The sequence below is a fragment of the Camellia sinensis genome, chromosome 10, assembly GCF_055761805.1.
Source record: "Camellia sinensis isolate YWXY chromosome 10, ASM5576180v1, whole genome shotgun sequence".
Classification (NCBI taxonomy): Eukaryota; Viridiplantae; Streptophyta; class Magnoliopsida; order Ericales; family Theaceae; genus Camellia; species Camellia sinensis.
The window spans coordinates 118744672-118874263 of NC_138970.1; the positions used below are offsets into that span (position 1 = coordinate 118744672).

At 35.9% G+C, this 129592-nt stretch overlaps 2 protein-coding genes across 3 annotated transcripts; both read left to right on the forward strand.

The window, feature by feature from the left end:
* The first annotated feature begins 6263 nt into the window (after nt 1-6263).
* LOC114265760 (uncharacterized) lies at nt 6264-27660 on the forward strand. 2 transcript variants are annotated; one of them, XR_014342490.1, is made up of 4 exons: nt 6264-6689; nt 25281-25538; nt 25658-25933; nt 27221-27660. XR_014342490.1 is itself a non-coding variant. In XM_082892119.1 (4 exons), the coding sequence occupies exons 1-3, from the start codon at nt 25152-25154 to the stop codon at nt 25673-25675; spliced, it is 324 nt and encodes a 107-aa protein (XP_082748245.1). In that variant the 5' UTR covers nt 25092-25151; the 3' UTR covers nt 25676-25933; nt 27221-27660. The 2 variants fall into 2 exon arrangements, 1 of the variants encoding a protein (XP_082748245.1); XM_082892119.1 differs by lacking the exon at nt 6264-6689 and adding an exon at nt 25092-25199.
* Nucleotides 27661-68563: 40903 nt separating this feature from the next.
* Nucleotides 68564-116078, forward strand: LOC114317366 (uncharacterized). The gene is made up of 9 exons (XM_028264067.2): nt 68564-68922; nt 72629-72854; nt 72970-73127; nt 73229-73374; nt 85729-85791; nt 85888-85980; nt 103854-104015; nt 104184-104275; nt 115748-116078. Exons 1-9 carry the CDS (start codon nt 68820-68822, stop codon nt 115917-115919), a joined length of 1215 nt encoding a protein of 404 aa, XP_028119868.2. The 5' UTR covers nt 68564-68819; the 3' UTR covers nt 115920-116078.
* The last annotated feature ends 13514 nt before the right edge of the window (nt 116079-129592 follow it).

Sequence of the window (129592 nt, forward strand, 5' to 3'; positions counted from 1 at the left end):
GTTAAACCGAGATCATATTTAAACACTTGTTGAAATTCTGTGTGAATTTACAAGTTGAAGTTAAACTGAGATGATGTTTAACACTTATTGAAACTTTATGTGAATTTACAAGTTGAAGTTAAACCGATGTGATATTTAAACACTTGTTGAAATTCTATGTGAATTTACAAGTTGAAGTTAAACCGAGATGATGTTTAACACTTGTTGAAATTCTGTGTGAATTTACAAGTTGAAGTTAAACTGAGGTCATGTTTAACACTTGTTGAAATTCTGTGTGAATTTACAAGTTGAAGTTAAACCGATGTGATATTTAACACTTGTTAAAATTCTGTGTGAATTTACAAGTTGAAGTTAAACCGAGATGATGTTTAACACTTGTTGAAATTCTGTGTGAATTTACAAGTTAAAGTTAAACCGAGGTCGTATTGGAAAAAGATTGGTTTAAACACTTGTTGAAATTCTGTGTGAATTTACAAGTTATAGTTAAACCGAGGTCGTATCGAAAGGAAGATGGTTTAACACTTGTTGAAATTTTGAGAAAAATTTACAAGCTGAAGTTAAGCCGAGATTATGATAAAGGATGATGGTTAAAACACTTGTTGAAATTTTTGAGAAAAATTTACAAGTTAAAGTCAAGCTCAAGCAATATCTGCGTACTTGCCGAGACTACCAGGTTGTCAAAACTTGAAATATGGAAAACTGAAGTCTTGATAGAAGACATTGAGAAAGTAATAAGTCCTAAGAAACACTTGTGAAAATATTTGTTACAATATTTTCAAGTGTTAGGACAAGGCCGAGATGAGCAAGATTAGAAGTTGTGATAGAGCTATTTTACCCGAAGAGATTGCACAGTCAAGGTGTACTTTGAAGACATGCAAATTATTCTAAGTGTAGAATCATACAAGAGCAGAAAAAAGAAGACATTCATTCAAAGAAGAAATTAGAGAAATGCATTTAAAGAAGAAAGAAGGCACTTCGGCCTGAATATTGAAAAATAAATTATTCAGACTACAAAAATGGCATGTCGGCCGGATTAAAAGCATACAAAGAAGGACAAAGTACAAGGTATAAGGTACAAGGAGTAAAAGAAGAAAACAAAACTACTCGGCATCAATGGCAGGATATAGAAGACAGTTGGGAAGACTTCTCAGCAGCCTTCTCGGCCTCGAGCTCAGCATCGATCTCCCGAAGAGTTTGATCAAAGCTCTTCTCGGCGATTGGCACCTCGGAGTTTGAAGGCAAGTATTGAAAGCAAGAATCTGGAAAAAGACACAGAAAACAGAAACAAGAATGTAATTCGTAATCAAGAATGGTGATGAAGCTACCAGGAAATCAAGACAAAAAGATTGCACAGGTGTGTCAAGCCAAGAACAGTGGCAGAAATCAACAGATGTGTGAACAGTGTGTATTCAAGAAGATGATTTGGAAACAACGGGTAAAACAGCAATGGTGATTAACAATGAAGCAGAGCTTCTTGGAAAGCAACAAGAAATAAAACCAGGAGGAACAGTGGCTTACTAGAAAGAGGGAAGCCGAAATGAGAATTGCCGAAGTCTGACGATGGATGCGAAAATGACAGAATGACGTAAGCTTCACCGGAGGAGAGGAACGAAAACAGTTGCAAAGCTTGAAAGCTTGGAACAATGACGGATTTAAGCAAAAAAGCTAGAAAGAGAAAAAGCTAGAGAATTGAATGAAAAAAAAAGAAAAATCAGAGTCAAGAAGACAACAAAGTTCAAGAATAAAGCCAAGTGCACATGCACTAAGTAAGTATGCGAAGAACAAGAAAGTAATGACCCAGACATGATGCTAGCAACAGAAAGAGGATATGGCAAGAACAGTGCCAGACATTCAAACAATTCAAAACTTGAAAACAGACGAAAATAGAAGACAACAGAGGGCAAGTAAACGGATTCAGAAGAGTTATGAAAGATTGAGCTTAATAAAAGAGTTTATGAACCTACCAAGAGAAATGAACGCCGATATGAAAATCGCCGGAGTCAAATAGATGACTGGAAATCGGGAACTCACCAGAGAGTGTGAGTGGAGCAGTTGCAAAGCTCTTGGAGTTTACGAATTAATGGAACCAGAACCTCGGCTAGGAGGTGTGATTTCAAGCAGCTTGAAAAGCATGAAGCTTGATACTTGACAGAAGTGGACAGTAAAGTCCAGGGAACTTTGAGGTCGGCGAGTTTGATCTCGGACAGAGGGGCACAGATGAACAAACAGTGTAGGTTCCATCACCTCAGAATGCCAAGGTAATAGAACCTAGGGGGCAGTTGTGGGACATAAAATTTTTGAATAATGACACGTGGCCGAGGTGTCACCGAAGTGCCAGCCGAGGTGCCACGTGTCCTAGTCATGACGCCGAGATGATCTCGGTTAGGCCGAGGTTATTAACGAGAATACCGGAATTCGAGATAAGCGGATAAAGAATAAAAGTCCTAGAATGGGAGGAGACTTCAGTTTGGGTAAAGATGAGACTCTTAGAGAGCTTATCCTGATCCTATTAGGAGTCCAAGATTAGCAGTAATCCTGAGTCCATTGAAGTGAGGCTTCTATTGGGACTAGGATTGAGTTGGCTATAAAAGAGAGGCACCCCCATGGGTCTAAGGTATGCTTTTGATACTCAAGCTTGTGAGTTTAGCACTTGATTTATCTTTGAGAGATATACTGACTTGATCGTCGGAGTGCCCCCGGGTGGACGAACCACCGCCGAAATCTTCTCTTTCTGTTGCAGGTCAACCATGTGCCATCTATTCTGCCGGTGCTCTCCAGTTGGTTACTAAGGGGGCAATGAGGTCGGAAAATTTCCCACACAATTTCATATTAAAATTCATCAAAAGATGATAAAATTCATTCTGCTTCATTGAAGTAAAACAATATTCATTTAGTTAATACTTTGGATGGCGAAAACATGATCAATGAACAATCAGACCCCTGAGCACAACATTGATATCTTATGACTCACAACAACCTATGAAGCACATGTACGGTACGGGCCACTGATTCATATATAGTATATACCGTAAAATTTAAAATAAAACAACATAAAACGTAAAGTGGTATATAACTTAGTACGTTCGGAAATATATATATATATATATATATTAATTTGGAGTAATGTAAAAACTAGTTAAATGATTTAGTTAATTAAAATTCACATTTTAATGAGAGAAATAAGGTATAAATTAAAATTAAATATTATTACAATAAAAAATTTGTAAGGAACCAAAGCTAAATTTTAAAAGAGGAAATTACTGCTTTGTGGATTTTTTAACAATTAATTACTGATTAATGAAAAATTTTATCACTTTATACTTCATTACGTGCAAAGTTTATCATTAATCTGTAAATATTTTTCTAAAATATACACTGACATATGATTTTCCTATTTTAAAATCTTGTTAAGCATAGAAAAAAGTTTAATGAAACTAACTTCACTTCACCTTTATATTAAAAAAAGATTATTCTAAATTAGATACGACATGATTATATGCTAGATACTTTTGGGATATTTTTTTTTATATATAAAAAATAGATAGTTATTTCACGTACCTAGTGCGCATATAAAAAGTCATGTAAACACTACAACAAAACTAATTATTTACGGCTTCAACTTTACGGCATACATTAAATGCATGTCGTAATTAGTACATTCTACGACAATTTTTTTTGTTTTTGGCAAGATGTTAATGGTTTTTAAATAACAACATACTTACCATGTAAGTCGTTAATTCATATATTTATGACATACAAAAGTATGCCGTGAAAAATGTATATTTTCAAGACTTAAAAAATATGTCATAAAAGATTTGCACTTAAAATGACATACATTTAATGTTGTAAAATATTATAACTTTACACGGCATGCATTAACATGTCATGAAACTTTTGCAAAAAAAAAAAAAAAAAACTCAATCCGAATTTTTTTTTATGGCATGCAAAAGCATGCTGTAAAAAATGTATATTTTCACGACATACAAAAATATGTCGTAAAATATTTGTACTTAAGACGACATATATTTTATGTTGTAAAATATTATAACTTTACACTGCATGCATTAGCATGTCGTGAAAACTTTTATTAAAAAAAAATTTCAATTCGATTTTTTTTTTATCAAAAAAGCTAATAATTTCCAACCAAGCTTCTCACCTAAAATTTTCTTAATTGAGGACAACGTAAAAAATAATTTATAGATTATTTTATAATTCAGTGTCTCTTTTAAGGAATAATTGCACCCAATGAGATTTTGGGAAAAAAATTACAAATTCATGAAAAAGTATATAATTTTAATGATTAATATTTATATGGCTTCTCACTAATTTGTAATTATTTTTTTTTTAAATTACCTTGATTTGATATTTTCCCTTCTTTTAATGATTTATTTATTTTTTACTTTGTTGATGTGCCTTATTTGAATACAACTAAAAAATAAAATATTTGTAAAAAAATATAATAAAATATAATATATATGAAATGTATTAAATTTTATATTTTTTTGAATTTAGTGATTTTAAAAAAAATTAAAATATATATATATTTTTAAAATATATGTAAATTATTTGAATTTAAAAAGTTTTAAAAAAATTATTTAAAATATTTAAAAACTTACAATAACTAAAACAAAAATAAATAAAAATACTCAAAAACATTATTTTAGGCCCGTTACTCTCTCACTCACTCTCTCTAAACCCTAATCTCTCTCAACCGATCAAATCAACCTTCTTCAGCCCCGTTTGTTCTAATCTTAGAGCAATTAGTGATTCATCTCAGATCCAATCTTAGAGCGATTGGTGATTCATCTCAAATCCAATCTTAGAGCGATTGGCAATTTTGACTTTGAGATTTCCAAGCTCCACCGCCTCCACCATCTGCACCGACGAGGGGAGCGAGCACCATTATCTACTAAGGTGAGCACCACCGTCTCTCTCTCTCTCTCTCTCTCTCTCTCTCTCTCTCTCTCTCTCTCTCTCTCAGTTTCGTATTCTCTTTCTCTCTCTCTCAAGCTTTTCCTTCCCCATCGAGTTTGGTCAGATAATGAAACCAGTGCATTTTATTTCAGAATTTCGTTGTTTGAGCAATTTGCTGTATAATAATTTGTTGATGGAATCTCAATTAAATTCCACTCCAGTTTTCCTGTTTCATGCTCATGCTTCTTGGTGCACACTGTACATGCCTTTTCCTTAACAAAATTTCTTCTAGTTGTAGTGATAGACAAATTCTCTGTTTCTCTGAAAAACTTTATGGACCTTTATTTCCTTTGCTTGTTTTATGAATGGATTTGAAGACTTAAAGTTTTATTTCCTTTGCTTCTTTTATACTGTATACTAGTTTATAATGTCTACTAGTCATGTTCTTGTTTTAAAATTTGGTCATATGGCTTTCCCTAGAACACATTACTGTATATTGGGTGACCTATATCATTTTGCAACCTGTTGAATTCTAGTTCGTAATTTCTCACTTCTAGGACATTCTTTGTTTACTGCCAAAATATTCTTTAGTGGTTCTAGGGCTTCTCCTGTGCATTTCTAGGTGTTTGGTTGATGACCAAGGGTTGCAGGTATTTCGATTATAAATTTTATTCATGAAAGATGCAACAATTTATAGTGATGTTTTTAGGAAGCAATGAACTCCTACATGTTGGGTTTGTAGCGTTCAGCTTGTTTTAGTAATAGTATTGAGTAAAGATTCAGGAGATCTCTAAAACCAATTTGACATTTTGTGTGATATGGGAGGGCCCTATGTACACAGGCAGCAGGTGGCCACACTATGACCTCCATTTTGATTATCAATAACAAATGATGAAATTTTAATGTTAAGTGTCAGCAATAAATAGGAACAACGATCGTTTAAACTATATTATTCTTGTGAAGGGAAGTTGAGATGAATGGCTTTGTAAATGCACTTTTCGATGACAGCCCTTACATTGATAGACCATGCTAATGAGACTTGGAGTATTCCTGCAATATGTATCATCAAAGAGAAAGAATGGAACAGCAAGAGGTGAGTATCCATGCTTCAGTTGTGCGTTCATGAAATGGAGAGAGATGGGATAGTTTTTACTAGAGCGTAAAGCACAAAATCAAACTCATTGTTACTTGTATTGCTTGACCGAGTATTGATTATTCTTGATTGTGAACAATAGGCTATTCATTTTATCACTAACAGGTTGGGATGATCAACAGTACTATAGGACAGTAATGTTTCTGAATTTCATGTTTGTAGGAAATAATAGATATGAAGGTGTAGTTTTGTGCTTTTTTATGAGAATCTTTCTTAAAAACAAGAAACATTTTTAATGTATACTATCAGTACTAAGTAGCTTAATTAATTACAAAATTTATATTATTGTCTTCCCCATTTTTTGGTTGCAAAACATATGTTTTATGTGAGATGATTTGATTTGCCTCTCTACTTAACAATCATAGATTCATGAAGTTCATATAGTGAGGTGGAAACTAATCCAGTTCTATTTTACCTGTAAGAAGGGGAAGTCAAATTTTTTGTGATTATTTTATATTGAATATTAAGGTTTCTATTTTTCCCCATTTTGATTTTATGGAGAATTGAATTTTTCAGAAAGATTATCAAGCCATTGATATCCTTCTAGCAGAGATTGATATATAAGAGCTTTTTGCTTTCAAAAATTGCAAGGGAATGAAGGTTAAGCTTGCTCTTTGTGAAGGTAATTTCTAATCTTTGAATATGCAAGCTTGCATTGTTAGGGAAATTCTACTTTTGTCTCAAATAAATTTCACTCATACGCAAGCTTGAAAGTCCAAATCTGATCTTATGATTTTGCCTGCTTTTGGTTTCTAGGTTGCTATGTTTGGGATGAAATGTTGACACTTGAAAATTTCTCTTTGTAAATGTTGAATAGCAAATGTCACTACAACATTTTTTTAGTTTAGTGACATTTGAAAGTGCCACAAAACTATTGGTTTAATGACATTTTGAACAAGTGCCATTTGTATCTGTGCCACGGTAGATACTTGCAAGTGCCACTACACCATCATGGCTAAAAACTTTAAATGACATTTTGATGTCATGGTAGATATTATTTGTGGCACTATCAAGCGCCATTAAAAAAAGAGTTAGTGACACTTGTAAGTGTCAGTACACCATCAAACTAAAACCTTTCAGTGACACTTTAATGTCATGGTGAGCACTATTTGTGACGCTATCAAGTGCCATTCATGACGATAATTCGTTGTAGAACAATTTGATCCGCTCTTGTGGAGACTCGAACCGCCAACCTCCCGCACCATAAACCTTATACACCACACTCTTCCTACTACACCTCTATAGCACCACATGATTATATATGCAACATATATTATTTATATAGTACATACATCCATATTAATATAAAAGTATATGTATAAACATAATTATTTTATTGAACATAATTTCTGTAAAATAAACTATTTACTAGCAAAATAAAAAAAAAAGACCACTTTTGGCCACTAAAAATATTTTTTAGTCGCCAATTCTATACTTTTGGCTACTAATTATTTTTTAGTTGCTAAAAAACTTAACTTTTGCCGACCAAAATCGGATTTGGTCGCCGAAGATGCACTTTCAGCTACCAAAATTTTGGTCGCCAAAAAATTTAATTCCCGCCTTTGGATTTTAGTTCTCCTGCGCTAAAAATGACCACTTTTGGCGACTAAACTTATTTTTTAGTCGCCAATTGTAAACTTTTGGCTACTAAATTTTTTTTTGGCACCAAAAAGCTTTACTTTTGGCTACTAAAATTTTTTTAGTCGATAAAACCCATATAATCAGTGACCAAACTTATTTTTAGTCGCCAATTGTAGACTTTTGGCTACTAAATTTTTTTAGTCGCCAAAAAGCTTTACTTTGGGCTACTAAAAATTTTTTAGTCACTAAAACCCATATAATCAGCGACCAAACTTAGTTTTAGTCGCCAATTGTAGACTTTTGGCTACTAAAATTGTTTAGTCGCCAAAAAGTTTTACTTTTGGCAACTAATGCTGTTTTGGTCGCTGGAAGCTATACTTTCAGCGGCCAAATTTTTTTTTGTTAGGAAATTTAGTCGCCGAATGTGCTTTTTCCTGTAGTGTATATTGAGTTTAATTTATTTATTTTTAATCATTTACTGCATTTTAAAAATTTAGAAAATATATTGGCATTTTTTGTTTTTTCAAAAATGTCATTATAAGCTTGGAAAGTTTTTGGCTTAGTGGTATTTCTCAAAATGCTATAAAATATTTGTTTATGACACTTTTCACCTAAGTGCCATAAAAAGTAATTTGCACCTACCTAGTGTCCTGACATTTTTTAAAAAATGCCATTGCGACTAAAGTTTAGTGACATCTGTTGGTAAATATCACGAACATAATTTTTTGTGTCATTATTTTATAAAATGCCATAAAATTGATATGACATTTCTTTATTGAAATGCCACTAGAGCCTTATATGTTTGTGGTTCTGTGACATTTTTCTAAAACATTAAATGCCAATTTTTATTTTTGTGGCATTTTCTAAAAACATGCCACTAGTGTAGTGTCACTAAAATGTAAATTTGTTGTAGTGACATTTTTGTTGTAGTGAAGTGACACTTTTTTTAATTGAAATGCCACTAGAGCCTGGTATGTTTGTAGCTCTGTGACATTTTTCTAAAAAATGCCACCAAATATTCTTTTTGTGACATTTTTTAAGAACATGCCACTAGTATGGTGTCACTAAAATGTGTTTTTGTTGTAGTGTGTATAATAATGCTTGGTTTGTCCAAAAATCTTGTTCATATGCTGAGTTTTATGCTGTTTAAGTATTGTCAGTTATGCATGTCCTATTATGAGATGGCTTTTTAGTTTCTAGTTTTTAAAATAACTTTGGCTTGTGGATTGTGATTCTAGAGCTTGATGAGAGAACTTGATGTTGAGGCATCTTTCTGACCAACTAAAATTTCTCTCATACTAATGACTCTGGTCTTTGAGTGGGGCTGTTGCTTCTCCAACTCCTCAAGATTAATAAAAACACTTCATTTTGACTTCCAATGAATATATATAATGTGAGACACCTAACTTTTGTAAACCTTATTAGGTCCCTAAATTTTGAGTTATTATAATAAAGCCCTTAATACGTTGATTGTTCGCAAATTAAATCCTAGAACCGAAAATGCATCACGGACGAACCCATATAAACCCTAATCGACCCTGGAAGCTTAGAAATCATTTCTCACACTCTAATATTAATTATTTAACTCTCAAATTTTAGATTAATCACTCTAAACCTTAACTTCCGATTTTCACAATCTTCATTCGGTTATTTACCTTTAAATTCAAAGCAAGATAATACAAACCGAAATATTTTTGCTAACACTAATTTATTAACTCAACACTTAAAATAGATACTTTAATTGAACCCAAGCCCTCACATTTTTATTAAATCACAAATTGACCCCAAACAAGTATCATTATATATTTATATATGCGCTTGTACCCTAAAATCTTTTTTTAACATTATATTTTACAATTTCCAAGATTTGTACACAAAAAAAATATATATATAAAACAAGTCCATCAATTCACCATCACATGGCTAGCCATCATACCTCCTAGGCTGTAATCATTGTACTTTAGTACAAACAAATCTCTTGAAATCTTGAAACAATAATGACCTTGGTACCTATAAAGATTTGCTATATATATGAGTGTACTTCTAACTAGAAGGTATTTAAATTAGCCCTAAACCAAACTAGATCATAATTAAATACATAATTAAGGTTCTAATCCTCCCTCATTCCATTATATTTAAACTAAATCAAGGCACTATTCAATTGAATTGGAACCAATGCGCATTTGGGACTTTTCACACCAAATTCTCTATAAATACCACTCATCCCCATTTGTTGAGAACATATACACACCCACACACACACCCACACTATATTCAAGTGAGAGAAGAGAGGGAGGAGGGTGAGCTTGGTGGAAGATAGGAGAAAAAGTTTGCTAGTAATTCCAACAACCCTCAAGTAAGCCACAACACAACTCTCTTTTTTATTTTTCCTTTTCAAATACATGCTCTTAGAAGTTTTAAACACTCATTTCAAATGTGTTTTGATAGTATTCTCATGTTAAAAATGAAAGGATTTGAGTCTTGATTCTACCTTCTTGTATTTCTCTTAATCGGTATAAGACTACCTTTTTCCATATCAAACTCCCAAAATTTCCAAAGGCACACCTTCACCTTAAATTTTTGAGTTTAATACATATTATTTAGAAAGTTTTCATCACAATACAAGTGGGAAATTTCCCCTAGTTGACCTCTTTTCTCACCAAATTTTTATTTTCAAGAACTGTGCCAGAAAAATCTATTTTTCATCCAACTTTCGAAATTTCTAGAAAAATGTAGAAAGATCTTCTGGACCTAAATTTTATGTAAATATCTTCCTTAAGGAGTTATCTTTCAACTAAAATTGGTTTCATTGAAAATGAGTGAACGATTTGTGAGAAACTCCAATTTTCGTAACGGTCGACGAATCTAGACAGCACTGAAACATTTCTTGAATAACTAAAAATCTGGAAAAGCTATCACATCTCTGAAACACGTTCTGAAAACTAGATTAAATTCTCTATGAACCATAGGAATGCCGAGTTCGGTAAAAATCTAAAATAGCCCTTTTGACTTTAATCTTTAAATGGTATTGAATCTGGAAATTTAGTTTTGCATGGGTGTTTTATGCTCTTGTGTACATGAATATGCTTATTAGTTTATGATCATGCCTTGGTATGATGTTTCATGTGTTATGGTTATGTTCCTTATCTTCTTCATTTTAATGATGCTCATGCTTATGTGGATATTACTATCTTGTTGAGTTTGTTCTAACTTGACTTAAAACATTGATCCAAACGAAAAACTTAATTGGGATGGTATTGGGTTTTCGATCACTTGAATAATGAAGAGATGATAATGTGTTATGTATGGATTGATGGGATGTGCTCCCTAATTGAAGGTTAAGTCTCACGCAAGCGGTTGTCGCGTAAACCCTAGAATGGAACAGACGTATTCGAACTCTTTGTGATGGTTTGATTGGTGAGACAAGGTTGGGTCCGGATGGGACATTCTAGAGGATAAAATTTTTTGGAAGGATAAGGTTAGATTCAGGAGATAAAACCTTTTTTCTTTCGCTGTCCCTTTTGAGGCCCTGCGGTTGGCGCTACGCGGTATATAACCGTTGGCAGGCATCCGAGGTTAGTTCTGCAACAAAGCAGCAAAGGGGGAGTTCTGAATAGTCCGGTGTCCAATTCTTGTGGTTGGGAGGATGAAATTTCTTTGGGGGATTTCTAGAATACTAACCACTAACATTATAACCTTTGTTATCTATTTGAATGACATGTTCCTTTCCTCAGTTATTGAAATTGCTATTATTGACTTGAACTTCATGCTTCATTACTTGTTCACTACAAAAATGATGGTGTATTGGAATGGGAAAAAGGGACGGAGTGTGTGTGCGTTTACTGGACATTCAAAGATCATGGCGTTTCATGCCAGGTATTGAAGACTATTAGACCGGTCGAAGGCAAAGCTGAAGCATTTGAGGACGTATGACTACCCTAGGAGGATTAGAAACTAGTTTGTAAACGTGTTTTAAGATTGTAAGTGATAGATCCCATGTTGTATTTAAGACATGATTTTGAAATTTGTATATATATAATATTTGTAGCCTATCCTTATACCCCGTCAACTCATGTAGGCCTTGTGTTACTACCTTGTCAAGATCTGTCAAAAAAGTAGCTTTGCTATCTAAGGTGGTTGGACTTTGAAGGGAGGCTATTTTGACTCTTCCGACCTTCCTGGGATCTTGCTTGGTTATTAGCCAAAGGACTCATTAGTGACATTTCCTACACTTGTAACCTTAGATAAACCCTGTATTTAATGGTTAATATATTATCTGATGTTCCCGATTTTTGGGGCGTCACATATAAAATGAGACATATGTATGATTTTTTTTGTATATAAAGGCTACTACATAGGTTATTATTTTCTGAAAAATGAGTATTGGCTGCATCATAACTCCAACGAAACGAACCATTACATTGCATATTGAACATATAATTCTATTACAGAATGCAAGCTTCAAAGATAAGAGGCTGTAATAATCATTTTACATCTGGAATACTATAGTAGAGATTTTTTTTTTTTTTGTCTCTCATTAAATTGCTTTAAAAATGACCCCAAATATACCTAATACTTAAAGGCAACAAACAAACTAATCCTATTAAACGAAAAAATTATTAGTTTAACACCATACTAGGTTCTAAATGTCCGAATTCCCTTTATCTATCACCATCATTTTACAATTATGAAGAACATTGAAAAGTCATTTCAAAATTAAATACATAGTATGGTATAAAAGTATCAACTTATCAACATCAATTCCTAGTAGACATATGTATAGTTTATATAATTTAATTTATTTGATTGATTGACAAGAAATAAAATTGTAGTACCCTTATTTTAAATTTTTGCTTCCCTCTTCTTTCATTGGAAGTGGACTCATTTACTTAGGTTTGGATCCAGAGATTACATGTAGCTCTGAGCACAATCGTATCCAGAGATTACTTGGGTTTAGATGGATAAATCCTAGGTGCATCTTTCAAGGTTTTTTTCCTCAAACACAATAACTTTTAAGCTTTTATATGGTCATTTTATTGGAATAATAAATTTTGATGTAAAATTATTAGAGTGTAGAAAGATTATCTAGATGGATTACACAAATTCGTAGATATAGCTAAGGCGAATGTAGGGAATCCCGAAATGATCATTTGCCCTTGTAGAAATTGTTGAAATCTATCTCACCAATTTTGTGAGTGTACGAGCACTTGGTCATGGAAGGGATGGATCCTAAATATACTTCTTAGTTCCTTCACGGGAAACAACTAAGTGCATCATCATATTAGGAAGATGTTGAAATTTTAGATACATATAAGATATTCAGAGACGTGCATTTTAAAGATAATGATTTTACAAAGTCTACAAGTAAAAGTAGAGAGAGAGAGAGAGAGAGAGAGAGGGAGAGAGAGAATTAACACAATCATTAAAAGATGTTGAAACTCCTTTATATCCAAGGTGTACAAAGTACACTAAATTCTCAGCAATTGTTTCTTTATACAAGCATAAAGTTGCATATGATCATTCTGATGAAAGCTTTGATGAACTTCTTCGAATAGTGTATGATATGCTACCAGAAGATAACGCACTTGTCAAATCTGTATATTTAGCAAAAAAGATGCTCAAAGCCTTTGATCTAGGATATGAGAAAATTCATACTTGTGTGAATGATTACTGTTTGTTTAGAAAAGATTTAGAGCTTAAGGGACATGTCCAAAATGCAATTGTTCACGTCGGAAAATAGATAAACGCACTAAGAAGATTAAAAGGGGGGTTCCTGCGAAGGTGTTGCGATATTTTCCAATAATACCAAGATTTAAAAGGATGTTCAAGTCACAAGAGAGGGCAAAACAATTAACGTGGCATTCCTCTCACAAAAGCCAAGATGATAAATATATCATATAAACACTTAATTAGTAATAGATATTTATGCTATCATACTTACTCTAAATATGGTTGGACTTCAAAACTGTTTATCAACACACAACAATGAGCAATTTGTAACATATCATCAGGTATCATGATTGAATTCCCCAACGTAATCGAGCGTCTTAGTATTGTTTCATTTCATTGCGGTTATGTCAAGCACCTATTTTAGCTACTTGCTTCATGTACCCACTACAAAACTGCATGCACTCTTCAGCTATATAGCATTCCGCTATGCATTCCTCAGGTCTTGCACGATTCCTAACATATCCCTTAAGTATGTTCATATATCTAGACCATAATATAATTAATATTCAAGTTAATAGCTTTTTTGACAAATACATCACTAGATATACATAATAAAAAGTGATATACACCTCACCTTTCAAATGAGTACATCCAACGAAATTGCACTGGTCCACATATGCGAGCTTCTTATCCCAGATAGATTGTCAAGTGAACCATAATGTCAAAAATTGATGGAGGGAAGAACCTTTCCAACGTACATAAAGTCTCAGCAACATCTTCTTCGAGTAGTTCTAATTTATTCCTATCAACTACTCTTTGACATATTTGATTGAAAAAAGTGCACAATCGGAATATTGCATTCCTTGGTCCCTCTGGTAATAGTCCTCTCAACGCTACTGACAACAACTCTTGCATCAGGACGTCACAACTATATGACTTGAGGCCTATCAGCTTGCACTCTTCTAATGAAACACAATTAGCAATATTAGAGCTATAACCATCAGGCAACTTTAAATCATGTAACCTAGAACAAAAGATCTGCTTCTCGACTTTTGAAAGCAATTAACGTGGCATTCCTCCAAGCTAATTGGAATTCCAAATTTTCTTCGTAGCCTCTGGGCTTAGTTAGTTATGCAATTTTGCTGTACAGAGGTAACAACAATGTTGTTTTCTTCTGTGCTACTAACAACATTGTTTCCGGTGTCTACAGCATCCACTTCTAGTAATTGTTGATTGGATAAATCTAGAACACCATCTCTTCTCCATTCTCCATCCTATTTGGAGATCTTGCAGTTTGGGGTATTTAATAAGAATAAAGTTCACCATCCTCTGAAAAATCAAAAACTTCAATAGATAACTCCTCTCCTAGTTTTTCTTCAGAAGCGACCTTAAAACTTTTACAATGCTGCTTCATTGTTGTCAATAACAGAACCAAACCAGTCTTCGGATCCCTACTTTCAGTGTAATTTGGGGGCAAAAACAATTCTAGCACGTAAACATTGTCTTCAATATAACTACTCCGCAACCAAATTGCAAAAGAACCTGTAAGCCCAAATTTGCATGTGTAGTGTGCGAAAGGGTACTCCAAATTTAGCATAACTGAGTACCCTACCACACGCTACACACGCGAATTTGGACTTATATGTTCTTTTAGAATTTGCTTGCGGAGTAGTTATATTGAAAACAATGTTTACGTGCTAGAATTCTTTTTGCCCCCAAACTACACTGAAGGTAGGGATTCGAGGACTACTTTGGTTCCGTTATTAACAACAATGAAGCAGCATTGTAAAAGTTTTCAGGTCGCTTCTGGAGAAAAACTAGGAGAAAAGTAATCTATTGAAGTTCTCGATTTTTTAGAGGATGGTGAACTTTATTCTTATCAAATACCCCAAACTGCAAGATCTCTAAGTAGGATAGAGAATGGAGAAAAGATGGTGTTTCTAGATTTATCCAATCAACAATTACCATAAGTGGATGCTGTAGACACCGGAAACAATGTTGTTAGTAGCACAGAACAAAACAACATTGTTGTTATTTCTTTACAGCAAAATTTCATAGTTAACTTGTCCCAGAGGTAAAAGTTCTCTCAACGCTACTGACAACAACTCTTGCATCAGGACGTGACAATCATATAACTTGAGGCCGATCAGCTTGCACTCTTCTAATGAAACACAATTAGCAATATTGGAGCTATAACCATCAGGCAACTTTAAATCATGTAACCTAGAACAAAAGATCTGTTTCTCGACTTTTGAAAGCAATTAACGTGGCATTCCTCCAAGCTAATTGGAATTCCAGCTTTTCTTTGTAGCCTTTGGGATTAGTTAGTTATGCAATTTTGCTGTACAGAAGTAACAACAATGTTGTTTTCTTCTGTGCTACTAACAACATTGTTTTCGGTGTCTACAGCAACCACTTCTAGTAATTGTTGATTGGATAAATCTAGAAACACCATCTCTTCTCCATTCTCTATCCTATTTGGAGATCTTGCAGTTTGGGGTATTTGATAAGAATAAAGTTCACCATCCTCTGAAAAATCAAGAACTTCAATAGATAACTCTTCTCCTAATTTTTCTTCAGAAGCGACCTTAAAACTTTTACAATGCTGCATCATTGTTGTCAATAACATAACCAAACCAGTCTTCGGATCCCTACCTTCAGTGTAATTTGGAGGCAAAAACAATTCTAGCACGTAAACATTGTCTTCAATATAACTACTCCGCAACCAAATTGCAAAAGAAGCTGTAAGTCCAAATTTCTATGTGTAGTGTGCGAAAGGGTACTCCAAATTTAGCATAACTGAGTACCCTTCCACACACTACGCACACGAATTTGGACTTACAGGTTCTTTTGCAATTTGCTTGTGGAGTAGTTATATTGAAGACAATGTTTACTTGCTAGAATTCTTTTTGCCCCCAAACTACACTGAAGGTAGGGATTCGAGGACTGCTTTGGTTCCGTTATTGACAACAATGAAGCAGCATTGTAAAAGTTTTAAGGTCGCTTCAGGAGAAAAAGTAGGAGAAGAGTAATCTATTGAAGTTCTTGATTTCTTAGAGGATGGTGAACTTTATTCTTATCAAATACCCCAAACTGCAAGATCTCTAAATAGGATAGAGAATGGAGAAGATACGGTTTTTCTAAATTATCCAATCAAAAATTACCAGAAGTGGATGTTGTAGACACCGGAAACAATGTTGTTAGTAGCACCGAAGAAAACAACATTGTTGTTACTTCTTTACAGCAAAATTTCATAATTAACTTGTCCTAGAGGTAAAAGTCCTCTCAACGCTACTGACAACAACTCCTGCATCAGGACGTGACAATCATATGACTTGAGGCCTATCAGCTTGCACTCTTCTAATGAAACACAATTAGCAATATTGGAGCTATAACCATCAGGCAACTTTAAATCATGTAACCTAGAACAAAAGATTTGCTTCTTGACTTTTGAAAGCAATTAACGTGGCATTCCTCCAAGCTTATTGGAATTCCAGCTTTTCTTTGTAGCCTCTGGGATTAGGTAGTTATGCAATTTGGCTATACAGAAGTAACAACAATGTTGTTTTCTTCTGTGCTACTAACAACATTGTTTCCGTTGCCTACAACATCCACTTCTAGTAATTGCTGATTGGATAAATCTAGAAACACCATCTCTTCTCCATTCTCCATCCTATTTGGAGATCTTGCAGTTTGGTGTATTTGATAAGTATAAAGTTCACCATCCTCTAAAAAATCAAGAACTTCAATAGATAACTCTTCTCCAAGTTTTTCTTCAGAAGCGACCTTAAAACTTTTACAATGCTGCTTCATTGTTGTCAATAACAGAACCAAACTAGTCTTCGGATCCCTACCTTTAGTGTAATTTGGGGGCAAAAACAATTCTAGCACGTAAACATTGTCTTCAATATAACTACTCCGCAACCAAATTGCAAAAGAACCTATAAGTCCGAATTTGCATTTGTAGTGTGCGAAAGGGTACTCCAAATTTAGCATAACTGAGTACCCTTTCACACGCTACACACGCAAATTTGGACTTACAGGTTCTTTTGCAATTTGCTTGCGGAGTAGTTATATTGAAGACAATGTTTATGTGCTAGAATTCTTTTTGCCCCCAAACTACACTGAAGGTAGGGATTCGAGAATTGCTTTGGTTCCGTTATTGACAACAGTGAAGCAGCATTGTAAAAGTTTTAAGGTCGCTTCTGGAGAAAAACTAGGAGAAGAGTAATCTATTGAAGTTCTTGATTTTTTGTAGGATGGTGAACATTATTCTTATCAAATACCCCAAAGTGCAAGATCTCTAAATAGGATAGAGAATGGAGAAGAGATGGTGTTTCTAGATTTATCAAATCAACAATTACCATAAGTGGATGTTGTAGACACCGAAAACAATGTTGTTAGTAGCACAGAAGAAAACATCATTGTTGTCACTCTTTTACAGCAAAATTTCATAATTAACTTGTCCCAGAGGTAAAAGTCCTCTCGACGCTACTGACAACAACTCTTGCATCAAGATGTGACAATCATATGACATGAGGCCTATCGGCTTGCACTCTTCTAATGAAACACAATTAGCAATGTTGGAGCTATAACCATCATGCAAATTTAAATCATGTAACCTAGAACAAAAGATCTGCTTCTCGACTTTTGAAAGCAATTAATGTGGCATTCCTCCAAGCTAGTTGGAATTTTAGCTTTTCTTTGTAGCCTCTGGGATTAGTTAGTTATGCAATTTTGCTGTACAGAAGTAACAACAACGTTGTTTTCTTCTGTGCTACTAACAACATTGTTTTCGTTGCCTACAACATCCACTTCTAGTAATTGCTGATTGGATAAATCTAGAAACACCATCTCTTCTCCATTCTCCATCCTATTTGGAGATCTTGCAGTTTGGTGTATTTGATAAGTATAAAGTTCACCATCCTCTGAAAAATCAAGAACTTCAATAGATAACTCTTCTCCTAGTTTTTCTTCAGAAGCGACCTTAAAACTTTTACAATGCTGCTTCATTGTTGTCAATAACAGAACCAAACCAGTCTTCGGATCCCTACCTTTAGTGTAATTTGGGGACAAAAACAATTCTAGCACGTAAACATTGTCTTCAATATAACTACTCCGCAACCAAATTGCAAACGAACCGGTAAGTCCAAATTTTCATGTGTAGTGTGCGAAAGGGTACTCCAAATTTAGCATAACTGAGTACCCTTCCACACACTACACACGCGAATTTGGACTTATAGGTTCTTTTGCAATTTGCTTGCAGAGCAGTTATATTGAAGACAATGTTTACGTGCTAGAATTCTTTTTGCCCCCAAATTACACTAAAGTTAGAGATTCGAGGACTACTTTGGTTCCGTTATTGACAACAATGAAGCAGCATTGAAAAAGTTTTAAGGTCGCTTCTGGAGAAAAACTAGGAGAAGAGTAATCTATTGAAGTTCTTGAATTTTTAGAGGATGGTGAACTTTATTCTTATCAAATACCCCAAACTGCAAGATCTCTAAATAGGATAGAGAATGGAGAAGAGATGGTGTTTCTAGATTTATCCAATCAACAATTACCATAAGTGGATGCTGTAGACACCGGAAACAATGTTGTTCGCAGCACCGAAGAAAACAACATTGTTGCAACTTATTTACAGCAAAATTTCATAATTAACTTGTCCTGGAGGTAAAAGTCCTCACAATGCTACTGACAACAACTCCTGCATCAGGACGTGACAATCATATGACTTGAGGCCTATCAGCTTGCACTCTTCTAATGAAACACAATTAGCAATATTGGAGCTATAACCATCAGGAAACTTTAAATCATGTAACCTAGAACAAATGATCTGCTTCTCGACTTTTGAAAGCAATTAACGTGGCATTCCTCCAAACTAATTGGAATTCTAGCTTTTCTTTGTAGCCTCTGGGATGAGTTAGTTATGTAATTTTGTTGTACAGAATTAACAACAATGTTGTTTTCTTCTGTGCTACTAACAACATTGTTTCCGGTGTCTACAACATCCCCTTCTTGTAATTGTTGAATGGATAAATCTAGAAAGACCACCTCTTCTCCATTCTCCATCCTATTTGGAGATCTTGCAGTTTGGGGTATTTGATAAGAATAAAGTTCACCATCCTCTGAAAAATCAAGAACTTCAATAGAAAACTCTTCTCCTAGTTTTTCTTCAGAAACGACCTTAAAACTTTTACAATGCTGCTTCATTGTTGTCAATAACAGAACCAAACCAGTCTTCGGATCCCTACCTTCAGTGTAATTTGGGGGCAAAAACAATTCTAGCACGTAAACATTGTCTTCAATATCACTACTCCGCAACCAAATTGCAAAAGAACCTGGAAGTCCAAATTTGCATGTGTAGTGTTGGAAAGCGTACTCCAAATTTAGCATAACTGAGTACCCTTCCACACACTACACACCCAAATTTGGACTTACAGGTTCTTTTCCAATTTGCTTGCGGAGTAGTTATATTGAAGACAATGTTTACGTGCTAGAATTCTTTTTGCCCCCAAACTACACTGAAGGTAAGGATTCGAGGACTGCTTTGGTTCTGTTATTGACAACAATGAAGCAGCATTGTAAAAGTTTTAAGGTCGCTTCTCGGAAAAAAACTAGGAGAAGAGTAATCTATTGAAGTTCTTGATTTTTTAGAGGATGGTGAACTTTATTCTTATCAAATACCCCAAACTGCAAGGTCTCTAAATAGGATAGAGAATAGAGAAGAGATGGTGTTTCTAGATTTATCCAATCAACAATTACCATAAGTGGATGATAGAGACACCGGAAACAATGTTGTTAGTAGCACCGAAGAAAACAACATTGTTGTTACTTCTTTACAGCAAAATTTCATAATTAACTTGTCCCAGAGGTAAAAGTCCTCTCAACGCTACTGACAACCACTCTTGCATCAGGACGTGACAGTCATATGACTTGAGGCCTATCAGCTTGCACTCTTCTAATGAAACACAATTAGCAATATTGGAGCTATAACCATTAGGCAACTTTAAATCATGTAACCTAGAACAAAAGATCTGCTTCTCGACTTTTGAAAGCAGTTAACGTGGCATTCCTCCAAGCTAATTGGAATTCCAGCTTTTCTTTGTAGCCTTTGGGATTAGTTAGTTATGCAATTTTGCTGTACAGAAGTAACAACAATGTTGTTATCTTCTGTGCTACTAACAACATTGTTTCCGGTGTCTACAGCATCCACTTCTAGTAATTGTTGATTGTATAAATCTAGAAACACTATCTCTTCTCCATTCTCCATCCTATTTGGAGATCTTGCAGTTTGGGGTATTTGATAAGAATAAAGTTCACCATCCTCTGAAAAATCAAGAACTTCAATTGATAACTCTTCTCCTTGTTTTTCTTCAGAAGCGACCTTAAAACTTTTACAATGCTACTTCATTGTTGTCAATAACAGAACCAAACCAGTCTTCGGATCCCTACCTTTAGTGTAATTTGGGGGCAAAAACAATTCTAGCACGTAAACATTGTCTTCAATATAACTACTCTGCAACCAAATTGCAAAAGAAACTATAAGTCCAAATTTGCATGTGTAGTGTGCGAAAGGGTACTCCAAATTTAACATAACTGAGTACCCTTCCACACACTACACACGCAAATTTGGAATTACAGGTTCTTTTGCAATTTGGTTGCGGAGTAGTTATATTGAAGACAATGTTTACGTGCTGGAATTCTTTATGCCCCCAAACTACACTGAAGGTAGGGATTCGAGGACTGCTTTTGTTCCGTTATTGACAACAATGAAGCAGCATTGTAAAAGTTTTAAGGTTGCTTCTGGGGAAAAACTAGGAGAAGAGTAATCTATTGAAGTTCTTGATTTTTTAGATGATGGTGAACTTTATTCTTATCAAATACCCCAAACTGCAAGATCTCTAAATAGGATAGAGAATGGAGAAGAGATGGTGTTTCTAGATTTATCCAATCAACAATTACCATAAGTGGATGCTGTAGACACCGGAAACAATGTTGTTAGTAGCACCGAAGAAAACAACATTGTAGTTACTTCTTTACAGCAAAATTTCATAATTAACTTGTCCCAAAGGTAAAAGTCCTCTCAACGCTACTGACAACAACTCTTGCATCTGGACGTGACAGTCATATGACTTGAGGCCTATCAGCTTGCACTCTTCTAATGAAACACAATTAGCAATATTGGAGCTATAACCATCAGGCAACTTTAAATCATCTAACCTAGAACAAAAGATCTGTTTCTCGACTTTTGAAAGCAATTAACGTGGCATTCCTCCAAGCTAATTGGAATTCTAGCTTTTCTTTGTAGCCTCTGGGATTAGTTAGTTATGCAATTTTGCTGTACAGATGTAACAACAATGTTGTTTTCTTCTGTGCTACTAACAACATTGTTTTCGTTGTCTACAGCATCCACTTCTAGTAATTGTTGATTGGATAAATCTAGAAACACCATCTCTTCTCCATTCTCCATCCTATTTGAAGATCTTGTAGTTTGGGATATTTGATAAGAATAAAGTTCACCATCCTCTAAAAAATCAAGAACTTCAATAGATAACTCTTCTCCTAGTTTTTCTTCAGAAGCGACCTTAAAACTTTTACAATGCTACTTCATTGTTGTCAATAACAGACCAAACCAGTCTTCAGATCCCTACCTTCAGTGTAATTTGGGGGCAAAAACAATTCTAGCACGTAAACATTGTCTTCAATATAACTACTCCGCAACCAAATTGCAAAAGAACCTATAAGTCCAAATTTGCATGTGTAGTGTGCGAAAATGTACTCCAAATTTAGCATAACTGAGTACCTTTCCATACACTACACACGCAAATTTGGACTTACAGGTTCTTTTGCAATTTGCTTGCGGAGTAGTTATATTGAAGACAATGTTTACGTGCTAGAATTCTTTTTGCCCCCAAACTACACTGAAGGTAGGGATTCGAGGACTGCTTTTGTTCCGTTATTGGCAACAATGAAGCAGCATTGTAAAAGTTTTAAGGTCGCTTCTGGAGAAAAACTGGGAGAAGAGTAATCTATTGAAGTTCTTGATTTTTTGTAGGATGGTGAACTTTATTCTTATCAAATACCCCAAACTGCCAGATCTCTAAATAGGATAGAGAATGGAGAAGAGATGGTGTTTCTAGATTTATCCAATCAACAATGACCATAAGTGGATGTTGTAGACACCGGAAACAATGTTGTTAGTAGCACAGAAGAAAACAACATTGTTGTTACTTCTTTACAGCAAAATTTCATAATTAACTTGTCCTAGAGGTAAAATCCCTCTCAACGCTACTGACAACAACTCTTGCATCAGGACGCGACAATCATATGACTTGTGCCTATCAGCTTGCACTCTTCTAATGAAACACAATTAGCAATATTGGAGCTATAACCATCAGACAACTTTAAATCATGTAACCTAGAACAATAGATCTGCTTCTCGACTTTTGAAAGCAATCATGATATATGAACATACTTAAGGGATATGTTAGGAATCGTGCAAGACCTGAGGAATGTATAGCGGAATGCTATATAGCTGAAGAGTGCATGCAATTTTGTAGTGGGTACATGAAGCCAGCAGCTAAAATAGGTGCTTGACATAACCGCAATGAAATGAAACAATACTAAGACGCCCGATTACATTGGGGAATTCCATCATGGTACCTGATGATATGTTACAAATTGCTCATTACTGTGTGTTGATAAACAATTATGAAGTCCAACCATATTCAGAGTAAGTATGATAACAGAAATATCTATTATTAATTGGGTGTTTATATGATATATTTATCTCACAATTCGCCTTCCGTATTAGAATGCACGCGGAGGAGCTTAAGCTTTTGGACAGTGGTTTCTTAAGGGATGCCGCTTTACTTCATTCCAGACAAATGGACACTTTTTCTCAGTGGTTGAAAGCAAAGATTGAATCATGTGGTAATAAGGTTTCAGATACATTGAAATGGCTTGCAGCTGGCCCAAGAAAGCATGCAACGTCTTATTTGGGTTATGTCATTAATGGACATCGTTTTCATACAAGTGATGTCCAAAGGTCCACACAAAATAACGGTGTTTCCATTGAATGCTTATTGAGAAGTACATTTGATTTTCATATAACCGAATACTCATTGGGCTTGACTAGTTCTCCTGTACTTGTCATGCTTTTTATTTTTTTATTTCTATATAATTTCACTAGCTATTTTCTTTGAAGTTAATATGAGTGAATATACTTGTAAGGTGAATATTGTGTTGTCTTTGAAATCAATATTATCAAGAATTTATTGTTTGGCTTATAAAGATTTATTCTTTGGCTTGTAAAGTTGTATGTATTGATGTTTGATTTGAAATTTGTGGTTTTTTAAATTCTTCTCAAATTATATTGAGAATATTGAGTTGAAGAATATTTAAGGGGTTAAATTCTTCTCAAATTATATTGACGCTAAATCATGTATTTGGTGTCTTAGGTTGAACCATTTGCCTAAGGGAAAAAATTCCCATTTTTAGTACACAAACATTGTATTTAGATCGTGTGTTTAGAATTAAAGTTCTGTTCACAAACATTGTGTTTAGATCGTGTGTTTAGAATTAAAGTTCTGTTCACAAACATTGTGTTTAGATTTTGTTCACAAACAAAAATCAAAGTTCAGAGGTGGCTGATATTGATATTTGTTCTTTTCTACAATGACTCAGGTTTATTGTTGCTGATCTGATTGTTATTGTGAATGCCCATTTTCTTATTAATAGTTGAATCTTGAAATTATCAACTAACAAGATGAGTGGAGAGGTACTTTATTTCTCATTTAACATAAAATTGAATTTATAACCAATTTTTGTCGACATTATCTCTTATTTTTCCTTATGTATTGCACAAAGTTCGACAAAAGCTGAGAAAAGAATTAGAAAGGAGCGTGAAGCTATAATTGTTGCGACAATGGATGAAAGAAGAAATGCATCATTTAGAATTTCAGATGAGTGTTCTACTTCTCCACATGTTGAATCACATGATATGGAAGGAGTTGTAGACTCCACTCAAGTACCAAAGAAGAAAACTAGGGAGGCATCAAAATTAAAGATGCATGACAAAGGAAAACAAAAGTGTGATGAAATTGACTTCAATGAAAGGAATCAGCCTATGGGACCTAAATCAGTTAAATTATCAACTTAAGAAGGGATCTAGGCACGAGAGATGGTGCCAATAACCATAGAGAGATGGCCTGATATTATACTATCAACTCAAGTTTTTTTCCTAATCACTAAATTTTTGTTTAAATGCAAATGCAGCTTAGATTCAAAATACTTGATTGCCATAGGGAATACATCATGCAAAAGTTTGGCAGATTATGGCGCTCACACAAATCTGAACTATCACGAAAAATAAGACCTCGTAGTAAAAGTGCTAAGCTAGCACACAATATTGTCCTCACCAAACCTGATAATGTAGAATGGTTGAATGGAAAGGTAAGTTTCCTCATAGAAACTCTCTAGTTTTTATGAACTAATTAGACCAACAAATTTTTTCATAGTGATTCAATTATGAATTATTAATCATATAAATTATGACATTCTTCTTTTGTATATGTAGGCAAAGAGTAAAAGATTTAGGGCAAAAGCAAACCCTCTTTCACACCATGAGTCGTAAAGGTTATGCACGATTAGAGGATGAAATGGTAAATTTAAGAGTAATTCAAGTAGTTTTGTAAATTGGGTATGAAATATGGTTACTATGAGATTGTTTTTAAACATGTTGATTTTCATTTTCTATTTTATTTTCTAGAGAAGAGAAAGTTGAGCACCATCATCCATATCAAGAGTTGATGTTTGGATTAAAGGGCATATGAGGAAGGAAGGAAAATCCATGAATGAAGTGCTTGATGCAACTGTGGTACCAGTATTACTTCATTTTTTTTTATTTATTATAATTTGCATTCACATCAATTTATTAAGATATGCTTTATACTTTTAGAAAAAGGTTCAAGAACTTCATAAGGCTTCTACTGATGAGTGTCCAAAATCTATAAAAGATGATGCGATTTTTCATACTTTTGGTCCTGAGCATCGTGGAAGTGTACGAGAGCTGGGATTTGGGGCTTTACCATCTAAGGTTGATGCACAAGTACACCAAAATGAGCACGTGAGAAAACTTGAAGGCAAGGTGCTGGACTTAGAACAACAACTCAATAAGATAAGAGCCATGCTTATCAAAGAAAGAAGGCAAAATGATGTAAGAGGAAAAGGTAAACATGATAATATAATGTTTGATGATTTAATTCAAGTAAATTTTGATTCAAATCATTTGTTGTTTTATATTTAAATCACTTGCATGTTTCTCTTTGATTGCAGGGTACCAATCCCTCCTAAAGAAGCTCTGATCTACTCCAATCTACTCCTCATGACAACCTTCCAACTTCAGCAAGTGAAAATAGTATTTTCAGAACATTTTTATCTACTCTTCATGTCTTTAATTGTTGGAATTATGTGGTAGCTATATGCTTAATGAAGTTTTTTATGGTTTTTTAGGTGAATGAAGTTGGTTCTGTTACTGAAGGCATTGAAGCTATGAAATTATCTAAACGTGCTGGTTCTTCAATTGCAAACCTTCTAACTGTTTTAGATACGGTACGTTATGCTCTTTTTAGAAGTCTCAATTGTTATGATTGAAGTCATAGTTTGAGAACAAAACTTTAGTGAAATCATATTTTCAAAACATGGGTTTGGAAAACAAATTCCAAATAGCTTTAGTTTGAGTTTGAAAGATCTGTTATTAAAATAGCATGGTTTGGTAGAACAATCCTTTAACCAATTTTAGTACTCTATTCATTGAAAATTAAACAAATATAACTGGTAGTAGTAATAGTAAATGACAATAAATATGAGGAAAAGAATCACAAATCTTCAAAATGTAGAGCTATATACAATTTCAACCCCTATCTAGAGCCAAACGTAGTTTCAACTGTACTGCTGATCTTATTATTGTTATTACTTTTTGAGCATTGAGAACTATGCTATAGCTAGGAGGAAGAAATTTTTAGACAAAGCAATAGAAGGCAAAAGCTGAAATAAATAGTAAGAATGCTTTGTCTTAAGTTTGGATTATGAATTTTAGCTGTTACTTTCAAGAGAGTCTGTATATTGGGTAAGGAAATCAAGAAAAAATTGTGATGCTCTTTGGATAATAGCTCAATGGTCTCAGAAAGAACACGATTGTGTTTTTTGCATTTAGGGTTGTATTCTCTAATTCAATGCATTCTTCACTGTAAGAAATGATGACTATTTTGAAATACGTTAACTTCGATGCATAATCTTATGTATCGAGATAGAAGACATAGAATTATGTGCCACATACGATAGTCTTGGTAGGTAGTAATATATTTCTTCTCCTGCACCAGCATACATAGCTTTCTAGCACGGTTTTCATCCAACTGAAACGTGAATGGCATTTTCTTTGAGAAAGAAAGAGAGAGTAGAGAAGAGTGGGCTACCTATTTCATCTGCTTGGGTAGAACCTGTTTTCTCCAGTTTTTTAATTATAGTTTTTTTACACTTTTAGATCTGTGTTTTTTTATTTATTTATTTATTTATTTATTTTAATACAGCTCTCATAATGAGGACTCCAAAATCATCTCATTGTGTTCTTTAGTGAAGAACTGAGGGACTTACTAGAGATCCACTTGAATTAGAATGTCCATTTAGTTTTAATAAATTCATCAGGTTGAGTAGACTCATAAGTGTGACCACCTCAAAATATGTATTCATCAGGTTGAAATTTTCTTTTTTGACATCAACGACATATATAAGTGAGTTCTCCTTAAAGCTTTTTGACAATTTCATTTCCTTTGTTGAACTAATACTTGGTAAATGGGATGAATGTTATGCAGTATGCTTATATACTCTTAATTTTTGTAGGATCAAAGTAATGGTGTGTCGAGCTTAGAGAATGTCAAATTCAAGTTGTTGCATTGTTAGGGGACAAACTTGGTGGTTGCAGAAGGCCAAATTGCATCAAGGGATCCCAAGTCAAAGGTGCATTATGTGACTCTTAGACCTTTGTGTTGGAAAGTATGGGTGAACCACGTAACAGTCAACGTGTTGTTGTTTCGTTCTACTCATGAGATGTATGATCTTCAAGATGTAATAGGAAGTACAGTTGCATGGCCTAGTCAATTCATTCTTTTGGACTAAATATTACACTAATTGATTTACGATTTATAGTTATACTTTTTGGATGTTTAAAGTTGTATTTTAGAGATTAGTGAATCTTATGATTTAGATACTTTTTTGATTTGTATGTTTGAGGTTGTTATCAGCTTAATATGATAGAAGTTGAGTATGAAAGTTAGTATGCAGGTTATTTGGTGTATGGATATTAGATGTTTTTTGCTTACTTCATAGTTGCTGCTTCTGCTTGGTTTGTTAACAGGTTGCATTTTATAAACTACTGTCTACATACTGTTAGGCAATGTTATATTCTTGTATATATATTATATATTAAAAATAACCTTCTAGGGCATATAAAATTATGTCATGAAAAGTGTAATGATTTATGACATGCAAGAAAATGCCGTAAAATATTATATACAGCATAAAAAGTATGTCATCATAAATATATTAAAAATGACATTCTACGTCATACAAAATTATGTCGTGAAAAGTGTGATGATTTATGACATGCAAGAAAATGTCGTAAAATATTATATACGGCATACAAAATATGCCATAAATATATCAAAAATAACCTTCTACGGCATGAAAAATTATGCCACGGAAAGTATGATGATTTATGGCATGACAAAAATGTCGTAAAAAATTATAGACAGCATACAAAGTATGTCATTAATGTTTAATTTATTATTTTTTACAACTTTACCTGCATGCCGTAAATGATACTCACCTTTCCACAGCATGTCATATAACGGCATTTGTGTGCATGTCGTCAAAGAGTTTTTACGGCATGCATTGCAAGCCATAAAAATTCAATTTTGTTGTAGTGAAAGTATCAATACGCAATGTGTACGTGGTACTAATAGGACTTATTTTTTGAAGCAACTAGGCTTCTCTCCAGTCCAAACCAGTCCAAAATTAGGATGGGAAAGTGTTTGGTTGAGCCTGTGGGACCCATTACGTGTCTTGTTTTAAAAATTTAAACTGTTCATTTTGTAGTACCATTTGTGTATATCATCTATAAAAAAAATAAAAAAATAAAAAAATAGATCAATCTTATAATAAATTATATTTTTATTTTATCGCATTTGTCTCCAACTCGTGGTAGACTCCACCGGCCCGAACAAAAGATATATTTTTTAGAGAGAAGCTCGATAAAATGAAAAAGGCTATTATTATTAGATCAACTAACTTTGTACATGGATGATATACATGCAAAGATGTACAAAATGAGCAACTTTTATTATTGAAATGATACCTATGAATTCAGATAGCACCGTTCAATCTAGATGTGGATTGAATACAAGATCAACCATTTTCATAGTAATCATGTTTCATATAACACAACCCACACATATCATAAAATTCATCATGCCGCGCAAAAATGAAACCAAAAAATCTCAATTTTTTTTTTTTTTTCAAAAATAATTAGAGCCATACATGCCCTAATTACATACCATCCAAGCAGGACTCAATCATTGATTTAATTTATTGCCTCTTATTAAATAAAGCAAATGTGTATCTAATCAAAGAACACCACCATCAAAATTAAGGAATAAAACCTGGGGGTAATTAAAACACATTTATTAGCCAAAACATACACACACGCGCGCGCACACACACAAAAAAAAAACACTCAAAAATGACAAATTAATATAAAATAAAATTAAACAAATAAAAAAATAAAAAAAAAGGTGGGTGAGAACACATACCAAGAGGACTGTAATATTAACCTCTCGGGCGAAAATCGCAGCAACCTCATGCATGTTCTTTTTCATCAGATAATCATATATGTAGACGTCAAGCCTATATATCAAGCCCGAAAATCAAAATAAACTTTCAAAATTATCAGAGAAAAAAAAAAGATTGAATAAAAAACAAAGAAAATGAACTTTTTTTTCTCCAAAAAAAAAATTGAAGCATATCATAAACTCACATCTTCTGAGATTCATAGTCACCACTATTACCAAACGTCATGATCGCAATCCAAGACAAGGACACCTGTACTTCACCAAAAACAGACAAAGTGGGTTTTCAACATTGATTTTTAGATCACCAAAATAAAAACAGAAAACAAACCAGATGAGAATTAATCAGTAGAACTGATCAAAACTCAAAACCCATTTCACAACAGAGATTTGAAGAGAGAGAGAGAGAGATCTCTTATTTGCTAAGAAGGAAGTACAGTGCCATGCAAAAAGAGAAGAGAAGAAAAGAGAGAAAATGAACCTAAGCCTTTTTTATGAGCAAATGTAGAGAGAGAGAGAGAGTTGGGTTTGGGTTTATATATTCTGAAGAGTGGACCCATAGACATGGCTCCTATAGATGAAGCCAACTAAGCATGTTACGTTTCTGTCCTGTAGAACTATCCTATCATTTTATGCCACGTCAAAGCCAAAAGGGTGTTTCTGACTTCTCGATGAAATCTCAGTTTTGGCTGTGGGGTTGGTGAGCCCTACTGTTCATGTTTAATTTGAATTTTTCCTGGAAAAAAAAAAAAAATCTTTTGCCCCGATTGATTTGTTAAATAAATTTTGTTTGGTAGTTGGATAGATTTACATATTTAATTAATGAAATTTATTAATAATAAGAGTGTTACTTTTTATTTTTATTTTTTTTATATTTTCTCTTAATATGCATATTAATATATATACATATATACATATATTTTTAACTTGAGCTGCACTTGTTTATAGAATTTTATTATTTTATTCAATCATAACCATTGATTAAATTAACGAGCAAGGATCCTCTAGAGTGATTTTTTCCTAAAGTTTCCTAGAGTGCTACATTGTATGGTTGAGATTTACTGACAAGTCACATCAATTTTTCTGATGTGACTTGCCAGTAAATCTCAACCACACAATATAGCACTCTAGGAAACTTTAGGAAAATTTCACTCTAGAGGATCCTTGGTGTAAATTAACATTGAAAAGTTGAATTCCATTATTTTAAATATATATATATATATATATATATATATATATATATATATATATATGTTTGGTAATGGCAGTATCCCAACTAATCTCGGGTACAAGTGTTTTTTGTTTCATACATATTGGGTAATTATGTAACACATACTTTAGAAGCAACTTCGATACTATTGACCACTTAATAAATTCAAACTCTACTTTTTACTAAGATTTAACCAGGCACTCGACTTAATCTCCACCGTATTTTAAATGAAAAATGAGTGAGAGTATTAATTAATACCATCACTAATGATGTGGCAGTCGTATTGTTGTGTCTGTTTTTTTTTTTTTTTTTACAAAAAAAGTGAATGCCACATCATTAGTGGTTGTTTTAGAGCACTACTTTTAGTGGTCTCTATCATTGCCTATTTTCAATTAGGAGTGAAACCTTTTGAAAATACAAAAATTAAGATAAGTTTGAAAGATAAGAAGAGGGATTATTCAAAAAAAGTTTTAATTTCATCAATCTTTTTTTATACATTTTTTTTAAGGAGAATTAATAATAAAATTTATACTTTTTAAAATTAATATTTTCAAATGAAAATTACAAAAAAAAAAATGAAATTCGCAATAGAAGAGAGATGAGAGTACAAAATTTTTTGATTTTTGCACAAAGATAATTTAGTGGTATAAAACAAATAATAATAATTACTCCAACTAATAACAACTAACTAGTGCGTTGGATTGATTAAAATAGGCACTCCCTTGCTTTGTTGATGTAATTTTGCATGTTTTATGCCTCTTTCATCAATAAAAATTTTTTTGATGATAAAAAAAAAGTAGTGCGTTGTATTGATTATGGGATAATATAAGAGAGAGAATTTCCGACTCATGAACTCATTAAATGACTTGAGGATTTACAAAATCTCCTCTATTGTAATTGTGGACCTAAATTTTGAAAATCTTATTTATTGATTTTAATTTTCTGTTGTGAAATATAAATGAGAGTCTGTAATCTAATGTCTTATCTACATAATTTGAGGTCAGATTATGGGTCAGTAACATCATTACACTATCCTATACAAAAAACAAAAAGAAGAAAAAAAATTCAATAATTGTTCAAAAAATTTATACAAAATAAGGTGATAGATGTGTGTAACCATTAAACTGATGATATAAAAATAAATAAATAAATAAATAATTTTATAGAAAATTTATACAAAATGAGATGAAAAATGTGTATCCATTTGTTTCAAACCAAAACATTTATTAAAGTGATATACAATTTCAAAAGTGCCAGTGTCATATTTTTCTTGTAACACCTTTTATATGTTTTTTTTTAGCAATCCAAAAGGCGATAATATCATTAATTAAAGGTAATTTTTCACATCATTAAGTGACAGTGCATGAATTTTTTATTTTTTTTCTTCAAAAGAGAGCGGTTAGTATGTTAGTAATTAATTAGATTACAACGCAGGTTACACCTCTCCATATGGACTCAAACCTAAAACCTTAATCACCTTAACACTCAAGTGTCCTCTTGACGACCACCAAGGCTATTGCCCAGGGTCAACTGAGCATAAACTTAGTGACCCAACAATTAGATAGAATTAAACACAAGTAGGTGTAAATGACTTGCCATAATTAATGAATATATATATATATATATTTATAGCCTCATATATGAAATTTTAGAGATAAAAATTTAAGACAAAATTATTTTTATGGATGAAATTTGGCATTTGACAATGAATTACTATCATTTTGGATCAAAATTTCTATTTAAAAAAGGCACACTTTTTTGCATGTAGTTGTTTTCTCCCTAAAAGTGCAATTACTAGCGACATTTTAAAAGTTTTGTTGTTGTTATTATTATTATTATTATTATTATTATTATTATTATTATTATTATTTAATGTAACACCGCAAAATAATAACAATAGATACACTCATAACTCTCAACAGGTGCCTTTGTTATATTTAACGGATATGTAGAAGCTGATAGGATTCAATCATTCAATAAAAGATTCATTATCCGAATTGCCATCCATTCATTGATTACTTTAACATGTTGCAAAAGATGGTGTCACATGCATTAATACATTCATTGACCCTAAGATATGAATTTATAGCATGTGACATATGTACATAAAAAAGAAAAGAAATGAAGACAAGTTTATGCCCTAGTAGCTACATATTTCCAAGACGATACTTAGTTACAACAAAAGTAAGTCAAACCCAATACAAATAAAAAACCCTAAGCTTGTTCAACAGACATTAACAAAATACAAATAAAAGCCCTAGGCTTGTTCAATAACATTAACAAAACAAAAATAAATGAGTCTTCATGTCATGACCCGAACCCCCCTTATGGATTAAAATCATAACCGGCCAATAATTATAAGATTACCTACGGTCTCAGACAGAAATCAAGTCATAGTTAATAATAGAGAGCCAAAATGCGGAAGCAGAACTTGCAAAACTTGTCCTATGAGTTGTGCAGACATGGCTTAACAAAAACTTTTCTTATATATGTAATGACTCACACCATACAAACATCTAGAGTATATACATATATAAGTTCAAGATCATTCCAAAGTCAATTTTAACAAAAACCAAGGTAATATACAAACTTAGTCACATGTGACCACAAAAGAAAACAAAAGGAAAACAAATCAAAAGTAAGGCCTCTTGCGTAAAGCGACCTTGGTTGACTTCTCAAAACTTGGTTTTCTCATACATAACTGGGGCTGGGGCTGGATATCCCGCTGCTTACCTACATATATATAAATAAAGAGTGAGCTAATACCTAGTAAATAACATCAGAGTAAAGGGGTTCATGAATGAGATTCGCTAAATCAAAATCCATAAACTATACTTATTGATCAATTATCAAAGCAAAACGACCTCAAGTCCAAGATATCATGTCCATATACAAAACGACCTCGGGTCCAATTAGAAAATAATGCATACACAAAAATATATTTACTAAGATATTACTCACAGCAGTTAGATGCTTGATTCGTCCTTACAATTGACCCTACATAATTCACAACACATCGGGTCATAAAACAATTCAATCTGTCCTTTAGTTTGCTTAATTTTCGTAGGCTTCTTTCGTGTTCTTTAATTCATTTAGGATGCTTATTGTATGCCTAAGAATGCTCAGAAATGAAAGAGAGCGGGAATTGAAGCACAAAACAAATTTTCAAAATTTCTTGAAACATGGCCCTTTGCTCGAGTGCAACTTTGGTCACTCAAGCGATCTGCAAAGCTCTACAAAAGTACTGATTGCTTGATTTTTAGGCTTGAGCGCAAGACCTAGTTGCTTGAGCCAAGAGTAGTTCAAAATAGGGTTCACTCAAGTGCAACTTTTGCCACTCGAGCCACCGTGCAATTGTCTGTAAAACTTCTAGGAGCTAAATTTTTACACTTGAGCGCCACTTATTGCGCTTGATCAAACTAGTCGAATTCTGGAATTTCTAGAACGGTGTTTGACGTTCAAAACATGTTTCCAAAGGCTCAAAGCTTGCAAGTTGATACCAAAAAACATCGGAAAAACATTATACATCATGAAAACATAGGTAATTTGAAACCAATTGTCCAAAATCATGGTCCGTTTCCCAAATCATTTCAAATTCTTCTTGTCAATTTCAAAACTCACGCAATCAAGTCCCATAACTTCATGGATTATGCATGCATGTGAAATATAGTCTCTAATTCCAGTTCAAATGGTACAAATGATGATCAAAATCATGAGGCTCAACAAAATTATGCATGCATGTGTGATTTGGTACCCAATTCTTCATGTTAAGTTTGTATCCTACATTAATTTACCAATTCTTCTTGAATACACATAATTTTCGACTTAAACTCATGAATCAGAGTTCAAATACTCACTTGGAGCCCTCAATCCTTCCAACTCTAGCAAATTCTTGAGCCTAGCTTCCCGAATCTTCAATATCTAAGTCAATTCTTCGAGAATTTGGTCTCTCTCTCTCTCTCTCTCTCTCTCTCTCTCTAAATCAGGTGTTCTCTCTCTCTAAAGCTCTCTTGGCAGATTTTTGAGCTCAAAGATATGAGCTAAGCCCCTTAATTAGCATATATATAGGCCCCATTAATCTTATTGGCTAATCAAAGCTTAGGCTTACTCAAATAGGCTTATGTAAATCAAATTAATCTAATTATTTTGATCCGAATGAATTTTTAATTAAATTTCACCATAGGTTCTGAAAATTATGCTAATTACGATGGTATATTCAATTTTGGTTTCAGTCGCCTCTACGGCCTTCAATTTCAATTTATTACAGTATACAGAATAGATTTTTCTACGGTAGACAGATATGAATTCAAAACTACACATAATCACATAATTAGCATCCAAATTCACATCAAGCACATAATCACAAGTATAATTAACAATTAACAGTATATCACAGAATGGGGTTATCACACTTCAGCTCCAAGATCCTCTCAAACTAAGTCTTTGGCAGAGGCATATCTTCAGTACCTGATAGTTGGTTTCCACATAGGGTGATGTAAAGCCTTGTAGATATTAATTTAATATCCTGTATGATGGTTGACAACGCAATATGGTGAATGCACATGAATGCCATTTACCAAAATAATACATTTTCTCTTTCAAATAATGCAATGCCATGTTTATAATTTAATTCATAAACCATTACTTCAAAAACAGAAAACAAGGCAGTGGATACACACACTGGAATCTCTAAGTACGTGTTTACCAATAGGCTATACAAGCACTACCAAAGCCATTTTACTAGTACTAACTGGAAAGATTGATACCTAACCACGTGAGTTTCTGGACTCTCACCATGGACACATAGGCCAACATAATATAAACAACAACCACAAATCCTAACTAGATCTCCAAGGCATTTACCCATTCCTCTCAAAAGTTATACATTTTCAATGTATATGTAATGCCGAGGAAAACACCTTCTAAATCCTGTTCCCCTATCTCAATCGCATAGATACAATCAGTAGATAAATAAATAATAATACAATTCCGTAACACTTCTTCCCCATTGAACTATTCCCAAAAAAACTTCAATATAGTTTGCTTACATCCAAAGTTAAAAGAAAACAGTTCCATAGATGTAAAGGTATACCAAAGAGAGAAATAAAAAAACAACACTCCATCAAAAATGTCCATGATTTAAAAACAAAAATTCTTCACATTTACATAAAATAGCCCCAAGGCTTCAACACAAAACATCAAACGAGTGAGCATTCATGCTTCATCCAAATTGCTTTCCATAGTAAATCATTTAGATGGCTCATCAACTTCATTTCCTGAAAATGGTTAGTTTTGGGGGTGAGTGAATGCTTAGTAGGAAGTATATTTAACAAATTATATAATTAATTGAAATATACATGATCATGCAATGCAAATATTCGGTAAATTTTGTTATGTATGTGTATAAATACCTTTATGCATGACAATGTAATGAGCAATATTAAGGTTAAATTAGCATTTCCTAATTTTACAGGAGCGGTAAATATACTATGACATTCAAAGCAAGAGCCGTAATTTAAAATACATACAAAGATATAGATTTTGTATACTGAAAATAGTCCCACATTTGCCGGCTCCAAAAATAGCAGGGCGATGGGAACCCAAAAACATTTTTCCCTTATGCATTTGCTGACTACAGAAACGGTGGGGACGCGGACACCCAAAATTATTTTTCAAAAATTATGTTTTTCCACATTTGTCGACTCCTGAAACGGCAAGATCGTGGACACCTAAAAACTAATTTTCCACATTTGCTAGTTCCTGAAACAGTGGGATCGCGAATACCCAAAAACCATTTTTCCACATTTGTCGACTCTTAAAAGGGTGGGATCATGGACACCCAAAAACATTTTCCCACATTTATCCGATGATATGCGCAGATAGGGCAATTGGGCACCTTGATTCCCCGCGCAGGTACCAAATACAAGACACAACTCAAAACCACCCGACTCACTACCCTGACTCAAAGACTATTTACCCCCTTCCAACTTTCCACCGTTCAAATCATCATTGTATTATAAAAGAAATTCAATAATGCATATGATGCATGAATTTGTAATTCTCATTTTCCCCTAAAATGATTTCAATGCAGAACAATTCAATAGTTCACATATCAACAATGAGAAGATTCTTTAATTCATAACCATCATCATCTCCAGTTTTCGTGTAAAAGTCTCAAAGTCTAACTTTTCATCACCAAAGTCAAGTAAATATACTTAATGTTAGGTTCTAGTGGCCAATTGGGCAAAACTCCGTTTTTTCTCTTCCAACCATTTACACACATTAGTATCACAACCATCCAATAATTCATATTTCAACCTCAAAGTTGAATAAACATGCCCGATTTCATGTTTTTAAAATCAATTGAGCAAAACCCTTCTTTATTAAACAAGTTTCAAAACTAGGGTTTGTAAAAACCAGATAAACTACCATCAACCCCCTCAATCAGATGAACAACACAAAAAATACCCCCTCCATGTTCTTCCAGCCAAAACACCAACAGCTGCCCAAATTTACACTTAGTGACAAAACCCAGTAATGAAAACCTAGACTGTTTTAAGTTGGACAAAAAAGTCCTGCACCGCACCTTAACCTTGTGCACATACCTGCTAGAGGAGGAGTCAAACTCTATTTCTGTGCTTATATGGGCTAAACAATGGCTTGAGATTGTTATTGCTGTTCTTGAATGGTGTCATATTGGCCTTGTTATTGTTGTGTTGTTCTTCTGCTTATATTAGACCTTGTTATTGTTGATCTGTTCTACAGCCTATGCTGATATGTTCTGTGCATCAGTGTTGTTCTATTTTTGTTCTGCTGTGTCTATTTCTTGTTGTCTCTTAATTGAGTGATCTGTGTGATTATTTGGATTACAAATTGGAGTGAGACAGTGCTGAGAGTGTTTAGTTTTGCTGTTCTACTGCTGGTTGGCTGCTGTTGGAGTCTCAATGACTTGGCGTTGTTTCTTTGCACTGGTTTGCTGTGTGGGTGATGCTGTGGTTGGTTTTGTCATGCTGCTGATTTTGTAGCAGCCTCTGTTCCTTTGTTTTTGTTTTTCTTGTTCCCTCTTTGGTAGGTTTCTCTCCAACATAGTTGGGATTAGGGAGGCTTGAGTTGATGCTTTTTACTCTTGTCTTCCCTCTTTGTTGATGTATTCCAAGATGTATTTTGTTTTGTTATCATCAATAAAGAGTTTTTTGCTGATAAAAAAAAACAAAAAAAACAACAGCACTAATCCTCAATAATAGACATACTTCCATCCATGATCATGAATTATTGCCCACATCCTTTCAAATCATTTATTAGCAAACACAATCCATACATTTATACATATATATATATATATATATATATATATCTACAAAGGTATGACACTTGAGGTTTTTCGCTCCACTCGAGCGAAGCTTTTCTTGCTTGAGAGTAGATCTTTAGCTCCCAGTAATTGGCAATTTTGCAGGCGGCCGCTCGAGCGAAAAAGTTGTCGCTTGAGCGTAGATTGCAAGCTCCCAATAGTTTTACTGTAGCTTTGCAAAACTTCTAGGACATGTTCTTTTCCACTCGAGCGAAGGAAGTTGCGCTCAAGCAAGATCACTTAATTGTCCCTTACGCTCGAACAACAGATCTTGCGCTCGAACAACCTATCAAGGATAGCAAATTTTAAAAAGCGATTCCAAGTCACTTTCTTTACACTTTTCCATCCTCTCTCTCTAACTCTAATTTTTCTCCAACCTTAGCTCATAAAACCATAGATTTGTCCAACCTTGACTTAAGATCCACCCAACATCCCTCAAGATTAGTTGAAAGAAGAGCTAGATTGACACTTTCACCAATTGTTTCACTAGAACATCAAAGTACGAGCGCGTATTGCAACCCTAGCATACCAACTCGAGGAAGGGGTGTCTTTAACTCTTTATATCTTCCATTTGAGTAGCTTATGTGGTGATTTCATTAGCTATATATATATATATATATATATGTGTGTAGACGTCCCCGAACGCCCCAGGAGGGTGGAACGAGCTCCCCCGTTCCGTTCGATATTGGGCTCACTACAGCTCAGGACTCTCAAATTGTCATGGTTCTTAATCTGAACCAAAGAGTCCAAATCCGACAAATCGTTTTGAGAAAACAGATTTTTTTTTAAAGAAGTGCCAAACATGGACTGCTTTGCCAGATACAGAGTCGCCACCTAAATATTTTATTTTGGGGAAATTTAGGAAACCCTGACTCGTTTGCCTAAGGCCACGTGTCCGTCATCACCAAAGTTACCTCAGCTCGGGAACTTGGGTACGATTGGGGAAGGTCACTTCGTGAGCACCCCCGCTCGCCCGATCAAAGATCGGCTTCTACTAACCATGATATCAAGTTTTGAAAACATTATGTCTTCTTATTCCGGTTATTAGCCTAGATTACTATGTGATGCGCACAGCATACAAGTATAGACTGGGTCGCCTGAATTGGAACAAAACAATTCATGTTTGTTTTTGAAAGATGGTTTGCTACTCGCAAGTAGGTTTAAAATGCAGATTTTGCCACCCTCGGGTGGGCTTAGAAAAGATGGTTTTGCCACTATCTAGTGGGCTTAAAACTCACAGTTGATGATTTGTTCCAATCCGAATAACCCAACATTCACCCACAGGCATTCAGGCAGTTATATCACATAAGCATATAGCCTCATGGTAAGCATGCTATTCATGGCAGTCACTCACACGCATGCAAGGATGCTAAAGCATAAAACTTACCGAGTACTCCAAGCCAAAACAGAAGCTAATTAGAAATTCATGCATGATCCTAATTATACAGAAATGCCTAATGCAACACATGCAAAAGTGCAACTATAGCAGGCTCGGCTATTCTAGACATGGCATATGAAATGTTACAGTTAACATGTATTCAATTTGGAATTGAAAATACAATGCAGTTAGTATGATGCGCCGAGCCCGGTGCATGCAATACAGATGAATGAATGCAAACATGCTGTCATACTGTATGCTAATTGAAACATGCCCTAATCTAACCATCATAAGCGGATAAATAAAAGGGAGAAAGACGTGGGGTTGGAAGACATACATCACACACACGCACACTTATTACCATTATGCCCTCGCACAGAGGGTCCAAATAAATAGTACAGTCCAAATAATACAGTCCAAATATGTACAAATCCCTAATTAATTTACAGATTAACTAAGAAAAATAATAAACTGGCATGCAAGCCAGGGACTGTCTCGACTCCGCTCCGGATGATGAATGATGCATGCTCGGGTTGCTTGGCGCGGAAATCCACTGCGATGCCCCAATTAGCCTCTGTTTGCGATTGATACCGAAATGCTGTGCAAGGCTTTTGAAGGGCCACTGATTCTTGATTTGCTGCAACAGAGAGCAGGAAAAGGGCATGGCAATGCATTTTCACAAATGTATGCATGCCTCGATCCTCGTGCCACCAATCACGCATCTCGATGCATGATGGCCGAGGAGTCGAATTGTGCAACTCAATATAGAATGAATGCACATGAAAACAAAACAAAACCTAGACTCCATCATGGATAATCCGGAGTGTCGGCGACTGGGAATTGAGACACGTTCCGTCACTCGGAGTACGAAACGTACCTCGTTTCCCGTGCCTGGGCTAATTCCTATCCCAAGCATAATGCAATATGCATGATATGCATGAAATGCAACTAAGATACAACCTAACATACACAATGCTATGAAATGGCATACACGATGCACGAGGTAACATGGCATACACAATGCGCTAACATACAACCTAGCATACGCAATGCTATGAAACAAAATGACATACACAATGCATAAATGGACTTACACTAACACAAGTGGACCTCAGCCACACTCGCATTAGTGGCCATTAGATGAAAATGAGACGCTCGAGATGCGTGCACGCATGCACGCAAACCGAGGACCGATCCTAAGGCACCGAATGCCACTCTAACAAGACATGGCAAGGCGTGAAATATGGCATACTAGCATGCAAATTTCAGTAGCAAAACAAGATGCAAAACAGCCCCAAAACATGGCAATATGGCACCCGATGCATGAAATGAGACCCGAAATGCAAAACTAGGCGCACGCAATGGCCTACAGCTATACAAAGAATACATTATTTGAACATGAAATGTAAATACAGACTCAAGAAAGTCCCAAAAAAAGTATGTTTACAGTTTTAAGCAAGGCCAAACAGCGAACACAGATAGGGCTAAACCGATATGCAAAAATGGCCCTAAATGTGAGATAAAGAAGCAAGTCACAGATGCTGTTCCTAAACAGGGAAGGTACCTTCTACAATGTTGAAGAGGGACCCAAAACATGGCATTTTACAGTTTATGACCGAGCCAAAAACAGTACACAAGCATGCTCAAAATACTATACAAAATAAGGCCTAAAAAGAGGATTAAACACAAAGAGCAAAAAAGAGGCTCCAAACAGCTAAAGACCCTTGATGAAACATGGATAGGGGGTCAAAACAAGGCCATTTATAGTTCAGACCATAGCCCAAAAGTATAAGCATAAGAGGCTAACAAAACAAGCAAAAATGAGGCCAAAAGAGAGATATAAAGGCAAGTGGCAAATGGAAGCCACAAACAGTGATGAGCCCTTCAACAATGTTGAATAAGGGCTCAAAATAAGCTTCTTTACAGTTTTTCTCGGAGCCCAGAAATGCTTAAAAACAGGGCTAACATATCATGCAAGAATAGGCCCTAAAAGAGAGGTAAAGAACAAAGGGGGAGAAGAAGACTTCAAACAGCAAAAAGTTCTGATTCAAACATGAATATGACCTCAAAATATGATCTTTTTCAGATTGGATCGAAGTCCAAAAATACTTGAAAGTAAAGCTAAACAATCATGCAAAAAAGTACAAGTTTAAGGGAAATAGGGACTCACCCTTGAAGAACAACTTTCCAGCAGCTTTTAGTCTGAAAATCTGAGCTTTCAACCTCTTCAAATGTCCTCCAAGGTACTGAAATGAGTAATGGAGGTGATAGGCTAGGGGTTGTAGTGTAAAAATGGTCCAAGAACAAAGGGTTTTGGAGCTTGGAAGAGAGAGAGAGAGAGAGATTTAATGTGAGAGCTCAAAACTAAAATTTTCTAACCCTCTAACACAGCTAGGAGCTGCTGGTTTTATAAGCAAAAGAGGTGGAAAAGAGGGGGAAAAATGGGGGGGGGGGGGAATTGAAATTCAAATTTCCCCCCAAAAAGGCCAAAAAGTGGGATATAAAGGCAAGTGGTAGCTTCTGAACCCAAATGGCCGAGAGCCCTTCAATAAAGTTGAAGAGGGGCTCAAAACAAGACACTTTGTAGTTTATGACAAGCCACGAAAATAAATACAAGTAGGCCTAAACTATCATGCAAGAAAAGGCCTAAAAGAGGGGTAAAGAAGCAAGTGGCAGTAGGAGATCTCAAACAGTAAAAAGTCCTTAATCAAACATGAAAAGGACCTCAAAATATGACTATCTCAAGTTCGGGTCGGAGCCCAAAAATGAAGAATGAAGGTTCGGGAGCCAAAACACGCAGTTTGGGGCCCCGAAAGTGGGCTGTTAGGCACTGGAAGTGGTGTCCGACCACGAAGTTGGTCTCTCGGACCGCAGTGTCCCTCAAAAGGGAGCAAATAAGATGCATGCCAAAAAATGGAGAAAACGGAGGTGGTTAAGCGGTCCCGAACAGAGGCACACAGTCAACGGCTCCGAAAAACGGGAAACCGGACTCCAAATGGGCAAAACGGCCTACGACCACGAAACGTAACCTACGGCCACTGAGAGATGATCTACGAGACCTCTCCCTCCCTTCGGGAAGAGAAAACAGAGAAAATGGAGCCTGGTTCGCAAACCGAGGCAAAGCACAAAAAAAGTCTGGAAGTCCGGAGGCAAGGTTCGCAGCCGAGACTCTGAAACTTCTGAACGCGCACAATATGCAATATCACCGAGCGCTCAACTGGTGACGTCTGAGTCTCAAGGTCGGTCAAAAATGGGATGTCTACAGTTGCCCCTCTTTGACAGAACTCGAAAGTCATAAGTGACGGGAGTGAATGTCAAAGCCCAGAGACGACCCATTTTTGACAAGGCCGAAGACTTAGACAAACATACAAAATAACATAGATGTGCCCGCAGTCATGCCCGCAGGCAGGGGCAAAATGCAAAATGATATGTAGGAAGATTTTGATAATTGGACTTATATGCTACACGAAGCCGGTTTGAAAATTAGACTTATACGCTACGCGAAGCCAGTTTGATAATTGGACTTATACGCTACGCGAAGCCGGTTTGATAATTGGACTTATGCGCTACGCGAAGCCGGTTTGATAATTGGACTTATACGCTACGCGAAGTCGGTTTGATAATTGGACTTATACGTTACGCGAAGCCGGTTTGATAATTGGACTTATACGCTACGCGAAGTCGGTTTGAAAATTGAGGATTCATGCAATGCACTGTAATGTAATAACTGAAATGCAATGTAATAGCTAGGAAATGAAGGTACCTCACAGGGGCAATTGGGAATGACTTACCTCATGCTGCTGAGGATCTCCCGCTTCTTCTCAGTTGAACCACAGGTACTACTTTTCTCCCTGACTATGGTTGCAGCTTTCCCTATTCTCTAACAGGGTGACAGACTAGGTTGGATCAGTATCCAAAATTGAGGTGCATACAGATGCTATCTCAATCTATGGGGCTGCCATACAAATTTCAAGCCGAGGATATACCCCTGGGTATTTAAACCAGACTTTAGTCTCGGAAATCCCGAACCTTTGCGTTCTAGGCATAAGCCATTCGAACTCTAGTTTCCACCGTCTCAGTTGGTCTCCTAGGAACTCACCGCAAACACAGGCAGGTGGCTATACCAGACCACCAGAAGTCGTTCGGGGACGACAAACACCAAAGGAATTGCACCTTTAGAGGATTTAAGGTCTCCTAGACTGGGGAGTGCACAAGACAGTGCGAATAAAGATGCAGGATTTAAGGTCTCCTTAGACAGGAGGATTTAAGGTCTCCTAGACCAGACAGTAAAATAGATACGATGTAATAGATGTAGTGCAATAGATGCAAAGGGTGAACACACGCCAACCACGCTGGACTCGTGAGTGGAGGAAGAACAAAGAAAATCAAATCAGGAGCGCGTTCCACGCACCCTAAGATAAATTCCAAACACGCTGAAATCGTGTGAGGGAAAAGAACACTCTAACCACGCTGAAATCGTGAGAAGAGGTCCGAAAACAATTGCTCAAGTGCGTACACAACGCAACTAGAGATAAAATCCAAACACGCTGAAATTGTGTGAGGAACGGGACACTCAAACCACGCTGAAATCGTGAGAGGAGGTCCAAACACAAACCACCCATCGCGTCAACAACGCAACCTGGGATAAATTCTAAACACGCTGAAATCGTGTAAGGAAGGGGACACTCAAACCACGCTGAAATCGTGAGAAGAGGTCCGAAAAACAGCTCAAGTGCGCGCACAACGCAACCTGAGATAAAATCCAAACACGCTGAAATCGCGTAAGGAACGGGACACTCAAACCACGCTGAAATCGTGAGAGGAGGCCCAAAAACAACCGCCCAGGTGCGTACACAACGCAACCTGAGAAAAAATTCCAAACACGCTGAAATCGCGTAAGGAACGGGACACTTAAACCACGCTAAAATCGTGAGAGGAAGCCCCAAAACAACCGCCCAGGTGCGTACACAACGCAACCTGAGATAAATTCCAAACACGCTGAAATCGTGTGAGGAAAAGAACACTCTAACAACGCTGAAATCATGAGAGGAGGCCCAAAAACAACCGCCCAGGTGTGTACACAACGCAACCTAGGATAAATTCTAAACACGCTGAAATCGTGTGAGGAAAAGAACACTCTAACCACGCCGAAATCATGAGAAGAGGTCTAAAAACAACCGCTCAGATGCGTACACAACGCAACCTGAGAAAAATTCCAAACACGCTGAAATCGCGTAAGGAACGGGACACTCAAACCACGCTGAAATCGTGAAAGGAGGTCCAAAAAACCGCTCAAGTGCACGCACAACGCAACCTAAGATAAAATCCAAGCACGCTGAAATCGTGTGAGGAAGGGGACACTCAAACCACGCTGAAATCGTAAGAAGAGGTCCGAAAACAACCGCCCAGGTGCGTACACAACGCAACCTGAGAAAAATTCCAAACACGCTGAAATCGCGTAAGGAACGGGACACTCAAACCACGCTAAAATCGTGAGAGGAGGTCCAAAAACAACCGCCCAGGTGTGTACACAACGCAACCTAGGATAAATTCCAAACATGCTGAAATCGTGTGAGGAAAAGAACACTCTAACCACGCCGAAATCATGAGAAGAGGTCTGAAAACAACCGCTCAGGTGCGTACACAACGCAACCTGAGAAAAATTCCAAACATGCTGAAATCGTGGAAGGAGGTCCAAAAACAACCGCCCAGGTGCGTACACAACGCAACCTAGGATAAATTCCAAACACGCTGAAATCATGTGAGGAAAAAAACACTCTAACCATGCTGAAATCGTGAGAAGAGGTCCTAAAACAACCGCTCAAGTGCGCGCACAACGCAACCCGAGAAAGTCCCGGAGGACAATGATCTCAAACGCTGCTCAGCGTAAAAGGATAAAAGGTAGAAGATAACACAAGATGCAAATAAATGGAAGTATGGTGTGTATGACAATACAAGTGGAAAAGTGCATAATAATACAGGTGGAAGGGTGCATAACTTTGAAGCAGGCTTGATCTTGCGCTTGAGGTAGAGGCACACTCATACTTCAGAGCATTGACAAGGCTTTGAAAAGGTACATCCGAAATACAATCACGAAATTTGCTGAAGGTGAAACACACTCAGATGCTTCCATTTTCCCTCTTTTCTTTTGCTTTGCAGTCCGGAACCCATGTAGCTTCAGATAGGTCCTGGTTTTACTGTTCTCACGTGACCTAGGTTGAACCCCGCGACTTTATGAAAGAACCAATCTTGTTTTGCACAATCATGAAGAATGGCACAGCACTCTGAGCACAAAACGATTTGATTTTTGAAATTAAGAAATGAGTTCTTAACCGGGTATTGAGCCTACGACTGAACACAGCGAAAAAGACTCAACAACGAAAGACAAAAAGGTAAACAACCTAAACACAACGAGACACGCTCGGGACGACTCAAAGCAGGAATCGAGATAAACAAAACAAAAGACACGACACACAGACGTATTACAAAGACGACAGACCTCTCAGATCGCGAGGAGCCAGTTTCTTCGGATATTGTTTCCCACCCTTTCTCATTTGTGCCTCTCACATCACTCGGCTCTTAGGCTCTGTTTTTCTGAAAAAGCCATTTCCTCACTTCTTCTCTCAGCGCACACCTCTCTATTCTTCAATCTCTCATTTTGTTATCCCTCCCCTGGGTGGTTGATGGATAAGCAGGAAGTCGTGGGCTCTTGCCCCCGGTATTCTACCAGATTCTTCTTCTTGTTCACAACAATGAGTTTCTTCCACAGAAGGGCTGTGCTACAATTGGGTGTGTAGCAAATCTGCAGCTGACATCGGTTGACGATGCTCTGTTGGGGAGTTCGGACGTGATCAGATCTGTCCAGATAAGGGAGTGGAATATCTTGTCCCATTCCGGTTCGTGCTTCGCACTTGGCTTGATACCTCGTTGCTTGGAGGATGAGAGAGCTTTCAGCCCTTTGTTGTTAACTTCAGTTGTGCCCTATTCTGGCAGGTAGAGTGCCCTTCTTGGCAAGTATGTTGATAATGGGAAAGACAGGAAGCCTGACTCAACTGTGCCCCTAGTTCATCATTTTGACCATTTTTTGTTTTAGTTTTCTCCTAAAAAAATTTGACCAAAATGAGAGTTAGATTAACATGCTTGTTCAATTTTCTGATTTAAAATCATGCAAGTCAGGCCATGAGCACTGAAAATTTTCCTCTTTTGGGTCCAAGAAATGGTCCAGTTTTGAAAATGGAATACTTTTCGAGAAGATTAGTCAACCTCAGTAAAAATTCTCAAAAACTATTTTTGCAAACGACCACTACTCAACGAGCACGGAACCTACTCTTGAGATGCGCAACCTCGGATCCATGGCAATGGAAAATTGCCCTTTCCTGAAGGACACCGCATGGCAACGGAAAGTTGCCCCTTGTTTGAACGGCACCGCGGCGCATTGAATGGCAACGGAAAGTTGCCCCTTGTTTGGACGGCACCGCAGCGTATTGTAGGCAGTCCTCAGAGTGGCGAACACAACCAAATCCTCAGATACAGAGAAGACAAAGATGACCAGAACCATCGCATGGACACAATCGAATTTGAAGTGTTTATGGTTGAACTTCAGAATGAAGTTGCCTACGTATCCCAAACATGGGAATCAAGCCTTACGTAGTTCGGGGTTAAGGTACACTCGGGTATTAACCTCTCCTTTTCAGGCTCTAACTTTTGCCAAGGCGCCCGTCGCGGGTTTTCGACCTTGCGAGCTTTGTTCATCTTTCTTTTTCATTTCTTTTCTTCTATTTTTTTTTTCTTTTCTTCTTTTTCTCTTTTTTTTTTTTCTTTTCTTCTTTTTTCTCTTTTTTTTTTTTTTTTTTTTTTTTTTGCTTTTTGTATATAACTTTTCTTGCTCTAACTTTTGCCTGGGTCGCCCTTTCCGGATTTTCGGCCTAGCGAGCCTCTCAAAGGGTAAAAGTGTAACAAGTCCATGCCAAATGGTTTTAGGATCTCGAGGCCATCCGTATCCAAAAGAGTGGCTGTTGTATTGATTTGCAGAAGGATCCATCTTCGGCTCTTCGAGCACATCGGACATTTTTGCCCCTAGTTCGAGGGGTGTTTCTGTTCTAGCTTTACAAGTTTCCTTTGATCTGATCTTCTTGATCTGACTTTGGTGCCTCTTGTTCGAGGGCTGCTTCAAAACTGGCCACACGGGCCTCACGTTGTGGTTGACCATTGAACGTTCTGAACTCAGGTTCAAGGTTTGAAAGTGAGGGGTCGAATCTCGAGGCTGAGAGCGATCCTAAGCTGCACAATCTCAAGAGCGATTCCACACAAGTCTTCGCAGGACCGCACAAAATATTTTGTTTTTGAAAATTTTTAAGAAAGCGACAAATCGTTTGCGCTGAAGATAGTGTGAAACCAGTCTGGATCAACCCAGGGTCCTTCTCAGTACTCACGCTAACAAACATGATTTCATTCATTAAGGGGCTTAGCACGCCTCTCTTTCTCTCAATTGATCAAAATTTTGCAAAACCCGAGGAATTCCTTTCTCTTCGTTTTCACCGCAGTGTTCAAAAAGTTTTGGAAAACTTAGGTCGATGCAATGAATTCAAGGCACAGAAAAGACACAGCTTCTAGTCAGATACTGCCATCTCATTTGGAATTTCTGGTACAATTGGCACACGGCAGAAGCAAACATAAAAGCATGAAAAACCACTGTTGTTCATTCGAATCTGCTGGCGTTACTGGCTCCAAGGCAGAAATAGACTCAAAACAAAACGAAAAAACAAACACAAAACAAAATGGTGGCGCCCGAGGTAACACATCCCGGAATCACCCGACTCCTATATAACAGGACTGACTCGATACAACAAGACAGACCCAAAACAAAAAGAGAGACAGACTCAAAACAAAAAGACAGACTCAAAACAAAACAACAAGACTGACCCAATACCCAAGTCAGAAAGCACAAAAGCTAGCATTCGCAAATGCTCAAAACGGTGCGTGCCATACGCCATATCTAGAGTAAATCGAGTGCCATCCGCAGGTGGTTCATCCCCCGATCACATGATCACATTATCCCCTAAGTTCACTGATCCAGTGGCGATAGACTTTGCTGAGCTGGCGGGAGGATGACCCCGTTGTCAATCAGATCTTGCACTTCGTGGTGAAGACGAGAGCAATTGTCAGTACCATGACCGGTTTGTTGATGGAAGGCACAGTATTGGGCAGCATCATGCGTAGCCAGAAGAGGATTCGGGAGAGGCCGAGGCTCAAGGGGTTTGAGATGGCCTTGTCTTATAAGGATTTGGAAAGCTTTGGACAAAGGCATGTAGAGGGCATGGAAGACCCTTTGACCTCGGGGTTGGTACTTCAAAGTTTGTGGATTTTTGCTGGACGCACCAGCAAAGGGCTTGGCAGGTGCTGGCCTGGTTTGTTGATCTCTTCTGAGTGCAGGATTATATCTAAAAGGAATGTTTCTGATACAACGACCCTTCTCCCGGCTTGCCCCTTGATTCAAACTGCCCCCAACTTGAGTGGCAAAAATATCATCCACAGTTTTTGCAACCACTGTAAGCACTTGCTGTTTGTTTAGTCCTTCGGCCTTCAAAGCCTTAACAGCCAACAGAAAATGTTCATGGGGACCAATGCCTGCCCCTACCTTGTTCTTACCGTCTGCCACCACTTTGCCAAGGGATTGGCATTCCTCAAATACAGCCCGTTCCAAGACTAGGGAGCCTTTTGACATGAACTCCCTGGTATGTGATGTGGTTGATGACGGAGCCGATGTCCCGGAGGCCAAATCTGTCACAGTTCTTTGAAGATCTTCGATCATCCTCTTTAGCTCAGAAGTAGTGGGCTCACGGGTTTGAGATGATTGGGGTCCAGGTGCATCCATCATGCATAAGTCCATGCTTTCTGGAATGAACACCTCAGGCTTGGGTAGATGGGCTGGGGTGATGTATATGCTGGGGTCGAAGGTGGATGGTAGTGTATGGATGAGGTTGAGATGGGGAGGTGATGAATCAGTACTAACCTGAGGTCCTTTTGGTGGAGCTAGGGTCTCTTCGTCAATAAGATCCTGAATCTTATGACGGAAACGGATGCAACGGTTCGTATCATGACCGTGTTGTTGATGATAGGCACAGTATTTAGCTGCGTCATATCTTGGTGGAAGAGGATTTGGAAGGGGTTGGGGTTCTAGGAGTTCTAGGTGCCCTTCTTCTTGCAGCTTTTTCAAAGCTTGGGAGAGACTCATGTAAAGAGGATGGAATTTTCGGGCTTGGGGCCGAGTTGAAGTGGTTGGTTCTTGGTCATTGAGGGAAGTGATGATAGTGTCTACTTCTGAGCATTTCGCAGCTGTGCTACCATCAGTAGTAGCATTGGAACTGCGAACAACATTTCTCTTTGAAGGCTCATTATCTTCTGCAAAGATCCCTTGTCTGATGGCATCCTCGATTTGAACCCCCATTTCATGAAGGGCTGGAAAGGTAAACAGAGGTAGAACGACCATCTTTTGCAGCAACTTGCCATGCAGATTCCGAACAATCATCCTGATCTGATCTTTGTCGGAAGGCCTTGTAGTCATCATTGAGGCCTTTGCTCTCCATCTTGTCACGAACTCTGAGAAACCCTTCTTTGGCTCTTGGCGGGTGACTTCGAGATCACGAGTCGTAACCTCGATCTGTGTGTTGTAGGAGTATTGAGCAATAAAGGCCTCAGCCAGCCCTTCCCAGTTCTGTTTCACAGAGTTCTCCAATTTTGCATACCAGATTACGGCTATCCCAGACAGGGTTCGGCCGAATAGTGATAATTTCTGGGCTGTGGTCAAACCCATTGGCCTCAAGATATCAGAAAACAGCTGGAGGTGCACCATTGGGTCTTCAGAGCCATCGAATCGATCGATATGTGGCATCTTGAACCGATCCGGTAATGTCACCACTGAGTCGGTATAACTGTCATCTATATCGGGAATAGAGTGGGCCCCCTGAGACTTTTTGAACAATTTCTCAAGCTTGCTCACTTTCAATGCCATGGGATCCGTCTCGAACTCAAAGGGGGAGTTCGGTGGGTTGATTAGTGCCTTAGACAGCTGGAGTAGAACCGGGGGCGGAGCTGGCTCGTTTGGAATGTCCGTATCATCCTGGACGTGGGTTGCCTCCCCGAGTATGGGAACTCTTGGTGGGGGAGGAGCCTGGTGTGAAGTAGATACTCCGGTTTGCTGCTCTAACCTGGAAATTGTCTCTGCCTGTTGGGCTATGACCACAGCCTGTTGCTTGGCGAATTCCGCTTGACGGACAGCATCTTGCTACATGGCTTTCATACTATCCTGGAGCTGGCGCACCATCTCTTCTAAGCCTGACATACTGTCCTGATCTGATTGAACCACCAGTATATCTATCTCTACAGTAGACTCAAAATCTCAACCTGGCTGTTCAAAGACCACTGAGCTGGTAGCTACTGTACTGGTGGTCTGTGCCTGACTGACCTTTTTACCCTGCCTCTATTGCCCTTGAACTGAATCTCTGACCTGACAAAGTCTATCAACACAAGTTCGGTGTACCTGGGGGATATTGGAGCCTTCTGAAGCTATGGTTCCCAGACTACCTAGCAAAAGAGAAAACAGACAGCATCTCAGCCTGATTTCACCTGAACAGATATGAGCATAGTTGAATGAGTGTGCTCTCTATTGAATTCTGCCCAAAATTCTGCCGGAAAACAGATACCCTCAGGTAAAACTGATTCTTCCAAATACTGATGCCCGCAGGCCTAATGCCCAAACTTGTAGACTGATACATGCATTCCTGTAGAGACGCACTCTAAAAGCACATAACAAGCAAGTGAGAGCCAAAACAACCCTATGTTGGGGTAGGGTTTCCCTATCCTATTTTGTCAGGAGCTAGGGTTTCACTACGCACGCAACGGTTTCAAACAACCTATCAGGTAAGCAACCTGTCCTAGTTTGAAATGGTCACTATGGATCCGAATATGCACTAGGTCGAATGGTCAAAAAGGGTGCCCCGGTAAAACCGGGGTTTGTGTTCCCATACTGGCAGAGCCCACAACCGGTCAGCCTTATGGTCATGCCTTGACAAGACAAGCCTCCGGCAAACTGTTCAGGAATAGCAGATGGCAAACACGGTGTCCTAGGCGCACCAATGCACATGCAATGCAAAGAAACATATAAGTGTAGTCAAAAACAGATATCATGAGTTCGAGTCAAGTTCTCTAAATCCCTAGCGGAGTCGCCAGAAACTGTAGACGTCCCCGAACGCCCCGGGAGGGTGGAACGAGCTTGTAACAACCCTCATACTGTTTACTGATTAATGACTGATCGATTACCGATAATCACCGATTACTGTTAAACGAAACGGATAATGACTGATAACTGACTGATAATCGAACTGAATGAAATACTGAACTGACTGACTGAAATTGAAACTGAATTGACTGAGTATATGTTAGTTAATTGCATTCTATCTGTTTGATTGTCTGATTATCTGTTCATGTTTATATGTTTAAACTGCTAATTGAAGGCCTTATCGGCGGCCGAATTAGAAACCGATTGATGTTCCGTGACCCTCATAATTAATGTGATTTTATGGTGTATTTACCTAAAAACTGATTAGGTATGATTAAATTAGATTAAAATAAGCCAATTAAAGAGTTTGTCATATTTACCATTTTGCCACTATCTTTTATACACACACTTGAGCCTTATACTTGAATCAAAACACATTTGCTCAGCCATTTTCTTGTGCTTAACCGACCAAGAGAGGGAGAGGGAGAGAAATTGAGTTCTACCTTGTGAATTGCTTGGAAATTGAAGGAATTGGAACATAGGTTGCAAATTTAACTTCCTCACCTTGTAACTAAAGCTCTAGGTAAGGAATTCAACCCCTCTTTGTTGTGTTTGAGCTCATTCATGTTAGATTCTTGAGCCTCTAGTGATTCAAGTCTAGAATTGGTTCATTGTGTTGATTTGGAACTCATTTCATGCATGCATGTTTGTAATGTAGATATTTGAGTTGTTTTCATGGCAAAAGGTTACATGCATGTCCATCTTTTGGTCATACCCCATGAATTCATCATGTTCTTGTAGAAATGAGTCCATTTGAACAAGCTTTGAAGATTTAATTTGGTTTAAAAACTCATGCATGACATGTTTGAATGTTGTTCTTGAAAATGGGTTTGAATGTGGTTTTAATTGACTCACCTTTGGGGCTTGAATTCATAAATTGAGATTTGAAACTTGTTATACATTGAATTTAATGATGTTTTCCAGAATTTGGGCCCAAGAGGTCGAGTTTGGAGTGGTAGAATGCTTGGTTTGAGCTTGGGAGGCAGATCTGGAAATTCCAGATTTGGCTTCCTCGCTCGAGCGAAGGATTCCCCGCTCGAGCGAGCACCTTTGTCCAGGGCTCCGCTCGAGCGACCATCGAGCGACCATCGTGCGTAAAATCTCAGCATCCAGTACTTTTACTGTTTTGCAGACCGCTCGAGCGAAGGATTCCTCGCTCGAGCGAAGCCTTTGATTTTGGACTTACGCTCGAGCGTAGAAAGTTTCGCTCGAGCGAGGCTCCTATTTTCAGCAAACTTTGCGAAATGTTTTCTAAGTGTATTTTTGCATCCTCATCCCATCCTAGGCATTCTTAGGCCTAGTTTAAGACATCTAGATGAGGATATCGTTGTAGAACACACCAAGGCAAATTAGGGATTTAGTTATGATATTTCCCAACTGTGTAGCTTAGTGTGTGTTCAACCTGTGAACTGTGTAGGGTTGGCAACTGGAGAGACACGCTCTAGCATACCGTAGCCCAGAACTCTGTGAGTAACAATTGTGTAAAGATATGTTCAACTGATATCTTTTGAATACTGAACTGAACTGTTTACTGAACTGGTATTACTGAATGAATGTATGTCCTTTATTTCTGAACTGTACTGTGGCATCCTTAGTACCTACTGTTTACTGTTACTGTTACTGTTACAGAGATCTCTGTCGGTTCCCTCGTGGAGCCACTACTGTTTACTGACTGATGGCCATCATTACTGTTCGGTCTTTTAAGACCTACTGTTACTGTTGTGCTAATGGATGTACCACATATGACTGTTTACTGTACTGAACAACTGAAATACTGATTGAATTGAACTGTTTTCATTACTGTAAGGACATTCATTCTAAACCCCTTTACGCTTTATGTTATTCACTGGGCTTTAGCTCACTGCTCATATATATATGTAGGTGTTCAGGCACCAGACCGCAGCTAGAGGCGTCAGGGTTACTCCAGTTTTGTCAAGCCAGCCTTTGTGCCTCACTGCGAGGTTCCGAGTTGCCATGCTATGGCTTTGGGGTGTTTTGTTTGTCTTCCCCCGTCTGTCTCCATACTGTTTGGTCTACTGTACTGTTATAAAGGGATTAGGTCCCTGTACTGTGTGACTGTAAATTTTGTATAGACCGTACTGTTTTGTACTGACGGAATGTTTTCTGTACTGTTATGTAGGGTTGAGTCCCTAGTTTGAATGGATGTCAATATTGTACATACTGTTCTGTACTGCTTGTGTATAAATGTATGAAAAGCCTTTTTGCATACAGACTGTCACAGCTCAATGGACACTATTTATTTACTGTATTGGCTTCCGCTAGGCCCTGTACTCTGTTTTACTGTATTACTGTTCTGCAGGCCTTCGGTAATCTCGGATTACTGGCCGGTTACGGTGCTAAACCCATAGGGCCGGGTTTGGGTCGTGACAGAGCTCCCCCGTTCCGTTCGATATTGGGCTCACTACAGCTCAGGACTCTCAAATTGTCACGGTTCTTAATCTGAACCAAAGAGTCCAAATCCGGCAAATCGTTTTGAGAAAACAGATTTTTTTTGAAAGAAGTGCCAAACATGGACTGCTTTGCCAGATACAGAGTCGCCACCTAAATGTTTTATTTTGGGGAAATTTAGGAAACCCTGACTCGTTTGCCTAAGGCCACGTGTCCGTCATCACCAAAGTTGCCTCGGCTCGAGAACTTGGGTACGATTGGAGAAGGTCACTTCGTGAGCACCCCCGCTCGCCCGATCAAAGATCGGCCTCTACTAACCATGATATCAAGTTTTGAAAACATTGTGTGTTCTTATTCCGGTTATTAGCCTAGATTACTATGTGATGCGCACAGCATACAAGTATAGACTGGGTCGCCTGAATTAGAACAAAACATTTCATGTTTGTTTTTGAAAGATGGTTTGCTACTCGCAAGTAGGTTTAAAATGCAGATTTTGCCACCCTCGGGTGGGCTTAGAAAAGATGGTTTTGCCACTATCTAGTGGGTTTAAAACTCACAGTTGATGATTTGTTCCAATCCGAATAACCCAACATTCACCCACAAGCATTCAGGCAGTTATATTACATAAGCATATAGCCTCATGGTAAGCATGCTATTCATGGCAGTCACTCACACGCATGCAAGGATGCTAAAGCATAAAACTTACCGAGTACTCCAAGCCAAAACAGAAGCTAATTAGAAATTCATGCATGATCCTAATTATACAGAAATGCCTAATGCAACACATGCAAAAGTGCAACTATAGCAGGCTCGGCTATTCTAGACATAGCATATGAAATGCTACAGTTAACATGTATTCAATTTGGAATTGAAAATACAATGCAGTTAGTATGATGCGCCGAGCCCGGTGCATGCAATACAGATGAATGAATGCAAACATGCTGTCATACTGTATGCTAATTGAAACATGCCCTAATCTAACCATCATAAGCAGATAAATAAAAGGGAGAAAGACGTGGGGTTGGAAGACATACATCACACACACGCACACTTATTACAATTATGCCCTCGCACAGAGGGTCCAAATAAATAGTACAGTCCAAATAATACAGTCCAAATAATACAGCCCAAATATGTACAAATCCCTAATTAATTTACAGATTAACTAAGAAAAATAATAAACTGGCATGCAAGCCAGGGACTGTCTCGACTCCGCTCCGGATGATGAATGATGCATGCTCGGGTTGCTTGGCGCGGAAATCCACTGCGATGCCCCAATTAGCCTCTGTTTGCGATTGATACCGGAATGCTGTGCAAGGCTTTTGAAGGGCCACTAATTCTTGATTTGCTGCAACAGAGAGCAGGAAAAGGGCATGGCAATGCATTTTCACAAATGTATGCATGCCTCGATCCTCGTGCCACCAATCACGCATCTCGATGCATGATGGCCGAGGAGTCGAATTGTGCAACTCAATATAGAATGAATGCACATGAAAACAAAACAAAACCTAGACTCCATCATGGATAATCCGGAGTGTCGGCGACTGGGAATTGAGACACGTTCCGTCACTCGGAGTACGAAACGTACCTCGTTTCCTGTGCCTGGGCTAATTCCTATCCCAAGCATAATGCAATATGCATGATATGCATGAAATGCAACTAAGATACAACCTAACATACACAATGCTATGAAATGGCATACACGATGCACGAGGTAACATGGCATACACAATGCGCTAACATACAACCTAGCATACGCAATGCTATGAAACAAAATGACATACACAATGCATAAATGGACTTACACTAACACAAGTGGACCTCAGCCACACTCGCATTAGTGGCCATTAGATGAAAATGAGACGCTCGAGATGCGTGCACGCATGCACGCAAACCGAGGACCGATCCTAAGGCACCGAATGCCACTCTAACAAGACATGGCAAGGCGTGGAATATGGCATACTAGCATGCAAATTTCAGTATCAAAACAAGATGCAAAATAGCCCCAAAACATGGCAATATGGCACCCGATGCATGAAATGAGACCCGAAATGCAAAACTAGGCGCACGCAATGGCCTACAGCTATACAAAGCATGTATTATTTGAACATGAAATGTAAATACAGACTCAAGAAAGTCCCAAAACAAGCATGTTTAAAGTTTTAAGCAAGGCCAAACAGCGAACACAGATAGGGCTAAACCGATATGCAAAAATGGCCCTAAATGTGAGATAAAGAAGCAAGTCACAGATGCTGTTCCTAAACAAGGAAGGTACCTTCTACAATGTTGAAGAGGGACCCAAAACATGGCATTTTACAGTTTATGACCGAGCCAAAAACAGTACACAAGCATGCTCAAAATACTATACAAAATAAGGCCTAAAAAGAGGATTAAACACAAAGAGCAAAAAGGAGGCTCCAAACAGTTAAAGACCCTTAATGAAACATGGAGAGGGGATCAAAACAAGGCCATTTATAGTTCGGACCATAGCCCAAAAGTATAAGCATAAGAGGCTAACAAAACAAGCAAAAATGAGGCCAAAAGAGAGATATAAAGGCAAGTGGAAAATGGAAGCCACAAACAGTGATGAGTCCTTCAACAATGTTGAATAAGGGCTCAAAATAAGCTTCTTTACAGTTTTTCTCGGAGCCCAGAAATGCTTAAAAACAGGGCTAACATATCATGCAAGAATAGGCCCTAAAAGAGAGGTAAAGAACAAAGGGGGAGAAGAAGACTTCAAACAGCAAAAAGTTCTGATTCAAACATGAAGATGACCTCAAAATATGATCTTTTTCAGCTTGGATCGAAATCCAAAAATACTTGAAAGTAAAGCTAAACAATCATGCAAAAAAGTACAAGTTTAAGGGAAATAGGGACTCACCCTTGAAGAACAACTTTCCAGCAGCTTTTAGTCTGAAAATCTGAGCTTTCAACCTCTTCAAATGTCCTCCAAGGTACTGAAATGAGTAATGGAGGTGATAGGCTAGGGGTTGTAGTGTAAAAATGGTCCAAGAACAAAGGGTTTTGGAGCTTGGAAGAGAAAGAGAGAGAGAGAGAGAGAGAGAGAGAGAGATATTTAATGTGAGAGCTCAAAACAAAAATTTTCTAACCCTCTAACACAGCTGGGAGCTGCTGGTTTTATAAGCAAAAGAGGTGGAAAAGAGGGGGAAAAATGGGGGGGAAATTCAAATTCAAATTTCCCCCCAAAAAGGCCAAAAAGTGGGATATAAAGGCAAGTGGTAGCTTCTGGACCCAAATGGCCAAGATCCCTTCAACAAAGTTGAAGAGGGGCTCAAAACAAGACACTTTGTAGTTTATGACAAGCCACGAAAATAAATACAAGTAGGCCTAAACTATCATGCAAGAAAAGGCCTAAAAGAGGGGTAAAGAAGCAAGTGGCAGTAGGAGATCTCAAACAGCAAAAAGTCCTTAATCAAACATGAAAAGGACCTCAAAATATGACTATCTCAAGTTCGGCTTGGAGCCCAAAAATGCAGAATGAAGGTTTGGGAGCCAAAACACGCAGTTCGAGGCCCCGAAAGTGGGCTGTTAGGCACCGGAAGTGGTGTCCGACCACGAAGTTGGTCTCTCGGACCGTAGTGTCCCTTAAAAGGGAGAAAATAAGATGCATGCCAAAAACTGGAGCAAACGGAGGTGGTTAAGCGGTCCCGAACCGAGGCACACGGCCAACGGCTCCGAAAAATTGGAAACCGGACTCCAAACAGGCAAAACGGCCTACGACCACGAAACGTAGCCTACGGCCACTGAGAGATGATCTATGAGACCTCTCCCTCCCTTCGAGAAGAGAAAACAGAGAAAACGGAGCCTAGTTCGCAAACCGAGGTAAAGCACAAAAAAAGTCCGGAAGTCCGAAGGCAAGGCTCGCAGCCGAGACTCTGAAACTTCTGAACGAGCACAATATGCAATATCACCGAGCGCTCAACTGGTGACGTCTGAGTCTCAAGGTCGGTCAAAAATGGGGTGTCTACAATATGTATATTGGTTTGAGCTTGTTAATTAAAGATTGAGAACTATAAGGGTAATATTTTGTGATTGTTGAAAAAATTACACTTATTATGATTAAATATCATTGTTTATGATTGATGATTGCCTCAATTTCATAAAGGAGGGAAAAACCCCAATTTTTCTCATTTTTCTCAAACCCTAATTTTCAGACTTAATTTATAAAAAGGGGTTTTACTCAATTAACTTCTAAAATATGAAATTGAGTGTAATTACTTGGTTTTGGATTTGAAATGCAAGTTTGGAGGTTCCCTTTTGATGTTGAACTGGAGATGAGATGATGAATGATGATGGGAATGCCTTAACTTATGAAATAGGAAGAGTTGCACTATTGTGAAGTGATATCCTCTTAGGAAAATTATGCATTTTTTAGAAGTTCATGCATCATATGCATTGTTCATTTCTTTTGGTCTTACCTTGGTGCCAACGGTTGAAACTTTAAAATGTTGGTAATTAGCTTATGAGTCCAGGTAATGAGTTGGGTTAGATTTGAGTTGCATATTGTAATTGGCACCCGTGCGGGGAGTCAAGGTGCCCAATTTCCCTATCTACGCATCGGCAAATATGAAAGGTTGTGATGTTTTTGGTGCCCATTGCCCTACCGCTTCTGGAGTCGGCAAATGTGGGATTATTTTCGATAGATGACTATAATCGTCTAGGTATGTTTTGATTTTTGGACTCTTACCTATGGATGTCAATGCTGAGTACCACCGGATGAGACAATGGGAAAGATGAAATATGTTCAATGCATTGCATCCTATCAATAGCATACTCAGGCATGGTTTTACTTTATTTTCATACATTTCCATGAATTGCATTACATGAGCGTAAGTCTTTCAAATGATTATATAATTTGTTAAATGCATCACCTACTGAGCTTATGCTCACCCCACAAACTAACCAATTTCCAGGAATGAAGAACGAGATACCTCTCAAGTGATGATGCCAATTGAGCTAGCATGTTTCGTTGAACTTTCTAGGGGCATGATGATGATAATTGTATTTTAGAAGCTGATTTTTGTGTCTTAGTGTTATGAAGAACATTGTGTTAAGGAAGATGCCCTAGTGGATTAAATTGTTGACTACTTCTTTTCTTTTGAACTGTTTTAATGTTTTGAGGAATGTAATGGAACAACTATGTAACTTTCGTTTTTGGGAATAGTTCAAAGGGAAAGAAAGCCATAAGTGAGTGGATGTATTATTTTATTTTGTTCAGATCTTATATGTTGAAAATGCTTAATAATTAGATGAACAAGTTTATGGAACGGGTCTTTTAGGGCGTTACGAAAGGTGAATATCTAATGAAATTACCACATGTGAGTCTCAAATTAAAGATATAATAAGTTAATGATATCCCTACCTCAAGAATAGAAGCTTGAGATGAGAACTCAACTCGCAATGTTGATGAAATTACGAAACAATCGGTAGAATGCTTGATCTAAGCTTTCCTTTCAACTACCTTGAATGATCTAGGGTGGATATAAGGTAAAAATTTGAGAAATCAAGTGTTTAGAGCTCTAGAGTTTCGAGTAGGAGGAGAAGGAGAGAAGAGAGGAAGAAAGAATAAAGATTTTGGGCCAAAAAGTGACTTTAAAGTGCCAGATTTCGAACAAACCACTCGAACAATCAAAGCTTGGCTTGAGCGATGAAAAGAAGCTCCCAGAATCTCTAAAATTTGTGCAGACTGCTCGAGCAATCAAAAGTTCACTCTAGCAAACTTGCTTCCAACACGAGTACTCAAATTTCAAATAAACATAACTCCCTCGTCCGGACTCTGTTTTAGGTCGTTCTTTGTCCAAATTGAAGCCCCAGAAACAAGCTTTCCAATGGTTCTAGCTACATATCCAAATTCAAAGTATGGAAAGAGAAATGGGAAAAAGAGTGAGGACCACTCCTGGAACAATTATCCAAATCAATGTTCTTCAATCTTACTTTACCATTATAATACCACCTCAATCCAATATCCTAAAATGAACCAAAGAGACTCCAAGTACAATAATAATAATGTCAAGAGCAATCCCACTAGTCCAATAAATACAAAGTGTTATAGTCTCCCCATCGTAGGAAATTTCGTCCTCGAAATTAAACAGTTCAAGATTTAAAGTTTAGACAATTCCAAATGAAACAGAGATTGAACTAAAACTTCCACCAACTAATCACAAATGAATTCTACTCAACAACAAGTTTCTAGAAGGTTCTCGTAACATAAAAAATTTCGTGTGATGAACAAGAAATGACTCCCATGAAAGGAGATAAGTTAACCCAATGATATTATGGGGAGAACAATTCCCAATAAAATTACAATCACCACTCTAGAATATAGTTCAAAATCTAAGGTTAACTCTCATATTTTCAAGTTCCACATTAATATTTAGATCCACCCCATATGATACGAATAACAACACTCAAGTGATGAGTCTTTCCTTTAACTCATCCACAAGGATTACCAAGGTCCATTCAACCCAGACAGGTGACTCCCATTATGGACGGTTCCCTATTTAGTAAGATTAGACAATATGGTCACGAATACTTATAACAAGCCACAAGAACCCATCGATTCCACGAAACTAAAAGTCAAGGGTAAAGGTCTCACTAAAATACCTTACAATATTCTTGCCTCATACAGACTCAACTTCTAGGAAATAATTCTCGATCGTTTAACGAACTAGAACCTTAGAAAAATAGTTTTCACATCACATTCACACTAGAAGAAACAACTACGGTCATTTAGCAACCCAATTTTTAAAAGAATAGTTCACATCATTTTAGAAGTCCTCAATCCCCTCTCATGAAAAGAAAAGAAAAGAAAGAGAAGGAAAATTTTTCTAATAGAAATTCTATCCGTCAAGTATGGCCTTTCAACAAGATACAACTCAACAAAATCAAAACACCACATGTCATTTTCTTGCAATACAACTAGTGTTCCATATCCACACATTATTTAACTACATTATTGAAATACTTAAAAGTTAACAATACCTAAAACAATATTTCCAGACCCTTGAAGATTGAAGGGATTCATAACTGGTATAAACCTATGTATATATATATAAAGGAATGGTTTAAATACATAAAAGTGAATGGTAAAAATGAAGAGTTTGAAAAGGAACGATTTTGTGAAAATGGTTAAGGTTTATATATGTTGTAAGACTTGATACCCCACTTCTTGACTATTTTTCCCTTTTTCTCACTAGTTTATCCATAATAATAACTTCTCAATTCTGGCAAAAATAAGGTCATACCCAATAGAAAAAATTATGTTCTCAAACATACCCAATAGGAAAAATTATGTACCCAAACATCACCTAACCAAAGATTCCATCACTACCACTGCAATGTCACAACTCCATCATAATCATACAGGCAACAACAATTCAAAATAATAACAATAAGGTTAAAGAAAACCAATGGATACGTTTTTCTCGTAAACTTGGGAAGTCGCATTCCCCCACAACTACCATTACAAATTTCAAGCTTGCCAAATAATTTTTTTCGCAATTACCCCATTTTGGGGATCACATGCGACCAACTAAAAACAAATACCAAGCAATTTGCACAACTTGTCACTCCCTTGAGTGACACACACTCACCAAACAATCAATTCCCAATCACACATCTCATTTCTAGAACTTAGATAAGTTCTAAGGTGATTCCCTTTCAACCTCTCCTAATGCTACAACAATAATTAACACGCTACCTAAGAAAATCTTCTACACTTGCATCATTTACGTATACTCTCACAACACACTACATTCCTTGGAATCAAAGCCATGATACTAATTCCGAAGCTGTAACACAACTCCACACCATAATAAGACTATGATGTCCCACAAAATCAATTTGAATTCAATACCTTCTATATCACAAACTTATTCAATGACAAACATTCACATCGTTAATAAATAAATTAATCTCATATTACAAGAGAATCTCTCCAAACGAAATTCAATATGCATCTCTCACCAAAATAATACTACACCTCTAATACAAAATTTCTAACTAAAATCATATTTTCAGCACTCTAATCTAATCACTACTAAAGCTGCTTCACCATTGAAAAATAGTTTAACTCGAAAAGTCATTCACCACTGTAGCACTCTAGAATTTTTCTCTCCTCTCGAGCGCAAGAGTTGATGCTCAAGTGGTCTTTTGAGGCTCCCAGTACTTTTGCAGGTATGTTAGAGATTCTAAGAGTGAGTGATTTACGTTTGAGTGCAGGAGTTGTCGCTCGAGCGGTCCGTCTTGCTTGTGTCTGTTCGCTCGGGCATAGTGTAACATCTTGTACTTTTAGGACTAGTGGGACTGCTCTTGACTTTCTTAATTATTGAATTTGAAGCCTCCTTGTTTTTATTTTGAGATATTGATCGAAGTGGTAACATAATGGGAAAGTAAGATTGGACCAAAAACTTTGATTTGAATCATTTTCATATGAACAGTCATTACTCTTTTGTCCTTTGATTTTTCCACACTTTGAATTTGGATGTGAGATTAGAACCATTGGAAAGCTTGTTTTCAAGGCTTCGATTTGGACACAAGAACGACCTAAAACGGAGTCCGGACGAGAGAGTTATGCACGTTTGACGTTTTAGTATGTGAGCTGGAAGTAAGTGCGCTCGAGCGCAGGAAGTTGCACTTGAGCGAACTGCGCGAATTCAGCAGTTTAAAAAGTGCCTTTCTAGATCATTCTCTCCACTTTTCTTTCCCTTCTTCCTTCTTCTCATTCTAAGTCCGAAAACCTTTGAATTCTTGATCCAAATACCTTCCATTTCTCAAAGATTTGGCCAAGATCACTTACCAAAAAGTGAAGAATACATGAAGATCTCATTTTCCTACCAATTGGATTTTTGATTTTATGAAGGAATCTCATAGAGCCTTTCTTTCTTGCTTGATCATTGAGATAGGGGTTTCTAGTTCTCTTTCAATACTCTCATTTATAGATAAAAATTTGTGGTATTTCCCTTATAGAAATACAAAATTTATATTTTAAGCATATTGTGATAAATCATGGGATTGGGGATTTAGGGTTTGAAGTGTTGGGGTTTACTTGTTGGGTTATGATTTTGATTTATAAATTTGGGTGTATAAGCAATAGAAGAGTTGGAATAAAAAGTGTTTTTATGAAAAGTTTTAATTTCTCTTAATAACCCTAGTTTGGTTCATGAAGATAAATGATGGTTTTGCTTGAATTGAAAGTAGTATTATGAAATTGAGGTGTTAAATTGTACACATACATGTTTAATTTAATTTTGGAAGTATTTGGAAATTCATGTAAAAGTTGCAATTGAACTCTTATTGTTGATCTTTTAAAAAATCAAAATTATATTCACCCACTCTAACGGGTTGTCTCATCTTTGCTTTCAAGCAAAGTCACATAACAATCATATATGCTACAATTGATATAAGGATAACATACTAATCACCTCTGATTACTTCAGAGATATTATCATGCAATCTTATGATTTCTTTTAATCACACTCGATCTCTCTAGATTTTCTTTTAAGAATCTCGCAAAGCTTAATGTTGTCAAGTGGAACAACATTTCTGTTGTCACCTCTTGAAGCCATTTCTGAAAAATCACAACAGAATTTCATTATTCTGTTTTTCCATAAACTAAACTTAACACTAGAAAATCCACAGTTGGAAATTTAATTCAAAATTAGTCTTACCACTTAATCTAGAATCGAACATGGTCAAGAATGTTCCCAGGAAGACTGGAGGGGTCACATTGGTCCCACTTAAAACCCAGTTAACATTTTGACAAAACTTTCAAGAGCATATTGACTCTTAATCCATAGGAAACAAATTTAAAATTAAGTTTTCCAGGGGATAAACCAGGTTATAACAAACCAATTCCCAAGCAAATAAAAAATTTTACCAGAATTATACCACTCATAAAAGTTAATCGGTACTCCTAGAACTAAGCCTATGATTTCTGAATAAAAATCAGAGATATTTTAGCTAATGCTAAAATTTGAATTCTTTTCTCAAAACCACAACACTTTAAAAATAATCCGATTATAAACCAAAACACTTTGGAAATAATCAGATTATAATCAAAGATTCTCTCCAAACTTAGTTTTCCAACACTTTGGGAATAAAATAATTAAACCCAAAGACTTCCTCAAACCCCAAAGGTTTGAAACCAAATCCGTCTTAGTTGTCATTTCTGAACAAATAAGAGTTACTCTTTAACCAAGGCTAAACACTATGGTTTCTATTACAGAAAACCAAACCAAGTTCCAAACTTTACAAGCAATTTAAAAATTGCTAACAAACATTACAAGCAATGTAAAAAATTGCTACAATAATACAAGCAAATGAAATGCTTTTACTAATACAAGCAAACAAACTTGCTTTTACACATTGATAAATGAACCAAATTAAAACTCAAGTAAACAATTGCTTCAAATAAAAGACGAGTAAACCAATCCAATTGAGGATTGTAAGTAGTCCAAAAATTGCACTCCAAAATTCTATTAATTTGGATTTGTATTATTTCCATTCCCTTTTGCATAGGTATGCTGCCAAAGAAAGTTAATAGCAAACCACAACATAATACAAAGCAACTAATCAAAAACTTTGTATTTAACCCTTCTAGCATTATCTTGAATAACACATTAAGTGAAGAATAAAATGCAATATAAGTTCCACGTATAAACCTTAAAACTCCAAAACTAAATGTACAATTTAATTTATACAATAAATATGTAAATAAATTAGACAAGTTACAAAACCTTAAAATTTATAATTACAAATAATTAAATTAAAATTTATTGCCATGAGTTATATATCAATTATTACATAATAAATATGTAAATAAATTTAGATAAGTTACAAAACTTTAAAACTCCAAAACCTTAAAACAAAAGTTTAATAGGCAAGAGTTACATATCAATTTATTTAACAATAACCATGCAAATAACTCTAGCAATTAAAAACATGCAAATAATCCTAGAAAATATGCATGTAACCTACACCAAAATCTAAGGACATGCAAATTACCTTAAAATTCTAGAAACTAATAAAAAAGTGAATTAAACTAGGATCTAGAACATCATGAACATATATAAAAAAAAATAGCAACTAATTAACATGCCCATTTTAACTAAAACTTAAACACTCATGAGCATGCAAATTTTATTATAAAGCTATAAAATACAACATGCAAAGCATGGTAGGAAATTCAAAATCGTACTCATAAAACTATGTATCTAAACAAACAATAGACCATTTAATTAATCATCAACAACCTAATTTTCTTTTCATATAGAAAATAAATTGGAAGCAAAATAAAACATGAGGAAGATATTTATTTATTTAAATCCTAATCATGCATAGCAAGTGAATGGAACAAAAAACTCTATGAACAGTAGCATGCATATCCTCTTGCCTTATACAGGAAAACAATGGCCTCTAAATTAAACAATTATAAGCAAAGCTGTAGCCACGTCATGTGAAGTTATTGATACAAAACTATATATACCGGAATTCCTATAGATGATAGCATGCCTATATACATATAATTCCATTATTTTGCAAAAGTAATAACATAATGAACCTGCCACACAGTAGCCTATTACAAAAATTTAAATCTGATACAGTGGGGAAATTAATCTATGTGAATCTATTTGTTAATTCTATGAAACACATATAATCTGTTTTAAGATTGTTGTACAAATTGTGTAATTAAACAAGATAAATAGATTCATGATTAATCAAATTACATAATAGAATAAGAAAACATGTTGAATATTACAACCATAAAAATACACAATACGATAAAAGGTAAAGAAAGCAAACCGAAATTTGTGTGATACCACTGTATCTTTAAAACAGATTAGCCGCCTCACCCTGGGTGCTGAAGGTATGTCGACTTCTGTCTCCCAAGATATGACGGTCAAAACCAGCTAATGCAGAAGCACCTTTTGAATAGTTTCGGTGAACTTGAAACTGGTTGCACTCTGTCTAACAAGAACCAAAGAAGGGACTAGCAAAAGAAGATAAGAAATTTTTCTTTGGTGTGAAAACCATCTTCAACTTTTTTTTTTTTTATCTCAAAACATCTCCATTTTCCATCAAAAATCTCTCTTAAAACTCTTCTACTAAGTTGGAGGGGAAAGTTCTCTATTTATACAAGTAGGGGAATCCCTAGCCATAAAGGCTATACATCAATAGGGTTATCAAATACCATTAACCAAGACCATCAATTCTAGCCATTAGGGCTAGAGTTACTAACATTGAAAACCTATGATCACTAATATGGTCATCAACTCCATCCTCAAAAGATGAGAGTTACAAAGGTCTAACCCTCCCATGTGCTTAATATATACAAATAAATATGTATATAATGACGTTTGAATAAAACAACTAGATGGGTCACACAATGGATACCAATGTTGGGTTACAACCCGATCCAAACCCTATTCTCAAACACATGCACAAGTTAAGCCTAACACAACATAGCTTAGCTCAAGTTTAAGATTAAATCCAACTCTAAGTCCAAGACCAAACCCAACACATGCACAAGCACAAGTACAAGTCTAGGCCCAGTCTAAACTAAGACTAAGTCCAAATCTAAGCCCAACTTTTATTGATGCCCACTTTATGAGACAATTTTCATTCACAACTCAATGGTTTCGGTCCATCATTTTTATATTGTAATCTTCTCACTTGAGAGAATACAAAACCACTCAAACCCAACTCAACCGGCGGTTGGGTCCGACTTTAAGTTCGAATTAAAGTTGTCGAAAAATCATTATTTTCCAACCGTACTAACACTAGTTATGAAATTATTATTAATTCTACTCATTATACAAATTATAAATACTAAAAATATCTTAAATTACCACACCATTAGTTGATACAGTAGTTAGTACACTAATTAGTGTATATAGTATTATTCTAAAAAATAATAACCCAACACCCAAAATAATTCCATCACACATTTTAAAATGTAATTTTCCTTCACGTTTGGCTACTCACTCTTTTGCGTTCTCCATTCTAAAAATTAGAGGGTTTTTGAATTTTAAGTCTACTCGGTTATCCTTTCGGTTGACTAGAACAATGTATTTTATTTATTTTTTTTTTTTGCAATTGCCAATCGCCAATAGCCACGTTTTATTTGAAAAAAAAAAAAAATCTTTGTTTTTGATATTTTTAAATATAAAATTATTATTTTTAGACCAAAATGACCTTTTTTTTTTTTTGATTTAAATGTTAAAAAGCGTTTGATTATGAGTTTTGAATATAATTTTAAATAGAGTTTTGAATTGTGTGTTTTGGATATGAGTTATAACTTTTTGAATTAAGTTTTGAAATTTTTTTTCAAAACTCATAACCAAACAAATTTTCTTATTTTAAATGTCACATCAAACATTTAAAACTCAATTTAACATTCAACTCAAAACTCAATTCAAATTTTTTTTTTTCAAAACTCATAACTAAACAAAGTTTCCACACTCAAATCAAAATTTCAAAACTTACAAACTCAAAATACAACTCTATTATCAAATCATAATTCAAATCATAGAGTTCTATTTTGAGTTTGTGAGTTTTGAAATTATAATTTGAGTGTGAAAATTTTGTTTGGTTATGAGTTTTGAATTGAGTTTGAAATTTTTAATGTGACATATGATATTTGATTAAAAAATTTACAATTTATAACTAAACACACAATCCAAAATTCTATTTAAAACTCATAAAAAGTTTTAAAAAATTTAAAAACTATTTTTTATTTAAAATATAAAAAATCACAGGTACTAATTATTTTTTAAAAAAAATACTATCCTGGTCAACTAACGATCGACGAAATGTCGAGTAAGTTAAATTTCAAAATTTAAGGCTGTATTTGATACAACTTTTAAATCATGATTCTACACTCAAGTTCGAGTGCGACGTTTGTTTACGGTTTCAAAACATATTTCCACACCCGCGTTTGAAAAATAGTGTACCCGGATGTCCCTTCGGACGTCTCTCCGGACGTCCGGCCGGTTGACTAGAACAGTGTTCTTGAATTATTTTTTTATTTTTTTTAAATAAAAAAGGTTTTCAATTTTTTTTTAAATTTTTTATGAGTTTTGAATAGAATTTTGGATTGTGTTTGGTTATGAGTTATAAGTTTTTGTATAAAAATTATGTCACATTACTCAATTCAAAAACTCTTCTACCAAACAAATTTTTTACATTCAAATCATAATTCTAAAACTCATAAAGACAAAATACAACTCATATTCTCAAATCATATTTACAAAATTCTACCAAACGCAATTTAAAACTCCGTCTAAAATTAGTTTTCAAAAATGAGGCCTCGTTTGGCAAGAGACTATTTTAGCCAATTAGCCAAAAAGTTACTAAATTAGCCAAAAAGCCAACAACCCATACCAAAAAGTCAAAGATTCTCTTTTCTCTCTACTTTTTGCACATCTTTTCGTAATTAGCTAAAAAGTCATCCCAAACATACAAGTTTTTTTTACCTACATTTTTAGCCAAATAACCAAAAAGTTACTAAATTAGCCTGTTCCCAAACGAGGCCTGAGTATCTAATTAATTTTTTAAAGTGATGATTACAACTCCACACCAAACGCAGCCTACTCCACACCAAACGCAGCCAAAAGGAAAGAAAGGGAAAGTGAGAGCAGTGCTGAAGAGCAAGCGAAGAAATTTCTAAAACTCATAAAAACAAAATACAACTCATATTCTCAAATCATATTTACAAAATTCTACCAAACGCAATTTAAAACTCCGTCTAAAATTAGTTTTCAAAAATGAGTATCTAATTAATTTTTTAAAGTGATGATTACAACTCCACACCAAACGCAGCCTACTCCACACCAAACGCAGCCAAAAGGAAAGAAAGGGAAAGTGAGAGCAGTGCTGAAGAGCAAGCGAAGAAATGGGCTCTTATGCTCTTCCTCATCCTCCCTTTCTTCTCTTCTCTCTCTCAGTTCTGCTCTCTTTCTTCTTATCGTGCTCCAGTACCGTCACTACATTTAAAGGTATTTCGCATCTCCTCCTCCCCACTCAAACCCACTCGTTTGTTTTCCCAGAAAAACTCCACTTTTTGTTTTGTCCTCTTTCAATTGATGGAAAACCTGCTATTGTAGTTTTTTTTTATTGTTATTTTGGCAAATCGTTTTATAACCGATTTAGTGTAGTGGAATAAAATGCAATACAAGCGTGATCTTCAACAAGTTTTAGGAATAAAGTGCTTAAAAATTATAGGAGATTCGTTGTTTATTTATTTATTTATATAATTTCTGTGTGCATTACACGGTTTCGATGTATAATTCATATTTCTCATAATATTATGGACCTCAGGATGATATTTTTTCCCCTTTCATATAACATTTCTAGGAAATTTAGTTGGTTGGTAATAATTGGACTTTTTTTTTTGGTGGGTAAGCATATGAGGAAAAAAAGAAGAAGAAAGAAGATGTGGCAAGGTCTATACGAAAATGCAAAGGGCATACCCCAGGCCATAAAAGCCCGATAATGGATGATCCTTAAGAAAACTAGTAAATCGTAACTATGCAAAATAAAAAATATAGTGGATTGAGTACGTGTGTCATACCACAGGGATTGTACTAACTATAGTGTTTGAAATTGAAAATTATTTTTACTTGATCGAAGAAGGTTGATGATGTGAACTTGATGAAAATGACAAGTAAAAATAAAAGAATGATGAAGTTTGGTTGAAGAAAATTCGTTAGGGTGTTCAAATCCACCACTGCTCGTGTAAGATGAGCCAATTGTAATTGTTCTTGGGAGATTAATTAATGGATAATTATGATATAATATATTATGATTACAAGTCTTAATATGATAGTCTAGAAAATTCATATACTGAAACTCTAGGCATAGGCCATCTTCGATTGGTACAAACCCATCTTACACTAAAACTACTGTTGTAGGAACAGTCTGTCTTCCCTTAGCATGATCTGTCTTAGGATCTCAATATATGTACAAATAAAACTATTGCACAACCATGCATTTGAAATCACAGAAATCAAACACTAGAAGTGAGATAAAACAATACATGTAGAAGAATCTTTAAATGTTATGCAATTATATCCAAAAATAATACAACTAAAGAATTAATTACAAAACCTCAAATGTTTCTTGAGTAGGGCTTCATCTAAGCCCTAAGGGTGAGAAGATTAGATACACATGACTATAGAAATTGTCATAACTCTCTTGGAAGAGAGCTTGGAAGAAAATTTTCTCTACACTTGATTTTCTATCACTCTTCTCCACTTTTCCTCTCCTTTGATCAACCCAACCTCTCTATTTATAGAGCAAAAATACATGTACAAAGTCTTTTCTCCCAAATATTTAGGGATTTGCTCATAAATACAACCAACAATGGTTGAATATGGAAGATTTGGGAAGTAAAATTTAGTGGTTAGTTGTTGAAAACATTGAGTCATATATGATCTTTCATTGATATCTCACTCTACACTTCAAATTTTGACATGTGGCTAGTTTTGTTAGAATATAGAATGTTAGAATATAGAAATATTTCCTATATCATTCTCTGTAATTATGCTAATGATTTAATATAAAAGAAGGTGAGAGATCACTCATACCTCTAATTTTTTCCTCTTCTCAAAACTCACAAGTTTCATCTGCAAGTAGATATCTAGGGTTTCAATTTAGACACAAGATTTGCATGGTTTGGACTTGAAATGAATAAAATATGATTTTTCAAAGTTGGGGAATGCAATCCGTCCTGTGTGCAGAATTTGTCTTCATTTTTAACCTCAAATATGGCTGAATTAAGAAATTATTATGAGATAATGATTTGTAGCCCTTTGAGTTCTTTCCAACGCTGCTTGAATCATCTCCATCCAATATCATAATAAGGAGATATGCTTCCAATTCGAAAATTCTAGATTTTATTCTTAAATTTGATTGGGTAATCCTTTCTTCAAAAAAATCCGTGCAAGCTTTGCAAAATTCATTCTACTCACGTCATTTGAGTGTAAAGACTTTGAAAACCTACAAATACATAAAACAACACAAAATCATGAAGACTACTCCGATTATCTCAAAATGGCCAATCTTGTCCTTAGAGTATTCATGTCCTTCCAGCTATTTTGAAAATTTATAGTATTGCTTTTTATTTTAATAGAGTAAAAGAAATGCAGCAATAAGAGTTATACCAAGAATCTAACGGTCCACCCCTAAGATTTCTAGGCAGCCCATGGCTCCATGCTCTAGACAAGGTCTTATTAGTCCAAGATTTTTCCTTTTGCACTCTTCTCAATGAGGGGCTTGGAATCATCGACCTTCAATTTATTGAAATGAAGGGAACAAGATATCTAAGTGGAAGTTACTCTCTTTGAACCCTCAAACAGTCAAAAATAGCATTCATTGTCAGCAGCCGACGTAGAAATATCATTCTTTGCTGGATTAGGAGTCAAACCATATAGCTCCTTAAATTGGGACATGGTTTACTTATCACATCCGTAGAGGTTAACTTAGCTTTACAAAATAAGATCAAATCGTCAGCAAAACACAAGTGGGTGATTTTCTCATTACCATATCTCCAATGATAGCTAAAGGTGTGTCCCTGCACAATTTGTGTACATACCAGAAAGAAGCTCCATGACAATAATGAAAAGATAAGGAGACATAGGATCTCCTTGCCTTGTGCCTCTATTCTGTTGAAATACCCCTGAAGTTCATTTATACTGGTTGAGACTTTAGGGGAATTAATACAGTCCTTAGTCCAGGTGATTAATTTAGCAGCAAACTTCATAGCCTCAAGAACAGCCATAATGAAACTTCAAGGGCAAATTACACAAATAGTTCCTATAGTTTGGGACTCGTGTTACTTTGGTTCCTGACTTTTCAATTGTGACAAATTTAACCCTAAATTTTGAATTTTGTTCCAAATAAGGACAATTGAAGATACCTTTGTTTAATTTAAAGGGCAAAATCGTCAATTTAATAAAATATAAACTAATTTGACAAAAATAAATGTCAAAAATATTTTTAATTTTTTAAAAATTATTTTGATCCACCAATGATAAAATTATGTAAAATTGATAAAAATTAATAAAAATTACATGATTAATTTTTTAAAATTAATTTTACATGATCATCATCCAAACACATAATAAAAATTAATTTGGTAAATAAATAAATAAATATCTAAAAAATTTATCAATTTTACATAATTTTATTTTTAGTGGATAGAAATAATTTTTAAAAATTTAAAAATATTTGTTTGACATTTATTTTTGCCAAATTAGTTTATATTTTATCAAATTGACGATTTTACCCTTGAGAAATCTAATGATATCTTCAATTGTCCTTATTTGGAACAATATTCAAAATCCAGGATCAAATGTGTCACAATTGAAAAGTTAGGGACCAAAGTGATACAAGCCCCAAACTATAGGGACTAGTAGTGTAATTCACCCAAACTTCAAATAATGGAATCATAAGTCCTCCTCAAGTCAACGTTAATAGCACATCTAAACTTGTAGTGTCTATATTTGGATATAATACACTACAAAGGCTGAATGAGAGGTTTATTAAAGTAATGTGGTGCATCAAATTGTAAAATTAGTGATGCACTATTAGAGGTTTTTTCTCAAAATCTTGTAACACCTCATTTCCCTTTTTATCCCACTTTTTATATTTACTGTCTATGTTCTTATTTGAAAATTAATTGCCTCAAATGTTGAAATGCAGGCATTGATGTGGAAAAGCCAAATATTGATGTCATTCCATCTCTTCTTGCTGGTTATGCGTCGTCTTCTCGTGGTTCTAATGATGTTTTATTGTGTGAACGCATTCGAGTTGCTGGTCAATCAAGATTGAAACTTGGGAGTTATGCTAGTGCATATCAGGTTACTCTGGTCCCATCTGTAGTAATTCCCGAGAGATTACATAACAAAATTCAGATTTGTTTTCACAAGTGAGTGGATTGTCCTGGACTTTTGGCTCTTGAACTTCCTCTTTCTATCTCTGATATCTTAGTGTGACAGTTATGATGGTTGAGAATATTGTCTCACTCAAGAAGTGTTTTGCAGGAATGCTTCACGTGGTTTATGTCAATGTGAAAAGGATGAATGGAAAGCTGTGCAGAAGGGGCATTGGAGCTCTGTCGTGTCACCTTATGGGGACAGATACGTTGATGTTAAGTTCGTTGGTGAAATTTCTGGTCCTGTCACATTGACAGTTGAAGATGGTCAGGCATTTATTTCTTAGTTCTTGGGTCTAAATTCTTATTCTGTTCTATCTCTCTCTCTCTCTCTCATTGTTTATCTTTGGTTTTTATGGTTTGTGCAGAGTTTCAAAGATGGCGTTTACTTTGTCTTGCTTTTGGTTTTGTTTTATTGCTGTTGGCACCAGTGGTCAACAGTTGGGTTCCTTTCTATTATAGCAGTTCAATGGCTATTGGAGTTTTGCTTGTCATTATAATCCTTCTTTTTCAGGTATTTGGATTTCGTGGCATTGTACAGTTGTTGATTTTTTCGGTCTGTTTCTTTTCAACTTGCTCTAACTTCTTTATTCTCATATGGTGTGTGACCTCTTGATTGTAAGGTTTTAAACTTAATTTTATTGCACATCAAAATATCAAAGTTGATTTCTTTACTTGTACAGAAATCTTGAAATCTTTTGAAAATTGAACCTTGGTTAAGAGTAAAAGTAGACTGGTGTTCACTGGTTGTATTGCCAATGTGACTAATGCTATAAAAAATCTTGTAACCTGTGTGGCTTTTCTTTTTTTTTTAAATATATATTTTTTTATATTTAATTTTATAATTTCATGATAGCTTCAGGGGAGAAGAGATGGGAAGAAGAATAATGTTATGATTTTTGTCCTTCTCTAGCTTTAGAATTGAAAGATAAAGAGAATAGAAAAGTATTCTTTTTGCTATATTGAAGGATTTTTTGCCAAATGAGTACTGTTTACTGCAATTTTATTACTTGCTAGATGCCTTTAGATTTCCCATGAATCCATTTTACTTTCAAAATTCAACAATAAGATCTAAATCAGTGGAGTCAATGTGACTTCTTCTATCCTCTCTCCTTCTGCACTCCCTCTGTCCGTCTCTACTTGTGTCTTGCTTTCAAAGTCTCTACTTAACATCTGGGGTTTATTTCATTGGCAAAAATGATAATCTTATTTTCCTTTCCCAAGATAAGCATTTCGTTTCATTATGGAAAACCAGTCACTGGTAAAGGGCTGCTAGCTGTAGTGCGGTGTACTAATAAATATGAAAAACAAATTGAGATTACTAGTGCTGGATTGTGGATGGAGGTTGAGAATATAACATGTGGAATGCCTTGTGTTGCCTCTCAATTAAATATGATATGTTCTCGTAGTGTTCATGGACCTTGTACTTTCATCTTTAACTTCCTTTGCTACTTATTTTTTTGGGGGTAGAGATTGAATTTCGTTTGCCACTTATTTGATAGAGAATAGAGTGGTTTAGCTATTTCCATTTATTGTGCTGCAATGCTTCAAAGTTAGTATTAGTTAATTCCATGTCAATTGCAAAGTTGAAAGCAAGGTGGAAAAGCTAAGTAGCAGAAACACAAACACGACATGGATACACTGACATGTCGATTTTCAAAATATGCAGGAAATGACATGCTTGCCACATGTTAAAATGATATTTTTTACAAATTTATTATTTGTCTTATATATATGAATTATTTTCTAAGGATAATGAAAAATATGTAGCATATCACTAATTACATTAAAAAGTTATATATTTCATAACTTAAATATCAAGAGATCATTCAAGTAACAATTATATTCTACACGATGCAAAACAATTATGTAATACACATAATGTGTTAACCTTATAAATGTTTCAAAACATAGGCCTCATTTGGGGAGTAATTATTTTAGCCAAAAAGTCAAAAAGTCACTATAAGTTGTCACATCACTCTCTCTATTTTTTTGCACATCTTTTTGTAAAAAGCCAAAAAGTTACTAAAATAGCTTGTTCCCAAATGAGGCCTTAAGAGTACATAAGTTTTATTATGAAGAATTCAAAACATTGTTATTATAGAGAGATTCATAACATAGGACATGCTTGCATGGTTCAAGAAGTGTCGCTGAAGCGTCCGCGAAGTGTTGGTAAAACTTTTATTTTATGTATTTGATTTTTTAATTAAGACATGTTGAATTAGTGTTGAACATGACACGTTTACTTCGCAGAAGTGTTCATGCTTCTTAGCATAAAAGCTTCCATTGCTCAGTTTTGTACCTTTTAAACTTGTTTCACTACCCATTTTGACACCAGACACTCTTGAAGCAAATGAACATCATTAATAAGCAAAGTTGTTTGGTTTAGTTTTGTTGAGATCCTCTTTTAAACCGAACTATTGACTAAACCTTTTGGGGAGGCTCTTATTGATTATCGAGATCAGTTGAAGCCTAAATTTGAACCTGACATCCTAAAGAACAAACATTGTGGAAGTTTTGCTCTTATCTCATAGGCATTGATTGTGGTTGTGGGGAGGTAGATGTGCAACAATTGAAATGATTGAAGGGCTGCAGGAACAAATTCAAAACTTTATTTGATTATATGATGGGGAATGGCAATGTATTGGATATATATTAGGAAATTTGGTTTATTTAGGAATTTTAAATATATTTAGGAGTTTTGATTTCATTAGGATTTTAGTTTTTATTTTTTTGTTTTCTTATTGGGTGATGCTTGTAGGCCTATATATATGGATGGGATGGATTTATATTGAACTATTATGGTTTTATATTGGCATATTATTAAATACACAGTTTTTGTGTATATTTCTCTTTGTGGGCAAAATTTTATTCTTCTTCTCCTCTTTCCTCTATTTTTTTTTTTTGTTTTGTTTTGTTTTTGGTACTATTCATTTTATTGTTGCATCATTATGCAAGAAAATAAAGATTGAAACCGTAAAAATGATAGCAACCATGAATCTAATTGTGTTAGGTTGGTTGAGAATGAATGAACTCAATCTCTTGTTTGGAGAGAAAGTGATAATTCTAGTGATGGGAGGACAAAGTGATAATTCTAGCTGATGAAGCACAAATATGGGTACACCGATACAACAAAACTTAAAAAAAAAGAAGGGAGAATATGGGTATAGTTAGGATATGTCCAAAAAAGTATATATTTTTATAATTTGTAGTAGTGCATGATATATAATAACTCGAAATCAAATGTAAATAGTAGTTAAAGTAAGGTGCAAACTAGAGTATGATGCTAACTGACAGAGAGATATTATCGAGAGAGACAGAAACTCAATTGATAGATAAAGATACGATTGCTCAATTTGTAAAGACCAAAGAGAATGCTAATAGTTCTCTCAAATTTGTGATATTTGCAAAAATATCCTTTATTTTTTTGGAGTATTCAAGTATAGAGACAACATATTTATTCCAATATCCCTATATTTAAAAAAGGGCGAATTACACTAACAGTCTCTATAGTTTGGGGCTTGTGTCACTTTGGTCCTTGACTTTTCAATTATGACACATTTGAACATGAATTTTGAATCTTGTTCTAAATAAGGACAATTGAAGATACCATTGCTCAATTTTAAGGGCAAAGTCGTCAATTTGATAAAATATAAACTAATTTGATAAAAATAAACAAAACCAAACCAAACCAAGCCTTAAGTCCCATCAAATGGGGTCGGTTGCATGAATTCTTCTTCTCCACTTAACTCTATCCAAGGCTATTTCGTTAGTCAAATTAAGAAGATTCATATCTTTATTCACTACACTAGTTCACGTCAATCTAGGTCTATCCCTTCTCCTAACACTACCATCTACCGTCACTGTATCGTATTTCTTCACTATTGTTTCTATTGGTCTCCGTTGTATATGACCAAACCATCTCAATCTATTCTCTCTCAGCTTATCTTCTATCAGTATTGTTCCCACCCATTTCGAATATACTCATTCGTAACTCTTTCTTTCCTAGTGTTGCCACACATCCACCTTTGCATCCTCATCTTAGCAACACTCATCTTATTTATATGATGTTTCTTAGTTGCCTAACATTCCACCTTATACAATATCGCTGGTCTAATAGTCGTTCTATAGAACTTCCCTTTTAGTCTAATGGGTACTCGTTTATCGCACAATACTCTAGACGCACTCCTCCACTTAAGCCACCCTGCCTTAATTCTGTGGACTACATCCGCTCTAATCTCCCCAGTCGTTGTGATAATCGATTCTAAATAACGAAAATGTTCACTCTTAAGTAGTTCCTGATTCTTAATCTTCACTTCTATGCTTCCATTGTGATTGTTACTAAAATTACACTCCATATATTTTGTTTTAGTTTTGCTTATCCTAAATCCTTTAGATTCAAGTATTTTTCTCTAAATCTTCAACTTAGTGTTAACTCCTTCTCTTGTCTCATCCACCAACACGATATCATCTGCAAAAAGCATATACCATAGCACATCATCCTAAATATTGCAAGTCAACTCATCCATAACTAAAGCGAAGAGATAAGGACTTAAGGTCGATCCATGGTATAACCTTACAGTAATTGGAAATTCACTCGTTTCTTCAGCAGGCGATCTAATAGTGGTTATCGCACCTTCATACATATTCCTAATCACATCAATATAACCTTTTGTTACCATTTTCTTCTCTAACACCCACCAGATGATATCCCGAGGCATTCTATCATATGCTTTCTCCAGATCTATAAAAACTATATGAATGTCGCTTTTCTTTTATCTATACTTTTCTATAACTCTCATTAAAAGATAGATCACTTTCATTGTTGACTTACCAGGCATAAACCTAAATTGATTCTCTGACACCTCTGTTATATCTCGCAATCGACGTTTCACCACTCTCTCCCACACTTTCATTGTGTGACACATTAACTTGATTCTTCTATAGTTGTTGCAATTCTAGACATCTCCTTTATTCTTATATATTGGCACTAAAATATTTTTCCTCCACTCTGGCATTTCCCTAGTTAACAAAATCTTGCTAAATAACCTCGTCAACCAAACAACTCCTTTCTTACCCAAACATTTCGACGCTTCAATAGGTATATCATTGGGTCCTAAAGCCTCATTTATTTTCATCTTCTTAAGTGCAAACTCTACTTCAAAGTCCCTAATCCTACGATAGAATATATAGTCCTGATTTTATTTATTGATGCTTACTTCCTTCCCTTTTGACCTATCTCCATGTTCTTGATTTAACTTCTCAAAATATTTCTTCCATCTCCTTAATCTCTTCATCTCTCACCAATACCTTGGAGTCTTTGCCTTGATGCACTTAACCTGATTAAAATCTATTGTTTTTCTCTCTTATCTTAGCAAGTTTGTATATCTTCTTCTCTCACTCCTTACTATTTAGTCTAGTGTATAACATCATAGGCTTTCAACTTAGTCTCCCTCACTACTTTTTGACCTCTTTATTAGCCAATCTGTAGCGCTTAAAGTTTTCATCAGTTCTATCATTCTGCCACTTTTTAAAGCTCTCTTTTTTCATTTTTATTACCGCTTGGACCCCTTCTCTCCACCACCAAAGCTTTTCTAAAGTTGGGTCTCTTTCCTTTTGACTCTCCAAGAACTTCCCTTGAGATTCTCCTCATACAATTGGCCATCGAGTTCCACAATGTTGGCATCATCTTCTAAATTCCAAGTACCTTCTTTATTCATTCTATTCTTAAATGTGTCTAGCTTATCCCCTTTTAGGTCCCACCATCTAGTCCTGCGACGTCCACTATCTTGTGGAACTGGATATTGCTCTTGGAAGCATAAATCTAGTACCAAAATCTTATGTTGAGACATCAAGCACTCTCCAGGAATCACCTTACAGTCGTTGCATTATAGATGGTTCCCTTTTCTTGCTAGAAAGTAATTTATTTGTTTCCTAATTAACCCACTCTTGAAGGTTATCAAATGCTCCTCTCTCTTCTTATACATAGTATTGGCCACTACTAGATTAGAAATCAATGCAAAATCTAAAATACTCTCCTAGCCTAATTTCTATCACCAAAACTATACCCACCATGCACTCTCTCATAATTTAGTTTATCTACTCCTACATGGGCATTGAAAGCACCACCTATAACTAGGTTCTCTCGTATAAGTATCTCCTATAGTACCTCATCCATTTGGTCCCAAAAAACACTGTTAGTCTGATCATCTAATCTTACTTAGGAGGCGTGTGCACTAATAACGTTCACTATATTCTCTTCAATAACTAGTTTAACTAACATAATCTTGTCACATTTCTTAATGACCGCAACTACATTTTCTACAAAACTCTTGGCAACTACTATTCCTACCTCATTCTTGTGTCTATCCTTGCCACTATAGTATAGCTTAAAACCAGTATCCTCTTTTTCTCAAGCTTTCTCACCTATCCACTTAGTTTCTTGTATGCAAGCGATACTAGCTCTCCTCCTAATTATGACATCTACTAATTCCGTAGTCTTACCCGTTAAAGTTCCTATATTCCATGTGGCTACCCTAAACCTATAATCTTGGACTAACTTCTTTATTCGCGCTCATCCTGAAAAACACGAAAACCTTTGCCTATTTTTCACTGCATCCAGGCGTCGATGCGGCGCCCCTTGCTCACTTCTCGAAACACCCGGAGGCAGGCGCAACACGTTACTTAAGGGGAACGACCTAGTGTTTAATCGATTCAGAGTATTAGGCTTCATGTCATAAAGGACCCCGAGCGGTTTTTTTACGCGTTGGTTGTCGGCTGCATAACACAACCCTCCTTTACCCCTGCTTGGGACCAGCGGACAAGGTTTTAAAAAGCGGCCCCAACCGTTACGTAACGCCGTTACGTAACGGTTTTGGTGATTACCGCCACCCGTTACGGCCGCTTTTGCAGTGTGATTGAAATTTACAGGTGTGTCGACTATAGCGGCTGCCGTAGCGGTCGTAATGGTGCCGTAACAGTCATAACGGCGTGTTACACACCGTTACGTAACGGTTCCGAACTGTTTCTTTAGAAAAAACACACAAAAAAAGTTGAAAATGGTGGAAGAGGGATAGATAGAGAGAAGAGGGAAGATAGAGAGAGAAGATGGAGGAGCAAGAGATAGAGAGAGAAGATGGAAGATGAAGAACATATTATTGATTTGTTGAAACTGTAAAACCTATGCTATTCTATTCAGTTGCTATCACTCAACCATTTTGTTTGTGTGTCAATCTATATATTGTTTGATAATAATAATAATAATAATAATAATAATAATAATAATAAATGTGGTCATTATCTATTTGGCTTGATTAAAATATGTATATATATATATATATTCAGGCTCTTATTTATTTTCTTACTTTTGTTATTGTTTATTTTATATATAATAGTTAGTGATGAATTTTTTGTACAATATAAAGTCATTAATTATTAAAATAAAATGTAAAAAACTCAGTTTATAGTGATTTAAAAATATAAAATATATTAGATCATACTTAAAAATTTACAAAAATTGATCAATATTTATTTTAAACTTAATAAATATGATCATGGAAAAAAAATATGCGTATAGGTAAGTTTTTTTTTAAATTGTGCTAAAAATAAAAAAATTTATGGGTCCGGTTACCGCAACCGTTACACTACGGCCTTTACACCCCGCAACCGCAACAGCGCCACCGTTACCGTTACGGCGACCGCAACTGCTTTTCAGAACCTTGAGCGGAGTTGTTAAGCAACCCTGGCAAAGTTAATTTGACAAAAATAAATGTCAAAAAAATATTTTTGAATTTTTAAAACTTATTTCTACCCACCAAAGATAAAATTATGTAAAATTGATAAATCTTTTACACATTTATTTGTTTTACCAAATTAATTTTTATTATGTGGTTGGATGATGATCATGTAATGGATGATTGTTTTTATATTCATTAAATTAGTTTTTATTTTTCCAAAAGTCAAATATGGCGACAACTTTGATGTCATTATTAAACCAATACATTAAATCAAAAAATCTAAAACTAAAAACATTTCATATATTAAATATATCGATTACATATTAAAAGCTTAACAACCACCTATTACATGATCATCATCCAAACACATAATAAAAATTAATTTGGTAAAATAAATAAATAAATAAATGTGTAAAAAATTTATTAATTTTACATAATTTTATCTTTGGTGGGTAGAAATAATTTTTAAAAATTCAAAAATATTTTTTTGACATTTATTTTTGTCAAATTAGTTATATTTTATCAAATTGACGACTTTGTCTTTAAAATTGAGCAATGGTATTTTCAATTGTCCTTATTTGGAACAAAATTCAAAATTTAGGGTCAAATGTGTCACAATTGAAAAGTTAGGGATTAAAGTGACATGAGTCCCAAACTATATGGACTGTTAGTATAATTCACCCTTAAAAAAAAAAAACAAGATTTGTGGCTCGTTATGCCTCGATGAACCCAGAAAAGTATCCATGCCATACCTAGGCCATACCTACCATTTAATTTTTTTTTAAAGAAGTGATAGATGCGCATTTCGTGTACCTAGTTCACGTGCATTCGTACTGGTATGTGTACCTATATTGGATACGTACTCGGCACTTGCATGACATAATTTTTGGGTACCCATGGTTCATAGGCTCTAGCCATAAAAGGCCTTAAATGGGAGGATAACTTTGTACATGCTCTAATAAATTCCTAAGTATGGTGCATGTTCGTATCTCAAAGTTTGAAGGTGAGAATCACTTTGATAGTTCTGGCAATGGGAGGAGAAAGTGATAGTTCTAGTGATGAAAGGCCTCAACAATTGGAGGATCACCATTATGACACTTCCAACCACTATTTTTAAAAATATTTTATGTTTTATATATTTTAAAATTTCGTTTCAATTTCCCTTTTAACATTATTACGTTAATATATATTCCTTTTTATCTTTGTTATCTATTAAAGGTAATATTTAAAAGTTAAACTCTAAGTCAAAATATTCGAATCTTTCTTAAACCGTAACTCTAATATTATGAATCTTTCTTAAACATTACTCTAATATTTTTAAGTTCTTTTATATTTTATGTTTGTTAATTCTTCATATTCATGTTCTTTAATTGTCAATCCTAGTTTCCTTAATCTATCTTACTAAAATCAAGACTACGAATTTTTAAAGGGTGGTGCTGTTAGCACCCTCTGAATTATTTTGGGCCTCCTATTTCTTTAGATCCCCACTTATAAATTTTGAAACCCTTAAAATTTCTTTCTCCCCCCACCTTCCAAATAATACCAAAATTATCCTTAAACATTCCACCCATTGAATGCACACCCCCCACACCCCATACCCCCAAAAAAACCTCCCTTCCAAAAAATCCTAACAAAACCCACTAAGAAGAAGGAGAGTCTCATCCTTTTCAAAGCCCACGAAGAAGAAGAAGAAGAAGAAGAAGAAGAAGAAGAAGAAGAAGAAGAATACTGTCTCTGCTGGTTTAACCATTGTCACAGTTGATATGCTCTCTCTCTCTCTCTCTCTCTCTCCCTCCCTCTCTCTCTCATTACTTCTTCAAAACTGAAACTACCGAACTTGAAAAAATAAAATTTCTGCAAGTGTTAAGAATTTTATCTATTCAAAGTGTTAACAAATTTCTATGTTTGGACCTGCATTCCCGAACAAACAATCTATGTTCGGTAATGTGTTCACGAACAAATAAGTAATGTTTGGGCTTGTATTCCCGAACTTGTAAAAATAAAAACTTCTACAAGCGTAAACAATTTTAACCGTTCAATGTGTTAAGTAATTTTCATGTTCAGACTTGTATTCCCGAACATTACTTATTTGTTTGAAAAAATGAAAACTTCTGCAAGCGTTAATAATTTTGACTTTTCAATGTGTCAAGAAATTTTCATGTTTTGACCGTTCAATGTAGGTAATCAAATGGTTGCCACTGTTATCGCCGGAATATTGCCGCCAAAGGGTTTTTAAGGTTTTGAGGGTGGGTAGGTTTTGAAGGTGGGATTTGGGGAAGATGGATGGGTGGAGATGGAGGTGGGTGCTCTCATAAACCCTAATTCATGATGTAATGGGTGTGTATGTTTAATTGTGAGATGAGGTGTCTCAAAATTAATGATGTCCTTTGTAGTAATTTTATTTGAGGTAATTATTGTAATAAAAAAAAGCTAAAAATTGGGGGGTTCAAAATAATTTATGAAGTGCTAATAGCAGCACTCTTTTTAACTGGTATTCTATTAATTAAAAAAATTGTTAAACACATGAACTCTATTAAGATCCTCTACGTCATTCCCTTTGTGGGTGTGAACTCATGAATTAATAAGGTATATATGGTAGTATTTTATAGCATGCCTTATATTGGCCACTATTATTGCCTTTATTATTATATTACCTTTGTACCAACTCATATTGGCATATGTTTTCATTAGTTTTATAAATTATCTATTTTAGTAGCATTTCTATCTTTTTCTAGAGATTAAAATTCCCTTACTAGATGATATTCTCCAGTTTTTGCCTTAAAACTAACATTATACTGAGCGATATTTGGCAATGATTTCTATAGTAGCTCTATTCTTAAAATAGAAAAAAATCTATATCTTTTAGAAATAATTGTTTTAGGTGTTACAATGTTGATTAGAAACTATTACAAACATTCAAACTGTGATAAATAAGGTCAGAACATGCTTATCAAGGAGTTTTTAGGCGCTTGCTAGTGCCTGAAAAAAAATTCAGGAGCTCGGTTTCTCATTTTTGTTACACATTGTTTGATACTCCCAGTACTATTACACTACAACAGTGACTGTTATGGTGGCCGATATTGCAAGTTAAAACGATGCTCAAGCATTTCAATAATGTCGTTAAGAAGTAATCTTACTGAAATTGAGAGCCAAAAGGGTTAGTTGAAATGGTATTCAATTAGTGATCCTAGACCAAGTACGCTTGCAATGACCTTATAAAGTGAGTGATACTTATCAGCTTGCACTAAAAGTTGAAGCTCAGCTCACTCGTGGTTCATTAGAAAGGCCTAGTAATGGTCACAACAGTGGGGCATCAAGTAGTTGAGTAAATAATCCTGCCTGAGGCTGGCAAACAACTCCTTCCATGTGTCTAGACTCCAAACTAACAAATGTACACTGGCAATGGAAAAGGCTGTCCAAACGCAACAAAAATTTCAAGGCCAAATGACTAACAAGTGTTATCCATCCTTCAAAATTACACATAAGTCAAATGAGTATCCAAAAATGGCTAATTTTTGTGTCAATCTTGAGGATGAAGAAGCAAGATTTGAGGAAAATGTCTCTTTTATTGAAGATGGGAATCAACATCTTGAATTTAAGGAATCAAATGATGTTGAGGAGGAAGGAATTGATGGTAATGTGGCTACCAAATTACTTGTGATTAGACACCTGATGCTTCAGCCACCTATTAACAATAAGTATGGTTGGCTTCACAAGAATATCTTTTGAATGCACTTTATAACAGGAAGAAAGTTTCGCAGCCTGATTATTGATAGTGGAAGTAGTGAGAGTATGGTTCCTCAAGAGATGGTAGATGAGTTAATACTCAAACTGATAGCCATCTGCAACCGTATCATATTCTTTGGTTCAACGAAGGGAATGAGGTAACTATTTCTTCAAAATGGCATGTTAATTTATCGATGGGATCTTTTAAAGATGTTTACTGTGATGTGATACCCATGGATGCATGCCATATTTTACTTGAACGTCCTTGGCAATATGACTAAGGTACAATGCATGGTACTTTGAACACCAACTCTTTCTTTGTGAAAGACGGTGATAAGAAGAAAAAATTTGCGTTGAAAACCCATGAGAGATGATGATGTTACAAGCGCTAGAAAGGGGTATTGATTCTTGCTTCTCAATGCCAATGACTTTATGGAGCAAAGTGAAGAGAGTGGGATTGTATATGCTCTTGTTGGAAAGAGGGATCACAACCACAAGTAGTGCTGAAAGGTGTGAGGGATTAAAGTTCCAACCAAGCAAGGTTTTACAAAATTATCACAAAATAACAAAAATAATGATATTAATAACCAACAATGGTCAAAAGGTTTTCATGGTGTGGGAGGTTCTATGGGAAAATAAGGTTAAAAGTTTATTTTATTTTATTATTATTTTTATTTTGAAGAAGACTAAGGTTCAATAAAGGTCCATGATTATTAGAAGTGCTCATAAACAAAAAGGTTTAAAGGGTTTGTCAGCAAAGAGGTTTGCCACCGTAAGAGAAAACATAGAAATAGCAAGATTCTAGTAGTATTAGTGATGTAAAAAGAAAAAAGCTTGTCACTGACAGTCAACTGGGGAATGGTTTTGAATAGTCAACTGGAGAAAACAGATCCATGAATCCCTCTACAGATATTTAATTTACTCCAGCTTTGTCATGGACAGTTTTGAATTGCTTCGCAGTTTGGTATTAATGCGTAGCTTTCCAACTCTTCTTATGATAAGCTTAATTAAAGGTTCTTGGCAGAATCTTGAGAAGAATGTCATCTGTGCAGAGGCTTCATAAGAATCCAACAATCCGTTGTTTATGTTTAAGCATCTTCTTATAATTTGTGTTGACAAGTGGAAATTGCAATTCCCACATTAGATTTGTTGGAATTGAAAGGGGCTCAGGTTCACTAATTTTATTTTGGTACGGGTGCTTCTGTGCTAGTGCATGCTTGTTTCCAGTATGTTAGCCTGTTTTGTAGCTCAAAACTGACAATGAAACCCTAATGTTATTATTTTTATTGAAGCATGTGATTGTTTTGTATGCAAGTGCTATGATTTCATTAAAATTGTGTTTCTTCTTAGTTTCACCACTTGTTCCTGTATACCATATCTTAACGGACTGCTGAAATATGATATAGGGGATGAAATTGTTACCAACCAGCAGGAAAAATGTCTTCTACCTCACTTTATATGGATCAGTGGTAAGTGTTTTTTTGCTTTAGCAGTGTTGTTAGGAAGTTATTCTTATTTTTGTTTAATGTCTTATGTTGGTAAACTTATCTCCTGTTTTATGTCAGGTTGGAGCAGTATCTTTTCTGTTACATCAATTTTCAACGTCTGTCAATTCAATTCTTGTCAATTTTGGGCTGAGTGAAGAGATGCACAACCCTGTAAGTCCTAGCAATCTGTTTGTTTATGCAATAAAGACCTGTTTACCACTGTCGTCAGCTTCATTAGGTCTTGAGTACTTTATTTGAATTTTTTAGATCTTGTCTTTGGTATTAAGTGTTACTCCAGTCCGAAGAGTGACCAGTTTTTGCTAACCTATTTAAGTCAATATGCTCCTTGGAGTTTCACGCTGTCATACTGACTTTCTTGCTATTATACCCAAGTCAGAAAAGCAATTGAAAATCCCTGTGATCTGCAGACAACTTAATCTCTGAAATTGACTACTTTGCACTTCCTTCCATGTGTACACACTTACGATGATGTTTTCATTTTCATGTCTTTTCCTTTTCTATAAAGTTATCAATTTCCCATACATGAATTGGCCACTATTGACTGGTCTATTAGTGATCGATTTTCTTCATTTTCATTCTCTTTTTATTTATTTATTTTTGTAAAGAAAGGTCCAAGAGGGTACAATCCAGGTAGATGCGTTGTTTGAATTGAATATAATGAATTGAATGGCTTGTCTAGAATAGAGACTAACCCATATATTTATATTGATGGAGAATGTACAAAATAGGAAAGAAATCATAATTACAATAATGTTGCCTAATATACCGTGATTGCATAATCATGGTATATTTTATTCTAATTCTAACTCTAACTCCAACACTTCCCCTCAAGCTAGTGCGAAGACATTCAACAAACCCAGCTTGACAATAGATGACTGAAGTAATGTTGGACCAGCAGACTTTGTGAACATATCAGCTAGCTTGTCATGACCCAAACCCACCCCTATGGATTAGGATCATAGCCGGCCAGTGATCATGAGATTACCTACGGCTTTAGATAGAAATCAAATCATATTTAATGATAGGGGGCCAAATGCGGAAGTAGAAACACAAAGACTGTCCAATGAGCTTGTGCATGTATGGCATGAAACAATAAGTTTTCACTTATGTAAATAGTAACTCGCACCTGACAGTCATTTAGAGTATATATATATACATAAGTCTAGGATCATTCAAAAATAGTCTTGACAAAACCAAGGTTACATACAAACTTGGTCACACATGACGACAAAGGAAACAAAAAGAAAATCAAAAGTAAAGCCTCATGCATGAGGCGACCTTGGTTGACTCCACTAACTTGGTTCTCTCACAAGTTCACTAGAGCTGGGGCTGGACATCTCGCTGCTCATCTACGTACATATAGATAAAAAGTGAGTTAACGGCCAGTGAATAATACTAGAGTAAAGAGGTTAATGAATGAGATTCGTATTCAAAAAAGTCATACTTGTACTTAATACATATGTACTTAATATATATGAAATGCAGTTCCCATTCATAAAGTACATAAACAATTCATAATGGAACAACCTCGGGTCCAACCCATTATACTTAGTACATGTCGAAGGGACGAAACGACCTTGGGTCCAAACATTTTTCATAACTGATCATAATATATGTACTAAACGACCTCGGGTCCAACATTACCATATTCTTGTTCATGTGCATATTCAAATTCAAGATCATGTTCATATTTAATGGATCCATGCACAAATAACCATCCGGTCCTTCACATCGCATGTACAAAAGGACCTTAGGTCTATCATTCCAAATTCATATTCACGCACGCATTTATAATCATAATCATGTTCATATTCGTATTCACATTCAAAACGACCTTTGGTCCAATCCATCCCTTGTTCAAAATGACCTTTGGTCCATTTAACAATCATACAAAACGACCTTCAGTCCAAGTCATATGTAAGATGACTTTAGGTCTATCTTGTCAAATATTCTAAACGGCCTTAGGCCCACTCCATGTCTTTAAATATACCAAACGGCCTTGAGCCCATTTCATATTCTCATCAAACATACCAAACGGCCTTAGGCCCATTGTGTATTCATACAAAATGACCTTTGGTCCAATCTTATAATTTCGTGCTTATCAATCACGTTTCAAGTCCTTTACGAATCAGACAGGTAGAATATTGATTCATAATACAAATTCATGAGTTCGGAAAACTTACCACATAGATAGTATTTAGAAAATAACATACATGAAAATATCTTTACTAAGACATTACTCATAGTATTTAGTTGGCTGATTCATCTTCAGAGTTGACCCTACACAATTCGCAACACATACATAAATTGGGTCGCAATGCAATTCAATCCGTTCTTTAATTCGTTTATCTTTCTTAGGCTTCTTTCTAAGTCTTTAGTTCATTTAAAATGCTCAATGTATGCCTAAGAGTGCTCAGAAATGCAAAAGAATAGAAAGTGAGACATAAAACAACTTTTCAAAGTTTCCTGAAACAGGGCACTTCGCTCAAGCGTAACATAGGTCGCTCGAGCAAACCCCTTGGCCTGCAAAAGTACTGGATGCTCTCATTTTACGCTCGAGCAAACTTCTTGGTTGCTTGAGCCAAGATTGAAAATAAAGGGTCTTTTGGTTGCTCGAGCCAACCTCCAATGTCTGCAAAAAAAATACTGGATGCCTTCAAAGTGCGCTCGAGCGGTAACTTTATCGCTCGAGCGGTTAGGTCGAATTTTGGGTTCTCTAGAATGCTGTTTAGGCTTCAAAACATGATTTTAAATGATACAACTTGCATGTTATGTCCTATATTTCAGCCATACAATTGCTAACATGAATATGAGAGCCAATTTTACAAGATTAAAGTTCAAATCATCATGAATTCATCATGCAAGCCCCAAATCATTTCAAATTCTTTTTCATAACTTCAAAACTCATGCATCAAGTTCCATAACTTCATGAATTATGCATGCATGTGAAATGAAGTCTCTAATTTCATCTCAAATGATATAAATGATACTCATATTCATGAGACAACAAAATTATGCATGTATGTGTGATTTGATACCAAATTCTTCATGTTAAGTTCATATCTTGCACTAAGTCACCAATTCTTCTTAAATTCTCAACTTATATGATGTTAATTTACAATTTGAGGTTCAATTACTCACCTAGAGCCTTCAACTCTTCCAAATTTAGCTAGAACTTGAATTGATCTTCCTAATCTCCAAGCTTTGAGTTCAATCTCTCAAACCTCCCCTTCTCTCCCTTGAATTCTCTCTCTCTCTCTCTCTCTCTCTCTCTCTCTCTAGTGTATAATCTCAGCCAAGACTTGAAGATGAGCTCAAATATATGAGCCTAAACACTAGTTAGTCCTATATATAGTGGGTGATTAGCTTATACTAATCAATCTTGATTAAGGTTAATCAATTTTACTTTATTCTAATCAATTAAATCTAATCATTTTGATCCAAATCAATTTTTAATCAAATTTCACTGGAGGCTCTAAAAATTATGTTAATCACAATAGTACGGTCAATTTTGGTTTCTGAGGGCTCTACGGCCCTCAATTTCAAATTATAGCCAAATATAGAATAGATATCTCTATAATAAACAAATAGAGATTCAAAAACACATATAATCACATGATTAGCATTTAAAAGCACATTAAGCACACAATAACAAAGATAATTAAAGATTAACAACATAACACAGAGCGGGGTTGTCACATAGCTGCTCAGAAAAGGAGACAAATGATGGACTCATAATACCAGTCTGAACCTTTTCTCAAATGAAATCTATGTCAATCTCTATGTGTTTAGTCCACTCATGAAGTACTGAATCAGAGGATAACGTAATAGTTGATTTGTTGTCACAAAACAAAGGAGGGAGCATCCTCTTCAAATCCTAACTTTGCAAGAATATACGAAGACATAGAACCTTGCATGTACCCTGTGCCATAGCCCTATACTCGGTTTCAGCAGAAGATCTAGAAACAATTGCATGTTTCTTACTTTTCCATGATATAAGATAATCAGCATAGAAAATATAGAAATCAGAAGTGGAACATCTATTACTTCTAGACCCTACATAGTCTGTGTTAGTGAAATAAGAGAGCCGTGAAAAATAATCCCAAAGCAGGAGAAGTCTTTAAATACTACAAAATGTGATGAACAACATCAAGATGCTCTGTACGAGGTGCATGCATAAATTGACTTACAACACTAACTGTAAATGTCAAGTTAGGTCTAATGTTAGTCGAGTCGGCCAACAAGGTGCTGATACATGCTTGGATGCTTTAATAACTCGCTAGACTCTGATGTAAGCTTGAGATTAGGATCCATAGGGGCAGAGCGGGTTTGCACACTAACATACTATTGTATTGAAGAAGATCAAGAACGTACTTCCTTTGGGATAAGGAAATCCCTTAACGAGAGCGAGCAACCTCAATACCTAGAAAATATTTGAGGATCCAAATCATTTATATCAAATGCCTAGCTTAAATCCCTCTTTACTTGAGCTATGCTGACTGAATCATCACCTGTGAGAATGATATCATCAATATACACAAGTAGAACAATGCACTGACCAGTGGAATTCTGGCGGATGAAGCAAGTATGATCTGAGTGACACTGAACAAACTGTATGGATAAAATGACAGTTAAAGTGGCTGGACCAGGCCTCGAGGAGACTGTTTTAAACCATATAAAGTTTTGCATAGGCGACAAATTTTCCCTCCATACTCCCCCGGGTGGAGGATCTATATAAATCGTCTCAAGTAAGTCTCCATGGAGAAATGCATTCTTGACATCAAGGTAATGGAGAGGCCAAGAATGAGAAGCAACAAAAGAAACAAGGAGACGGAAAGAGGTAAGCTTGGCGACAGGTGTGAAGGTAGCCCCAAAATCTTTGCGAGGAACCTGTGTAAAGCCCTTGACAACTAGCAGCGTTTTGTGGCGGTCTGCAATGCCATCCGTAAGATAACTTAATATTGAAAACCCATTTTCAACAAACATTTTTTTCACCAGATGGTAAAGAGACAAGCTATTGGGTCTTATTTTATTCCAAAGCGGCCATTTCTGCCTGCATAGCAACCACCCACTTGGGATTCTGAAGAGCCTCTGATACAGAACAAGTAATAGGGTCCAACTCGAGCTTGCCAAGGAAGGAACAATAAGAAGCTGAAACACTATCATGAGAAAGATACTGGGAAATGGGATGATTATTATTGCTAAGATAACCAAAACAGTTGGAGGGATGTCTCTCACAAGTAGGATAATGATGAGGAGGTGAAGAAGCAATAACTAAAGGCGAAGAATTACTTCAGGAATAATGACGAGGAGGTGAAGAAGCAGTAACTAAAGGTGAAGAATTACCTGACCCACCTATCGGAGAGGATGCTGACAGAGGACGAGGACGACAAGAATAAACTTGCAATGGAGGTGGTGAAAGGCAGAGGCTAGGTGGAACCAACCTCAACCTCATAAAAAATAGGTAGAGTCCTAGCACTAGAGTCAACTAATAGTATGGTAGTAGAAGAGGAATTCTGCATAGAAGTGTTAGCATCAAAAAAGGGAAGCTCATGAAAAGTAACATCACACGAATGATAGTACCGACGGGTGTCAGGATCATAACACCAATACCCTTTTGACATAGTGAAATATCATAAGAAGATACGCCTAATGGCCTTGTCATCCAACTTCGTCCGAGTAAGACTTCAGTTCTGGACAAAGCGAGTACACCTAAATACCTGGAGTAAAAGAGGAAAAAGAGTCCTGATAGGATGCAAGACCTAGAGGAGGGAAAGGTGTCATGGGTCGGCACTTTCTAGTGGCGCAACAGAACATGTTTACCCGTGAGGCCCTTGAACTCCACCAAGTGTCAAACCCGCCTAAACTCTCCTTGACCATCGAGTGTTGAAACATAACTCGTCGTGTGAAATACAAGCCCAAATGCTATGTCTAGCAAGAACAACTCCCACAAGGATGCTCCAGCTTCCATGCCGGAAGTAGGCTAAACGCCCGCAAGTGCATGTTGCGCAGCTCATGTCTCTTCATTGCACCAAACTTGCCTTAGAGCATGGTGCTCGCCTAACTGAGGTCCAACTCAATCATGGCATCCTGTGTCACCGTGACTCACAACTGACCCAACACAATATTGCCCAACCGTGCACCGATCTAGAACCCTCAATCTAGCCGACAAGCTTTCCCTCTCTTGAATAGGGTCTCTTGTTGCGCTCGTCTCGGATAGCCACAGGTGACTGAGGTCGTATACGCGGCCATAGCTCAAATTCTCATGCACACATTGACATACTAAACCATCTACCAAAGGTCATTGCGCACCTAAGGTGTTGCACTAGCGTGTAGCATGAGCATGACATCGTATGTCAATAGCCCTCAATTAGCATTCCGCCTTCCCACAAGCTTCGCAGAATGTGCCTCACAGGATGGCAATGCTTCATGACGTTCAATTGTTCCCACGAGTAGCGGCGGCGTCACCAAACCGCTAACTAGGCTACATGACCCTCGCGTTCACGGCTGAACCCAAGCCTATGTTCACGAGTTGGTACATGAGGCCTTAATGATGGCATGCCTCGATAGCCCAATCCATTCGATCCAAGATGACACCATGATATGCTGCAATGAGTGGCATAGTGTGTGCGCCTGAACCTCCCACTAGGAAGTTGGCCACAATGTCGTCACTCATGCCCTTCAATGACACTGTCCATGGGGTTCCCAAACCCACATGGAGACCAGAGACAACACTCAATAGTACGTCAGAGGCCCGCCCTTTGGTTGCCCAAAGGTTGCTCATTTGTAACCCATCACTGGTTGGGGAGACAGGCTAAAACAGACCATGCCCCTTTATAATAGCAACTTAAGCCCTTTTCTGACTAGCGCAAGGAAACATCCCACATATTTGAGGAGTTCTAATGAAATAATTCAATAATTCTCAATATTATCCAAATATTAGAATTTATGGAATTGCCTCCACAACATGCTTGACACCCATTACTGTGCAAGCGCGGGCGGGCGCGCAAAGGCGCTGGGCGTGCATTGGACTACTTGGGGCCAACACGCCATGTCGGGGTGCCACACCACCTGTAAGAGTTGTGAGCTGAAGAATTGTTAGCTCGTGACACAAGGTCGTGCAAGACACGACTAGGAGTGCAATAATGAGGTAAACCATGGTAAGGACAACATTATTCCAATTAGACTTGGGGACATTCATACCCCGAAGAAGACACCGAACAACAGACATTATGCGACTGTTTTTTCGTTCTGCAACCACGTTTTGTTCAATAGTATGAGGGCAAGTGAGTTGTTGAAGTGTAGCAGCTTGATTAAGATGGAAAAGAAATACATTGGAGGTATTCCCCACCATTATCAGACTGGATATTTCAAACAACAGTGCAAAACAGAGTTTTTACCATCTGAAGGAACTGAACAAATATGGGAAAAACGTTAGATTTACGCTTAACGAGATAAACCAAAGTACAACAGGTGTGGTCATCTATTAATGTCACATAATACCTTTGTCCAGACAAGGCGGAAACAGGTGAAGGTCCCCAAACATCAGAATGAATAAGATCAAACACATAAGGGACACAATGCATACGAGAAATATAAGTAATACGAGTATGTTTAGCTAACTCACGAACAACACACTGAAATTTAACGAGCTTGACAAGCCATATTAAATGAGAGAAAAAGTAAACATAAATACTGAAAGTTTGCATGACCTGGACGAGCATACCACAATGCTAAAGTCTTAAAAGAAAAAACATAGGAGGAATCTTGAAGTAACATAGAAGCTGAAAAACTAGCAAGAGGAGGTGGTTGGTCCGGTGGATCTCCAAAGTAGTATAGGCCATCTCGCTCATATCTCTTGCCAAAAATCCTCTTTGAACCCAGGTCCTGCAACAAGCAAGAAATGGGTAACATAATGATAGCACAATGAAAGGCTTTGGCAAGGCAACTCACAAATAGGAGATTATATGCAAAGTTAGGAACATGAAGTATAGAGGAAAGAGTAATATCGGGGGGTAAAGTAACACCACCCCAATGACGAATCAAGTTGGTAGATCCATCAGTTAGACACACTGTTTGGACAATAGGACTAGAGAAGAAAGATAGGAAAGCTCAACCATCACGTGATCATTAGCTCCAAAATCCAAAACCCAAGTAGGACGTGCAGAGCAAACATGGAAAGCAGTAGGAGTACCTGTAGTTAATGTGGCAGTCAATGAGGATGGCTCTAGAGCAGGTGAAATGAGAGAATCAAGTTGTGCCTAAAGCTGACCAATTTGTGTTTGAACAAATTTGGAGTACTGGGGCTTGAGATGGTCTCGACAATAGCATCTGTGCGAGATGAGCCAGATGGACGAGCCCGGGAGAAACGTAGTCTTAACTCAGGATGAAGTTTGAAACAGTGAGCCTTGACATGTCCAGGTTCTCCATAATGATGACAAGTGACCTTCCTAGCAGAAAGACGAGACCTAGAACTCTCAACAAGAGCCATCTGATCATAGGAAGCTAGAGGTTCAAAAACTGGGGAGGAGACATGCTGAACCAATCGATGGCTGCGCTCCTCACTATCAATAATGGCAAAGGCCTCATAGAGAGAGGAGGCATAGGAGATGTGTTTAAAATTTGAATGCGAAGAGATTTGAACTCAGAAGTCAAACCCATCAAGAATTGGTAGGTGTGCTGACGAGCAAGCCGCTTGGTCACAATAGAGGCAACCTCTATAGAAAAATCACTCGAGGGCTCATATTGAGCCAACTCCTGCCAACGAGCCTTTAAATACCCAAAAAACTCAGCTACTGAATGACCCAAAGCTGATTGAAACGCATGAGAGATGTCCTAGTAAAGCTCAAAAATGCAAATATCATTATGAGCATGGATATACATCTGAGTTAATGCACACCATAGATGAGGAACAATGTCACAATACATGAACATATGGTATATACTGGTCTCCATGGAATTGAACATCCATCCCAAAATAGTGCAATTGTCAATATCCCATTGATTACAATTGGAATCCGTATCTGCAGGTTGAGTTTCTATAGATAAGAGCCAATGAGCCTTCCTTTTTACCCTTAAATAGAGTTTAATTAATGACTCAATGCAGCGAAAATTTTCCCATTCAACAAAATACTCGTAATGGGATAACACAGGGGCTTGTTGAGATAAGGAAAAATTAGAACGAATCGGCTTACTATGGACATCTAGCAGAACGTATGGAGTAGGATTAGTCATGATATCTGCAGAGAAACAAGTGATGTGTATAATTAACAATCCAAAACAATACAAGCCGGAATCATAGAGGAAACACACCGGACAAACGTCGTAACCAACTAGTGCTACCAAACAAACCGATAGCCTACCAATAAATAAGAACAAAAAGGGTGCTTACCACATCAACAAAAAGTCTTGAAACAGGGACAAACTGTCATGACTCCATCTCATCCCAAACGGGATAGTATTGTGACCAGCCCGTAGTGCTTGACTATTGAAGGCCTAGCAAGATTGGACTAATAACATTAGGGCTTATGCGGAATCATCTGTCCATTATACAAGATCAAAACTCGAAAACAAAACCATTGTCCGAAGACTACAACTTCCAAAAGACAAATCAAAAGACAAGACTTCTAGTGCAACCTCTCCTCTTGACCATGTTCTTCATCTTCACCTGCATACATATAGGGGAGAGGGGTGAGCCATTGCCCGAATGACTACCAATAATCTTTTAACAAAACATGGTATAATTCATAATTTGAACATAATATAACTTGAGCATGAATAATTCAAAACTTGACTTGTAAAAATTTACAAAGCGATGGACATTCCAAAGATATCGGCATGAGTCCCCTGATAAGGACGTTGGTATAAATCCCCCAAAAAGGACATACCCAGCTTGAACCCCCAGTAAGGCCCTACTCGGTTTAAAACCCTTGGTAAGGTCATACTCTAAGGATGTCATCATAATAAATGATACAAAAATATAGGATGTTCATTCATAACGAAGCATAGCATAGCTTTCATAAACATAAATAAGTTTTACATTTGAAACATAGTTTATCAAACATAGCGTTACTAAATTACTACTCACAAATGGCCCCTTGACAAGGGTATACTTCTTCCAAAGCTTAACCTACACATAGCAAGAACCAAACCTGGAAGTATTTGACTTACATGCACAAATATAACAAAACGAACGTCTAAACTTGGCTAAACATTTTCTAAACTTCTCTTACAGAAGTACTATTCTAAGCTTACTTCAAGTCTTGAACAAGTGCCTAAACAAGTGTTAAACTCATGCAAGGAGTGTTCCAGGTGAAAAAGGCTTGCAAAAATAACAAAAAGGGCAAAACAGGGTTTTCCGCACGCGTGGTATGGGCAGGGCATGTGCGGGCGGTACGTGCCTTTTTTTTCAGAACCAAAATTTGAGTTTTGAAGGCTGGCCCCACGTGCAGGAGTTAGAGCCGCACGCGCAATTTTGGCTATTTTGCAGAATTCGAAAATGAAGTGTAGTTCTTTCTTTTCCCCTCTCATTGCCTTGACTTGGGTCCTTGAAAAATGATTGTAAAACATGCAAAATTAATGGGAAAACATGAAGGTAAGGTCTTTTGTAAATCTATAACATCAAAAAGCAACTTGGTTTCAAGATTTAAGTATCAAAATTCAGGTTTCTGTTGAAAATTTCCATCAATTCAAATTTGTACTCAAACCCTTCTTTTCATTCCTTCAAAACTTGAATTTAACTCGCAAGGTCATTGAAAATCAAAGGAAAACATGAGAATATAACTCTTTACATGACAAGAACATCAAAACTCACATCAAGATGATGAAATTCCAAGCCATCTACCTAGTTCTTCAACCTATCTCAACTTTCTTCATTATTTTCTTCATTTCCTCATTCTCAATTCAAATCGATCCCTAGTTTCTTCTCAATCTTAGATGCTAGGAAGGTTTACTACAAGAATTAGGTTAGAAATATTACCTTAGAACACTTAAAAGATGAGTTTCGATTGAAGTTCTTCAAGTTCCGCTATTTCTTCCTTTTCTCTCTTAGCTTTGTTAAATCAAGGTTAGCACTAATTAATCTAGGTTGAACTTAATCATGCTTAACTTGATTAATCCTAATTAAGGCTCACTAATCATGCTTAATTAACAGTAATCCCAATTAGCAAAATAACATATAGCATGAAATGGACAAGCACATTAGACTAGGGTGTTTAAGCTCCTCAATTAGTGCATAGGCACATCCTATCATACACATCAAGCCTAGAGTAATCCCCTAACTCAAAGCATGAAACAATTAATTTCATAGACTTAATAGTCTCAACCTAACTTCTCCTCCTTTTGTAATTCTTAACAAGTCCTAGTCTAGCAAGCATACAATACAAGGCATGAATGCAAGAATGATATGATATGTGTTATGCATGAATGGTTGGTTTGTCACATAAACAAACTGCGGAATTGCCCTAAAGGGGCTGTCGGCCTGAATTGGGTGTGCTGAACAGCCTAGGGAGGGCTGTCTGTCGGTTCTAACCCAAGGGTCGAGGGGCCTAGAAAGTGGGAAGGGAAGGTATGTCGGGTTGAGAAGAGGGAAGGGTGAGTGCCTAGAGAGAGAGAGAGAGTGAGTGAGGCTCTAATACCAACTTCAATATAATGAATTGAATGGCTTGTCTAGAATAGAGACTAGCCCATATATTTATATTGATGGAGAATATACAAAATAGGAATCATAATTACAAGAATATTGCCTACTATCCCGTGATTGCACAATCACAAGATAATTTATTCTAATTCTAATTCCAACAAGTTCTTGGTTGGGCTTAGGTAAAGGGTTTAATAAAAGTTCTTTGTTGGGCTTGTTTTTTTCCTGTTTGGATTAGGCGGAGGTGTGTGGTTTAGCTTAAGGTGTAAGTGTTTGGTTGGGCAAGGGTTACAAGAAGTCGGGCTGGTTTTGTGGGCTGCCTGACTAAAACTTTATTGGGCTAGGTTAAGAAATTGGCTAAGTATTGGAAGATTGAGGATTGGAATAATATACTGGGCTTGGTTTGGGTTTATTAGCTGGACTGGGTTAATTGAATGAGTATGGGTTTGGTATATCGATTGGATTATGGGTTATTTGAGCGGTGGTGTTTTGAGTAAATAATTTGAAGTGTTAGAACCTAATTCAGTTGTCTTCCACGATGATGTGAAGAACGAGGCTTTAGTTGCAATGGACGTGACAGCGACAGGTGATGGGAATGGGAACGGAAACGGGAACAGGAACGGGAACGGAATAGAGTGACAATGACTGCAAAAGTTGACGGTCATGGAGATAGGCTGGTTGAGACGATTAGTGTACGATGACGTCGACAAAGCTTTTTGTTGTGGTCTCGGTTTGCGAAGGCGATAACAACTGGATCGCGAGGGTTGCAATAAGATGTTTTCGTGATGTACGTGATACAATGGATTACAATGATGACGATGGTGCTCTCGCGAAGCTGGGATTCTGACGACTCCGAGAGGTATGATTTTTGCCACCTATGAAGCACGGGTACTCCGAAAATGTTGTCATACTTGTATCGGGTACTGGTATACATACCGATAGGTCTGCATGTGTACCGGGTACATTTTATACGTTCTTTGGTAGTTGGGTACTCCATGCATACGGGATGGGTACATTAGGGATACACCAAACTATGTGACATTGGTGGAGATACGTTTAATTTATTAGAGAGTTCTGATTTATTTGAAATTGCAAATCCTTTACTTGATGTGTCAAAGATAAAAGATGTATTATTCAATGATGAAGTTGATGGAAGCGAAAATTGAGGTCTCAAGTTTCCAAATTTTGCTTAACTTGCTTTTGGAATGAAACTTTATTTTGTAATTTCTTCTATTTAATGGTATTAAAATAGCTTATGGACTTTGCTTTGGTATTGGTATTGTTGAATTATGATTTCTCTTTCGGTTTTGTAATTTTTCCTTCTAGTTTTGGTATTGAATTTTGATTTGTAGGTTAAATCTCAAACTATATAAAAAAATATATAAATTATTGATGTACCCTAGTCGTACCTATATCATATTTTTTTAGGTCTTTCTGTATCAGCATACCCGTACCAATATCCGCACCACTACTTGCGCTTCATAATTTTCCACTGATTTAGATGATAGATGAGAGAGGAAGGGGGAGAGAAAAAAAAGGAGAGAAAAAAAAGGGGGATTGGAGCTTGTGCTTGGATACCAAAATGTTGGAGAATAGAATAGAAGAGGAGGAAACACAAAGGGCCACAACCTTTTAGTCCTATAGATAATTGCAATGTTAGAACCCTAATATATAGGACTAAAACCCTAATCTAAGTATGAAACTTTCCTAATATTATTTGGGAAACAAAATCAAATCATATGCTAATATTAAGTAATTAAATCTAAGTACTACTAATAATAATATTCTACCAATTACATTTATGAGACCAAAACACCTTCAGGCTCATGTGCTTCACCCTTGGCTTCCAACTCCGATAATGGGTTTCCATATATTGAATGGCTGTGCCATCACCCTACCATTTTTCCTCAAAACACAATCCAAAATAAGAAGTATCACTGTAAATTACAGAACCTTCCGTACTTTATGGCAAAATGAAAATATGTGCTATAAGAAGTCTTATGTTCAAATCTTGGAATGAAGCTTCCTGTTCTTTTGTTCATTCAAATAAAACCCCTTTTTAAGTCAACTGTGTCAATAGTAATTTTGGGAAGTTTTCATGAACTTCTTATAGTAACTAGCTAAACCTTGAAAACTGTGTATTTCCATCACATTAGTTGGTTTCAACTAATTCAAAATTGCTTCAGTCTTTTGTGGATCAATAGCAATACTTTGTTTATTAATCACATGGCCCAAACAAATACACTGGTCAACCAACACTCACATTTCTTCTATTTAGCATAAAGCTTCTTATCCCCTAAAGTTTGGAGTGTCAATCTCAAATGGTACTCATGATCTTCCTTGCTTTTAGAATAGATGAAAATTTCATCAATAAATTCAACTAGAAAATCATCCAGATATGGCTTGAATACAAGATTCATTAGGTCCATAAATGCAACAGGTGCATTTGTCATTCCAATTGGCATAACTAGAAATTCATAGTGAAGTGATCATACCTAGTTTGGAAAGTAGTTGCTCTACATCCTTTGCTTTGACTTTAAATTGATGATAACCAAATCTGGGATCAATCCTTGCAAATACCCTTTGCTACCTATAATTCATCAAACAAATCATCTATTTTTGGCAATGGGTACTTATTCTTAATGGTTACCTTGACTCGGCTCCAAGGGTATTATAAATCAGCCATTAAATTAACATCCCCGACCACTATATTGCACTTTGGGTATGTTTGATTGGACGGATTGGATAAGGGGAGATTAGAATCTATTGGACTTGAGTCCTGGGACTGTGAATCCCCCGAACTATTTGGTTGGATTGGATATGTATCTTGTGTTTGTTTTTTCATGGGATTAGATGTCTGGAAATGACTATTTTTAATGAATCTAACGTTTGGTTAGACGGATTGGATAGGATAAATGAGTAAAAGACTATTTTACCCTTTTTCAATTGTTTACTAAGTAATAGCAATATTAAACATATCTTTAATATTTTAATTATTTTTAGCTAGATTAAATAAAAATTTATTTTATTTTATTTTTTACACAATTAAATAAATTTATTTTTTTTAAAATTAAATAAATAAAATATCAATAAAAATATTGCTATTTTTTTAATTAAAATTTTAAATAAAGTTGTTTTTAAAAATAATAATAATTAAACAATGAAATTAAATAAAACATCTATTAACATTTAAATAATGAAATTAAATAAAATATAAACAAAATTTTAAAATAAAATATCTATAAAAAATTATTTAAAAAATAAATAAATAAAACATCAATAAAAAGTTAAATAAAATTATTTTATTTTAAAATCGAGACATTTAAATTTTGTTAAATTTTAAATATAATACATAATTAAATAGTAGAGGGTCAAAATAGTCATTTCACTATCTAATCCCAACAATAAATAGCCCTCCAAAATTCCCCCCCCCCCCCCTCCCCCCCCCAGGATAGTATAATCCCCCATATGGGGGATAAGGAGTCCGGCGGACTAAAAAAAAAAATAAATGTCGGATTGGATGCTTCCCCGGATTACAATCCGCACAGTAAATAATCCCCCCCTCCCCCCCTTATCCCCGCAATCAAACACACCCTTTGTAGATAGATGTACATGTCATAGAGCCTCCAGAGGGAGTAGATACCGACAACATATAATCCAAAGTTTCAAACCCTTAATTAATTAGTCGAGTTTTGATCTCGACACCTCAGTGCCAATAAAATAAAATAAAAAAAAAAGTTTCAAACCCTTGAATTAACTGTGGTGCACTTGCAGGTAACTCCTTGCAGAGGGCTTGTGCACCCCTGGAGATTAGTCGGGTTTTGATCCAGACACCCTGGTGCCAATTAAAAAAAAAAAAAATATCATCCAAAGTTTCAAGTGGTCTAGTTAATTTATCAGCAAACTGAATTGAAACAAAGGAGTGCAGGACCTAAATCTATCAACACATAAGCAGGATGAGTGCAAATAGGAAGTATACCTGAAACCACTAAGTCGGTATTCTTAGTATCTCGGTAGTCTTACTATCTCCTGGGATAAGTCCAAACACTCTCCGTTGCCTTGTTGGCTTCTTTATTTTAGGCCTTGGGGCAGGTTTTTGGGCTGAATCAAATATACTAGCTATTGTAATAGTGGTGCCTTTCTGAGCTTTAAGGCAATCCTTTAGTTGATGCCCCATTCGCCAAAATCTAAAACATGCTTCAATATTCCAATGACAAGGCCCTCAATGATTCTTTCGACATATTGAGCAAACCCATGGAGTATTGTCACTTTGATTAGAAGTACTTGATTCTCCTGTACTTGGCTTCTTAATTTTTGTATTTAACTGTGCCTTTCTTGGTTGCTCCTTTCTTTGCCACTTTCTTGACTTCTCCAGCTCATCAATGTCTTCCTTCGCTATAAGTGCTCTGCCCAACACTCCTGCATAGGTAGATGGCCTCAAAACATCAACCCGACCTTTGGTAATCCTCCTCCTCAAACCACCCTTAAATTTCCTGGCCCGATGCTAATTTGTGTCTACCATATGTGGTGTAGAACAAGCTAACTCTGTACATTATCTTGCTCTACTGAAGTTTTCCACCTTGCATTAATGCCATGAACTCCATCCTTTTTTTGTCCCTCATAATCTAAGAAAAGTATTTCTTATAAAAGATCTTCAAGAAATTGTTCCAAGTCACTCTTGGATTCTAATCTCTTACCATTATCCACCATCTAGATGCTTTACCATAAGGTAAATTACAAATACAATCTCTGAGGGTTGCTTAAAATACTAATTGAATCTTGTGATTTTGAAAAATTACATCTTACCCCTTAAAATTTCTAATGACATAACAAATAAGCCCTATCATTAATCAATTATTAAGTTAATTAACAGTTTTTAGTAAATGTTTGCTATATATTTCAATTAATAGGTCTGGTAATTTCATTGTTGTATTGGAGGATAGTTAGGAATTTTTTTTTCTATCAATTATATTAAATGACAAATTTTGACAAGGGGGTATTTGTAATTTTCAGAACAATGGGGGGGGGGGGTGGAATCTCTATTTTAAGCAAATATCAGGGGGGTGAATTTGTAATTTACCCAAAATATAAGTAGCAAGTGAAATCTTGTGTGTTTCAGAACATGGAAGGAATTCAAAGATCTTCTAAATCCCCATTACTCAAGCTTCAACCTTTAGAGGGTCAAGTCCACCTTCAATTGCTAGAGACTGTATGTTGAATTCTTTGATTGTCACACGTGGTCTTTGCTCCATTTGATCTACTGGGACTGGTGGTGGTTCTTGATTCTGTTGTCCTTGGTTGGGTAGATCTTTATTTTGCTGGTTTTGATTCTGATTATCCTGATTTCATTGAACTGGTGGTTCATTGTAACGCTGTTGTAAGGTCTCCGTTATTCCCTCCAGCATTCTTTCTGTTATTCCGTACAGCATTCTTTCCAACCTGTCCATTTGTGTAGTGGAATGTTCGGCCTTTCCCTTCACTTTATTTCTATGCACACAAAACATGAATTAAAGATATTTGCAATAATGTGTATTTATCAGGAAAATACTTGACTTATAATACGACACTTTGCCCGTAGTATACACATTTACATATAATACAACTTGATATAAAACTTGGTTGAATAACCCATAATTTGGGCGAGGCTTGACAGAGTTTTCAAATGCAACTCTAAATTCCATTATAAAAGAACCTATTGCTCTGAAGGATGTACTGTGTGCAAGTAAAATAAACTTGTGCTCTAATACCAATTCCTTTACAACCCCATCTGCCCCAAACTAGGATAGGGCAGTGACCTGTCAATAGTCATAGACTACCAAAGGCTTAGCTGAACAATCTTGTAGTCCTCTAGTTAAAAGTTGGGCTAAAATCATCACAAATAGAGGAAGCCTCTAAATTCGTTAACTTGTTTAATCCCACAACATCCATTCAGCGCAAGTGCATAGATAGATGAAATGAAAACAAACCACTTCTTTATTTATTACTACGACATTCTGACTGAGTCACAATGGAGTACAACTTAAAACAAAAGAACTGTACATCGTGTTTATCAAACCAATTATATACAAAGGTCTTGACAACACATTTCTCTCTCGAGAAGGAAAAACATGCAGATCTTCACATCGTATACACATGTATACAAAGCTGGCACAAGCGTCATCCACCTTTTAATCCTACATACGTATAGGGACGAGGCTTGAGCTAAAGCCCAATGAATATCATTAAATCAAAGCCATAGAATGAATGGATATCTTCATTTGTATGACAATAGCATAGTTGGAGCTTAAACAACTATATAACCTTACATTGTTTCTTTGAGTACATCTGGTTTTCAACTTATACCTCATTCATTTGTCCAAACTATTAACATTGTTTTTGGGTTCAGGTGTTTGTATTTGTACTACTTGGGATTTTCCTTGCAGGAGCTGTTCAAGGATATTGGATTGTGCGGAAATTTGTTATTTCAGAAGATGGAAGTGTAGACGTTGGCATAGCTCAATTTGTGAAATGGGCCATGCGTGTCATTGCAGCCACATTTATTTTCCAGGTGGTCTACTATGCAAGATAGAAAATAATGTGATACTGTTACAGTAGCGTATCACTGGATCCAATGGATGTCACACATTACATTCAATTTGGCTTGCATCCTTGCAATTTCTTTCCACGTTTACAATTTTGCAATGCATCTAAATCTCTAATTCTTATTTTCTGTCAGAGTACTCTGGATACTCGTCTAGCAATGGGAGCATTGGTTTCTTGTTTGGCAATCTACTTGTTTATCACTTTGTTCAAGTGGAATGGTCCAAAGTAAGTTCCTTGTACTATCACTTTCTTACCGTTTTGCCTTGCATCATGCTAGTTGACTTGTAATTCTTTTACCAAATAAATTGTCACATAAATAGCACTTCATTCAATTTATTCAGTGCTGTATAATTGATTTGTTTAATTTTGATGTTTGAGTCAATTAACTAGACATCTATTTATATTATTCAATATGGATGGTCTGCTTGTTGAATATAATAATAGTTATAAATATTGATTGAAGGGATGGTTTTAATGTTCATCACATTTCGTGGCATGAACCCTTTGGTACAAAATCATGGTTGATGGACATCTAGGAAGAACCAAGAGACCCGTGTCAGACACGCAGTCATACATCCATTTTTTTCTGTAGGACACTCTAGACACAACGACGACATGCATGTTGTTTCTCAGGATAGTGTTGTAAAAGGCGTGCCAAGGCTAAATGCCACTACTAATGTTAACATACACTTTTTTTTATTTGATTTATACATATGATCCCTTGATGCCACTACTAATGCTAACATACACTTTATGAACCTAGAGGCTCAAAGTGTACTATGCATGCCAAATATGCAACAAACTGTTTGTTCTAGGAGAAATTAAAACTTAGGGTTGATAATGATATCACACACTTTTATATTAATTAATCCAAGAAGATTACAAGGAAAGGAAATCCTCAGGCACTGAATAAGGAATCAAACATATAATCTAAATAAGGAAACACATTGTAGAATAATTCTAACATATATTCTAACACTCCTCAAGCTAGTGCAAAGATATCTCTCTTTCCCAGCTTGTCAAGAATGTCATGAAATGGTTTACTTCCAACTCCCTTGGTGAGGATATCCGTAAGTTGTTCACCAGATTTCATAAATGGTGTACATATTGTGCCACTAGTGAGCTTCTCTGTGATGAATTGACGATCAATCTTAACATTTTTTGTCCTGTCATGTTGAATTAGATTGTGAGTTATGTTGATGGCAGTCTTATTATCACAATATAGCCACATGGAGTCTGTCTGGCCAATTCCCAGATCACTCAACGACAACTTAATTCCCAAGAGCTCACACACACCTTGTGCCATAGCTCTGAATTCAGCTTCTGCACTAGACCTGACAACCACATTTTGTTTCTAACTTCTCCAAGTTACCAAATTGCCGCCAACAAAGGTACAATACCCTGAAGTGGACCTCCTATCAGTTACTGATCCTGCTCAATCTGCATTTGTATAAGCTTCCACACTAAGATGATAATGTTTGAAAAAATAAAGACCTTTTGCAGGAGAAGATTTCAAATATCTCAAGATTTTCATAGCTGCATCCGAGTGTATTTCACGAGGAGCATGCATAAAGTGGCTAACCACACTAACGGCAATAGCAATATCAGGACGAGAATGTGATAAGTAAATGAGTTTATCCACTAGTCTTTGATTACTCTCTCTATCAACAACTGCTCCCCACTATCATCACTAAGTTTCTGATAAGACTAGTGGTGTGTCATAGGCTTTGCTTCTAAGTATCCCTGTTTCTTTCAACAGGTCAAGGATATATTTTCTCTAACAAATGAAAATCTCATCTTTGGACCGAGCCACTTCAATTCCCAAAAAGTACTTCAGGTTCCCCAAGTCTCTGATTTCATACTCACTTGTTAAATACTTCTTCGCAAAGGGATTTCCTCAACATCATCTCCTATAAGCACCATATCATCCACGTATACAATGAGAGCGATAGCCTTACTATGAGCGGAATGTTTAACAAATAGGGTATGATCAGCCTGACTCTGTATGAAGTCATATTTCAGCATCGCCTGAGTGAACCTCTCAAACCAAGCCATAGGGGATTGTTTGAGACCATGTTATGATTTCCAAAGTCGACACACCTTACCCTTAGGTCATGTTTGTTTATCGGCATAATATATTGGTTGTTATGTATTTCTTATTCTATATTGGCTGTCATTAGTTGTAGTTTCCTTATTATATTTTTTCCTTATTTGTGCCTTAAGGCTTCCATTGTAAGTTACATATTATCAATATAAAAGGGAATGATTGTCTCATCATTCCCTAAGTTTTGTTCTCTCTCAAACAAACATGGTATCAGAGCTCTAGGGTAACCATCTCATTCTCCACCTTTACCCATCACCACCTAATTGTTGTTGAATATAGAAATTAGTATACATAGAATCTTTTTATTTTTAGTAATATGTATATAATTTGTGATTATGTCAATTACTGATTTAGTATTGTTTTCTTATTTATATCGTTTCTTAAATTGTATCATGAATCTATTATATATACATGGCCTCTACCTCATTCATAGGTAAGCCAAATCATTATTTTCATCCTTTTTGGTATCAGAGCCAAAGTACAGAAACCCTAGTTCTCTGCTCAGCCACTGTCTCATCTTTTTCTTTCCTCTTTGAGTGCCAACAACTATTGCCCACCATGCTTCGGCCCTTTCTGCTCTGTCGAGGGATTGCGACTGTCACTGGTGAGCTCGCAGGACTAGTTGACAGGCCCTGCTCCATTTTTGGCTCAAGCCAAAAGCTTCTTGGCTTGCTTCGGCCAAACCGAATGGCTCCCAACCTATTTCAACTTCAGCCGAAAACCACTCTGAGGCTTCCTCGACCCACTTCATGTTTTGATTGGTTCATTTCCACCATTGTTCCTCACGTCTAGCAAGGTTTTGCCTTTTTTGGGGAATAGCTTAGACCTTGTTTTGATTGGAGGTTTTTTTTCCCTTTAGTTTATTTATTTTTTAGGTCATTATATTGCTCCATTACGTAGCTCTGACTGATTGGTATGCTCCTATCATGGTCTGTGATTGATATTACTTGATCCAATTGATTTTATTTCCTCTTCCAGTATTTGTGATTAGTGCAGGTTACTTGGTTTGTATAGTATAAATGGCTAACCTTACTAGTGAATCCACGACTACTTTTCAGCCACCTAGAAGGGAGAGTGCCATTATGACTACTACATCTGAAAACCTATTCCTAAGCCTAAAAATCACCACCTATGTTTAATGTCTGACACTTTTCTTGAAGAGTAGAGGGAAGATGGGTTATGTTGATGGGAGGATCAAGGCACCAGGCATCACTGATCCTGGTAATGACCAATGGGAGATTACCAATTCTTTAATTATAAGATGATTCATTCATTTCATGGTACCCAATACTGGGGAATGCTACTTGTCTGTGGATACCGCCCAAGATATTTGGGATGCTACCTATTCCTGGAAGGAAAATTTCTCGGACTTTTGAGTTGCGTCGTTCTATTGAGCATTCAATACAGGGGGGGATGGTTGTCCTTTAGTACTTCACTTTTCTTAACAATGGCTAGAAACGTCTTGATCATCTATAGGATTATAAGCCTATTTGCACAACTGATTCCGTCGATTATCGGAAGTTTACTAAACAGGAAAGGTTCTTCACATTTCTGGAAGGTCTCAAGTTAGAGTTTGATCCTATTAGGAATTGTGTCCTTGGTATGGATGTTCTTCCCTCCCTTCAAGAGGGCTTTGCTTATGTACAGAATAATGAGAGTTGTCGTTCAACTATGCTGCCACCTACCTCTACAAAGTGCTCAGCTTTAGTTTCTGCTCCTCTTAGGGATGGTACTAGTTTGCCTCATATTTCACCTAGTCCTTCAAAGAAGGATACACTGTTCTGTGATTATTGTTGCCGGCCGAGACATACCCATAAGACTTGTTGGAAGCTTCATGGGGTTCCTTCTAGTGGTCGTAGTGGTGATCGTTCTGGTAGTTGCGGGGTTCACTCCGGACGGTCTGGAGGATGTGGGTTTAATCTATGTGCACATCATATCAATGTAGTGGATACTCTTGATGCCTTTTTAGTTGCTACTCCTAGTTGTGATATATCTGGTATGTCTTCTTCTGAGTTAGAGGATGCTTTGTGCCTCTTACTGGATCGCTGTTCTTCTACTACATTTGGTGTATCCTCTTCATCGTTTGCCTACTCAGGTAACTTAACCACTTCTCTGAGTACTTTTCTATCTCATAAATCTTTACCTTGAATTATTGATTTTGGTGCCTCAGATCTTGTGTTGGGTCTTCTGATCTATTTTCAGAATATAAGTCTTCCTTAGATCAGGACAAAGTTAGGATTGCTGATGGTACTATTTTTTCTTTTTCTGGGAAAGGTTTAATCCATGTCACTCCTCTACCATTGTCTTTTGTTTTGCATGTTCCCAATTTCTTTGTTAATCTTTTATCATTGAGTCATCTTACTCATGACCTGAGCTATAGTGTGATTTTCTTTCCTGATCATTGTCTGTTTCAAGACCTTATAACGAGGAAGACGATTGGCAGTGGTAGAGCAGAACATGGTCGCTATATCCTGGATTAGGCGGACAAGATGGCACATCATTCCATCAAGTTTCCAAGCACCAAGGAAGACCTGTGGCTATGGCATCAGCGTCTTGGGCACCCATCGTTTCTATTACTTAATCATTTATTTCCTTGTCTTTTTTACAAATAAAAATGTCTCTAAGTTTCATTGCGAGTCTTGTCAACTTAGGAAACAACACAGAGCTTCTTTGCCTCCAAGTATTAATAAAAGTTTAGTACATTTTTTCATAGTTCATTATGATGTTTGGGGTCCATCTCGTGTTGCGTCTTTAAAAGGTCATAGATGGTTTGTTACTTCTATCGATGATTTTTCTCTTATTACTTGGGTGTATCTTATGAAAGACAACAGTGAGATCTTTTCAGTGTTTCGTAACTTCCATCAAATGACTTGGGACTTAATTTGAGGTAGTTGTGAAAATATTGTGTTCTGAAAATAGGGGTGAGTATATTGATTCCGGTCTAGCGAGCTATTTTTCCACCTATGGCATTATTCTATCACACTTCTTGCACCAACACCCTTCAACTAAATGGGATTGCGGAATGCAAGAATCGTCATTTTCTTGATATGGATCGTTGCTTGTTTTTTTCTATGCATGTCCCTCAGTCTTACTAGGGGAAGCAATTCTGACTGCTGCCTACCTCATCAACCGTCTCCTAACCTAAGTGTTGCACAAAAAACCTCCTCTGTGGCTTTTCTTAGGTTCTAAGTTTGTGTTCTCTATTGTCTTTGGCTGTGTCTGTTTGTCCAAAATCATGCTCTTTTTCGTGCTAAATTTGATCCCCGCTCTCTATAGTGTCTTTCTGGGTTACTCTCCTACTCAAAAAGGTTATAAGTGTTACAATCCTTCATCTCTTAAGTAGTTTGTATCCATGGATGTCATATTCTTTGAGTCACAGTGCTATTTCTTGTCCTCCTCAGTGTCCCAATCCTCCCTTTAGGGGGAGCCTTGTTGTGAAGAGATTCCTGGGTCTTTATCAGGTCTTGGCTCATCTCCAGTGATTGAGAATACAAAAGGTGAACTAGCTACTAGTGGTGGAAATACAACATCTAATGAATTGAATGAGAGAAAAGTCTATGTAGGGACAAAGATAGACAGAAAGTTACTTGGATACAAAAGACCACTTCTAATCCTTCACTGTTATCTTCTTCTTTTGATGAGAGTCCAGGTAACTCTGAAACTCTTAGGTAGCGTTGGGTAGAGTTTTCTAAATATGATTTGGAATTATGATTTGAGTGTGAAAAATTTGTTTGGTTATGAGTTTTGAAAAGAGTTTTGGAAAGAGTTTTTAATTAAATTTGAAATGAATGACGTGACATGATATTTAATTCAAAAACATATAACTCATAACCAAACACACAACCCAAAATCATTATCAAAGCTCAAAATTTTAAAAAAAAATTCTGGAAATATTTTTTTATTTAAAATTTAAAAATAACAGGTGCAAAAAAAAAAAATGCACTGTTCTAGTCAAACTAGCCAAACGTCTGGGGGGACGTCCGGGCTAGTCCAATTTTCCCACCTGGAAAGGAGTTTTCAAAAGTGGGTGTGGAATTAATTTTTGAAAACTATAACCAAATACCACTTGCAAACCAGGAGGTGGAATTAGAATTTCAAAGCTCTTCCAAACAGAGCCTTATTCTTCCTGAGTGATCTTGATATTCGTATTACTCAACGAAAGGATGTGAGATATTGTATTAAACATCCTATTTCTGACTTTGTGTCCTACTCTAATTTGTCTTATTCTTATAGAGCCTTTGTGTCCAAAGTTTCTTTTGTTAGTATACCCAATCATTTTCAGGATGCTCTTGCTACCCTTCAGTGGAAACATGCCATGATAGAAGAAATGAAAGCACTTCGTAAAAATGGCACTTGGAAATTAACTGAGTTACCTAAGGCAAAAGACCTGTGAGATACAAATGGGTGTATACTATGAAGCACTAAGCGGATGGTTCAATTGAGCGTTACAATGCTCAACTTGTGGCAAAGGGCTTTACTTAGACTTATGTAGTAGACTATTAAGAGACCTTTGCACTGGTGGCTAAGATGAATTTAGTCAAAGTACTCTCTCTTGCAGCTAATCTGGATTGGCTACTTCATCAATTTGATGTAAAAAATGCTTTCTTATATGGTGATATAGAAGAAGAGGTGTATATGGACATTCCTCTTGGCTTTGAGGACCATCAAACAAAGGGTAAAGTATGTAGACTTTGGAAGTCATTATACGGTTTCAAACAGTCTCCAAGGGCTTGATTTGAGAGATTAAACAGGCTATACTCAAATATGGCTTCAAATAGAGTTAAGTTGATCACACTTTGTTTGTGAAACATTTCTCACATGGTAAGACTACAACTCTCATTGTTTATGTGGATGACATAATGCTTGCAGGAGATGATAATGAGGAAATACCCCGGTCGAAAAAATATTTGGCAAGCAAGTTTGAAATGAAAGCCTTGGGAAATTTGAAGCATTTCCTAGGTATTGAGGTTGCCCTGTCCAAGGTTGAAATTTTCATCTGTCTGAGGAAATATGTTCCTGACCTGTTGAAAGAAACTATAATGTTTGGGAGTAAAGCTTGTGATACACCACTGAAGCCAAACCAGAAACTTAGTGATGATAATAGGGGAGTTATTATTGACAGGGGGAGTTATTAGAGACAAGTGGGTTTACTTATCCCATTCTTGTCCTGACATTACCGTTGCAGTTAGTGTGGTTAGCTAGTTCATGCATGCTCCTCATGAGACATACATGGTTGCAGTAATGCACATCCTTAGATACTTAAAATCATCTCCAAGATAAGGTCTATATTTTTCCAAACATGATCATCTTAGGATGAAAGTTTATACAGATGCTGATTGGACAGGATCAACAACTAATAGAAGGTCCACATCTGGTTATTGTACCTTTGTTGGAGGTAATTTGGTTACTTGGAGAAGCAAGAAATATAATGTAGTCATCCGGTCTAGTGCAAAGGATGAGGTTAGAGCCATGGCACAAGGTGTGTGTGAACACTTGTGGATCAAGTTGTTAAGTGATCTAGGAATTAGTCAGACTAATTCCATGCGACTGTACTGTGACAATAAGGTTGCTATTAACATTACTCACAATCCAATTCAACGTGACCGAACGAAACATGTGGAGATTGAACACCACTTCATTATGGAAAAACTTACTAGTGCCATTATATGTACTCCTTTTGTGAAGTTGGGTGAACAACTGGCAGATATTTTCACCAAGGGAATTGGGAGCAAACCATTTCATGATGTGCTTGGCAAGCTAGGCATGAGAGACATCTTCATGCCAGCTTGAGGGGAGTGTTAGATAATATATGATATTATGTATTTCTTATTCTATATTAGTTGTCCTTAGCTGTACTTTCCTTATTTGTGCCTTAAGGTTTCCATTGTGAGCTACATATTATCAATATAAAAGGGAATGATTGTCTCATCATTCCCTAAGTTTTGTTCTCTGTCAAAGAAACATGACCTTGTAAAGAGTGGAGGTGTACTTGAAGAAAAAGAATGTTTTGTAGATGAAGCAAGTTTGGCTCTCACATTGCTTCCCATGAAGGAAGTGGTTGCAATCCATTTTCTAGATTCCAAGGAACTTATGGTGGAGAGTCATGAAGTTGAAGCTTCATGGGTGTTGGATGATCTTTGCTTCCGAGAAATGCCTCTTGTGCTATCTTCAAAGCCATTTGTTCCACTTTGTGTTGATTTGGTGCCTGGCTTGGTTTCGTAGAGGAAGAATGAGTTTATTTTGGGACCATGTGAGAAGCATTATTTTGATGACATCTTGCTTTCAAAATGGCATGCTGCATGGGTGGCCTATTCACACCTTAACATGGCTTCAATTGATGTGCGTAAACAAGAATTTGTTTTGATGGAATGGTATTTGCTCGGATGATCTTGATTAAGGACTTGCAACTACTTGGTCTTGTTCGCCGTTGCATGTCCATTACGCTTCCATGTGTCATAGTTAGTGTTTTTAAAGGCTCAAGGCGCACGAAAGCGTTAAAGGTCTTTTGGGGCCTAGGCACAAGGCGAGACGCGGGCTTTATTGAAGTAAGGTGCACAGTCTTAGTAAAAAAACAGATAAATTAACATAGACTAATCCTTCATAGTACGAAGACAATTTTTTTAAAACAAAAAGTAATCAAGACAAATTATAGAATAATTCTCAGCCATCAAAGTGTATAATACATATCATTCCAATTTTCAAAGATAAAATAATCCACATTCAACAAAAAATAAATAAATAAATAAATAAACACTAAATATCCATAACATAAATATCTAACAAATAGTAATATAAGTCTTAATATTTCAAAACTTCAATATCATAAGAAAGGTTAGGTTAGGTCAGTCAATCGTCATCCTCAACATCAATGGCAAGCAAACCATCATCTTATTCTCCATCAATTGATTTATATCCCTTAGCATCTTTCTTCTCTGTGTCCTCTGAGCCCACCTCCTCCTCATCTATTAATTGAAGTGGAGTTAATATTGATGATTTAGATATCATCGGTTGTGCTTTTGAGCATGAACTTGTTGCTCTACTTGCATGGCTACTTTCTTCTACTCCAGAAGCTCTTGCAACAGTGGCCCACGCCAAGCCATCGTCATCATCATCATCATCAAACACTGGCTCATTATCTTCATCTGATTCTCCATCCATCCTCCCAAGCAACCACTCATTGCTTTTATCAATATTTTGCAAAGATATAGGATCAAGAGTGTTGCACATATCATATCTAGATCTCAATGTTCTATTATATTTGACAAACACCAAATCATTGAGATGTTATTCCAATCTATTTCTTTTCTTGCTATGAAGCTGAAAGTATTAGAAAGATATTAAATTCAATATAATGAGAATAAAAAATATTTACATTCACCAAAAATTGGTTAGAATGTTAAATATTTACATGTTTAATTACACTCCAATTTCGTTCACAACCCGATGAACTACATGTTAGGCTATGGACTTTTATGGCAAAAGTTTGCAAGTTTGGGGTTTTAGAACCATATGATACCCACCAATCAGCTGCAATAATCACTGGTTAGAAATAATTGTTACCAAGTATTGAGTTTGACTAAAACTTAAAATATTACTAAAAATAAACTCTTGAGTCTATAATATATTACCTGGTGCCCTTGTATTTCTTTGCCAAATCTCAACAGGCTTGCCAAAAAGGCTCTCAACCTTTGTGTAAATATTCATCTTATTAGTGGTCAAATCTTGAACAACGACATCTGGAAGCAACCTTTGCCTGCATTCATAAGACCCATTCATCACTTCATGACTTTTTTGCACCTCCAACGCTTTTGGATAAAAGAATTCTGGGTTAAGAAAGTGCACAACTGCATGTAAAGGCCGATGCAATTGGACGTCCCACCTTTTGTTGATGATTTCGAAGATTTTATTATATTTGTCTTCTTCATGATCAAACGAACTTGCAATGCATTCTTTTGCCCTATCCATTGCTTCATAAATGTATCCCATGGGAGGTTTCTTCTCAATATTAACCATTCTAAGCACTTTGACGAGAGGCCCCAAGAACTTAAGGGCAAGCACAACATTATTCCAAAATGAAGGCATCAACAAAGTTTGTGCCATTCTTTTACCCTGTGGCTCATTTGCCCATTTACTTGATATCCAGTCTTCGGAGGTGTCCATCTTTCTCAAATTGTTTTTTTGTTGATGAGACAGTCAAAAAGGTGGTTGCAAATCTAGTTTTTGCAGGCTTGATCAATTTCTTGAGATTTGTATAGCACCTCATCATGTTTAGCAAAGTAGGGTGGTTGTAAATGTAGTCATGTACTGCAATACCCCTTTCAAATGTCTTTTTCAATCAGGGTATCTTGAAAATGCCTTCTAACATCAAGTCCAAGCAATGAGCAACACATGGTGTCTAATACAAGTGTTCATACTTGCCTTCCAAAAACCTCCTTATAATGTAACAAAGAATTATTATTTTCAAGTTTTTAAATTTTAACTACAAAACAAAACAAACTATGAGTAAACAATTGTGAAGCAAGGAAGGAGGAAAGATTCTTACCCGCCAACACATTAGCTGCAACACTATCAGTGATAACTTGCACCACATTCTCTTTTCCAACTTTCTCCTCAAACTTGTCTAGTAATTCAAATAGGTTTTGTCCATCCTTTGAATAGCTAGAAGCATCAACTGACTCAACAAACATGGTTCCTCTTGGACAATTCACTAAAAAGTTTATCAATGTCTGCCCTCGTTTATTAGTCTAGCCATCAACCATTACGGAACACCCGTATTTTGCAGAGTCCTTTTTATGATTCTTCATCAAATCTTCAGTATGTTTGACCTCTTTTTTGTGTTGGGTAACCCGCACTTCTTGGTAGGTTGGTTGCTTCATACAGGGACCATATGGCCCAATGGCTTCAATTATTAGTCCAAAACTCTCATAATTTATAGCATTAAAAGGGATACCAGCATCATACATCCACCTTGCAAATCTTTGTACTGCTTGAGCTCTCATTTCTTTTTTGTAAAGGTCATTGTCATCAATTTGTGTCTGCTTCCCTTTTTGCTTGGTCTCTTCGATTTGTCACCACTGATTCCGGATTGGGTGTGAAGTAAACATCGATAGGCCCTTTTCTCTTTGCCATTTTTGATTTGGATTTGGATGAACCTTGGTTGCCACTTGCCAACTTACAGCGTTGATTGACATTGAGCTCAATATCATCATCTTCATCTTCATCTTTCATGTCCATGTCATCGAAATCAGGAAACATATTCATTTCTTCTTTTTGCGTCTTATTTTTTGACATGAACTCTCTAATCTCTTCTTTTACATGAGTTGGACACCTTGTGCAAGCAGTGACATTTCTATAACCTCCTGCGAGGTGTTGTTTCGCCCGATAAACACCTCCATTTGATACTTTATCACAAAAATTACATTCAAACTTATTTAAGTTATTGGACTCTACCACATGGGCATATTTCCACGCTGGATCTTTTCTATTACTTTTAGCTGTTATTTTCTACACAACAAATTTAATAAATAGAAAATAATTTCGGTGTAATGTAATGTGTGATTAATTAATTATTTGTAATTTTTTTTTCCTAACAGAGACGGACTCAAACAGAGACCAACAGCAATAGAAAAAAAAAGAAGAAAAAGAAGAAAAAAAAATCAGCGAGCAATGACGGAGGAGGAGAAGAGAAAAGAAAAGAAAAATGTCCCCAGCAGCAGCAGCAGCAACGATGAAGAAACAACACAAAAAAGAAACACCCATCAATAGCGCGCACACAAAAAAAAAAAAAAAAAAAAAACCAACAGCAGCAAGGAAAAAAAATGGAAAATAATTTTTATTTTGGTTCTTCTCTCAAATGTGAGCATTACTTTCAAATGTCATTTTCTACACAATAGATTTAATAAATGGAAAATAATTTTAGTGTAATGTAATGTGTGATTAATTAATTATTTGTAATTTTTTTCTCCCTAAACAGAGTAAAGAGCAACAGCAGCAGGAAAAAAAAAGAAGGAAGAAAAAAAAAAGAGCAACGAAGAAGACGGGGATGTAGAAGGAAGAGAAGAAGAAGAAAAAGAAGAGAGAACAAAAAAAAAAAAAAGTTGCTTGCAACAATAGTGATGATGAAGCACCCAACAAAGAAGAGGACAAAAAAAAAAAAAAACCGCCTACCAGCAGCAACGAAGAAGTAGCAAAAAAAAAAATAAAAAAAAATAGAGGGACGAGATGACAACACCCAACAAAGAAGAAGAGAAGGAGGAGGAAAAGGAGAGGAAGGGGAAAAAAAAAGACCCAGCCGCACAATAAATAAGCAGAAAAGAAGAAGAAGAAGAAGAAGACTCACCTGAAGCCGAAGTTGAAGTCCTCAATCAAAGACGAAGTCGCGATGAGCTGCAGATTACACAAAGAGAAGAGATGACACCTTTCTAAACCATATAGATCCCACCACCAAAATTATATATCTTCCAAATCATATTCCTCCTAGAAACGAAGATTGTCCATTTCTTCCACTAAATTCGCCAACATACTGAGATCCTGCTCCTCCACATTTGCATTGGTAGCATGGACATTGAAGAACTCGGGTATTGTAACATTCGGCTTAGGCCCATCTGTTGGCACAATGAACTAGCTCGGATCAAACTCCATCACATGCGTCTTCTCCTTTTCACTGAACAAACTCTCTATAAACCAATCGTCATCAAGTTCTTGAGGGAAAATTTATTTCTCTACTGACACCTCAATGCTGTGAGCATCAGAGACTAGTGAATTTCAACATTTTGGCATCTTTCCATTGGCCCATGATCACTTCGTTCCATACATCTAGTTTCAGAAACTTCTTCATCCAAACGCTCTTGATTTTGGCGGGTAATCTATGCCACTTCTGCCGAATTTAGTTTGAGATCACTGTCTTTCATCAAAACATCTTCCATCTTTGTTTCAGTGTCTCTTTATCAACTCGATTTCGATCTTGGCAAATACCGCGTCATTATTGTATTCCATCTGACCAGCAATTGTGTTGATTTCTTCATATAGCTTCTTTTGTTGTTTGGCTCTTCGGCACAATGCTGCTAGAGCCACAACTCTTGGTACCAATGTTGCTACGGGGTTTGATCGGGCTGCACTTAAGACGCACAAGTTTGTGCTCTCACGAATGTACACTGTCGGTTTGGGCAAGTGATATGGGATGATGTATAGGCTAGGATCATTCGAGGGTGAGGGAATTTGGGCATGGTTTAGGAGTGGATTGATGGTGACATTTGGTTTTTGTGGGGGTGCAATGATTTTGTTGTCTATGAGGTCCTAGATTTTATGATGAAGGCGAAAACATTGGTCGGTTTCATGACCGTGTTGTTGATGGAAGGCATAATATTTGGTAAGGTCGTGTTTTGGTGGGAGTGCTTGTGGCTTAAGGAGCTTGAGATGTCCCTTGTCCCGAAAGATTTTCATGTCTTAGGTTCGACTCATATGCAAGGGATAGAAGACTCAATTCTGGGCTCAGGTTGGGTTGGTAGTTTGCTGGGTTGTATTGGCAAATGGACTGGCGGTACTGAGTTGAGTAGTTACTGAGTTGACTTTGGTAGTGTTGGTGTTAGTGGCAGCGAAGTTGGTATTTCAAATATAAGGCTTCTTGGCAATCTCGACTTCTTCAACTATCAGCCCTTGATTCAAAGCATCCTCAATATGTACCCCAATCTCATGCAGATCCTTGAAGTTGAACCAATGAAGGAAAATCATTCACTTCATAAGTCGATTTTGTAGATTTCTTACCTCCATTCAGTCTTGGTCCTTTTCAGAAGGTAGATTAGTCATTCTAGCTGCTTTACTCCTCTAACGAATGATAAAATCGTTGAATTTCTCATTGGGCTCCTGCCATGTTGCCTCTAATTCTCAAGTGGTAACCTCAATCTGTGTTATAAGAATATTGTGCGACAAAGGCTTTAGCCAGCTCTTCCCAATTTCTTTTCCCTTTATCTTCCAACTTCGCATACCAGATGACAGCAACTCCAAATAAGGTCCTTTCAAACAGAGAGTTATTGTGTTCGGGTCAATCCCATAGGCCTTAGGATGTTGCAAAATAATCGGATATGAACGTCATAATGGTCAATATGTGGCATTTTGAACCTCTCCGACAATCTCACAGCAGCCTCCGTGTACGCATCTTCAATATCTAGAATTGCATCAATGCCCTAGGTCTTCTTGAGGACTCTTTCGAACTTGGCAATTCTTTGAATTACTAGGTCATGTTCAATCAAATCTAGAAGGAAAAGTCCCCCAACAGCAGGTTGTGGAGTAGGAATCGGGGTATCTTGCAGATTCAAGCTTGGACCATAGAAGTCCTCAACATTTGCTACTGCAGCTAGTTATGGGTGAATCGGCAGAACAAGAAGAACTCCAGGAGCAGGAAGAACTGCCGCTACCCCAAGTAGGCATTACATGTCAGCTAGGGTCCTAGCCTAAGTAGTGATTGTTTGGTTGAGAGCATCAACGATATTCTGTAGAGTGGTTATCACTTCTGCAATGTTAGAAGGAAACTCTGCCATAACTAAAGGTGATACTAAACCCAAAGGGGAATGATCAAACTGTGCTGTTGATGATGGATTAACCCATCTTCTTCTAATTGGTGATGGCAAAGGTACTAGCACTGGCTATCCATGAGCAAGATCACTGACTTTCCATAAAAGGCCTGAATGAGTCCACTAAACCTGGGTAATGCTAGGTCTATCTGAAGCAATGGTGCCAAATCTCCTAGCAAAAGAAAATGAACAAAGATCCCCCAATCAGATAATGCCTTTGTAAAAGCTTATCAAAACTAGAACTCTGTACTCAAATAACATCTCCTCAAATTGATCTGACAGAACCTCTGTACTTGAAGAGAACCCCTGCATCTGTTCCAATATATAACACATAGCATATAACATATAATTTGCGAACACCCCTATGTGGGCTTGAGTTACCCTATCCTAGTATTGGAAGAGATCTAGAGCTTCTCTATTCATACAAAAAGGTATCACAACAATCTAGAGAATGTGAGCATCCTGTCCTAATTTTGGAAGGTTCTACAGCTCACTATATGCAAGGGTAGGATAAAGTCAAAAAAGGGTGCCCCGGCATGATCACCTAAATACCTCTCTACCCTTTTGCCGGGCTGTGAAAGGAGGATCAAACAATAGGCAATGATCAAGATCCAAGGGTTTGCATTCCCAGCCTGACAGAGCCTAGGTTCGGCGAGCCATCCTATACAGCAAGCTGTCCGAGAATGACGAGTGATGAATGTGAAGGGTTTAAGCGAATTGATGAAGATGCAAATGCAATAAACATGTCTAAATGTTAATAATTCCCATATCATAACTTTTGAGTCAAGTTCACTCAGCACTCCCCAATAGAGTCACCAAAAATTGTGATATCTCCCGAACGGGGGTCTGAATGTGCCCAACAATTTGAACCCTAAGTCTGGTTCCATGAGTGCAATGTGAAACGGAATGAGAGTCAAAATTTGGCAATTCTATAGGAAATCCATTATTCACAAGAAATGACGAAAATAGACTACATCACCAAACTTAGAGTCGCCACCTAACGTTTTGAACAAAACTAGGAAATCTGTGACTCGTACCCAAAGGTCATGATCTATCGTAACCAAAGTATCTCGACTTAGGAACTTAGGTATGAGGGGAAAATGTCATGAATTGAGCAGCCCCACTGTAGACACCCCATTTTGACAAACCATAAAGAGTTAGGCACTTGAAATGCTTCCCCGATAATGAAAGGTTTTATAATTTCAACCTTGGAGATGCTTGAAGTTGTTAGAGGTGTTGTATTGCCATTTTCGTGCCAAAAACTATCTTTTGCCAAAATTATTGTTTGTTAGTTTGTATTGAGGGCCTATTTTCAACTAGAAAAAGTTGGAATTTGGAAATTTCTATTTCACACAAAATTGTAGCCCTTTATGCTAACTTTCCAAAGCGGCTTGATTTGCATCAATCTGATATTGGATGAGAAAGATATGCCCAAAATATATGAAAAGTTGTCAAGGATGTGCGCCCGCACATGCCTTGTGCGTGCGCACATCCTTGCAAAGGCAGCCACAGATGCATTTTCTTCTTGTGCGTGCGCATATTCGTAGTGCGTCCGTATATGGCTTTGTGCATGCACACATCTGACCAATACACATATTTTCAAGAAGCGCCGCCAGTTAGTGATGGGGGAACCCTAGGGCAGTCTTTCTTGACCCCCAAGCCTCTATTTGCCTATAAATATGCCCCCTTCTCCTCCCTTTGAGGTAGGCTGAACACTTTAGCCAAGTTTTGAGCAATTTTTGAGTGAAAACACTTGCCTTCCTTTCACCCTCAACCCTAATTCCTAAAAACCTAAACCTTACAATAGCTTTAACACATCAAAATGTATCTGGGGTTTAAAGAGCTTCAATTAAAGTCAGGCTAGAACCTGAGGGAAGCTTTCAAGCGAGCAAAACTTCTTTTTTCTCGCCTCTTCCTTTTTTTTTCTTTAGTTTTCTTGCAAACCAGTGAGTAAGTCTTCTATTTCTTTTAATTTCAGTAGCTTTTGAACTTACGTTTTCAATATATCATTATAGTTAGGGTGTTGTTATGGCATGATCATCATGTAAGATAGCTATTTTGTTAGTTTTTTGCTTTATTTTGCATGTTTTGTTTAGTTTAATAAAACATGTTTAGGGTTAGATTAATCATGTAATCATCTTGCATGTAACCTAGTTTATAATATTGTTGTATCATAGTTTGCATTATTTATGTGTTAGTTGATTTGTGTGCATTAAATCGTACTAGTAGCCATTAAACCGAGTTTAGGTTTGCATTTTGTGTGTCTAGTTGCATATTAGGATCATGTTTATTTTCTGTTCTTGCATGTAAGGCGCTTGAGTGGGCATTTGGATAAGTTTCCTCCATCCTCTTGACATACGTGTGCTTCTTGCGTTATTTTTCAATAATTCAAGTCTATATGTTTTATCATGAAAAATTGATTATTTTGAATGTCTTATTATTTATTTTAGGTTGGGTTTATAACCATGGATTGATAAAATCCATTTTTTATTAAAAAATCATTATCTTTGGAAAATATGGCTTTATTCCTTTAATTTAATATAAATGATGTTCATTTTATTCAAATCACAGTTTTAGGTTAGTTAAGGGTTTTAGGCTTAATGTAAATTTGTATGAATAATTAACCACCAAAATCATAAAATATAAAGTTAGTAGATGCTAATTTTCGGAGTGGGCAAAAGGAGGTGCTATCATTCAATAACCTTCCCCTTTTGTACCTAAGCTTCCGAATCTAGAATTCCTAGGTTATGACGGATCAGTCCTTAACTTAGTCTTCATTGTTAAAGGTTTCTTAATTCCCTTTAAAAATTAAGTGCTGACTCTTTATTGGTCAAAGCAAGTCGGTGTGGGAAACATGCCTTAGACTCGAAAAACGTACAACGCCTACCCCGCCTCACCTGATCAAAGATCGGCTTCTACTATTTCATGATATGGAAATTATTAACACGACAAGATCATATAATCCAATTATTATTGCTATCTTTACTATGTGGAGCAAACAAGTATAGACCAAATCACGTATTTTGGAATGTTCTATTCTCTCGCTTTTTTTTTTATATATTTATTTTAGAAAAGAGGGTTAGAAAGGCATAAATCTCATTAAAAAAAACGAGACATCCACCCCATAAAGAGATCGGAATCATTTCAACCTAGGTAATGAGATCTCCATACAATGAGCAATCAGAGAGATATAGCAAATAACCACATAGCCTCATGGTGGCGTGCTGGACATAATAAGAAATAATCACAAGCAGGATGCAAAGATGAAAAAGGCTCAACTAATACTCATCCGCACCATGCTAAGAGCTTAAAGGGTTAGAAAGTAACGTATGATCCTAGATACTAAACTAAATGATATGCAAAGGAAATGATGGAAATGCTTATAGAGTACTCTAGCCACGTAAAAATTGAAAATAGGCTAAAATAGAAAATACATTATCCTAGATGCAATATCTAATGCAAAAATCCGCACGCAATGAATCCTAAGGGACTTTGGACACTATCAAGATGACATTGATATCAACAAACAACATAACATATAGTTTATCATAAAAATAATGGTCCAAGCCCAGATGCATGTTCCTATGCTAATCATGGGATCATGATGATAGCAAAGTCAAGTCCAAGTGATCAAAATGTAAAAGAGCAAAGAGTAAGGGTAAGAAGAAGAGAAATCCGACCCAATGCACACAATAATGGAATGAATGGAAGCTAAGAAAATGACGAAATAGAAATAAAAGAAGCTCCAACGAGGACAGGGAGGTTCTCACCGTTTTACAAATGAAAATGAGTACAAGCTACCTAAATCCATGAAAGACGGTGGTGAGAGGGGAGATCCAACCCATCCTTGTGAAGGAAGCCGTATGCAAGGTTCTACGTCATCAAAGTTAGCAAAAATGGTAGAAAATGGGAAAAAAAAACTCTAATGAGAGGAACGAGATTCTCATCCTCCTACTCATGAAAAAGAGTGTAAACTACTCAAATCCATATAAAATAGGTTCGTGAAGAGAGAAACTTCCTCTTCATGTAGAGGAAACCATGCCTAGGTTTCTAACTCATAAAATCAAAGAAAAGCAATTTGGGCTTGGCCAAAGCTGCTATACAAGCTTCCACAAGAGATCAAACTAAACTAGCAGCAACCAATTAATCCCAACAAATCTCCAAAGTAGAAGAAGAATGGAGATAGAATTAAAATGGAAGTAGTACCTCTAGAATAGCAGAGACAGGCCCAAGTTGATCACAAACTCTAACCCAAGCTTTCTCTGATCAATAGAAGTCTTCTAAACCATCCAAGCAAAGGTAGGTAAAAAGTAGTCCAAAATTCTCACCAAAATTCTCCCTTTGTATATTTGATTTAAAAGAGGGAATATTTAGGGATTAAGGAATTAGCTCTTAAAAAATCTCAAAATTTGAACACTTTTCCCCAAAACGGGTGGTGATTTTATAGGCATTTGGGGTTTGGAATATACCTCTAGATCCCATAGATTCGGATGGTATATTCCAAAATCCTTTGGACACCTCACAAGAAAGCTGTCGGAGTAGATTGCGCCAGATAAGATTTTCCTGGCCGTGGTGTAGTGGTTCAGCGTGTTTCCTCCAAAAGTTGCCCTATAAAGTAGAAATGGCCCAAAAGTGCATCCCCGAACCAAAGTTGTTCGGCGCTTGCCTAGAAAATGGTCGATAGTGTAGAAAAAGATCCAGGCACGCATCTACGGAGTAAAAAGATTCTGCGTTTCGTAGGAAAGATATCTGGTCGAGCGAAGTTTATCCGACTAGTTTTCTTGGAAGGTTTCCCCTTTTTTCTCATTCATTTTGGCTTTCTAAGTTATCTCTTTCGGGAAAGTGGATCAAAACATTTTTGAAAACACATCGCATATACTTGCCAAAATGAATGAAAATGTACCAATTGCCTTAATGGATAGAGGGTGGTTTAGTTTTCCTTCTATCCCTTGCTTGTTGCTTGGAGCGACCTTTTATATCTTCATCGGGAGCTTTGGGTAGAGCGTCGTCTTAAGGTCGGTCAAAAATAGAGTGTCTATAGGAGTGGGACCTATGATTTTGCGTTAAGTGATTAAAAAACATGATGAGGGCATCATGGTTTGTGATTGGTTAGGTGTGTAGCCACGTGATGCCCGTGAACCAACCAATAAATTTTTCGTTTTATGGGTCATTTCATTTTTTTTTTTTTTTTTTTTTATGGGTCATTTGACTTGGTTCTATTTAAAGTTTGTTTGGTAACATTTTTTTTATATATATATTTATAGAATTTTAAAAATTTGTAAGTAAAAATTTATTTAGTTTCTACTTTAATTTTCAAAAATTATAACTAAGAAGTTGGGTCCAAAAGAAAGGGGTAAAATTGAAATTAATTCAAAGAGAAAATAGAAGAAACTCATTTAGTTGGGTGGGGGTTCAAAGAAATAGGGGGACCAAAGTAAAAATGTAGGGGTAAATAGCATCCTTCTTTAGGCGGTGTTTGGGAACAATTTTTTTAAGTTTTTTTGGGTTTTTTTTCACTAAAAGACAAATTGGTTATAAAACCAAAAAAAAAAAAAAAAAAAAATCCAAACAAAATATCACATCAAACTCCATAATCATTTCACTTTTTCTCTCACAAACATCACATCTAACCACAAAAAAACCTAACTATTTTTCCAAATGTAAAAAAAAAAGTCTCCAATAATATCCTACAACTAAAAAAACCTACAAAAAAAATCCACTTCCCAAACACTCACTTAGTAATTTATAAATAAGAGTAAATTGGTAATTTGACCCTTATGGTCCAACGATAATTTTGGTATTTAAGGCCAAAATAACAATTTTGTTAAGTTAATTTTTGTTCAAAATTAAATAAAAAAAATCTTGTTAGCAGTAATGTGATATAAAAATATATTATTATATTAGTATATGAGTTTGTGTTAGAGGTGTAAATTACATATAATAAAATATTTTTATACTACGTGACTATTAATATGCCATGTGTTGTCTAATTTTGGATATAAGTTAACTTTTGGAGTAAATTGAAAAAAACTTAAAATATGAAAAGTCAAAACAAAAAATTAAAGATTAAAGTGAAAAATGACTAAACATAAATAATGTAATTTATTCAAAAAAATTGTGTTCACCAAATGAAATGCACTCAAGGAAATAGAAATTCCGTGCATTTGAGCGGGAATTGTTGCTTCTAGGGCTAACGATGGGGTGATTTTATTTATTCCAGTACATACTATTTTTATTGTTCAAATATTAATTTTTGAAAAGGAAACACAAAATACAAAAGTTTAAATATCTACTTTTAAATAAAATACAAATTTTTGGATATCAACTATTAAACTTGATTTTTGTTTGAATAGTTGATTTTTGTTTAGAATTTAATATTCAAATGACACAAATAATGGGAAGTTGGTTATTTAACTTTTTAGCTATTTTAGTTTGATTAGAAAATTATGTGTGAGAAGTTGGTTGACTTTTTTTTTTTATGAATAAGATATGACATTTTGTCTTATTAATTATTTAAATTTATTTTATTTTTTAATAAGTTATTTTAACCCGACCTTCTTTCCAAACACCCCTAATGTTCCTAAACACCACTTATGTACTAAGATAAATAAAATAGGGGGAATGCAAGTTGTAGAAGGGGAAAAAAATTACAAATATATAGGAGTGCTGTGATGGGATGGAAATGAAAAATTATAGAGGTGCAAATGTCACTAACACATTTCCATATATTGGTAAATTTTTTTTCCTTTTTCCTCACCTGCGTGTAATCTATACTATATATATAAACAAATGTAGTTGGTTTGTTCTTAGGCCTCCACACTTATCAATAAGAAGAAGAAAAAAAAGTTATTCGAAAAATCAATAATGTTTGAATTGATAATCTATAGGTCTTAAATCTCCATTCCTTTTTTTTTTTATAATTTTTTTTAAAATATGTATTTGTGGCACTTATTTCTAAGCCAAGTTTTCTTCAAAAATTCAAAAGTATTTGAAATGAAAATCTATAAGCCTTTAAATCTTCATTCCTAATTTCTTTTAAAATCTAAAATTTAAACAAATTGTGATATTTATTTCTAAGTCAAGTTTTCAACTCATCACTCATTTTCCCTCACTTCCATTTAAAATAAAAACTATTTTCTTTAGAAACTATTGAATTGAAAATCTATATGAAGATGATCTACATTTATCACAAAAATTTAAAACAAAGATGATTTAGATTTAGATTTGAATGTATAAAGATAATCTATATTATCAAATCTCACATCTCCCTCCTCTTATTTAAATAGTTATGTTTTAATTGATTGTAAACATATGCAAAACTATTGACAAAATCAAATATGGTCATTTGTATTCAAGTCTAGAGATTTGGCTACCAACATGAATACTAAATTATTAATTCTCAATTACTTTTTAAACTCAGACCCAATGATCTTAGTCTTCTCTGATTAACCCATGTTTCTCTCTCTCTCTCTCTCTCTCTCTCTCTCTCTCTCTCTCTATATATATATATATATATGTATATTATATATAATTTTATATTATTTTAGATATGAGTGAAATGCTTCACATATTTGTAATTTTTGTCTAAATTAATTTTTTTTTGCAAGTGATATCATAAATTTATTTATTTTTAATAAAATACCCAAGTTTGACAGCTAGAAAGATTTTGAATTTTACAATTTCATTTTATTGCATCAATGTTAAATATTATGTACGAAAATTGCAAAAAAAAAAAAAGTGCAAGAAATTATTTGTGTATCATTTTCATAAAGAATTTTCCACCAGACTAAATTTTTTTCTCTAATTTGAGAATTTCAGATTAATTTAACTTGCCCATTGAGTGTTCACTATATTTTTGTGCTTAAATTATCTTTTGAGTATATTTTAGTATAGTTTCACATAATTTTGGGATTTGTATGTTTTTGTGTAACATTTAATTTTGTGTATCTTTATGCAATTCTAATGCATTTTTATCTTCTACATTTGGTATTGAATTTTTTTTTTTTTTTTGAAAAATTTACCTATAAATCCTATCTTGAGGAATGGTGATCTATTTAGTCTTAAGGATTTTCTTATACACCAATTAGTTTCATTGATTTTAGAAAGACATATTTAATATATTATTTAAAAATTAGATTTACGGTTATGCATTTATTTCTATTATGTTTCCTTCTATATATATTTTTTTCAACAATGATTCATCCCCCCTTTTCCTCCCACCCCCTTTGACCCCCTCTCTCTCTTATTGGTTACATTTTCTTTTTCTTTTTCTTTTTTTTCCTGCTCCTCCAATCACCACCCGCCACGTGGCAAGGGGGGTGAGGGGGTGACCCCCAAAAGGGGGTCCCAAGCATTATTCTATTTTTTTTTGGGGTGCTAGAAGGGTAAAGTATACAATGTATGGGATCAAATTTGGATTAATTTTTATATGAAAATTTTTTTATTTGAAAAACATTTCAAAATTAGTACAAAAATGATTTGAAATATAAGATTCTTCAAACATTCTAAAAGGATATCTGATTCTTCAAATATTTTCACAAGAGGATAAAAACTATTTAGTAAGTTTTGGCCAAATGTATAATTTTAAACTGTAATACTCTAATGTAACACTCAAATGTAAAACTCTAAAGAAAAATTTAGTGTATCACCCTAATGTAACAAAAAAAAAAAAAAAAAACTTTTTAGTGTATTTTTCCTAAATGTAACACTCCATAAAAACTTCTTAATGTAACACAAAAAAAATTCCTAGTGTAACACTCTAATGTAATACACAAAATAGATAAATAAATTTATTAGTGTATTTTTTCCAAACGTAACAGTCTAATATAATACTCCAAAAAAACTCCCTAGTGTAATACTTTAATGTAACACACAAAACTCTTTAGTGTAACATTTTATATAACATACAAAAAAATTCTTAGTGTACTTTTTATAATTGTAACATTTCAATGTAACACTCAAAAAAATAAAAAATAAAAAGATGTGGGATTATTCAAACTATTCCAAAAGGAGTACAAATATTCCTTAATAAGTTTAGGACAAATGTATAATTTCAATCTGTGAGTGTTACGTTTAAAAAAAGTACATTAAGGAGTTTTTTAGTATTTTTGTGAGTGTTATATTAAAGCGTTACGTTTGGAATTACATTGATTGGAATGTTATATTTGGAAAAAATACACTAAAAAGTTTTTTTTTTGTGTTATATTGAAGCGTTACGTTTGTAAAAAGTACACTAATAATTTTTTTTTTGTATTACGTTATTATATTTGAGAAAAGTATATCATGGAATTCTTTAGTTTGTTACATTGAAGTGTTACATTATTAGAGTGTTACATTAGAGCGTTACGTTTTTGTTCATAATATGAGATTGTTTCAGAATGAAGAAAAATCCAAAACTTCTATTGTGCAGATTGTCCAAATGTGTAATTTTTTATTTTGAGAAACCCACTTTTGTTCCTAAAAAATTAAACCCAAAAATGTAAGTGACTATCTTTTTTTATGTAATTTTTACTTTAATGGGACTTTTGAGTTCATAAGAAAAAAGAGAGGACTAAATCGTTCAAAATATCACATTTTAAGATTTATTGGTGCTTTGCCCTTTTGTTTTTTTTTTTTTTTTTTTTTTTTGATAAGAACCTTAATTAAGTTTTTTTTTTTTTTTTTGTGGGTTGCAACAGAATTTTTTATGTAATTTTTTTTCTTCACAGCAAAACATAATTCTCAATCATATATACTTATTGATATTTAACTATAACTCTTTTTCTCAACTAAAAAAAATTGTTTGTTTAATTTAATTATTTTTTTTGTCATTTTGTTTTGTTCTCAAAACCCATTAAAAATAAATGAAAAAGATAATTAATACAGACGATATTAAACCTAAAATTATAACAAATTATATATTTGCAATCCTATTTTAAAATTACAACAATGCTAGGTAGTTAAAAATTTTATAGCTCAAATGACTCAAATCAGATATCGTTTTGAATGTAAAACGACATCGTTTTGATAGATTTAAGCCACAAATTTTTGAAATACCAAACATTTTTCTTTAGATTATTCATTTAAAACTATATAAACTAAGGTTGTGTTTGGTAGAGTTTTGTAAATATGATTTGAGAGTATGAGTTATATTTTGAGTTTGTGAGTTGTGAAATTATAATTCGAATGTAGAAAATTTGTTTGGTTATGATTTTTGAATATCGACAATGCTACGTAGCTCAAATTTTGTGGCTCAAAAGTGGCTCAAATGGCCAAAACGACGTCATTTTGAGTACAGAACAACATAAAAATGGCCAAAACGACGTCGTTTTGGCCATTTGAGCCACTTTTGAGCCACAAAATTTGAGTTACGAGACATTTTTCTTTGAATATAATGTTAAATTGAGTTTTGAATTGAGTGTGAAGTTGGGTTTTAAAAGTTTGATTTGACATGTGAAGTAAGAAAATTTGTTTGGTTATGAGTTTTGAAAAGAGTTTTCAAAACTTAATTCAAATTGGTATAACTCATATTTGTAATTTTTGTCTAAATTAATTTTTTTTTGCAAGTGACATCATAAATTTATTTATTTTTAATAAAATACCCAAGTTTGACAGCTAGAAAGATTTTGAATTTTACAATTTCATTTTATTGCATCAATGTTAAATATTATGTACGAAAATTGCAAAAAAAAAAAAGTGCAAGAAATTATTTGTGTATCATTTTCATAAAGAATTTTCCACCAGACTAAATTTTTTTCTCTAATTTGAGAATTTCATATTAATTTAACCTGGCCATTGAGTGTTCACTATATTTTTGTGCTTAAATTATCTTTTGAGTATATTTTAGTATAGTTTCACATAATTTTGGGATTTGTATGTTTTTGTGTAACA

Bases quoted from the DNA above. Each gene is read 5' to 3' on its own strand.
- LOC114265760 (XM_082892119.1), top strand. From the start codon at position 25,152: ATGAGGAAGGAAGGAAAATCCATGAATGAAGTGCTTGATGCAACTGTG. The intron at 25,200-25,280 runs GTACCAGTATTA...TTATACTTTTAG, and splicing joins AAGTGCTTGATGCAACTGTG to AAAAAGGTTCAAGAACTTCA.
- LOC114317366 (XM_028264067.2), top strand. From the start codon at position 68,820: ATGGGCTCTTATGCTCTTCCTCATCCTCCCTTTCTTCTCTTCTCTCTC. The intron at 68,923-72,628 runs GTATTTCGCATC...GTTGAAATGCAG, and splicing joins TACCGTCACTACATTTAAAG to GCATTGATGTGGAAAAGCCA. The intron at 73,375-85,728 runs GTATTTGGATTT...AATATGATATAG, and splicing joins TTATAATCCTTCTTTTTCAG to GGGATGAAATTGTTACCAAC.